We start from the raw sequence: 119,437 nt of genomic DNA on the forward strand, positions 1-119,437 counted from the left end.
CTTGGAGGCAGTATTTCTGGATAAAGCTTGGTATGACAATGCATAACATATGCTATGCACAGGTTTAATCTTGATTTGTTTATGTGTGGGTGTTTCTTCCTGCACTCCATAAATCTCAAGCGTCACCCCTTTTCTATTCTAGAAAAAGGTTATTTGGAATGTGAACAATGTTGGGTTGATCTGTGAAAATTTGCAGATTAAATGGGTTTAGTACGTGGCTTTATGGATTAGTTCATTCACCCATATAAAAAATAAATTAAAAGTTTTAAAAAGAGAAAAAAAATTCCAGATTAGGTTGGCCCGTGGACCATTTGGGCCTATCCACAAATTAAGAATGAAGGTAAAAAATAAAGTGGAATAAACTGATAGCATTTCATTATTAAGGTAGTATTTGGTTATGAAGAAAGAAAGAGAGAGAATGGAAGAAAATTGATGAGAAAAGAAAAGAAGAGACATAAGTAAGAAGTAGAGTAAAAATGAATGTGATTTGGTTGAAGAGAAATATTTAAATTAAAATTGTTAATTATGGATAAAATTGCCTATTTGTATTTCACAAGGGAGAAAAGAAAAGGACAAGTAGTGTTGAATGCACTTTTCCTAAGGGCAAGATGGTCATGCATGTGAACAGGGAAAAATTCTGCTTGTTTTTGCTCAATTTTGAGAGGACTTTTGTACTCTTGGGTCCCACCTTTTTTTTCTTCAAAAAATTCATCACTGATCAGCTCAACCAAATCGTTGTACCAACCTTTCTTCCCTCCTCTTCTCTCCTCCCCCCTCATATTTGCCCTCAACCAAACTGACCTAAGAGTGAAAGCAACACAACTTGGGATGTAGACTTCCATGCAACTAGCTGGGGTATGTGTATTCGTGACCAATATGGTCATTTCATGTTGGCCAAATCAGATTGGATGAGTCCTTGTGTATTTGTGGTGGAGGGAGAGGCTTTGGGGCTACTTCATTAGCAATATCTAATATTTTTTACCCGTGAGAATAAAAAACAATAAAAGAGAGTTTATAATAATTTATGTATATACAATGAACTGATTGACTAGTGATATCTATACAACACATGTAAAAAAAATGAGTAATTTTTAGTTTTTTTCCCTTCTTTTTACTCAAAGTAAGTTAAGAGGATTCATCAAAATAATTTTCCATGCAAATCTTTGCAATTGTAATTTTTGAATCACAATACATAAATAGACAATTATGGATGACAAAGTTTATATGGATCTTATGAGCATCCGCTAAAACATCCATAAGCAGGAAGGGTATTTACCGCATATTAGGTCAAGTATAGAGCAGGTATTTACATGCAAACTTATGCGAGTATGAGAACGAATACAAATAGTATAGTACCTATCTCATCACATTCTACGCATATCACCGATATATAGATATATATATATATATATATATATATATATATATATATATAATTATAATATGTTACTTACACTATATAATATAATTTTTTATTTAAAAAATATATACATTTTTTAATTTTATTACTGATAAAAAGTATCAAAATCCTAAATCTAAATATCTAATGATTAAGTTCTCCACCTCCACGTTCACGCAGACATGCATTGTGCCTCTTATTAATATCTAATGGTTGTGCCTTTTAATTTTTTGTTCCTGAATGTACCTTACTTAATTTGATTGTTTTCGGCACTTCTTGTGTCAAACTCAATCTCTATTAATATAGTCGAAAAAGAGACACTTCATATCTCTATCTTTATTTTTTTAAAAAAGAAAAAAAAGTAATTATAAAAAGTAGTAATAACAATTTTTTTGAAAAAGTGACAGAAATTACATCTTAAAGGTTCATGAAGAAAATAAAAATAGTTATATATATTAAAGAATAATTTAAGAATGCAAAAAATTAAAATTGTGCCTCTTCTCAAATCTCAACGCCAAACTGTGCACCAAGTTCAAGTTCGAGATTTCTAGTGTCGTCAAGTTGTGCGTCATGTTCACGTTGACTCTCGCTGCACCGGGTTTGTTTTTTCCCTTTCATGCTAGATTGTACTGAAATCAGAAAATTTTCTTAATAATATTCATTTACTTTTGAATTGAAAATTGCTAAATTATTAGGACTATGAACTGAAAATTATTTCCTAATTTCATCATGTTGAAATGAGAAACGAGAAGTTTATGTATTTTAGTTGTGAACCAATATTTTGTTTGCTAAACATTTTGTTTGGTGTCTCGTGAACTGAAAATTAATTATAATATTCTATTTGGTGTTTCAATTGTGAACAATATTCTGATTTCTAAATTCATGGATTTTAATGCCACGGTGCATGCTGTTACAATATTTTGTTTGCTATAACATTTCATCAAAGTGTAGATCTATACTATTTGTTACAATTTAATGCTCTAAATTTGTATTATTTATGGATCAGTACAAAATGTAATTTTTTATTGATTACTTTTTCAAATAATGTTAATGTTAATTATAAATGGAAAGTCAACATTATGTGTCTCCTTCAAAGGAATCTATAAGTAGTAATCATGTGAATAGTTCTAGTGTTAAAGATCAATCTGAATCTGAAACCCTTCCTCCTATTAATGTAGATGAAAGTAATGATTTTGAAGTAACCTAGGATGAAAAAAAGGAAGATATCTATTGTTTGGAACCATTTCAAGAGAAGAGAGATCAATGGTGAAGAGAAGGCAGTGTGCAATTATTGCAACAAGCATTTGATGGCCAAGAGATCTCATGGAAAAAATCATTTGCATAAACACTAGGCAACTTGTAAAAGGAAACCATATAGGAATATCAAACAATCACTTTTGTTGAAAGAACAAAAGAAGGCAAATGAGTCAAGTACTTTTATAAGTAACTATACTTTTGATCCAGAGCAATCAAGAAAAAACCTTGCTAACATGATTATAGTTCATGAGTATCCACTTTCAATGGTGAAACATTTGGAGTTCAAAATATATTCTTCAGGTCTTCAACCTTTCTTTAAGATTTCAAGTCGAAACACAATAAATAATGATATTATGAAGATATATGAATATGAAAAGGCGAACATCATGGGATATTTAGGAAGGATTGGAAGTAGAATTGTTTTAACTACATTCTTGATTGTAAAACTAGATGAAATCCACTCATGACATGTTTGTTGTTGGATTGCAAAACTAGATGAACATTTATATACATGTTTGCCTACATCAGATGAGTGGAAAATTGCAAGAAAGATTTGTAGTAGGTTGAAAGTTTTTAACCATGTTACTGAAATGCTTTTTGGGGACACTATATCCAACAACCAATTCATTCTTCCCTTTGATGTGTGAAATAAAGCTCTTTTTGCAACAATGGCAAATTTGTTCAATTGTATCTATTAAAAATATGGCTTCAAAAATGGTTGCCAAAATTGCAAAATATTGGTATTTTGTTCATGGAATTATGGGGATTGCTATTATTTTAGAACAAAGATACAAATTTAAGTTGCTGGAGTACAGATACGTAAAATATATATACTCACTAAGGGCAAATGTATCCTACACAGTAATAACAATGGACTCGAAAAGTCTGGATGTTATATCCTTGAGACTAGTTGTGTTCCTAAATAATCTAAATCACATAATCTAAATAATTTTGGGTTTTTATCTTGAGTTAGAGATTGTTTGTGCTTGCGTTCAGAAAATAAAACTAAAGATAGATAACAATTTCAAAGAAGAGATATGTATGAATAAAAGCGACTTAGATTACAATTTCATATGTACTGATTTTCCCATAATTCTTATTTTAATTAAAAACTTTAAGTTACCAATTAATTGCCTAATACCTTTTTTTTAACTATCAGCCTATGATGGTCAAGGTCTAAGAACACTCTTCCCCCTAAATCAATCATGCATTGTCATTTGAGATTTAATTTAGAGTTAAGGATAAATAACATAGAAGTTTGTAAAAAGGGAATTCATGCTGCCAATTTGGTCGTGCAAACTTTATGAACCTATCATTCTATAGGTCAGTTAATTACGAGAATATGGTCACAAACACGTAATTAACTAATAATCAGAGCGATCGATTCCAATATAAAAGTGAAAGCGATAGAAGGACACAATTAAATGAATAACATTGAAGAAATTTATTAAAAAGAGTTATTAGAGTACATGGGTACAACTACATCATAATCTAAATTCTAAGGGGTTTAGTTAACTATGACCATAGAATAACTAAATAACATACAATATTGAATTAGATATAAAAGAGATCAAAAACCCTTACAGATTTGGATCCCAATTGTTTTCGGTGGAGTTCTCTTCTCAAAAGCTCTCGTTATTCGTAAAATGTGTAATGAATCTTGAATCCCTAAAGTACAAATCCAGCTTATCATTTATAGACTCCTAAATATAATTACTATAATTAGGCACACTATAGATAAATATTCCAATATGATATTTAAAGATAATTTCCCGTAACTAAGCTCACTATGATCTTCGTGATATCCACCACGACCATTATCGGAATCCTGGCACTGAAGCTTAAGATGTTGTGAAATGATGAGGGCTTTCATGATTGACAATGACCTTCCTGGTTGACCACAACTATGATCAATGTACCATGACCGTTACCAAGTGAAAATAACATCAGATCTTCATGAAATTGTGCATTTTCCAACTCTATTACTTGATTGAGCAATTGTACTTCTACAAGGTAAAAACTAATGTCCAAATGCGAGTTCTGGCAAGAAAATACATGAAATAGCCCGAAAACTCACATAAAATATCACTTAAATTATTATTTATTAACTACTTATTTCCTAAGCTTTATGAAAGTTCATCTTTAATTGAAATTAACAAAATCAGGAAGTTATGCTATTCATTGTTTGAAGAGTATCAAGTTAAGGCTAAGGGAATGGTGGAAAATGCAATTTCACATGAAAATGATGTTGAGTCAAACTTGGATAATCTGAATGTTAGCAATTTCCTTAGTGACTATGACTCATTTGTGAATGAAACAATTGAGATATAAACAAAGTCTGAACTAGATCTCTACTTGGATGAGAAAGTTTTGCCTAGGAGTGCTAATTTGACATTGTTGGATGGTGGAAAACAAATGGGATCAAGTATCCAATTATTCAGAAAACTGCTAAGGATGTTTTGACAATCTCAATTTCAACTATTGCTTCACAATCTGCTTTTAACACATGAGGTAGGCTATTGAATCCTCATCATTCTAGGCTTCATGAGTTTACTTTGGAGGCACTTATGTGTGCACAAAGCTGGTTGAAACATAAGCAACAAAGTAATGAAAATAATATTATTATATTTATTCAATTAGGGTTGTTCTATCCTCTATTGGTAGTTTTAATAATTATTTTTTATAGTCTAAAGAATTTTCCTTCTTGTCATGTTCTAGTTTTCATTGGTATTAGTGGACAAAAGTAATATATAGACTTTGGAGATAAACGCTTGTAGCAGTATGAAGAAGTTGATTCTAATTATGAGGTCAAATATCTTATCTATTTTTTTTATAATATATAATTATAAGTTAATTAGTTTTATTATATTTTTTATGCGTCTTAGAGAGTACTGTCACAACATAATATTAAGTTTAATTAGTATTTTTGTTAATAAGTAAAACATTAACTTTAAGAATCTTTATGTTGAATGATTATTTTTGTAATGTTATTTATTTATGACTTTGTTTGGACAAGTCACTATTATGTTTATTTGTTTTTAATATTATGTGTGAATGTTTTTAATATTATATTTTCTAAATTTAAGAATGTATTTTAAATTTTTAATAATCTTTTTTATTGTTTCTTTATTGATTTATTAACTTTATACACAAGTGTGAGTTATGAATATAAATATGAGTACATAAGTATCTAATCGATATAAAAATGATGATTAAAATTATTATCCACGGAAATATAAAATCAGTTACAAATGTTTTTTTTTTTAGAGATTGAGTATAAAGACAGTACTATAGTACCCTATCGATGGTCATCGGTAAGACAGCTTGAATTCTCAAATTGGTAGTCCCAATTTTATTTTAAATAATTCAGAGTTTCAATTTTAGATTTTTTTTCTTAACCAACCGTTAAGTGCTATGCTAGAGAAAACTGTCATAAACCCTTTTCACCTCTAAACCCTGCACTTGTGTATCCCACTGCGTGTTGTTCTTGTTCAATGGCACGCCTATTTCGTTCCCTCAGAAAAACCCTAACCCTAACCCTAACACACCAATTTCAGCATCAACCATGCATTTCTCGAAGAAGTTACATATCCGACATGCGCAAATCAGCTTTCGAGGGAAACATCTTGAGACTCCTCCGCAACGAGATTCAATACGAGCTTCAGTCCTCTCCTCCCAACAACGTACGTTTTCTTCTCTCATTTCCCTCTAAATTCTGCCTATGATGAAGGCTTCTAAGCTTCAAAATGCTTAGACAAACCACCTGTTACTATTTCTTCAACACATCCTCTGTACTATCTTGTTAAGAATATGAAAAGTGGGGTCACAATTTCTGTGATTTTTGACAAATTTCAGCTTTTGATATTAGTGTATGTTAAAGAGAGTGTATTAAAGTGTGTGTTGCTAGTATTTTCTTTGTATGAATTGGCCTGCTATGAATTTTTTCTCCTCTTTGTAATCAGCATCATTTGGGGAAGATTTCCAACTTCCTTGGGGACATAAATACTTAGGGGGCTGTTTTTTGTTTTGCAGCCTGTTACCAAGTTTAATTCCTTTATTGTGGATGGTCGAGCTGGGGAGCGATGGATTACGTTGAAAAGACAATACGCTGATGAAGACATTAAACTTGAAGTCACCATGTTTGATGGAGCTGTTCCTGCTCCAACTCCAACTCCAAATGGTGGTGTAGTTAATTCTGATGAAATGCAGATGCACATTACTGTAATTGTCAACATCTCCAAGGGAGAAGGTCGTGTGTTGGAAATCATGTGCTCTGCCTGGCCTGACAGTATAGAGATAAAAAGGCTGTTCATACGTGCAAATGAGAAGATAATAGCTGAGCCCTATGCTGGTCCTGAATTCACGTAGGTTTACCGATTCATTTCCACTCCTAGTTGTTTGCTTAAATTTTTGGGTGAGGCTAGATTTGGAATTTTGTTAACAACACTTTTTACTGTTGGTTGACAGGGAATTGGATGATGAGTTGCAAGACAAACTTTATGATTTCTTGGAAGTAAGGGGTATAAATGATGAACTCGCTGGTTTCTTGCATCAGTACATGAAAAACAAGGATAAAGTGGAGCTCATAGGATGGATGGAAAGGGTTAAATCTTTTATTGAAAGGAAATAAAGGCATTTAAATTTCGTTGTTCTGGATTAGATAAGCCATTAAATCCCTCGTATTTTTTTTGTCACTGAAGTGTGAATCTAAGCAGGTACACATCTTTGTATTTGTGGTTTTTGCTCTGGATTCCCTCTTTCTGAGAAAAAAGAGAGCAAATATATGATAGTGAATTGCAGCATTGTTATTGGAAGGTTTTTCTCTCTTCTGTATATTCTGCTTGTTTATTCACTTTTATGATTTGGATTTCAGCCTTACAATTTATGAACAGTGATTAATAATGTTTGATTACTAGTAGCCAACACCTGAATAGATGCAATTATTTTGAGCTTGTTTCAAAATAATGGCTTAGCAGATATTACTTATAATTGGGGGAGCTTTATCCATACCATTTTTGAATTGTCATTTTCCCTCATGTGCTGCCCCAATCAATCTCATCTATAGCCAAATATTTATTGTCATAGTATATCTCCTGCAATAGTTAAAGTTGGTAATTTAACATGTTCATCACTAGTTGTGCTCAGACTCAGATTCTGAAAAGGTTGGAACATGCGGGCTTTAGTTTTGGAAGTTGCTAACTTGCCATGCTCTAATAATATTGTATTAACAAAGTATTGATTATTTAGTTGAAAATGAAGGACCTGATGGACTTCAGTACCACAGATTTCTTTCAGGCCGAGTAACCTCTGGGACAGTTATGTATTCATGTTGAAATACGCAGGCTGTCTGTTTGTCCATTGGTATAATCTTTTAGTCTATTCCCAGCTGAGTGAAGTTTATGCTAACTTGGTGATTCAAATCCAACCACACAGAACAGAATATAGAAATCCATAGTTGTTAGAACAAGTTTGAGAGCGAGTTTGTTGGATGGCAGAGGCACTATTATAACCGAATTTATCCCAGTCACTGTGTTTGAATTTGTCAAACCCTTAAACCGGATTGGTCAGCTGGCCGAAACACAGGTTTTCTGATCTGACTAGCTAGGATAGTAGTGAGATTCCGGTAAGTTATTAGGATTTGGGATTACTCTTATACACACTCTCTGTCTCTCTTCAATAATACCAATGCTTAGGGTTAGTTATTTTATTGCTTGATGATATTAGTGGTTTATGATAAAATTGGCATCCAACAAAATTTGACAACTCTCTGGTTTGGGTACCAAGGTAAAAGCATTATTTCCGTACTCACTTCGTGTTATAACTTCACACAACTCTATGCTTGTAATGCTAGTAGCTATGCCCATCAAAATTCAGAACTGTGCCCCAGTGCCCGTAAATTCAAAGCATGATTATAACCGAAAGGCAAGTATTTGTAGATTGTTAATTTGGTTGTCTAAGTTACTGAATGCAGAAAGTTTGTTTTGCAAAGGTGTGTTTGGGAGTTGAGTTTTGGAGAAGAAAGGAAGAGAGAACAATTTTTTTATTTCTAATAAATATTGTTTTATTGTGTAATATTTTAAATAAAATTATATTAAGGGATTAGAATTAATTTTACATTTAATATTTTTGTTCATGTTATAAACATCACATAAATCTCTTCATATTTTATCCGTTCTGTTTTTCATTTTTTGAGGTTTTTATTAATTTATAAAATCTCTCTAATAAAATGATTTTTAATCATTTTAATGAAATAAGTGATGGTTTTTTTATCTCTAAAAAACTAAAACATTTCATGTTCAAGTTACTACAACTAAACTATGTTAGGATAAATGACAAGAAAACTTGAATGAAAACTTGAATCGTGGGTGTTTTTAATGAATGGGAGAGGTATGTACATGATTTTTTTTAATAGGCTACAAGAAATGTTAAGTCGATAAATATACTTCAAGATATAGGTCATTCTTATCAATAAATGTTCAATGAACGAATAATTATAATTTAATTGAAAAACATTGTCAGTGTGCATTCGATCATGAATTGGCACATGATTAAAAATTGAGTTTTTGTAAAAATTATTTTAAGAATTATATATAAATTGGTTTTTAATTGGTTGATAGTACAAACTAAACAAAGAGAGTCCAACTCAATTCAACATGTGAATATTATAAATTTTTTTATTTAGTATTTAATTTCTACGGAAAAAGAAAACAGTATAAACTGAACTGAATAATTATATGGTAAAACAATCTATAAAAAAGATCATTTTAAGATTAATCTTAGCCAGGTAAGAAAAAACAAGAAGTCAAAATACAACTATTACTCTTTAATTTTGTTAAAGGAAGTTGAAATTAAAGATACAGACCTTATCATAGATGTAATTTGCCTTATATAATTAACGTGGCGTGTTTCTTTACAGATGAAGAAATGACTATGATCTAACTTTTGTAGGTGAAAGGGAAATAAACTAATAACAATTGCTGATATCTAATGTTTGATATGCTACTAATTTGATATAGGGCATACATACAAACAGTGATACCAAAGTAAAAGTAGAATAATAAGATGAGAATAGAAATAACAAACAAGTTTCACTAGCCTAGATGAGATGTTGACGTTAATACAACTTTCATATCCCATCTTTTTTTTATTGAAGAAGAGGACAGGCAATCTTAAATTTGATTATCACATAAGATCTTGATGAACAAGAAGCTAATTTTAGGTTCAAAATTTCAGCTCCACGTGTTCCGTTGGATTTGTTCATTTGTGTTTTCTTTCTTGGTTGGGAGGCAAAACTAAAGTTTCCTAATATTTAATTGGATGAATGGTACTGAAGACTGAGGTATGCCACCACAAGTTAAATAGACAGCCCAACCGAAGTGCTACATATGATATAGGAAGAAGAAAGCCCAAACTCAGAATCCATGTTTTGGAATGGAACATCTTTGTTGGCGTGAGATTACTATGATTATTTATTGTCATAATGACTAGACTTTCAGTTGCTTTTGCTCCTTAATTTCATCATACTAGTACTTATGTTTCATGATTAAAACGAGATTAGTGTAAACATCAGGCTGATATGTTATGGGCCTACAAATATGTTTGCCCCTTGGGATATCTTTAGGTAAGAAATCAAGAGCATCAAGATTCAAGATTTTAATCAATAACATAACATTTTCCTTTTTAAAAAAATGATGTGATAGCAGAGCTGAGTGTCATTTTGGCTTACTTTCACATGGTTTGCCTCACCTACTTCTCTTGATCCCAATAGAGATGGTCGATTTCTCCAACTACAGGTGGGTCAAAGTAGGAGTCAGTGAGACAATCACAGCCATTGAAACTGTGCATTTTGGTGGACCAATCTTCCCATAGGAATTGAAAAAAACGACACTCACTACCATCCAAATTTCTACATTGTGTGGACCTTTGTCACCCAATATGTGAGACATATATGCCCTGATCCAAACAGTCCCAGGTTGACATTTACTGCATTGTCAAATAATAACAACAACATGGTACTAGTCTATGCTGTGATTGAGTTAGAAAATCTTTATATTGCGGAAAAATGTGGCTAATGCGGGCCGTAATTACGGTTGCGGTGAAACAAAATACCTTGACATTGCAGTTGCAATTGCGGAAAGCTATTTAAAACCATGGTACTAGACTAGAGTTCTTAATTCTGAGAGTAGAGATACTCAGTATCTAGTGGGATAGGAAATAACTACTAAGTAGAAGATTGACCAAAATATAGTTAAAAAAAATATCAGTAGTCCAGTGAAATAAGCTCTACCTGCTTTTATAGAACTGACTTGAGTTTTTGGACGAATCAAACACATGCAGATCCATCAACTTTTACAATTTTCAAATCAATTATTGAACAGCTCAAAGAAGTGAAGGACCTAACTTCCCTAGCTCTTTAAGAATTGGCGAAAAAAATAGAGTTTGATGTACTCAATGCTATTACAAAGCAATTTAAAGCTTGATGGAAGTTTTTAACTTGGGAATAAATCCATCCATGTAGAACCATTATTCATGACAAAAATAAAGCAAAACAACATTAAAAGCAAAACACAAGCTTCTGGTAAGTAGCCAAAATGCATTTAGACTTTGCTGGAGCAAGAGATACACGAAGACAAAAGAAGTGGAAAAAAAAAAAGGAAAGAGGTGTCAAGCTCTTGGCCAATGAGAAAAGACACAAATAAACTGGGGTATGGCATGTTGGATATAGTAACTACTTAGAGCTTAAGGGACAAGTCAAGCTTCTGCAACTCCTCTTGTTGTTTAGACTTCAAATGAGTAGTAATGCTACCAAAGCAGTAACCTCCAAACCCTTCTGCCACCAACCTTGTGGAAAACTTGCCTAACTTTGGAACACTATCAGCCAAGGATGATGACTCAGTTTCTGCCCCCACACGAAAGTTCCCAATTGCTGGTTGTGAATCCAAAGGTTGCCTCTGCCACCCATTATTGGAACGGCACAACCCGAAAAAGGGTGTTTGATAAGAAGGTTTGTTGATCATAGAATGAACCTGAATTCCAAGTGCTTTGTTGTATAAGCCATGTGAAGGCAGAAAATGCATGTTGGAGTATGTGTGTCCAAAATCGGCAGCACCAGCTTTGTATCCTCTTCTTGCCAAAGTTCTCTCACGTTTGTGCGCATTCTGGTGTCCACCTAGTGCCTGGGAACTATAAAACTTTCTTTGGCAGTAGTTGCATGAGAAAACACGAGGATCCAGTTCATTTCCCTGACTAGATTCTGATGAGTTTTCAGAGAAATTTGTATGGAAACAATTGAGGAGGTTGAGTTCTGGCTTAAGCTTTGAGTTATCATCACCTGAATCCTTGTTGGAGGAGAGACTTAGATCTAGTAAAACACGAGGAACGGAATCATGCTGGTGTTTTTGATCTTCCATTTGTGTCTGATTCGTCTTTGTTTGAGTGTTGATGGAAGGATTTTGGCATGGTACGGTATCTGAAAATGTGATGATGTTCAAATTTTCAGAAGGGCATGGCTCTTGCCTTTGAAGATCCATGTGGCAAGAAATTAGCAACAATTAATAGCAAGAAAGATGGAAGTTTGTGAATGATGTAACAACAATAAATGGTGGTGTGCTATGTATAGAAGTAGATAGCACTATTTTACAGTTACAAGGTCTTAATATAGCAAGACCTAAAAATTAAGACATGCCTTTGTCTGTGTGTGTGTTTGCTTGATTGGAACACATGTAGAACACCCACGTACAACATGCTAGTGCATATCCCATTGAACGTTTCTTTTTATATACTATATATTTTTTGTAATTTTTATTTGTCTTCTCACTTGTCACTTTACATTTCTGGTCTCTGTATCTGCCTTTTATCGGTATATTCATGTTATAGGTTATGACGGGCTAAAAAATCCAAGATAAGATCCATAACCTACTTTTGAATTTCAGAATAATGTGGTATTGTAGAATGGACTTGTCTTATAAAAGGTGTGGTATTCTGAATTTCTTAACTCTGTTGGTGGATTTGCAGTATCTTCACTGAAACTCTTCTGTCCTTGTCCTGCATTTTTAGCAGGACAAAATAGACTCGTCCACACTTTCAATTTTTAGCAGGAGGATATTTGCACGTTACTTTTTTTTTAAAGTGTTCAACTTATATCACTTTAATCCTTGGACAGTAGTTGATTCGGTTTAGAAGACCAACTACATATATAAATCCTGGTTAGCAACTGATTATTTAAACTAGCGGCCAAGAAAAAATGTAACACAAAGTCTTTAGCCTCTATTTCCATGTATTACATATGAGTGATTATTATTCAAGGAAAATACAAGTCAACAACATATCATATGACAGTTAGCTATTGGGTTAAGTTTATGTCTTTTGTGTATTTTTCATTGTCATGAATCAATTATTCCAAAAATTTAAGTTGTTCCAAGGATTAAAGTCCCAACCACTAAATTATGAAAGCTCCATAACTAATTATTCCCAAAACTTAAACCAAATAAATAAAAAGAAAAACCTTTCTAATAAATCAATACAATTGAGGAAAACTTAATGAAAAAAGCATTAATTCAAAGTATGGGTTTACAAATTGAGAGAGATTAAGAATTCTCACTATTTTTTTAAATCCATGAACCAAATTCAATATCACAAAATCTTTCATTCATATTTTTTTTCATTAATAGAATTCTATGAAACTCTTGGTCTCCCTAATTTGAAGTATCTTACTTTCACAACTGTAACAGAATTAACTACTTCACGATTATGGATGCTATACTCTCTTAGTAATGATCCCTATATCTCTATATTAACCATGCAAAGATAGTTAAGAGAAAAAATCTATAAAAGATGCATGAATGATTTTATATCTCCATATATCATGCATAAATATCTTCAATCAATGAGCTGTCTTACTTTTCTAAACGTTATTACAAGAATACGAGGCATTATTTCATTTCATTGACGCTCTTGTGGCTGATTTCAAGATGTAATAATCTTCCTAGGCCCTCTGTTTCTGTATTTGTTCACCACTTTTTCAGATGAACCCTCTACACATACAAACAAGCAACCAAAGATTTGAATTGCCTTAAAGGCATGCATGAGGAATATGCTGCCCTCATTGCTAATTACACCTGGACATTGTTGTCACCACTTTCCAATGTCGATGTAGTAGGCCCTACATTGATGTTTCTAACTAAGGATGTGAATGGCGTGCAGTTCATGATTCAGACTCAATTTACTCATTTGCAATTTTAAAAATAAAATATAATTATACAAGAAAAAGTTCTCAAGGGTCAGAATGTGATGATGTACTTTCAAAAATAATTGCAGATGATCCCAATTTTGGAAACGATGCTTTTAAATTGTAGTTTGCAATTTTTTAAGTATCCACAATGACATGTGTATTTTCTCATAATTTCTTGTAATAATTTCAACAATTGCAAACTACTTCAAGTAAATACAACCTCAATCTAAAACCATGCTTTGAACTAATCATAAAGCAGAAACATGTGGAAATGCTTAAAGCTAGTTTGATTGCTTATGAATTTTGATAAAAATATGGTTTATTTACACCAAACTTTCTAAACTGTCGTTCAACCAACTACTATCCAAATTGTGCACTACCCTTCTTTGCAGCTTAGTTATTGCTAAGAATTGACAAATAAGACAACTAGATTTCACTAGCTAGTGTTTTAATTATAAGAGATCGTCATAATGCAACAGCCAGAGATTCATAATAAAGCTAACATAGCAGTAATGGCAGCTACATATACTTGATCCATTAAACTTAAACATGGCTGCTTAAGTAAATATTCACCAGAAGATTATCAATTAAAAAACTCAGGACAAGGAGAAATAAGAATTTAGCTAATTCCTTTTAGAAATAAATGAATAAATAATTTTACAGTGTCTATCATGTAGTACCCAGACAAAGCTCTTTGGTGCCAAACTTTCTCTTAGGCTGCTGCATTGTGATATCTTTGTCAGCGTTGTAAGTTATGTCTTTTTGTGCAAGGTTTTTTCCCGCAATGTTTATACTTATGATCTTTTTTAAGGTTCTACTTTATGGAGCGTATTAATGAGTATTATTAAACTGCATCATAACAATAAACTTTCAATATTGAATATTAATAATAAATAATAGAAACAAGAGATGTAAAGGTGGTAAGCAAAAACTAATATACCTATAGTTCAGCAAAAAAAAAAAAACAAAAAAACAAATATGCGTATACCATTTATATTCTTTCAACGTCACTACCTACCATTAAGATCCTTAATATCGTTTGTTTTTTCTTATCAGAATGAATATGCAAGTTAAGATTTACAGACTCACACTTAATCATGGTACATGTTCCTATTGGGATTTGGATTGAGAAACTGCATTTACATATAAATTTTGTATAAAAAATCATACAACAAAAGAAAAGATAGCATGTGGGATAAAATAATTTATCAGATACATCGACAAAGAGAAAAAATAATGTTATGTAAATTTATTATACGAAAAATATAACTCTTGTTTCTAATGTACTTTTGGGGTTTCAACAGTCCAATATCGCCAAGCTTTTACTTACAGATCTCATAGTTGATATGTAGCAAGCTTTTACTTACATAGATCATATAGTTGATACGACATCATAAACTAAGGTCACTAGTAATTTATCTCTTAGAAATTTCCTTTTCATAGTTGGTTATGGGTCCTTTCTTATGCTTTCTCGTTTGTGTTTTAGACATAGTTAAGAAGACAATGCTTTGTTTTAACACTTAATTAATAATTGGAGCCTATTCTGGGAATTTCAGATGGCAGTTTCCTTTCTTCTTCGACTAGTAAAAAGCGTGACACGAACAATTGCCGTATCGGGGTAACCAATCCAAGTCTCTCCTATTGTGGCTGCTTCCACCATTTATGCTCTTTATCATATACCATTTTGCTTCTTCTTTCCCACACAAACCGTGACACGATTCCACACAACACCTACAATTTCCAAACCTCCCTCACAGTTAGATTCCATCTCTTTTCTCTTTGTGAAACAAATTAACTGTTATAAGAGTATATATACTATTAAAATCATGATATCTAATTTATCAATTTCTTGGGGTTTTTGTATCTATACCGTTTTGATCATTGACTAATTTTTATCTAGAACTTGAAACCTCGTAAACCGCTATTATTTTCTTGAAAATAAGGAGAACCACTAGTATTTTTTTTAATTAATCACATTTTTTCCACGTAATACTTAAAATTGAGACATTGTTTAAGTTTAACCAATCCAAACTCATCATATATACTTTTAGGATGTTATTTTGTTTCTCATATCATGTTTTTAAAGATCAAAAGAAGAAGAAAGTTTCAGAATCAAGAGCACGTACTAACCATATAAAAATAAACGCGTTGTAAGAAAAAATTAGTGTTTGCTTATTTCATGTTGGATTCTCTAGAATTATGTTGAAAGACTAATTAAGGTGATTTTAAATATTTTTTCACATATTAATTCTACATTAAAGAATTGATTGATTTAAGATTCAGAAATGATTTTAGGTAACTTTAAATAGTTTTTAAGTCACATTAAAAAAATATGCTACTAAATTTAAATTTAATTAGTAAACAAAATCGATTTGTTGAACACTCATCTATCTACATACACACTGCTTACTCCTCTCTCATGAGGTAACTTAATTGCCTCGATCTCTTTCAAGTGGAACTGCTATTTGTTCACCAGTGCATTATTAAGTAGCTGACTTTCTAGGTTTAGGTGACAGTAGTTGAATTTGACATGGCAAATAATGTTAGGTAAGTTCCTATGATGATAAAACTAGACTATTATACATTCTATCTTGTACCACATCTTGATATGAAGCCTTGGCATAAATAAGGGAATGATTAATTTCTAATCTTCTTTTAAGTACCAAGGAAAATTGATATATAATGATCTAATTATCTTGCAATGCCATGAGAAATGTGAGGTCCCCTCAGTCCCCCTTAAACTATTATAATCTTTCTCTTTCGTGAGGGTTGGAGACTTTTTGCTTGCAACCTCATTTTATTGTTGATTGTGACAACAACCAACACAACACAAAGTGTTGTACACAAGCAACAACTGAGGCTGCACGGTTGACTTGCATTGCAGAAACACATGCTCTGATACCTAGCAATAAGAATTGGCCTTGACATTTGATAGATAAGTAATAACTTTTGAGAGTGTTTAACTCTTTTGTTTGTGCTCACGTTGACTTGGATAGAGAAGGGTTAAAGATAATGAACCATCATCAAGTGAATGAAAAAGGACAAAAATTAATTATTATAGATATCTTATTTTTTATAACTACTGTTCTAACTAAAATCAACAAATAATTTGCAAGATGAAATGTTAATTTCAATTGTAGAACAACTACCTATAATATTTCTCCGCTTTACACTGTTTTTTTAATCTTGTAGATGAAATGTTAAATTAATTGCATGTACTTGTGTGTTTGAGTAGAATATTGTTGACAGAGGCTCTTAATTAGTTGGTTCTTTTGAACGATAAGTCTGATTGGAAGGGTTTGGCTTCCCTATTTTGTCGTGTTGTACTTTGTTTTGTTTTTTGGTCAACTATCGTGTAGCACATAGCCGTGGAGGATGTGACATGTGACCTATATCTAGATGTTAATCTCAGTGTAAGGAGAAGGATTTAAGATTCATCTAACACATTCGAATATCATAATCATGTATTCAATTAATATCCATTCTTTTCCTTTTTTTTTATTATATTTTATCACATACACTATTCATGTACTTTTTTTCTCTTACGCTGTATTTGATAGAAAATAAACAAATAGGTAAAAAAAAAAGTGGACAAAAACAGAGAAGAAAGAAATAGAATGAAAATAAATGTGTTTAGTTTAAGAAAAATACAAAAAGAAAAAATAAAAATGATTTATTCAATTAAAACAATTGATTTTCATAATGTAAAAATCAATTATCAAAATGGAACAATCAAATATTCACAAAGAAAAAAAGAAACTTGATAATCAATTGTAGGACATGAAAATCAATTTTCAAATTGTCAAAATCGATTTGCATTTGGCTATTGGACATTAATAATTGATTATTAGCTTTGAAAATCAATTATTGATATATATACTTGTGATAATTGATTATAGATAAAAATAGTCGATTATTTTCTTTGATAAACACATGGTGCCATTTATTTTTACACTCTTTTGGGGAGAAAAGGTGTGAGTCTTGCATTTTAATGTCTCTAAGCACACATGATTTTCTAATTCTCACGTATTTGTTCTCTATGCACCTTATTTTTCACTATTTCTATGTCACTAAACAAAGAGTAAGTGTCAATTAGCATCTAGGCGTTTATAAAATATTTTAATCTAATTGTAAAAAAATTATATATATATATATATATATATATATGTTTGCGTGAGAATTTTGTTTATAAAGTTTTTATGTATATTCAATACAATTGGCTAGAGAAAATAACTAAAATGTATTACAAATCACAAGGAGTTACTAGTGGAGGATTCAAATAATCAGTAAAACAAAATATATATATATATATATATATATATATATATATATATATATATATACACTTAAACTTATTTATCATAATAATAATTGTTTTGCTGAATTTATTTATCATAATAATAATATTAATATAACGTGTTCCATTGTGATCAAAGACTGATTTCTCGAAAAGAATATTTACCTCATGGATCCTCTAGGTGAAATTCATTGTTGTTCATCGAAGTCAAGGAAACATCAAAAATATGAATTGATATGGTTGGAGATAAAAGTGTAATGGGATAAGTATTCAGTTTCTCTTAAAGTTCTACTATTGCTTTTGCTAGACCTAATTTGACTCAAAATCCCTTTACAAGATCTTCTTGCTTATTTATTCAGTATGAATCAATGTTGTAATAAAAGTAATAAGGACTCAAGAATTTGTCCATTACCAACTCATCATATATATTAACATGAGAACATCTAATGATAATTCAAACATCACAACTTATTTTCACTACCAGACAAATCACATCACCATGTGTTTCAAGGAAGTGTTAATGTGAATATGACAGAAGATATATACGTAAATACGTGTCTATGACTCATTTGTAGTCATATTGCTACATACTAATACTATAGCATGTCTAAGATTTAATGTGTACCGGAGAAAATTAGGCCAAAAGTAGAGAGGCAAAATAGCTTCAATAGTATTTCAAATGAGTCAAGGGAAGCTTTTGGACAAGTAATAGCATACATATTTGATTTGAATTATTCCCTTTTGATTTGAATTATTCCCAATTCTAAGGTGACAACTGTGGTTGGGATCTGTGTTGAATTTATTCATGATCATAGGATACAAATAAACAACAATAAGTTATATGCAACAATTTCTCATTTAGATTTGTTAACGATTTCCAATCAAACTAATATGTAAAGGCTACCACTCCAAAAGCATTAAAAAACTATAAAGTTCTCTATGTTGCATCCCTTTTCTAAAAACAAATTGTCAGCTTTTTTTTTTTCAGTTAGCAGAGTTATTTACTTTTATTAATAAATGAATAAGAGATTCATACCTCTTTAACTTGGTCCAGCTACCACCCTTGATGAATCTAGGCAAATTCTGACTAAATTCTATTAGAGTGCGTTTGGATAGAAAATTTTAACCGAGAAAAGTAATTTATCAAAGAATTTGAATTTTTGTAATCTAGAATTCATTGTTTAGATGTTTTTTTGTGAAGAATTTAAAATTTTGGAATTTTAAAACAGAATTTTAAACAATTAAAAATCTAGAATTTCAATTTTCTTCTAAAATGTGAGAAATTGAAATTTTCTTCTTACAGTCTTCTTCAAGAAACACCGTATGAGCTCGTGGAACATCAATCAGGTGTGAGCGTAGAAGAATACTTATAACTAGAACACCAATCATATCTTCTCTTTTTTTCATTCTTTTTTTTTTCACCCTCATAATTTTAGTTGTTTTTATCCAAACACAAAATTTTAAAAATAAAAGAATTTCAATCGAAGTATTTAAAATTCTTAGAATTTAAAATTTCTCCCTCGTCCAAACACTCTTAAATCTTTTTAGCTGTGTATGAAGTATGTTGTGTGTTAATGTCGAGGACGTATATTTCTTTTCCACACCCGAAATTCCACCCTTCAAGAATACAAGATAGGATTCTCATGCATTGCCATTGTAGATCATCTAATGGTGTTTTAGGCCCATGTAACAGATGGTGTTTGTTTGAGGGTGTTTCTCTCTACACTTCCCATGTTACTTCCAAAATCATCATTCCGAAAGAAAAAACAATATGTAGATCTCGAGTTACTCTAGTTGTTCCTTGCTAGCTAGGTTATATCACATGCATCTAGAACAAGAGAAATGCTATAACATTTTTTATAGCACATTCTTTCTAACTCTCCTTGTATGTTGTAATACATTCCTTATTACTAACTGAAACGTGTGGGAAATTATATATGTGAATCTTATTTCTTTTTAATAAATCTTAATTCATAATTTTTATTTTTTTAATAATTTTAACTAATAAAAAATTACATTAAAAAGTGTTGTTAGCACTACTCTAATAGAAGAGACCAAGTTACTCTAGTTGTTACTTGCTAGCTAGGTAGGTTATATTACATCACATTTAGAAGTGAAATTTTAGCAAAGATAAAATGTTGACACACTATTATTACCTAAAATTCGTTGAAAATTATAAAATTAAGCAAATTTTACGTTTTATTTAATGAATCTTGTTCATGATTTTTAAGTTTTTAATAAATTTGAACAAATAAAAAATATTTGTGCTTGTGAAGAGACCGAATTAAGAAGAGGGTAGTTCTACCCATATTTGTGAAATCCGATTTAGACTAATCCAATCAGGACTCAGTGGTATAACCAGGACGATTCCACTATTAGATAGGTCACACAATTGATCCGATCAAATCCGACCGGTTAGATCATTAAATCTCAGTTGAATCGATTTGACCCAATTGATTTAAAAAAAAAATTAATTACATCTACGACACCATTTTAATGTCTCATTATTATTTTAAATTTTGAAATATAAATAAATTTTTATTATTCCAATTGGAGTACTAACCCATTACCTCGATCGAATCAATGACAGGACTGAATTCTACAACTATGGTTCTGCCAGGACAATATTGACAAGGCTTTTTCTTTTTATTCCATACCACTAAGATTAATTCAGGATAAATAATCGTGTTCCATTTTCATTTTTCAAAAACTACTTCAACAAACTGATATAAAAATAATTCTTCAAAATAAATTGAGTCAAACACACCGTAAAAAATATATATATTCTTTTCACTCACTACAAGTTATGATATATGAAACCGGAACCAAGAAATGGAACTACGTAATTTCTGATCTTTACTCGGTATTGCTTTCTGTTACATGGATAAACAATGGATTAAAAAACAGACTACTTGCAAAATGTGTTTCGGCACGGCACGAGCTACTAAGCTCAATAGACAACATACAAAAGTTGGAGCACCCAACAAAAACAACAGCTTCTTCACTTGGATAGCCAGTAGATGAAAATGAGAAATGTGCATACGGCTGCAACAAGGGAAAGTATGATGGTATCCATTGACTTTTTTCTCTTTATTGCTGAAAGTATGCTATTTACCTGCAACATTATTAAAAAAAATGGTACATTAAACACCGGAATTTCAAGTAACATCCATGATTAATAAACATAAACTTCAGAACCAAAAGGTGGTTTCAACATTCTCATAAAATATGAAATCCATCATCATATATTCATATTTTATGTATAAATTAACATCCTTATTCTATGCCCATTTTTTAGCACTCCTTGTTCAATCTAACAAGACATGGGACGATGTAGATGGCCAACAGGAAATGATTAAAACACCAAAATCCATGAAGAGAATCATACCGTTGGGAGGCGACTGCTCACATTGCCGAGCTTTGAATTGATACCGCCAAATGTCGAACGTTGGAAGACAAGTGCTCCTAGTGTTGCTTGTGCTTGTGAAATTACATTGTCCATCTGCAGCACAACAATAGGCAGAAAAACTCAAAATAAGACTCGCCCAATTGAACATTAGATACAATTTTGAAAAATCAAAGACTTCTCAAAAAGCAGTTTTTTGCAGTAAGTTAAAAAGCCCCTAACCCAGAGAAAAATTAGGCAATATACAAATCAGATGCATTGTAATAGTGTAATATTCCATTGGGAATATCTGGAATCTCTGGATTAAAAAGAAAGAAAACAGCACTTTATATCAGAAAAGCAAAATAAACTATTGTATCACTGACATGTCCTGTATTTCGGCTGATAGATGTGCGTTCTTTTAGGAGTGCATGCTGTTCAGAGTCTACTTGTTCCAAATCTAATCTTGTTCGATCAAATTCTTTAAAATCTTCTAGCAGTGAAGCATGTTCTTGCTTAGCTTTAAGACTTGAGCGAAGACGATAAAACTCCTGCAGTTTAATTACATTCAAGCTTAGTGCAAAAAGTTTAAACATTTGAAGAAATAAAGTAATTAATAAAAAAAACAAATAAAACATTATTACAAAGTAAAGACAAAGGTAAACTTTATGTCAAATATCTAATGAGAACAAATTATGGAAATAATATATAATAAGACTTTGAAAATCAGTATCAAGTATCACCTAGCTTAAAATATCTTAAACACTTGGAAAAAGAAATTGAGATACAAAATAGGGAGGGAGATCATAGCATTGAATACTAGTTGATAAAGTAAAGATTCAATAATGTATATAATTCAATCACAATTCACAAGTTTATGGAACTAGCAAGATATATTGCTGATGACAGTTACCAGCAGTTTGTCAAATCTCCTGGCAGTGAAAGGATTCTTTCTATACAAAACCTTATAAATTAAATTGGGAAAGTTCCTACAATATTTACTTGCCATTAATGGAAGTGAAGAAGTTGAAAATATTTGTTTTAAAATCCTTAGTTGTCAGAAATCAGAATAAACCATTGGTCTCAGGGTACATGAAATGTATATCCCCATTTGCATGCAGAAAGCAATTCAAAATAATAAAACAGCCATATAATGCATAGGCTCACACAAAATGATATAGGCTAACTCAAGCCCAGACTGTAGAATACCTGGGTGAGATCTTGAAGAATTTCTTGGTGTCTAGTCAAAGTATGAGAAACCATTTCTGAACCACCAGATGATACCCAAGCTTGCATCTGTGTGTTTACTTGTTGGAGTTGTTTTAGTAAACGCTCAATCCAAGACTCTAGATCACTCTCTGCAGCGTCAGCTTTTGTAGAAACATTATTAGAAACCAATTTACGATAAGAATTCATCTGCTCATCCAACTGAGCTTCAAGTTTTCTTGCCTGCAAAAATATGTATAAACTAGGTAACCACAAAGCAAGACAAAAACAAAAGTATAAAATTCCACATTTTTTTCATTATGATTAAGAGAAACCAAGTTATAAACAGATTAAACAACACTTAATCAGCAATTAAAATAGTTTAATGTATTACCCACACATCCAAGATGAGGGAATTTAATGTCCCAAAAGATTTATATATATATAATATTTAAAATATACATGAATTGCAAGCTTGAAAATGTAAACGACTAACACAACTAAAATTCCCTAATACTATGCAGTTATATCATTCATATAACACTATTTTTCTCTGTTCTCTCAAAACAGCGACCATCTTATCTCACAGACTCACACTCTTCTTTCTTCTCTTCCCATCTCTCACTTTGTTGTACACAAAATTGTACAAATACAAATACAATTTCTCTATTGCATAAGCTTTCCGTCAGGACTCCAGCAAATACTCACACCACCAAAAACATGAAAGGTTTTGCATCTGTGTTGCAACTTGTAAGTTCCGAGAAAATTAACATTCTAACCCATACTGTGTCAGTGTAGATAGAGAAAAGGCAAATATTGAGAAGCATATCTAAAAATATACTGATTTTAACTAACAGTACATATAAACAAAAGATTTGAGTTGTTAACAGCTTGCAACTTAACTATTTAGCATAGTTATTAAAATCTTACGATTCATGATTTGAATCATATGATTTGATGCGATTCGGCTAGCTATCAATTCATATCATTAGATCAATTTCAAGTGTCTTTGAATCTTACAATATATGAATGAATTGATGCAATTTCATATAATCAATGTGAATCACATGATTCAAGGATTCGTTATTTTTTCTTTTTTACTTTTCCTTCCCCGATTCTCATAAAAAAAATTGAAAAGTCATGTAAACTTAAATTGATAAATGAAAAAGAATTGAAGAATCATTTTTGAACTTATCCTATTTGATTATTCCTGCTACTTCATTTTTTTATCAGCAAAATAAGAATATATTTTATAGTAGTAAAATCAGTACAAGTGGTACTGTTGTATTTACATCCTTGATTGACTGCAGAGCTATGGTGTCCTAATACAAGCTGTAGTGCAAGAATTAGGCAGCCATAGATCTGAATGTAACTAGATTATTCCCGCTACTTTATTTGTCACTCATTCAATGCATGGACTCTAATTGGTTGTTACATTTCTTCATTTCCATTCTTCCAAAATAGAGGATTCACAAACTAAGATATAACTAACAATTTTGTTTTACAAGGCATTTTATCTATTTTTAAATATTACACTGAACACTATGCATCATTTATATGATATATTTAAAATTATATTTCATTGTCTTAGAATGTTACGATTCGATACAAATTATGACTAAAATTAGCTTAACAATTCATGTTTCACGATATGAACCTGAATTTTAATCCCTATTTGGTTTAGCATTGGAGTAAAGACAAGATAGAATTGATTTTGAAAAGGCTGAAAGAGGAATTGCAATGAAAAATGAGGAAAGTGGGAAAAATGATTTTATAATGCTAAAAAAAATAGGGCATTAATAACTCAAAATCACTTTATATTTTCGAAAGAGTTTACATCATTGGGCTCCAGTATTGTAAAAGCACAAAACAATATCTCTGCACCATCTATGATCACCTGGTTATCGGAGAACATTTTATTACTAGTTAAAACAACCCTGATTAGGTGGTAGCTTCACACAATATTCGTCTACCTCAAACTCATTCTCTGTGGATGTAGATCACAATGCAAAAACCTTGATTCCTAAACAAATCGGGTGCATTCCTAGCCTGCCAATCCTATGAACCTAAATCTAGGAACAAAATTATCATCTAAAGCATTGCAAAAATTCATAATTCAACACATTAACAATTCAAAAACCAAACTAAAGCCTCTTCACAGGGGGAAAAAGATTCCACCACTGAAAACCTGCAACTCAACAAATCAAACCATGTTCAAAGCACAGATAGCAAAAGGGTAGTAGAATCCCATCCCTGATCCCATGAATTCCCCATCACCGACAAAAACAAGGAAACCCTAGGAGAAGAAAGAAAACCAAATTTTGGCAATTGGGCACTCGAATTGTGCATGCCCAGATCAATTGAATCATTTACAACATAAGCAGAAGCAGAATCTGGAAAATTAAAGCATGATAAGGAGGAGAATAATTGAAACCTGTTTGCGAAGGGCATCCCAGGAACTCGGCACCTCCATGATGGATCAGAAGCAAAACAAAGATAAAAAAATCGAACCTTATTTTCTTACTTAATGATGGATGGATTAATAGTGAACGTTGATGAATGTTTTTGAGGTTGTTTGGCGATGAAGACAGGTCGTCTGCTCCCGCGGGACAGAACAGACGACTTGCGATTGCTTCGTTCCTCTTCCTTTTTTCGTTTAATGATTTTTCTCTCTTTCTTTTTATTGTGTTTTTCTACCAATAGGGCTAAAAAAGAAAAATAAATGAGTTTGCTTTTTTTCTAATCCAGAAATTTAGATGGATCTGAGTCTTTCCTTTCTTAGATAATACGTATCTAGCAACGGTTATGGGCAAAAATAAAATTAAAGAATCATTAAAAGTTCAATTGATTAATATTTTCTATTGTAAAAAATTGAGTAATATTTACTTAAAATTTATTATTGAATTAAAAATTTCTTTTACATAAATTACATATAAAAAATTTATATTAAATCAAAATTATTTATTATCTTATTTATATAAATTAAAATTATTGTAATATATTTTTTTAAAATATACTAATAAATGGATAATCTAATTATATTTTTATTATTATTTAATTTTAATAAAAAATGACATAAATAATATTTATAATATATTGATATAATTGAACGGTTAGATAAATAGAAATTACATTTTATATCAAGTTATTGAATAATATATTAATAGTTATTTAAGTTGTATTGATATAATTTAATATATTTTTATTTATATATATATATATATAATGTTGGTAAAGAATTTTTAACCTAAAACCTCATAAACTATCCAATTTTTTTGTTGCTACTTGCTGGAATGATTCTATTGATTTAATCTTTTATAATATATTATTTTAGCAAAAGGAGTAAGATTTAATAAAAAGATTCATCTCTCATAATATGGTAAAAATAACATTTGAATTATTGTTAAAAAATGTGTCCATAGTCAAAGTTGGTTTCTCTGATCAAGTTAGAATAATTTTGTATTAGTTAACTCATGTGTTCCATGGTAGAAATTAATCAATTTTAATGATTAATGGGTTTTGAGTTTGAATATTAAAAATGTATTTTTTTTAAAAGTATTTGGATTTTTTTTACCTTCTTGATAGTTTTATTTAATATGAACAGATTTTTCACCAAACAAAAGTAGAAATATGGGTCTAATGTCATATTAAATTTTATAGTGCAACAATTTAAGAACCAATTTATAAGAAGGTGGTCTATCCAGCTATATAAGCAGTTATCATGTCTATGAATTACTGTTCTGTGGCATTATCTCATTTGCAAGAGGTGTATAGCATGAACTAGTAAACTAAGTGATATTTGTTGAACCACTAATTTTAGCTTTTAGATTAATCTGAAGGTGAAGTCCATATTACTATGATACACCTTCAGTAATATATTCCTTCTCCGTCGTTGCCAAAGCTTCTTCCTCTGCATTTGACCTCCGTCATTTTCCTCCTGTAATCACCCATCACTGCCACAAAACACTGCACTCTTTAGCTACCTCTCCCCTTTTTTCCCCAAATTCCCTCTCTTCAACTAATATGAACATGCAAATCTTATGCTATGGAAATCAAACAAAGAAAAATTCATCAAATTAAAACCAATATTAATATGCAAATGCGGCAACAACCTCGATCTCATGGGAGACACAACCACCATGGCCACACGCTAGCGACATAGGGCACCACAGCCACAGCGGCGTGGGAACTTGGCAACAACCTTGACCTTATTGAAGGGAGAGGAAATAGATCTCGAGCACAGATCTCAAAAGAAGAGGAGATATTATGTTTGCGAATTTGTTGTTTAGATTCTGGGACAACAAAGTGAAACGACGATTTCGATCTTACAATGTGATGAGAGAGATCTATGATGCGAATTTCTTCATGGCAATTTGCGATTTACGATGAAAGGACAATGATGTGGTGGTGAATAAGGATTATCAGTGGCAGTGGAGGTGTTGAGGAGGACGATGAAAGTGTCGGCGGCGATGATAAAACAGAAAAGGGACAGAGACATGATATGGTGGTGAGGGTCTAACGTAATAGTATACACGTGAGATTAATCCAACTGTTGATTAATCCAACTGTTGAAAGATGTGTTTCATGGTGGATTAAAAAAATGCCATCCATTTGCAAATACTCTAATGAATTAAAAATATTACATGTACTCTTAAATAGAATCATTTGCGTACAACTTTATTTTTGAATTATGTTATAAAAATTAAAATTAAGAAAGTATCTACATTTTGATGGGGCTTTTTGGTGCCTTTGCAGGCATTAGTAGGTAGAGAGAAAACACTAGCTTTTCCAGGAAAGTTTTCTGCTATATATCCATTAGTAGGTAGAGAGAAAACACTAGCTTTTACTTACTGTACTCCAAATTGTTCTCTATATCCTTTTTAGAACATTTTTTTATCTTTCGAATTGGTCATTCTTCTAAAAGACAAAAAAAAAAATGGATTCCAGAATATAAAACTACATTCTGGGTTGGCTATTCCAGAAAAAAAAAAAAAAAAAGTGTAGTAAGCAACTTGAAGGTGCAGGCCATTATTGAACTTGGGAGATATTCACTTAGGAAAATGCTGAAAGTTACCAAATAGTTTTCGTGAAAAGCACACGAACACTGTATTGCATCAACTTCCATTTTTCTTTTTCTTTTTTTTAATTTTCCGATAAATGTTTGTCTTTCAAAGAAAATCAGTTGTTCATTGTGTGATTCTTCATGTTATTCGTGAGAAGCTTTTCCACATTTTCTTACTAGATAGCAAGGCCCATTTACTTATGCAGCCTGTGCTTACTTCTCTAGCTTCCTCTTTGTCGTGACCTTTATTTCGTCAAAATTAAGCAGGGTGTCGTGTAACAATATTGTGCATTATACAAATTTCCTTTTAACTTCGATAGTGTTTTGAACTTAATAAATATTAGACCGTGAAATAGTTTTTTGATGCGAGATAGTGAACATATATAGTTCAAGATCGAGGTAGATAGACAACATTCAATGTACTTTTTTAGTTTTTATTTATTTATTGGTGTACTGATATAAGATAACCTGTCTTTATTTATCTCTCTAATCTAGCCTTGATACAGACTAACGTACCTTGATTAAAATACCCTCAATACTCTCTTCTAATAAAAAAATTTGCTTATATAGAAAGAAAATATAACATCTTGTTAAAAATATACATTATTAAATTAAAAAACCTTATCATTAATTAATATTGTTGATTAATTTTGAGTGGAATGAATAGGAAAAGTCCACAATATAAATGACAAGATGGGAGGTAAAGATCCCATGCAGCTCGATTTCTTTCTACTGATATTATATTTATTAATAAAACAACAACGGCTACAGCAGATGCATGCATGGTACGTGCATGTACAAAAATCACTGATCATTTTGTCGTCCTGGGATATTTTACAGTACACATCGATGCATCTGAAGTACACAGATCGATATCTAATATAGCTAGTATACGTACGTGCATGCACCAAACAGTGCTCAATTTTGCTTGCTTCTTCCGGCAATATCTATATCATCATGCATGCACAAATATCTCATATCCCATATGGCTGATTCTGATCGAGGTATGTTTTTCTTAGGTGCATCATGTGATGAAGAATTGCTGGGGATGCATGAAAATGATTAATCATATATATATCATCACCTTCTGAAGCTCCCATTAGGAGCAGAAGAAGGTGTCTTTGTTGCCTCTTCCTCAGGCAGCTTGACCACAGTGTAGGCACCTGCCCCACATAGAGTTCCAAGTATGGGAGCTATGAGATAGACCCATATGCCCTTGTAGTTGTTTGCAGCTATTGCTGGACCCAATGTTCTAACCGGGTTCATTGAACTTCCAGTTGTTGGCCTTTAATTATAAGTACACCATAATAATTACGAATAATAATTAATTAACCAACGTCACACGCTGCAGGGAACAATACTAGCTAGCTAGCTAAATCAACGAATATTTTCAATTGGAGCCATAGCTTGTTTCTTTTTCTCACGCATACTATTCCATTCCTTCTTATCTCTACTTACCTTCGGTAATCCAATTCATAGGGGACCGTTTTTTTAAAAAATAAAATAAAATCATTTAAACACTTGTTTGATTCTCTTCTCATTTTGGTTTTAAAATTTTGTTTAAAAAATAATTTTATATTACTCAACAACCAATTCAAAGAGATGTTTTTTCCATTTTCTTGTTTAAACTCTCATTTATGCCTTATACCCCTACCAACTATGTTTGAGCAACCTCGTTTAATTGTATTTTAAAAATTAAAAATATTTTTTGAAAATAAAAATCAAATATAGTCTTAAAATACCAATTACTCCCTCTCTCCTTTCATGACATTCTAGTCTAACCGAACAGATTCTATTTTGGTACAACTATCTGAAAACTCCCCCCCCCCCCCCCCCCCCCCCCCCACTTGTGCTAATTAACCAATGGAGTTACGAAAATCCACTTTTTCAAAAGATAGGATTATGCCAAGAATAATTCAAATTATCGGAACAACTGCCAAATATTTGCGTAATACTGTATTGTTTAACGAAGTGATTGATGTTCCTAGAGACCCATGTGCTTGTTGTAATATGTTTATATTTTGTTTTATGGTTAACCTCGCCCCTGAGCAATAATGGTTAATACCGTAGGTAGCATATTTGAATAATAAGATGGGACATATATATACCCGGCTATGAGTATGTTGAGCATGACAGTAGCTCCCACCGCGATTCCCGCGAGCTCTCCCACCTGCACCATAATATAACACCCCAAGTTAAATCAATAATAATACGATAAGGTTTTGTCTAATTGACCTAAGTATCTATATATATAATCAATAATCGATCTGTCTATATGTTATACACTGTTAAATATTATTCAATAGCAATGTTGTTTCAAACAAACTATGTTTAATTTTTATCGGGTGCAATTAATTAGCTAGCAAGATTCCAAATCCCTTTTGTTGTTTAGCACGAAGACACAGCGTTATCTCACTGCAAAATGCATGTTCATGTTTTAATGGTCGCAACTCCTCGCAAACGAACAAAAATATGTAAAGATTTATTTTCCATTAATAACCCTAGTTAAATATAATATATGACAATCACAACCTTTTTGGATTTTTTATTCAAGTGTGGTACCGCCCTCCTCTTGTCTGGGTTGACTTTAATTTGCAGCAATGGCAATAGATGAGGACCAATTTCTGGCTCAACTAAGGAAGAGGAAACTTATTTATTTATGGTACAGATGTGAGATGCGTCATGTCGGCAAGAATATATATGAAGTTAAATATTGTCTTTACCCCTTCTCATCCCATGTTCACGAATTACAATAAACACTTTTTTATAAAAAAATATACATACAACTCTAAGAAATTAACTAAAAACTACAAAGAAAAACCTACACAAACATAAATTAACTCGAGATAATTTTATTTAATCAACAATTAAACCTCGTGAGCAGGTGAACTAGAGTTTTTTAAAAAAGTAAATCAACATTTATAATATATATCTATATATATGAAATATTTATAACGCCAAAATTTTGTTTTGAAGAAATGTAAATACATAAAAGAAGTTTTGAATAATCTTTAAAGGTTTTTTCTTCATACCAGTAAACAAAGTGACCAAGATTGAGGGAAAAAATGTGGCCATGCATGTTATATATGCATGCAATATTATTGGGACGAGAATAATACCATTTGTATTTAAATTTTATACCGTGTGAAAGATATATATAGAGAGAGAAAGAAGTGAGAGAAAATGAGTAATATAATGAAAATAAATAAAAAATGTATAAATTATTGTAAAACTTTTGCATATGAAATGATATTACTCTTGTAACAATATCAACCAATGGTACGTTTCTTTATGGTTTATTTTGGTGCATGCACGAATATCATGAGCTTCATGGATCCAGGGGGAGACAACGTGAAATTATTGTTATTTTATATAGTATTTTACTTAATTGAACGAGACTTGCAGGGCACGAGGGCCTCCTGTACTATCATTGACTTGTGTTTTAAAATTGAAAACATGCATTAATAAAATAAAACTTGTCTTCTTATCTGACACAAGCATTTAAAAACCAAGAAATTCTTTAAAGTTTATGACTTATATATCTCCTCTCCCCACGCCCCCCTCCTTCAAAGTACTCCTTAACACTTGTTTCACGTAATTAATTAAGTTTTGTCGATCTCAGAATATCGTTTTCACATACTTATCATCAGAAGAAGAAAGTGGGTTAATAGAATAAGATACTCACAGCTCTTGTGTCGGTGGCCACTGCAGTCACAACGAACATAAGAATAAAGCTGACAATGAACTCTGTGGCGAAAGCTTGCCCATATCCCACTGAAGGGACCGTCACTCCACCGCTCATGAACGGATGAAAAACCACTTTCAGAGCAAATGCAGCACTTACTGATGCCAAAACTTGTGTACCAATATACACAGGCACCTACAATTAATCCATTCAGAAAAATAAAGATCAACCTTTTTAATATATGGTAATCAATGCAAGAAAAAAACTAATACAAAGAAGTTAATTTGCAGGTTAAGAGATCTAAATTTAATTAGTTTAGCAAATTACATGAGTCATCTTAAATCCTTTTCACGTTATCTTTTATTCAAAGACAGAACTAAAATGTATAATTTTTCCAAAAAAATAATAAAGGCTTAATTTCTAATTACATTTTTCCAGGGGAAATGCTTTAATGCAGCAAAGGAAATGGTGACAGCGGGATTAAGATGAGCCCCGGAGATATGGCCCGTAGAGAAAATGATAATCATGACAGCAAGTCCATTGGCTGCAGCACATCCGATCAAAGTTTCTGATCCATGTGTTTTTTGGTTCACAATAGCAGTGCCTATTGCGGCAAACATCAAAATGAACGTCCCAATAAACTCAGCTCCAATCTACAGATTTTGGAATCAACTCAACAACATTAATAACACATCAAGGAAAAATGGGTTCCCATTGTTTACCAATTCCCTCATACTAATTATCTAAAACTGAATTTGGTTCATTTTTTTGCTAGAAAAAGGAACTTAGCTAGCTAGCTTAGTGCAATTTTGATACCTTTTTTGCGAGAGGGATATGAGGGGATGGTAAAGAGCAAGAGACTCTAGGCATGGCCCCGTCTTCTAAAGTCCATTCTGCAACACTGAAACATTTGCAACTTTTGAGGAAGGACGATTTCCTAACAACACTACCATTAGGTTTCTCAAACCTGAGGCCACCAAAGAGAGGAGCACCGGGAGTCCCTGGTGTTGCAGGTGTGGAAGGTAATGATGGGACTTCCTCGTTGTTCATTCCTCTCTATCTGTTTTCTTACCCTGAAATCAAGTATAGGGTAGATGGATAAGACAAAAAAAATAAATCAATTTAAGGTGAATAGGGAAAGAGAAAAAAGAGAAAAAGAGAGAGGGGAAAGGGAGAGAAAGATACCCTCGGAGATTGATGTTAAAATTGTTTAATTTGTCTTTGGTTTGGTTTGTGGTGAGGATGTAAAGAATGAAGAAGTACGTATTATATAGAAGGAGTGTGGTTGACTGAGAATCAAAAGGGAAAAGACATGAGTGGTTGAAACTGATGACAGGTACAAAGGAAAAGACCAGCCGGTAGCTGTTGCTGCTGGTTCTGGAAGTGGACGGTGTGACAAATGCAAGGGATTTGAGAAATAGGCCCTTAACGTCAGACATCAATCATTGGTTTCTATATGTACCATTGAATGTGTCTTCTGTTATTTTTTTATTTCCCTTGGCCGTTTCTTCTAGGCCATCCTTTTTCTCTGTGCATTGCTGCACAGTAAGATGCATTTGTCTCGGCAAGTCATCAGGGATGAATTGAAAGTTGAAACTGAGCAATGCTACTTGTCTGTTATATAGCATATGCAATTAAACACACGACTTTCTGCATGGATGGAAGATACTGTGGATGTTGAGCCTTCAATAGTGGGTCAATATGTTTTCCTCCTCTCTTAATTAAGGGAAAAAGATAACACACTTTTATGAACTTTTACTTTTAGATCTCTATTAAGAGATATCTTACTCTGGGCTCAGATATATATTCCCATATTTGGCTATTGAAAATCTTGGATGGTTGGATATATCAAAATTGCTGTCTAAGATTTTACCTAGGCGTAGATATTTGTTGGAAGGAAATGAAAAGAAGAAAATGGAAGGAATTTTATAAAATTTTGTAATTTGGTTTAGTTTTTAAGGAGAGGAAAAAGAATGGAAGGGAGGGAGTAAAAAAATATTATTATAAATTTTTGTTCTGATATTGGAAAACTTGGAGAGAAGAGAAGAATATTCAAAACATACGAGTAGTCTTAACTAAAAAGGAAAATATATATTTTCACAGCCAAATGTTAGTAAACACATAGTGGGAGAGAAATATAAATATAATAAGTGATATGAAAACATAAAAATAAAAAAAAAAATTGTTAATGAGGTATTTGAAATATTGGAGAGTCAAAATATCATTACTTTCAACAAAAAAATGTTTTACTTATGTTTTAAAATTTAAAATTATAAGAATATAAAAATAAATATTTAAAAAAAAATCTTTCACTTCCTTCTTAACTAAATAAAGTATCTAATTAAAATCTCTTTTCTGTCTTCCATTGAAATCTCTCACCTTCCCTCTCTATCCAAGCATAGTCCATCCCCACAAGCCATTATTTCAGTTTTATTTGTTCTGAATTAATATAGCGTTGTAAAAATTAGTAACCATATGCAAAAAACCTCCATCATAAATTATATTATTCAACGAGAAATTTGTAATATTTGTCTTTCAAGATAATTTTCTCTAGTTCAAACCTGTAAAATAAAAAAAACTCAACACAAGTCTCATCTCAAAATATTTTCCAACCCCGCACCGTGCCAAAATATTCTGGCAGGCAGCGGCTAAGGGCATATTTTGAACAAAAAGTCTATTATATTAGTGTCATATTATCTCAAAAATATAAATATAAGGTTGATTTATTAATTGAAAGAAAAAAACTTACGAGTGAAGGGTGGGGAAGGAGAGACTATAACTTTGAATTTCTCACTAATATTTTTAATAAAAATTAATAAATTAATATTTATCAATAAAAAACAATTAACTACACCTGTTTTTTGCATTCTTTCCTTTTATTTTTTATTTTTTAAATAAGTAATTTTTTTATTTTTTATATATCAATTTAATTAATTTATATTTTTTCTTTCTTTTTTATTTTCGTCTTACTTCCAAAATAATGTTTAAAAAAAGGATTAAAGTGAAAATGAATACAACACGTTAAGGACATATTTTAATAAGCTTCTCTGTAAGTATTTACAGGATAAAAAAATTCATAAATTAAAATTAATTTATATATATATATATATATATAAATTATCTAATATATCATATAAAGTAATAAAGCAAAGCCAATAACAGAGTAAATTACGGGTTATATTAAAATTAGAAGAAGAAGAAATTAATTTATAAAATCTATATATCATACTACATGTCTAGAATTAGTTACTGATCATCTAAAGAAATCCAAAATTTCGGCATAAATTCTAAAATTGTCCACGTACTGGATGAAAAAATAAGAAAGAAAGAAATGTTAATTTGTCTCAACTTTTTCATACCAAAACGAAACTATTAATTTTTAAATTAAAACAAAAAAAAATAAAAGCTTTTTGTTAACTTTTTTTCTTCAACTTATTAGTTTCATTTAAATTAAAAATTGTTTAATAAATATTTTTTTAAAAAAAATAATTTTAAGCACATTAATGATACATGAACGCGCGGACCTACGTTGTGAGAGGTTCATTTTTTAAAATTTATCAAATTTATAAATAAAAATTTTTATTTTTATATTTTATTTCATCTATATTTATATAATTGAATCTATTGATTTTATTTTTTATAATTTATACCCACTAACTTAACATCTTGGATCATTCACAACATGCAATCACAACATGCAATGAGGCGTGTGTCAAAACTCATGGTCTACAGTGTCAAAAACAATTATCTATGCGGTGGGAAAAAATTAAAAGAAACAATATAAAAATGTAAATATCAGGAACCGAAAATTTTACTTTTGCATAATCTAGCGAAAAGGTAAACATAAGCCACGGAATCTGAAGGTGCTTTTCATAAGCTACTTTTTTATATCTTTTCTTCATAATAAAGAAGCCCCATTTTTTAAGAGTTTTAGAAAAATAGTGTTTAGCCTTTCTCCTTGAAAGGAGAAGAAAAAAAAATCCAAAAAAAAAAAAAACTCTTTTATTTGTAATCTCGTTGATAACTAATTATGACTGTTGTTGTTATGTACTCTAAGAACGAGTGTAAAAAAAGATGCGGAGATTATATGAATTGGATATTCTTTCTTGAAATAACTTTTATATTTATAATTTTTTCCTCTTTTTATAAAAGTGGAGATTGTTTCTTTATTTTCTTTAAATTTGATATTTAAATAAGATATTATGTTTGTTTGGAAAAAATCTTTCTTAAACATTCAAAGATTAAATACAAAAGATGACTAATTTCAGAGGAAAAAAAATAAAAAATATTAAAAAGTCTAACTCAATTATTTAAGTTTAACGTGTCAGTTATTATAAATTTTTTCAGTATTTATTTTCAATTCATTAAAAGAAACATGAAAAAAAAATCTGTATTTTAGAGATCTCAAAACAATACAAGTCAAGAAGATGTTTTTTTTCTCAGCACAAGTGAATGATATTACTAAAAAGATATAGTATTAGTATCATGAGATTTTAAGTATTACCGTATAATATATTCCGTATCTAAATTTCATTTAACCTAACCTTCTATAAATCTGAGAAAAATTTAAATTATATTAAACCAGAAATGATACAACGTATATCGTGGGTAGAGAATATCGAAAGCTTCCATAATACAAAAAGATTTATATTAAGATGTTAAAACAAATACAACAGATATAAATCTATCTATATACAAATACAATTTTTCACTTATCAACTCTGGACCATATTCTAACAACACCTAACCTTGGAAATCCACATGTTTTGACTCTTTCAACGCACCTTCTCCATTTGATTCTTCAAATTTATCAAATCGACTCACCTTCCCTCGTCAATCTCATATTCCACCTAATGCAAAATCAACCATAATTTTGTGTCCTCCTTTCATGGAAAATGCCTAGTGTTGAACTGATGATGCACTCAAATACTCGAACTAAATTGACATATTTCCTCTCCACAATTGCCGCATCAATTTGGTTTTCCTCTTCAGTCAACAAATAAAATTCGTTTTCCTCTCCAAAAAAAACTTCAATGTAATTACTAATTAGATTAATTATCTCACCTTAAGGCCGTAACAACAGCTACAACACTTCCATGGTTCCGCCTATTTCTCAAGGTGTGTGGATCCTCTCCTGCCCTCTTTTACTCCTAATAGATATCAAGAATTACGGGGCTTAATCAAATTTGTTTAATTAATAAATAAAAATTAGACACAATAACAACTTTAAATTAATTAAAAACTAACAAATTATAATTACATTAAAATAATAAAATGTATACTACAAATAATAATATATAATTTTGGTGGTAAAATCATGAAAATAATAATTGAGCATTGCAATTTTAATATATAATTATATAAGTATGAGTGACAAATATTTTCACAAATAAAACCATATACGCTATACACATATAAAAATATTTATATGAAAAACCCACGAGATTTATATGTGAGACTCTTAAATTTTTATTTTATTTTTACTTTTTATACTCGTCTAAAATATAAATCTTATTTATTTTTCCAATTTTTTATTTAAATTAACTATACGTGTGTTTCTATTATAATTTTAAGTAAACTACATTTATATGAAAAATCGTGGGATTTATATGAAAGTCTTTACTTGATGTCACAACCAAAATTATGGCTAGATGGGAAATAAAAATTTAAAAAAAAAGTCAAAAAATAAGTTGCTCCCAAAATTTAATCATGAAAAAATTGAAAAAGCAAATAAGAGTTCAAAATAACTGTGCAAATTTAACAAATACGTCTTTTATTTCAAGGGAAAGACATATGTGTTAAAAATATTTTACAGTAAAAAGAAAAATAAATTAAAAAATTTATGCTGACTTGACGCAGTATTATTTATTGTCTAGATAGATGGCATAATATTGATTGTGCTCTTTTGTATTTCTCGAGATAATGCAAAATCTGAAAGGTATATAATTCAATAGAAATGAACTTTTTTTGGCAAAACAAATAAATTCATACGTGTTCATAGCCATAGGTGAATCAAAAAGCAAATAGACAGGTTTAACTCGTCCAGTAGTCCTGATTATGAAATACAGTTAGCAAAATATCTGTATACCAGTTTTGTGTGTTGGCTGCATGCTAAATTCGTCAAGGTTACAAGGTGCTCATTGTGGCGTTACTGTTGAAGAGTCAATCAATCGAGAAATGTAAGATTAATGTTTGAATAATAATACGTGTTCAGTAAACATCAAATCACGTAGAGACAAAAGGAGGAGACCTGAAAGGTAGGTTTAGTTGGAAATTGGATGGAGGACAACTATGAAAATTATGTGCAATATCTTTTTTTAGATACTTTTGATGTTGTTCTTTTCACCTAAAAAAACTTATAACATCTCCGATGATATTATATAAACAATTGATAAATTATCTCAATTAATTTAACTAATTTTTTCTTCAATATTTATTTTCATAACAATTATTTGACTCATATATATTTTATTTTTCTCTTTTACATTTAATACAAAATTAAGTAATTCATAAGTAATAGTTATTTATATAAACAATTCTCTCAAATTTTAAGCATGCATGTGACACCCAAAATAATGTTATTTTGTTAAACAATCCATTGAGTAATTTTTATTATAGACACTCTTAGTCAATAAAGATTAATATTAAATATTATTTTTTATCTAAACCATAACTATCCTCCATTAAAAATAAACCTATTAAAAAATTAGAGACATCTAATTAAATTGGAATAAATTCATGCTAGTTCATCACGTACTTGTTGTTATTAAATATTTATGTTTGACATCAGAAACATCAAAATATTGTATATAAATTTTGTCCAAAACATATTTAGATAAATATTTCATTAATTACTTATAAAAGAAGAAAATAAAATGAAATAAATTCATTTTTTAAGCAAGAATTTATTTCAACAGTTAAAATCAATTTGAATGAAAATTTAATTAAATAAACTTGTAAGAAATAATTTATTTTAATTTTATAGTTTTATATTTTGAATGGGCTTTTGTAGGGCTTATTTGTCATATAAGCCCAAGACAGCCCATTGATATTGGGTGTTGCTAAGTGCACCTAACAAAATATGTGAAGTGAAAAAAATATACTTCACTTAAATTTTAAAAAGCTTTCGTTCACCCTAGTATTTGTATAATTGTGTTGCGCCTCCTTCTTCCTCCTTGGTTTTCTTGTTCCTGCCACGCCGCTGTCGTCGCCTCTGTTTGCGTTCATTGATGTCGTTGAGTCAGTCATCGCCATCGTCGTCGCAATGAGTGCTTCTCCTCGTTGATTTCGTTTTTAATGGGTGTGTGTGAGTTGTTTGGATGTGAAGTCCGTATAAGTCATACGGATTGGGCAATCCATATGACTTATACGAATTTCATAATTTGTGAATATTTTTTTAATTTAAAATTAAAAGAAATAGTTATTGTTTTTTATTTGTTTTTAATTTTAAAAAATATTAATATATTTGTTATAAAAATTAATTTGTAAAAAAAAATTGCAGACATTTTTTTGGTTTTTTTATTTAATTGGTTATATTTGTTTTTTTAAAGTTGATTTTTAATAAAGAAGTTCAGTAATTTGTTTATTTTAGAAACAATGTGTGTGTGTATATATATATATATATTGTGATTTAATATATTTGTAAAAAAAATACAAGTAATTTATTTATATTTGGTATTACAAAATATATTTATAAATTTGTTAGATATGATAAATTCCAAATTTTAATTAGTATATAATTCACAAATTAGTTTAACAAGAAAATGTAAATTTGTAAATTAAATTTTATTTTATTGATATAGTCGTGTATATTGTTACATTAATAGTATTAAATATTTATATAAATAGTGTTTTGAATTGTATGGAAGTATAAAATTTTAATTTTTTTATCAGTTAAAAAATTAAAATTATTGTGATACTAATTTGTTGAACTCTATCTATTTAAAAAAAATTATTTCTATATTCATTTATGAATATATAAAAGTAATAAAAAAATATTTAAAAATAAATAATATTTTATTTGTGAATTATTAAATAGTAATTGATTGAAGTATTTTTTTAATTTTGACATAAATTTTTATGATATTTTAAATGTGCAGATTATGGTTAGAACCATAGGTTTAAGTCAGGCTTTAGACAAGGTTATAGGAAGAGTCCTCGGAGAAAAGAAAATCGTGATTCGAATAAAGTTCCCCAACGGCGAAGGCCCACAGCATTTGCACGTTGGCAACAGGAAGTTGCCCCTATTGCTAAGGATGTTCAGCACGTGGATGACGCAACTGACGAGGTCCACACACAGCCTGAAGAAGTAGTTGTTGATGATGTACTTCATGATATCAAGGGTTTTTCAGGCAGGCCGCACAACATATCAGTTTTGACTGGCTATGTTGATCATATTACAATGATTGTTTGGAATAGAGACGTATTTATATTTTTAAATAAATTATATTTTAATAAGTATTTGTTATTATTGTTAAAATGATTTAAATTTTTATTTTTAGGAACGTTTTGAGTTGAAGTTATCCTCCCATGGAAGAAAGGTTTAGAAATTCGGCAGACCTACTATAGAGATTGAAGGCTTAATTGCTGCCACATGATTAAGTCATCTTATCACATGTTCATTGGGCATTGGTGATCGGAAACTTATATTGGCTTTTGCAGAAAAGTGGCATAAGAAAACTAGTAGTTTCCATCTTCCTATATGAGAGGTGACTATCACCCTCGATGATGTGGCATAGTTGTTTCATTTGCCCATCATAGGCACCTTCCATAGCTTTGAGACTCTTCATATTGACGAAGTAGTGTTATTGTTAGTTGAATTACTTGAGGTGAGTACAGATGAAGCAAGAGATGGGATAGTACAATGTCATGGGGCATATGTTCAGCTATCATGGCTACGAGACATTTATCCTGGCAAATGTGATGTCACACAGTGGAATATAGCAGCTCGAGTTTATCTATTGTATTTGGTAGGTTGCATTCTTTTTGCTAAACAAGAATGCAACACACGTGCATGTGGTATTCTTGAACGCTTTTTGTGACCTCACCCAAAGTGGGAGCTTCCGCCCTAGTCCATTTGTACAACAATTTGAATGATGCGTCTAACAACAGCGTCAGATAACTTGCAGGATATATCACACTTTTATAGGTAATTATAACTTAATTTAATTTTTTTGTTGATCCTTTGATGTTGACTATTGTGATGATTTTATTTTATTTTTGTTTTCAAAATATGTGTAGTGTTGGATTTATGAGCATTTTCCTTTTGTTGTCGGGGCTATTACTGCTGAAGATTATCATGAGAGGAAACCACGTACTTGTCGCTGGAAGTCTGGGAAGGCATTACCAGTGTCGACGTATCAGAAGCGTTTAGATAGATTGACGTCTAATGGTGTTTGTTGGATGCCTTATGGTGACCATCGTGTAATTAGAGACTTCGATCTAATTTCTTTGTTTTCCAGACATATCCGATGGGTTTCGGCTGTTATCGTACACCGACCAAAGAGGATTGTGCGGCAGTTTGGGTATGTTCAAGCCATTCCTCTAGACCCTCCTACGTCAACATTATGCTTAGAAGATATTGATGACACATGGATGCGTTTTTTCTAAGTACCTTGCATCAATGGATCAGATTTGTGTTGTGCTTGGATAGTGTGCAGTAAACTACATCGACGGGCTCTACGTGAGACTGTCACAGCCCGGGGATCCACCTAGGCATCCACCTGTTGTGCACGATGACACATATGTTGAACCAGATATTCCTCAGTACCCAATGGCGATGAGAGCTATAGAGGAAACACCTGCAGATGCGCCTTCTCATGTAGAGCAGCCTCGACATGCAGTGGTAAGATATATATAAAACTTACTCTATTATTCATTTTATTTGAACATGCAATGTGTATAACCCTTTTTCGTTGTTGTCAATGTCATAGGATGTCTGCCAAGTAATAACTTAAAGGTTGACACGGTTGTTGAACCTAAGGATAGTAACAGAAGGTACAAAAGCGTACAATGACATGGAAGACTGCCTAAGGATTACTAGACGTGTGATTGCGGAATGCAATATATATGCGTGGTAGCAATGACGACGACGACGTATGGAAAATGCATGAAGCATTTTGAATGTTTTAGACAATGTTTATCATTTAACTTTATTTGAGAACTTTTTTATTTGACAAATTTTATTTGAGATCTTTTTATATTAGTATCGAAACTCTAAATCATAGGTCGTGAATTAAACCATAAACCCTATATTAGACACGTAACAATAAAACCTAGGTTTTTAGTTAACATTAAACCCTAAGTTGTGACGTAACACTAAACCCTGGGTAGTAAACCCCCCTAAAACCCTCATCATTAATGTACCAGTAAACCCTAAATTGTGACACACCACTCGACCCTAATTAGTTGCATACCACTAAACCCCCAGTATTCAAGTGAGACTAAACTCTAATAGCGCACGTAACACTAAACCCTATGTATTATAGTAACCCTAAACCATTTGAAAGTAAAGTAAAATAGATAATTATACGAATGTCCGATGAAACAGTTGTATATTATTGTAGTACATGTCAATTACATAAGTAACTAATGTTCACACTTCACTTAAATCAACATGGTCTATTTTCAACATCAATAAATTTTTGTACTGCATCATTCTGCTAATATATGATGTTGCTCACAATTTTGTCTGAGGATGACAATGTCCAGACCATAACAAAGCTAGAGGCGATAAAAGACAACAGTCTCTTAGAAATACTTGTTACATATTCACATACACTTTCAAATGATTATAACACAATTTATTTCATAAATTAAAAAAACAAGATTATGATGTATTTACTTGAACAAAATTATTGTCATACACATGATCGATATATATTACGCAATGCATAGAATAATCTATTGGTAGTTGACTTCTAAGAGGAAAAAACGTCAAGCTTTGTTGGAGAGACAGAGAAACAAGGATGACATTATACCTTGGTGCAATCACATATCTCGTGTTGATTATATTCATCCATTTATCCATGGTAACCTGCATGTTACAATTATGATTACATTTATTTAAACCAAATTTTAACTAATAAAAAAATAACAAAAACTATATACCATGGATAATCCATCAACAAGTAGGAACTGTTTTAATTTCTCAAATCTGTCTATGCCGCTAAGCAGGTTGATATACTCATCAGACCATTTGGCAAGTTCTTTAGGCAAATGGTTGTGCACCAAAGATCATGAATCTTCACCCACACCTAATAAGGCCACAATTGCACAATATCCACAGTTATTGTCAGCTTTTACATCAACAATGTTTTCAATGGAATCATGGATGCATGGATAAAATTGATCCAACATCGGCATAGTTCTTCTTCGAACTGATTGGTCAGATGATGATGCACTATGTTTGACTGAAGAATTACTATTTTTCACATAATGTATTGCATCAACATACTCCCAGTAAAACGAATCACGCTTTGTTGATCTTTGATGTTTGGTCATCAATTTCTTCTGAGCACCTTTTGTTTTGACCTTTCCTGTAGGAGGACACATAGAGTAATCAGGGTAGACAATTTTCCAAACCACAAACATCAAGTTCTTGAAACCGCTTGGATATGGTTTCCATATCTTCTGTTATGCTAATTTTAGGCTCAGATAATCCTAGGTTTGAAAAATTTAGTCTCCGCCAAAACATATGGACTACACCTAAAGGTATGTTACCGACAACATATCTAGCTAGCTTGCATGCACAAGAAAGATCATGAGTAGTTCTCATTACACAACCACAACGAGAACTGTCAATACCAACATAACTCACATGCTTATACTCAAGCATCCTACAGACAGTATCTCTTCTTACCAAATCTTTCTTTCTGGCCCTATATTGACCACTCTTTTCACAACCAATTAAGATAAATGACATCCTTCTTCTCATACCAATGTTTGTGTCTGCCCTCATAATGATTGCCACAAAACCAATTTCATAAGCAACAGCTCAAGCCCAAATCAAAACATCATCAGGGGTAGCAAAAACCTACAATGCAATCCAGACATCATTACTCTTCAACAAACATTCAATAACTTACTTTAACAACAAAAAATCATATTAATACCTCAAAAGTATTGAAGACATCAAAACAATCAACATGTTCCAATTTCACACCAACTTCGTCTTCATTTTGTTCATTCATATCAAATTCTTTAGATATTATACTGTCATGCATCCACTGATATTTGTCCATCTTAACAACACATTCAAAAATTTCAATCACAACCAAACAACCCCTAACCACACCATACATATACTATCACACAAATTTCTTATTTTTTTACAGCACTTAATAATATAAAACATTAAAAATGATAACCATATATATTAAAAACCAATCATATCAACTTTTTCTACTTAAAACTCATAACCACATAATACATAAAAAATTATAACCTAAACATATATACTAAAATAAATTATATTATTGAACTTAATTCTAATTCATCGAACTATAGGCACAAAAAATAATCAATTTTAAACCACAATGACTCAAACTCAAATAAATTATAAGTCTAAATTATTTTACAATCAATATCATTTCCAAAATATAAAAATAAATAATTACAAATTAATTATAAAACTACACTTATCTTAAAATATTTAAAATAATAATACTAATTACATTTCAAATAAACAATAAAAATAATTTTTACAAAATAATTTTTATAACAAATATATTAATATATTTATAATTAAAAACAATAACTATTTCTTTTAATTTTAAATTATAATTTTTTTACCGATTGTCAAATCCGTATAATGCATCCATATGAGTTATACAAATTGATTAATCTGCATAACTGATATGAATTACCCAATCTATATGCGTTATACGGATTGATTAATCCTTATAACACATACAGATTGATAATTCATAAGTTTTATGGATTATCAATCTATAAATTTTATATAACTTACGGATTCTGAATCTGTAAGTGTTATATGCAAAAAACAAACAAAAACAAAACACAACTTACTTCCACCGTATACAACCACACCAACCATCACCATAATCACTACTTGTCGATGTACCTCCGTAACACTTTCACCTTAACTAAAGCAGTCACAATGCACCTCTCCTATCACGAAAATGAAAAAATGAGACGAAACCAAGAGAATAAATGAATGAATGAGTTAATGAAGTTAAAGAAAAAGCTAAAAGGAAGAAAACACATAGGGGTATTTTCGGAATGCCCAATTATTGCTGGGTGCACAAGCAATATGGTTGGTGCACAAAGCAACAACCATTGATATTTGATCGAACGCAAATGCTCGTGATCAAAGTCACGAAGCGTGATACTCCAGTTTTTGTGGGGCTTTTTCTTTACCCAAAAGGGGTATTTTTTTCGTTTTTTTCTAAATGGGACTTGTTTTTAAATTATTTACCTAAAGGAGGGTAAGTCGTAACAAGTGTTAAAGATTTTTGAGTTATAAGTCATAACACCTGTTACGACTTTATTATTATTATTTTTAACTGAAGTCATAAAATTATTTACAATTTCAGTGTAATTTTTTTTTATTTTATAACTTTGAAGTCGTAATATTTAAAAAAAAAATTAAAGTCATAAAATTATTTACGACTTTAGTATAGTTTTTTTTTATTTTACGAAAGGTTTATTTTTATATTAGGACTTCAAAGTCATAATATTTACTTTTTAATTTGGAAGTCCATGGAGGTGAAGTCGTTAGCTTGGCTATGACTTTACTGTGCTTTTTTTTTTTTTTACTTTATGATATTATATATTATTTTATAATATTAAGAATTTTTTAGATATTTTTTTATTTTATTTTGTTTTCAATTTTTTTAAAATTGCTAACAAAATTTATTTATTTAATTATTAAATAAATAATTTTAATATTACTTATTATTAATTTTATTTAATATGTTGTATATTTTTATTTAATATGTTATATATTTTTACAAAACAGTTCACACCTTGTTGAACTGAACTGTTTTCTCTATAGTTCGATTTATAGAACTGAACTTACCAAACAATTTAGTTTGGGTTAATTATATTTAAGTTCAGTTTTATATAATTCAGTTTCATTTTAATTCTAATTTAGTTTAGTTCATATTAGTTATTTGAATACCCTGTTTATATATACATGGTATGTATGAGACTGCTATATGACAATCACATGTTTACTAACAATGGCTATATAGGCGGATAGCATGTCACTTAAATATAACATTAATTTTAATAAAAGTCTTTTATTAGTATGACTTAAATGACAGAGAAATTACATTTTAACAATGAAGTAGCCAATCTCACCACTTCCAAATTAAAAAATAAGTATTAGGATTTTAAAGTGTAATACTAAAATAAAACTTTCCTAAAATAAAAAAAATTATATTAAAATTGTAAATAATTTTATGAGTTCAGTTAAAAAAACAAAAAGAAAATGAAAATCGAAAAGAATGTCTTGACTTATATCTAAGCGTTACGAGTTACCCTTTTTATATAAATAATTAAAAAACAATTCCATTTAAAAAATACCCCTTAATAAAAAAGCCGTTTTTGTTGAGTGTTGGAGCATTCCGAAAGACTGACATAGTGATATTCTGATAGCAACAAGGGCGTTAGGAATCAGAATCACACACTGCGGCGTACACAATTCACTCACCATCAAAGCTATCATTGGGAATCAACCAATAGCAAATGAAGGCTTTCCGTGCAGCGTCGACACAGCTGATCATTTCTGGCACCGCACTCACCCAAATCAAGTACTTCTTCAACTGACTAGGGCTTCCCTTTCTCATCTCTCACTTTCACCGCGCCGATCGTTTCACTCTCCCAAGTGTAAGTTCAACTTCTCACTCTCTCATCGAATGTCGTGTTTGTTTTCGTTTTTCCCATTTGTTGCATGTGTTTAGAGATACACTGTTCGAGGGTTTATCTCTTTGCAAGCCAATTGTGATCCTTCTTGTGTCCGATTTAGGGGTTTGGTGACTATTTTTTGTGATATTGCCAGAAATTTTCTTAATGGTTCAGTGAATCAAAACTCTGAAGCTGTTGATGCTAACTTGCATTGATGCTTTCCGAAATTCCCCCCCCCCCCCCCCCCCTGGAATTGTATTCTTCCTGGACTGATTTTTTTGGTATGCAGAACTTCAATGGACTACAGCTCCGAAGAAGATTCTGATATCAGTGAATCTGAGATTGAAGAGTACGCAGAGAAACCATATGAACAGTTAAGGGCTGGGAAATACAAGGTTAAAAATTTGAATGGAACTCTTAGGTGTCCTTACTGTGCTGGGAAGAAAAAACAAGAATTCAAATATAAGGATTTATTGCAACATGCATCAGGAGTTGGTAAGGGTTCTGCTAACAGAAGTGCACAACAAAAGGCAAACCACCTTGCTCTAGCAAAGTATTTGGAGACTGACCTAGCTAGTGAAGCAGAGTCAATCCAGCGCCCAGCTCCACCCCAAGCTGTCAATCAACCTTTGCTGCAAGAAGATCTTTATGTTTGGCCTTGGACAGGTATAATTGTTAACATAAAGGGGAAATCAATTGATTCTGGATATTGGTTGAAGGAATTTGCTAAATTCAGACCAATAGATTTCCGTATATTCTTAAAAGATGATGACCTGATTGCTGAGGCTGTGGTAGACTTCAATAACGACTGGAATGGTTTCATGAATGCAAGTGAGTTTGAGAAGTCATTTGAAGCTGCACGCCACGGTAAGAAGGATTGGAATTCAAGGAAGTTAGAAGCTGGCTCAAACATTTATGGATGGGTTGCCCGGGAAGATGATTATAATTGTGGAGGGCCAATCGGGGAATACCTCCGCAACAAAGGAAGGTTGAGGACAGTTTCAGATATTGTTCAAGAGGCATCTGTAAGCAGGAATAATATTGTGACAAACTTGACTAATGAAATTGAGATAACAAACGAAAACCTTGACAAAATGCAATATAAGTTTAATGAAAAGACTATGTCCTTGAGTAGGATGCTTGAGGAGAAAGATAAGCTTCACAATGCCTTTGAAGAAGGTTTGTGTACTTTCAATTTGTAGCTTCTGATTTTGCCTTTCATGTATAAATCCATGTTTTTCAAATGTGGCTATATATGTTCTACTATTATGAGATGTGCAAACTTTGTAGTTGATAATACTACATAATTGTTTCTTTTCTTTGTCAGAATCAAGGAATATGCAGCGTAGAGCTCGTAACGAGGTACGAAGGATCTTGGATGAACAAGAAAAGCTGAGTAGTGAATTGGAGGAAAAAAAGCGGAAACTTGATTCCTGGAGTAGAGATCTAAACAAACGTGAGGCCCTAACTGATCAAGAGAAGAAGAAACTAGATGAGGACAAGAAGAAGGTAATGCATATTATATTTTTTGGCCTGTAAATATGTACTCATTTAAATATAATTTTTATACCTTGGTTCTTTTTGGCATATCAGTAACTGTCATTTCAAAACTTTTTGGCATGTTTTTGTCTTTGGTCTGTTACTAAAATTATTTTATTGGTTGCCACTGATTTGAGCCAAGTAATTTATTCTGATCCTATTCACTCCCTTTAGATTGGACCCTTAAGTCAATATTGGCAAATTTATGGCTTCCATGCATTGTGAGGAAATTTCAATTCATAAAAATGGTTTCAGTTTTTATTATGTCATCTATGACAATAATTATTAAAAACCATTTGTAAAGAGCCAATGTTATTTTTTTGAGGAAAAAAAAAGCAGCATATTTTTCATTTCATAACAGCCCTTGAAAACATTTATAGCTTCTACATTGCCTTGCTTAAGGTGCTTATAGACTTTGAAATAATTAGCATTTATGATGTGGTTTTATAGGATTCTTACATAACCTCTTTGTCTTTCTAGAAAGATTTGAGGAATGAATCACTCCAATTGGCTTCAAAGGAACAAAAGATAGCTGATGAGAATGTCTTGAGGCTTGTTGAAGAGCAAAAGGTTTGCCTCTTATTTACTATTTAGTGTCTTGGTTATGAAAAGTTTGTTATTTATCACTTAATTCTTATACATTGTGAATGCCTACTATTAATGTGAATTTCAAAATTTCCAGCGAGAGAAAGAGGAGGCCTATAACAAGATACTTCAGTTGGAAAAACAGTTAGATGCCAAACAAAAGTTGGAAATGGAAATTGAAGAGTTAAAAGGGAAATTGCAAGTTATGAAGCATCTTGGAGATGAAGATGATGCAGCTGTTCAGAATAAAATAAAGGAGATGAATGATGAATTGCAAGAAAAAGTAGACAATTTGGAAAATATGGAGGCCATGAATCAAACCCTCATCGTGAAGGAGCGCCAAAGTAATGATGAACTGCAGGAAGCTCGTAAAGAATTAATAAACGTATGACCTCGTTTACTTTCTCCCTAATAAAAGTATCCCCCCGGTCCCCTCTTCTCTATCTATTTATAGAGATTTGCTAATTTACCCCGACCTTTTTTAGGAGTATTTTAATTTAGCAAACTATACTTTGGACTTGGGTGCATTTAAGAAAATCCTAGTTATATCTTTCACGTAGATTCCATGCTTTAACCTTTCTCTTCATTGATTCTTGAAGTTAACCACTCTAAAAAGCAACTGCTTCTCTTCCTGTGTCTAGTTATTCTAAGCTGTGAATATGCTTGCAAGAAGATTCTCTTCACCTTTCTGTTGGAAATAATAATTTTGAAATTCTATTATTGTATCATGAGTAGATTGTGGAGACTAATCTTTTTTCTTTCTGCTGCCAATGTCTTAGGGGTTAGACGATATGCTGAATGGTCCTAGAACTAATATTGGGCTCAAGAGAATGGGAGAGCTTGATCAGAAGATTTTTGTGAATAACTGCAAGAAAAGATTTCCTCTTGAAGAAGCTGGGACCAAAGGTGTCGAGCTTTGCTCTTTGTGGCAGGAGAACGTGAAGAATTCAGCTTGGCATCCATTTAAAGTGGTCACAGTTGATGATAAACCAGAGGTATGTACAACCTTGACATGCTTTGTGTTCATAAGGGAGTTTCTGCCTCAATTGGTTGGTTGACGCGGTTACTTGTAGTTTTCTGTTCACACATTGGAGAAGTTTGCTTTATATGCTTTCTTGTCCCGAGAAAATGGTTTTAATTGTTAGTAATTAATTAATTATATAATTTGTTGAGTTAAGGACTTGGCTTGGCATACGTAAAAGGTCCTGTGTTATACTCTTTAGCTATTGATGTGGCTTTGTATCATTAATACTTGTAAAGCAGAGAAGTATAATACTGAACCCATATAATGATGTTGCATTTATACAGAATATTATAAATGAGGAAGATGAGAAGTTAAGAAGCCTCAAGCAGGAATGGGGGGATGAGATATATTCAGCTGTTGTTACAGCCCTAAAAGAAATAAATGAATACAATGCAAGTGGTGGGTATACTGTTAAAGAGCTATGGAACTTCAAGGAAAAAAGAAAGGCTACATTGAAAGAAGTTATCAATTATATTATGGATCATATCAAGCCACTTAAGCGCAAGAGAGCTTAGGCAAAAGGTTAGTGTTTCTGACTTCCAGTTGAGTTTTGGTGAGAATTGTTTTGTGTGGCTGATTAATGTGCTCAGATTGATATTCCTGTGATGGCCACACTGAATAAAAATAGAATTTTGAAAGAAAGAAAGAATAAAAAAACTTGGTTGCATCCCTGCATGTGACAACTTTAGGCTCGTATTGGGTGCAGTAATAAATAATTTGTGTGTAAACTATGAAGTGAGCCATTTAGGATTAAGTAATCTATTGGTAGTATGTTGCTGACAATCCTTATTTTCTAAGTTTTGCATCACCATCTGTTGCTTTCTGATTTATTCAAATCACTGCATCAATAAGTTTTTGCTTTACTAGAAGTTGCTTAGTTTTACTATGTTTATTATGAATAATTTTAGAGGCAGAAGTTGAAAATGAAATGGTGATGACTGATAGAATAAAATATACCAGTTTTATATATTTGTTTTCAGAAAGACAAGAAATTCCTATATGTACATATTTCAGCTTAGTTAACATATCTCTTAATATTTGAACGAATGTTCCATCCAAGTCTTTGCAGGGGATAAATGCCTGATAGCTCAACCGGTAGATGGAAGTATCACCGTTTCTTGGGCTTATACGAGCCATTTGAAACAAGCTACTGAAGATAAGCGTAGAATGTGATAACATTTCATCAATAATGGATTTGAACATCTGTAATCTGGCAAATATCCCTAAATACTAACAACGAATCAATTTTCTGAGGTTGTGTCCGCGGATTTTATGCCAATGGTTGCCCATCTCTATATATATAATTTTAGCCATGGAGCTTATATTTGTGTGGCTGATTAATGAGCATATAGCCAATAGTTAGGGATTTTTGCCAATGATCTACTGACCAATGTGGCTGATTAAAGGGGGGAAAATGTGTTTTTAGTCCTTATATTATTTTTATGAATCGTGGTCAAGGTCTCTACTTTTAGCCAATGTAGTGATTTGTGGATTGCATTAACCAATAGATAAGCCATGGTTTTTTTAAAATATATACCTTTATTTGCTATTATTTCCATATTTTTATATTATAGAATAGATACTTGAACTGAAATTGGTCGGGTTTCAATAATTTGGTTTAGTGTTTTGAATTCATAAGATTAATCCAAACTAATGGACACTCCTAGTTTTTAAATGTTTTTTTTTATTTTTTATTATTTGAAGTAAATACAGTTTAAAAAGTTTTGAGTAAGTTCTTACTATGATTATCTTTATACTCTACCGATAAATGTTTACAATGATTTGAGAGTTACTGTTTGTTGTTACTATTGGTTTTAATAACTTAATTTATGTTTTTTTTAATAATCCTTAGGGATTTAAAAATATAGTTAAAATTACAAGGAATTTTTAAAATCTTTAATAACTAAAATATATTAAGATCCTGTTAAAAAATAAATGGATAGACCTGTTTGAAATTTTAATGAAAAATGTAGGGATTTACCTTTCAATCTTTCCTTTGTTTGATGTGGAAAAAAATGATATGAAAAGGAGTGAGAGAAAAGATAAAATAAATGCAAAGTTAATAAAATTGAAATTGTTGAAATTTAAAGTAAAGAGGATAAATAGAAAAAAAAGAAAAATTTATTTTCCTTTCCACGTAATTGATTGAATAGAAAAATGAGAAAAAAAATCTTAAATTACATTCGAGTCCTTAAAATGTAACAAACTATAAAAAGTATTAAAAAATTGTGAAGTTGCTCGTTTTCTCTACCATTTCCTCCCGAATGCAAACGTGAAAACTTTTATTGCCATTCTCACATTTTATATTGTCTTTCCTTCTGTTTTCAATTCATTTGCCATCGAAAAGTTTTCGGAAGATGTTCATTCTGTTTTTGTGATTTTCTCTCCACTTTTTCTTATCAAAACCAAACATAATGCTCTAAGTTATCTAAATGGGCCAACAACTAACTTTAATAAACTCATTTTCTTTCAGTTAAAAAAAACTCATTTTCAAGATGGAAATGTATGCTAAAATAAAATGACTTTCTTACTATCAGTTTTTTAAATTTATTTTAAACAATTAAAGATGAAAAAGGTTCTATTAAGAAATAACATTTATTATATTTTTCATATTTCTAATGTAATAACTGTTTCGTTTTCTTCAATGGCCTTAACAGTTAACAAACAAAAAATCGCAAATCAATCACATTCCATATGACATAACTTTTATAAGAATCATAAAAGCAGGCTTTCAAGCTAGCATGATGCAAGGCCCCTGGCCATTTTGAGTTGATTGAACTTGACAAGTTTAACTTATAAAAATAAAATAAAAAAAGCTAGCGTACCCAGATTTTATGCAGTCAGGATTTGGTGCAGTTAGCAAAATTGAAACCGTTGTCTAAAAATTAGACTATTCACATTTCAAGTTCATGTTTCAAATCTTATTTGCTATGATCAAAATAGGAGTCATGCAATCGTTCACAATTCATGTTTGAAATTTATAGCCTTTTGTTGACGCCAACATCCTACAGACAAAGCAGATTAATATACAAGCAGAAAACATTGAGATGCCCCTTCTTGACAATACTTAAAATCAACCAAACACACAATGGCAAATGCTGTCTCTTACTGACAGAGAAAAGGCAACCACAAGAACAACTGGTCAATTTTTTCCACTTCCTTCCTATCCAAGCTCATTTCTTAGAAGAACAAGTTTCACATGTTTTCTGCAAAGTCGAGTACGGAGTAGTCCTTCATAGTACACTAAAAACACCGGCAGAACTTATGGCCACCTTTTTTCCTTACAAGGATTTTCTCCCAATGCTCTAGCAATTGTATAAACATGAATGTCCAAATAAAAAAAAATAAAAATTAACAGCTTGTTTGTTTTGCTGTCGAATTGTCACAAAAGTTAAGTAAAACAAGGCCTAGGTGAAACAACCACCAAAGAATGAAATGCTTCCTTCCACCTTATCAAACAGCATTTTTACAAGAAACAAATTCTGATGATCATAATGCTTAGAATGACCTAAGAATCACTGTATCATTTTACAAAGTCCAGTCATGCCATAGTGACACCGAATTCATTGACTAGAAGATGAAGTGTGTGTTTTGATTGGCATCCAGGATGCATGTTAGCCTGCAAATTCATGTAAAAAACAAGCAAATAACACAGAAACAAGCCTGACTTGCTTCAAGTTAGCCTACAAATTCACATCAAAAGCAAGCAAACAAACACAGAAACAAGCCTAAATTGCTTTAGGTTGATGCACATTCATGGTCCAAGTATTATATTCAAGCAAAAGGATAATTCAAAACCAGAGTTAGGCACACACAGGATAAGTAGCAACAAAGAGAGAGTATTAATAAAGACACTTAATGCCAAAGGTTTACATTAATAGAAATTGGTATTTCAACAGATATACAGAAGCAGCTCAAACAAAGAGAGATCTAACAAGTTTTATCATTTTTTTTTTCCTCAATGAGAACCTTGTCCATTCTCAACACCTAACCCATACAAGACACCTGCATACTTCTCCAAGGAGCCACTAAAGAAATTATCCTTCAATTTCCTGAATGTACAGGAAGTGAGCAAGCTATCGGAGCCGGCCTGATGGCTAATCCCAACCCTCTCGACCTCCAACAACTCAGCGAGCTTGTTCAAGCCTCCATGGAGGCTGTTGCAGAACTTCATGAGGTGCTTTATGTCATACACAGTGGGGAAATACATGTTTATCAAATTAAAGAACCCAACTTGCGTATCGGGCAAATCCTGACACGTCAAAAGCTTCAACAAGTACCCGAAATCGTAACCACTGTGGAAAGTAACCCAATGAATGTTGTCGTTTAAGACGATCCCGGAGGACATGAGAAGCTCCCCAAAACGGTGGGCGTCGATGCCGTTTTCGTTGTTCCTCTTGAAATCGATGCCGCTTTGGCGCAAGAGCTCGATGGAGTCGTTGGCAAAGACGTCCTCGTTGACGTTGAATTCGCGGAAGTTGAATTGCCAGATGCAGCAGCACGTGTCGGATTCTTCGTCGTCGCCGCCGCACATGGGAAGGTTGCCGTGCTCGTCGGAGAAGGTGAGGCCCAATTGGATGAGTTTGAGCATGTCGACGTTGTCCTTTAGGGTTTGGTAATGGTAATCGTAGCTGTTTTTGAAATTCCCCACTGGTCGGAGAACGATCCCCGGAAACTCCGTGTCCATGGCGATGTAAGGGTAGTTGTCCACAATTTCGCGAATCAACGCGAACTCCTCTTCCAGGTTATCGTTCCACACCTCGCGAATCTGGATCGAATCGCTTTTCGCTAATATCAGCGGCATTCCTTGCAGCTGCAGCAGCAGCAACCACGACAACAATTTCAATTTCAATTCAATTCACCAGATCTGTTCAAATTTCAATTCCAAATTGCACAATTGAAAGAATTTGTAATAAGAAATTGAAAACAAAAACAATTAATTAGAAAGGAATTATTGTTATTATTATATGAATGATGAATGATGATTCTGACCTCGGGTTAGGAAAGTTGGGAACTTTGGAAATGAGGAGAGAGAAGGAAGAGATTTGATGGGGAATGAAATCTCTTCCGTTCTAGGGTTTTCTTTTTCGTTTTGATATCAAAAAAAGGGGAAAAGAAGAAGGGGTGAAAGAGGAGGAGCAAATTAAATTAGTGGTCATGGAAATGGTTTTTATTGCTTCTTTTCTTTGGTTGCTCAACTTGTTTTCTTTTGCTTTTATTATTATTATTATTATGGAAGAATCATCTTTTTGTTTGTGTCGTGGAAACCAAATCTTTCTCTAAGAATTTTTTGTAAGAGAGTATGGGTGTCCTCTGACAATATTAGTCTGGTTGGTAACAGTATATAATTGTTGTTATTCGTCTAAGAGAATTTTTGTATATAATAAAAATTAAATATGAATTTTTTTATTAAATAAATCATTTTTAAGAGAATTTTTGTATATAATGAAAATTAAATATGAATTTTTTTATTAAATAAATCATTTTTACATGTAAGAATGCAAGAGGATTTTATATCACTGCATCCACTGTTTATAATTTTTCTCTCAAATTGTATAGAAAAAAAAATAACCATTGAAAAAAGATCTAAGTATATTAAACCTGTTTGTTTAAATTTATTTATTCAAATAAGTAGATCTTTAATAAAATAAATATTTTTTTTTATTTTTTAATATGTTTGTCTAGTATGCTCCTACTTAAAAAATATTTATATTATTTTAAAAATCAAATTCTATTAATTTTTAAAAAAAATACTTGTATAAAAATATTTATTTTAAAGTTACTTTTTTAAGTTTAAAGTCACTCATTATAAAATTGCTATTTGTTTTGCAATTTGTGGGATAAGATATTCTTTAGAATGAAGCAAAACATTTTAATGGTAAAAAATGCGTACACGAACACGATGTCTTCATCAAAAGAAAATTGTGCACAGTTTCTTTATTCAGAAATTAAAAAAAAAAAGAAAAAGTGTGCACATCATCTTAATCTTGGCTGCAAAGTTTTCAATGATTCATTCTCGCCTTCGAACCAGGCTTCCAAGTTAAACGTGTTGTTTTTTTTATCATTTTCTTCACACTGTAAATTAAAATCCCCGACCGCCCCCAAAAAAATGTTAGAAAATAGTAAAAAAGAGAAAACAGAACAAAAAAAAATGATAGACAGATGGCAACTAATGACACCCTACCAAATTTTACACCGTTTTAGCCTGTTTATCATATAATAATGACACGATGTGGTTATGTTATTTAATAATTTTATTAAAAATATTAAAGTAATTAATTTAATTGTCCAAAAGATTAAGTTCGTATTTTTTTATAAATAAAAAATAATAATACATATTTCATCATATTATTTTATTTTGATAGATAATATGTTATTTAAAATGGAAGTAAATTTATTGCTAGATAACATATCAATAAATGTCCAATCATGTCAAATTTAGTAAGTATGAGTAGAAGGATAATATAAATCTTTGAATGTTTGGGTGTATAATAAAGAGATTAGATTATAATAGTGTTTAGTGTGACTTAAAAGTGATAGATTTAATATTATTTATTGATTTTGTTATTATGTAAGGATTTTAATAAATTTTATTGTCATTGCTATCATCATTATTATTACTGTAAGTATTATTTTAGTAGTAATGACAATCACAATAATGATAGTAGTGAATTAAATTAAATATAGGATTAGAATTAATATTAACCTTTAGATTAAATAGATAGGATTTTGTTGTCCATCTCCACAAACAGAATCATATTTTTGTTGTATAACATATTGTTTCATTAAAATATTTTTGATGGAGTTCATTAATTTAATATATTTTAAAAATATTAAAAACAAAATTAAGCAAATGAATGAAATTATATAAACTTGAATTGTTTATTATAAAATTGAATTGGAGATTATACACGAGGGAAAAAAAAAGTATGAAACAATTTACTTGTATATTGTTAAGTAAACAGATTTTTATGTCTTAAGACTCCTAATTATTTTGATTAGATACAAATAAACACAAATGATAAAAGTTGTGTCTAATGTGTTATCAAATAAATATAATATTTAAGACTTCCATTTAATAATCTACGTCTGATATCCATTTTGCATAAGTATTCTTCCATGATCTATCAAAATCCTATGAAGAATAAATAAAATTTAATATCTGAAAATGTTGAATACCATCAAAAGACATGCCCTACTATGTAGACTTGTTATGACTTATAAGAAAGCATTTTTCTACTAAAGTACTCAACATAAAAGTCGACTAGATTTGACACTCTACATGAAGAAAAAACATTTATTTACTCAATGGTCATTATCATCAGATGAAAATCAAGTGAAGAAATCAACTCGTTGTAAGATAACTGATACTTAAAAATGAAAGTTATAAATACCACAAGCTTTGAAAAAGAATACGCGAACCTTATGTGAAAACATTCTTTATTCTTTCAGTAGAATTTTTTTTTGTATATTCTTGTAAAGTTTAAAAGCTCTCAAAACACCTTGATCATATTAAAAGAAAAGACTAAGTATTGATTGTATATTTGTTTGCGAGACAATCACTATATTAGTTAGTGTGCAAATTTAACAACAAATCTTTTTATGATTTATTTAAAGTCACTAGTGACTTGATAGAACAAATAATATTGGGTGTTCGTTAAGCTTGGGGGTAGAGCTTGGTTTGTAGAACCAGAAGTTGTTATGACATAAGTAACTTGTGGGCAGTCACTAAAACTTAGTGGTTTATCAAGAACTAAATGTAGTCTTAGTGGTAAAGACAAACTAGTATAACCTCCTATGTATTATATTTACTTGCTTTCTTTTCTCTTTAAATTGCTCGAGGGATTGAATTTGCTTTTAGGCGATTAAAGATTTTATTTCACTTGTGAAAATGTTTTCATCATATGTAAACACTTTGAAAATTTGTTATCTATTTTCACAAATCTTCTCTTTCAAACAAAGACTTTGTTTGTTTACGAAAAGAATTATTTTTTTTAAATCACAATTCAATCTCTCTTGTTGTGATATTTCTCCTTATAAATATTATTATTACTCTACTATTACTACAAATAAGTTGATTTGTTAAAATAATTTTTTCATACAATTTTTTTATACAATCATGGGAAAATATATCCATTTTTATCGTATTGTTTTTTTAACAAAAAAATGAGGCCTTCTTTTACTATAGCATAATATGTGTGCTGATAGTCTCACTCGGCAATTATGACTATGTTCAACAAGTCATTTCAATTAACTTCTCACTTTTTTTACTTGTTGAAAAACTTATTTAATTGTTCGGTAAACAAGTTTTTTTTTAATAGATTGTATTATTTTTTGAAATGCTACTTCAAGTGGCATTTTATAAAACACTATCTTCTAGTTTTTTTTTTATATATTTTATTCTCATTTCATCCTTACAATAGATTTTCATTTATATTATTTTACATTTTCCAACCACTTCAACAGTGAGTTTTATCGAATTTATGATTTATTAAGTTAATTTAAAAGCTTTTTCAGCTTTTAGCTATTAGTTAATTTTTCAGCTTTCAACTAGTTTTTCAGTTAATTTTAGTAAACATAACCTATATAATATATAATATGATTAATATAACCTATATAATATATAATATGATTAATATTGATTGATGTGATAATTGTGATTAGAAGCATAATATGAAATCATTAAATGGTTGTGTCTATATTAGAGGGGTCAAATTATATTAGTATGTTATTAGGTGTATGACTTCACAATATACAACAAAACACGGGCATCTTGTTAAGATACATGATAAAAAACATATTTTTGTCAAGGATATTTTTGTTGTTTTTGTTTTTGAAAAGATTAAGAGTGAACTTAGTAAGCATGAGAGTGAGAATAAAACCCTTATGAAGGTCATCTTTGAGTCCAACTGTGCACAAGTGACCCAATCAAGCAAATTAAGAAAGTTGCTATATCCACTTACCCTATCTGCTAATACACTCCCTCTTGTCAATTTTCCCCCAAACTACCCTTAATTTATCTTTTCCATTAAAACAAACAAAATAAAATCCAATCAAAAAATGAAAAAGGAAATAATTAATTTATTTGGAATGCGTGTTTCAAGGTATCATGTGAATCACATTCTGAGGAATATTGTGACTAACCCGTAATATATCTTTTCATTTAATATTTTTTTAAAAAATTAGTATTAAGGGCAAACTCATGTACTTTTTAAAAAAAGTTGGTATGATTTATTTGTTTAAACCTAAGATTCAACTGTTTCTTTTTTAAAATGTTGAATATACATTATAAATAATTTAAAAGTAAAATAAATAATTTTTTATTCTACTTGCTTTTAATAGGACATAGATAGGTAATAATCTTAACTTATGGTACTTGTAATTTAAAATTACTTAAATAATTTTAATTATATATAAGTTAAGTTTCTCTAATATAATTTTAGTATAAATATAAAAATTTAAAATTATTTATTTTTCATATAATATATGTTTTAAAAGTATTTGTTTTATTATAACTATATTTTAAGTTTGTTTGTTTATAATTTATTTTTTATTTTAATTTTTTAACAAATATCTATAAATATACTTACAAGCACATACACACATACAGATATAAAGACACACACATATATATATATAAAATAAAAAATATTACACATATATTAAAAATTATAATTATAATAATAATATAAGAATTTATAAATTGTAAACTTAAGATCAGTGTAGGACACATATTATTACACTAAAAATTAATTAAATTGGAGGAGAATTAGTTTTATGAAAGGGAGAGGGATGTACATTTTATAAGGTGGAATGTGTCTTATAGGGTAGTTGGGGAAAAAATTGAGAAAGGAGAGTGTATTAGAATATAGGTGAAGTGAGTATAGCAATTGCTCAGATTAAATATACGGTCGGACGTAGGCCCAATAGAACCCAATTCAGAGGTAAAGGAGCATTTTAGTAAATAAATAGTGAGGTTGTAGCTAGGGTTTTTTCTCATATAAGATCGATTATACTCACAAGTTTTGTTCTTTCCTAGCAATTCGGCGCAATCGTCTTCTGCTTCAAGGTTCTTTTCTCCCTCCCTCTCTCTCTATGATTGTGCTTTTAAGCATTACCAAATACTGACTAAACTTCTAATAATTTGTCTCTACTCTTGATCGTGGTAAATCTTTTATTTTTATTTTTTATTTTTGAGGTTTACGGTGAAAGATTTTAGGGTTTTTATTTGGAAGGCATTGGTTGTTGCAGCTTGCTACTGTTGGAGATTTGGTGATTTCCCAATTTAATTTTAGTATATGTCAATGCTGCAGTCGCAAAGTTGCAACTTTCGTCGTATCTTTTAAAAAAAATGAAGCCTTTGCATGAATGTCTGAATGCTGATTCATAGCACAAGATCTGATTCCCTGTGTTATTTTGTTTGTGCAGGAAGGAGAGCTTGTTATTCTCTATCAACAAGGAAAATGTCAGGGTATGATTGTTTTTCTCTCGTGAGTGATTGTATAGTATAATGATAATGATTAGTTATGCTATCTGAACTTCATGGATGGAAAATTTTGTTAGAGAGGATATTTGTCCAAGTTACAAATTACAATTTTAATTAGAGCCTCTGGTTTTAGTTATAAGTTGTTCTCTTATATTATGGAAATGGTAGGTTCTGAATTCGCTTCTATTTATCCCGACTGGTTAGGGAATTGGATTTGAAAACCTTATTTAAGAATGAATGAAAAATGATTCTTTTGTGGGCCATTAGTAAAAGTTGTTCTCGTTTCTGATAGTGTGTCCTAGTCATTGAGTTTCTCTTGAGAATAGCTTATCATTATCCAGTATCAATTCATATAGGGTTGCTCTGTTCATGATATTGTTATGCATTGTTGCATATTTAGGAACAAATGAAAAAATAATACTTTTGTGGCTATTAGTAAAAGTTGTCCATCTTGTTCTGATAGTGTGTCCTAGTCTTTGTGTTTCTCTTGAGAATAACTAATCAAGTATCCATTCTTATATGGGTTGCTCTTTTCATGATATTTCCCCTGCAGTGAAGAGGTTGTTGTTGCAGCTGAGCCAGCTGCTGCCATCCCAGGCGAGCCTATGGATATCATGACTGCCTTGCAACTTGTGCTCAGAAAATCTCTGGCTTATGGTGGTCTTGCACGAGGCCTTCACGAAGGGGCAAAAGTGATTGAGAAGCATGCTGCACAACTCTGTGTTCTAGCAGAAGACTGTGACCAGCCTGACTATGTTAAACTGGTTAAGGCCCTTTGTGCAGAGCACAATGTTAGCCTGCTGACAGTTCCGAGTGCAAAGACCCTTGGAGAATGGGCTGGTGTAAGTGTCATTGACAGTAAACTTTCTTGTTGATTTCATTCCTTTGGGGAATTTCATTTGATTTTTGTTGGTCAAATATCATTATTCTTTATTTATATGCCTTCAAACGGATTAATTTTATGTCATTGTTTTTGTGTTTTAATTCTGGTGGACCTTCTCCCTGCAGTTGTGCAAGATTGATTCCGAAGGAAAAGCTAGGAAGGTTACTGGTTGCTCCTGTGTGGTTGTGAAGGTATGAAATGTGTAGAAATGAAAATGTTTGTTGATAGTGTTTTACAACGCATTATCATTATTTAACTTTTGGCTGCTTGCAGGATTTTGGTGAGGAGCATGAAGCCTATAACGTCGTTCTGCAGCATGTGAAATCTCAATGAGTTGCAAGATTCATAGATTTTATGCATTTCATTTTGGGTTATTCCATGAGAATGAATTTTGCCTTGTAGCTGGATTATATCTACCTTGGGTTTTGATTGTTTAATATGACTGCCACATTCTAAATGTTGTTCCTTTTTTCTTTCTTTCTTTGATGCATTGCTGTTACTCTAATTAGGAACTCTTGTTTCACATTTAATCATTAAAGAAGGGAAAGTTACATGATAACAATCTGACTCTTTATTCGGCATTAATGCTAATTCTTGCGTTGCCCGTGAAAAATTTGGTCTGACTACAGAAATGTCAAGTTATAAAGTGATTTTGTTGTTTGTATTTGATAAATATGGACGGCGGATAATTAAGTTTAGGGCGTTAATTTAACTGCTACATACCTCGTGTAGGGTGTGATATGTTAAACAGTTCTATAATTCAAGATGTGGGGCGTAAGCGTTGTGGCACATTTAAAATTTTATAAATCGGAAGTAGGATGGATTCAGAGTGTCTGGTGGGTGTGGCGGATTTTTGTACTTTATGGAGTTAGGCAAAATTATAAATTTGATTCTCTTATTTGTCTCTAATTTTAAATTTGATTTTTCTTTAAAATTATTTATGTATTTAGTTTTTTTATATTCTTCAGTCTAGATTTAGATGTTTAGATGTTGACCGTGAGAAAACTTACGTTCTGATATGTGTCAATTGCTGTGGAGTCTGTTATTGCAAAAATGTTCCGCATCAAGCATACCTAGACACACCCAATTGAGCACAAGCGGAAAAGAGAGGGGAGAAGGTAAACAAGTCTATGTAGATTTGTTGCATCTCTAGGATTCTCGCCACTTCTCAGTTCCTCCAAAACCCTTGGCAATAAAAAAAAAAATTAAATGTTTTATGCCAAAGTGAGAGACTAAAATAATTATAATTATCAAAGTTAGATTTTAAATTAATTTAAAACCTAATTAGAACACCTTATTCACATAAACACCATCATCAACAATCAACAGCTTGGGATTTTCAGAGAGAATATATAGATGAAGTGTTTTCAATATTACCATTGAAGGATTGTGGTAAGAATATTACTGGATTAAAAATTATACACCCTTTGATGAACTCCTCAACAGTTGACACGTGTGAATCAATTTAAATTGTTAATGATCAACGTCAAAATCTAAATTAGAAGATCAAAATTGCGTGATTGAATATAAAATGAGAATTAAATATGTGAATAATTTTAAAGGGAGATCAAATTCTTGGAGATAATTAGGGGGACTAAATTTACAATTTTGCTTTAAAGTTATTTTTGTTTTAGATTTTTACTGAAAATCATAATGAGAATTAATTTAATATTAGGGGGCCAGTCATGAATTTAATATTATTAGATTGTACATTTCTTTTTCGAGAATTAGTGCACAAAGCTACATGGCTGATTTCAATTTCATTTTTCTTACTTTCTTTTATATTTTTTAAATTTATTAATTAACCAATAGAATCATTTTTTTGAATTCCCAAAAATTCAATATTCAATATCAACTGCCAATCAAAAGGGCAAATTCCTTTAAGACCTAAAATATGTGATTACTCTTTTGTGACCAACAAAAATAAATTAATATTTTTTCATAAAAAAATAATTTTTGTTAGAGCAACGTATTTCTTGAATGACTTGATAAAAAATTTTACTACAAAAAAGTCATAATAAGAAGTGCTTAAGCTTCTATGCTCTTATTATGATAAGTAATATTTTTTAAATTAAGTAGTGATTTGCGTGTTTCGCATGTTATGAGCAACCACAATAGAAAGAGTAATAAAAAAAGAAGAAATCAACATCAAATTGTAGTTTGACACCTGACAGGCTAGACATGTTTTATATAATTATTGATAATTCATCTAATCAATACTTATTCTAGAATATTCTGCGTCCCAAAAGGGCTTAGTAGTTTATCATCATTGGTGAAAGTCGTGCGCCGTAAAAAGAACCCTAAGTTTCGCTTTTGCGAGGTACACATTACTTCATCTCTAATCTCCCGACTTTGACCTATACTGATTTGAACCTTAAAGTCTTTACATGTATACCTCTTTTGTATGAAGCAAGGAAAATCGTATCCTCATTGAGTTTGTGCCTAATAATACTCTTTTTATTATTATTGTTAAATTCTCTTTCTCAAAAAGTTTCCATCCTTTTGTTATGGTATTGAAATGCCTAGTTTGAAAACATGTTTGTCTATCATTTTTGTTTTAAAATCTGATCAAAATCCTTTTTTTGTTTAAATACAAATTGTAGTTGTAAATGACCAAAATATAAGAAACGAGGAAGGGATATAATGGTAATTGCAGTACTGAAAGTAAAAAATAAATAGGCTTAAAGCGCCAACGAATTGATTTCTTATTGCGGGTTTCAGTCAAAATGATGAATGCGAGTGAGAGGAATGCAACAAGGAAGCTTAGACGTGTGGGGAAGAAGCTCCTCAAGAAATCTTCTGTTCATAAACTTCTGCCACTGCTTCAAGTAATGTCTCTTATGAATTTTGGAACAAAGTTTAACAACATTGTTACAACAGGCCTTTCAAGCTTATGGTGTTTTTTGGTTTTCTAACTTCTAGAAATTGGAGTCGCTACTATCAAGCCTGGAACAAGAACCAACCGAGCCAATTCAAGAATCACTTGTACCTTCAAAGAAGGCTCTGATCTCCGACAAACTTTTGAGGCACACAGATGAGGATGTTAAGCTTTCAGTTTTATCTTGCATCACTGAGATTACAAGAATCACAGCACCAGATGCCCCTTATGATGATGAACAAATGAAGGTACGGTACTATTTTTACTTTAATGTATTTGTATTTTTTTTAATCAAATCATTGAAGTATACTATATAGTGTATACTAAAAATGATAAATGATGTTAATGCTTTTCTGTATCCATTATTTTTCTTGTTCAAATTACAATAATATAGCATTTCATTTCATGGTTAACAGGAAATCTTCAAGCTTATAGCGGCATCTTTCGAGAAATTGTCTCACATATCTGGTCATGAAAAAGCACTTGACATACTTGATAATGTCGATAAGGTCAAATTATGCATGGTCATGCTGGACCTTGAGTGTAATGACCTGGCTATTGAAATGTTTAAGCATTTTCTGAGGTTTATAAGGTTAGAGCCTTGACAATATGTCTTTAATCTGTTTCTTCCTGTTCCAAACTTTTATATGTTTCTTTTATTCCAATTACTTTTTTAACAAATGAACATAATCTCTATAAAATTCATGTACCCAACTTTTAAGTTTATTTTCTTCTTAGTGGATGGAGATCTGATGAAATAGTTGACATTTAAACAATTCTGCAATTTTGGTGAAGTGTGTTGAAGCTGATCACATAACAAGAGGATCATATTTAGATTTTAATCATGTCTCAGTTTATTAGCTTCCACCTAACAGGTTAAGCTGCTGTAGAATGAAGGCTCGCAAATGATTTTATATCTAACAGTCTCTATTATCTTTCTTGTTTAGATGAGTGTTTTGCATCAGTTCTTGTAACAGTCTCCCTTTGATACTAATATCACCTTAGTATCTGTAGAAAGAGAAGAAATTTGAGTGAATGCTTTCACTTAAAACAGGGCTGTATTTTGCAGTTTCCTATCAATTTACTTGAGATTTTCTTGTTAATTATTTTATGTTATACGTATTCAAGAATGAAGTGGTGTAGCCAAGAAAATTAGGGGTTTCTTTGCATTTTCCTTTTGCAAATGACGATGTTTTACATTAATAAATGCCGATGAAAATGCATATTGCTTGTTACAAAAACAAAAGTTGACTCCCTTTTCTTTTCTTTCTTTTTTTTTCTTTTCCCACTTTTAAGGTTTCATTCACTTCTAGAATTATTAATTACTTAAAGTATTTGCTCAATTTATAGGTCAAACCATCCCCGTAACGCAATTCATTCAATGGAATCAATAATGACCCTGATTTTGCAAGAAAGTGATGACATTTCCCCGGATCTTCTTAGACCTCTGTTGGATAGTGTATGGAATGAAAATAAGGTAATATGGTTTGCATCATATCAAATTCTTCTCGTATTCTTTTCTTTATGTTTCTTTTATTTATTTGGTTATTTACCATTTGATGTCGTTTTATTTAACATAGTCAATCTGGTTTAATTTATTTTTTGCAGGCTCTTTCACCTATGTCTTGGATATTGGGGGAGAAAGTAATTCGCAACTGTGCTGTTAAGCTCAAGCCCTATCTCATGAAGGCTGTGGAGTCCTCAGGCAGAGCTCTGAATGAGTATGCAGACATAGTAACTGATATTTGCCAGAACAAATCTGAATCTGTCAATGTGATTTTTCAAATGGTTCTGAACTTCTGATTAGACAGTGGTGAGTTTTACTTGTAACACTATCAGATTAACTGTTATAGCTAATATGTGATATTCTTGCTTATTATTAACTTTGCTGAATATTGGAAACCATGGAATAACACTGATTCCTATCCACACATAAAAAAAAAAACACTTAAAGTTCTGTTATTGGGGCGATATGGATAGTGCCTAATGTCTATCTCTATTACGTCGATATTAAAAGTGTTGTTACATTAAGTTTGTTTTAAAAATATCAGAAATGAAAGATAGATGAAAAACAGTTTTAGGATTCATTCATCAAAGTATTACAAAGTTGGTTTATTTATACAAAAATAGAAAATAACTAACTTAAGTAACCAACTAACTTACTCAAATAACTTCTAGTAACTAACTAACTGTCATAACCAACTAACTACTCAAATAACTTCTAGTAACCAACTAGCTGTCATAATCAACTAACTACTTAAATAACTTCTTGTAACTAATTGCAACTGCTTAATCGTGATACCCCTCAACTTGGCGAATAGATGTTAATCATTCCCAACTTGGTAATGAATTTACCAAAAATCGGGCCTGGAAGTGCTTTTGTAAAAACATCTACAACTTGGTGTTGGCTCTTGACATGGACAAGCTTGACTACTTTGGATTGAATATATTCTCGGATGAAATGATGATCAATGTCAATGTGCTTGGATTGTTCATGATGAGCAGGGTTTGAAGCAAGATTTATAGTAGATTTATTATCACAAAATAGCATCACAGAGGACACATCAACTTCAAAGTAAAGAAGTAACTTGCTTAACCAAACAATTTCACTAGTAACAGAAGACAAGACACGATATTCAGCTTCAGTGGATGATTTTGAAACAGTGGATTGTTTCTTAGAACGCTAAGAAAGAAAGTTGTTTTCCAGAAAGACACAAAAGTCAGAAGTGGATCTTCTGGTATCAACACAGCTGGCCCAATCAACATCAGCAAAGGCAATGAGGTTGAGAGAGTTCTGAACAGGGAAAAATAAACCTTGTCCAGGAGCAGATTTGATATACTGCAAAAGATGATGAACAACATGTAAGTGAGGAACTCTAGGTGCTTTCATATACTGACTTAATCGATTCACAACAAAGGTGATATCAGGTCGTGAGATGGTCAAATAAAACAATCTACCAATTAATCTTTTGTACACTGATGGATCAAGGAGTAAGTCTCCATCATGAAGATTGAGTTTTAGATTGGGATCCATTGGTATATTGGAAGGTTTGAAGGCCAAGAAACCTGTATCTTCCAAAAGAGATAGAGCATACTTTCACTGGGATAGTGAGATACCTCTGTTGGATTTGGCTATTTCCAAGCCAAGAAAATATTTCAAAGGGCCAAGGATCTTCAATTGAAACAAAGACTGCAATTTGGTCTAAACAGCTTGTACAGAGGCAAGATTGGGTCATGACAGGATGATGTTATCTACATATACTAGTAAAATGACTAAGAAATTTCCTGAGCCAATGGTGAAAAGGGAGTAATCATGCTTGGATTGATGGAATCCATGACTAAAAAGAGTAGTGGAGAACTTATAGAACCATTGTCTAGAGGCTTGTTTTAGGCCATATAATGATTTATTTAATTTGCATACCAATGAAGGATTGGCTAACTTGTATCCCTTGGGAAGTTCCATATAAACTTCTTCAAACAAATCTCCATTCAAAAAAGCATTGTTAACATCTAATTGGAGGAGGCACCAGTTTCTAGCAGCAGCAACACAGAGCAGAACTCTCACAGTGGTAAGTTTGGCTTCTGGAAAGAATGTATCAGAGAAATCGATCCCAGCTTGTTGAGTATAACCTTTGGCAACCAATCGAGCTTTGTATCTATCTACAGAGTCATCCATTTTGTATTTAACTTTATACACCCATCGACATCCTATACAGTGCTTATCAGGTGGTAATGGAACAAGTGTCCAAGTGGAATTTGCTTCAAGAGCTTGAATTTCCTCATGCATTGCTCGACGCCATTCAAGATAAGGAACAACTTGATGATAGAACTGAGGTTCATAGACAGTTGAGATGTGATTAATGAAAGCTCTGTAAGGGGGGCTAAGAGGCAATAGGGAACAATAATGCTGGATGAGATATGCAGCCTGAGATTGTGATATTACATAATCAGACAAGTATAAGGGATGCTTAGAGTGACGTGTACTCCTTCTTAAGGTGATAGAGGGCAAAGTGTGAGGATGATCTGAGCTAGGGATTGAGGGTGAATCAGTTGGATCATGGTTAAAGCTATTAGGTGGCTGTGGTGATTGGCTATGAGTTTGGTCAGGGTTAGGTAAGGTATTAGCGATGGGAATGGGGATAACCAACTCAAGTAAAGGATCAAGAATGACTTGAGGCTGTGAAATGATTTGAAAAGGAAAAATGGATTCATGAAAGACAACATCTTCGGACACAAAAAATTTCTTAGTGTCTAGGCTATACAATTTGTATCCTTTATAACCTTGGGGATAACCAACAAAAATTGTAGGCACTGCTCGAGGAGAAAACTTGTTCCTTGATGATGGAAGAGTGGAAGCAAATGCTAAACAACCAAAATTTCTTAAGGCATGATAGTCAGGTTCCTTTTTGAACAGAATATTGTAGGTTGAGCACTCTGATACCATATCAGAAATGAAAGATAGATGAAAAATAGTTGTAAGATCCATCCATCAAAGTATTACAAAGTTGATTTATTTATACAAAGACAGAAAATAACTAACTTGAGTAACCAATGAATTTACTCAAATAACTTGTAGTAACTGACTACCTGCTGTAACCAACTAACTACTCAAATAACTTTTTATAACAAACTGTAATTGCTTAATCGTGATAAAAAATAAAAAGAAACTAAAGGGGAGTCAGGAGAGAGTTACTAAATTGATTCCCCACGGCACAAAAAACAAAAGTCGATACTTTATAAAATCCCAAAATTATTATACTGCCTGTGAAATTGATTTTCCGTGGTTCTTAATTATTTTGATAATATATTTTAAATGGGGATTTTGACTCTTCATCTTGGGTTCTATGATATGATTATCTTTTGCAGTAACGAAGAAAGAACGCAGTTTATCGGTTGAGTACCAATAATTTCTATAATCACTTTTTGCTGCAACGAATAGAAAATTGTTATTCTTGATTATGATTTTAATTATATATCTAATGAGTTCACAAGAAAGTAAATATCAGTTTTATAAAGTGGATTGTGTTGTATTTAATTTGTTAATTGTCATCTTAAGTTCTTTTTTTAAATGTAAAAATGTTATGTCTGTTTCTCTTTTCTATCCATTCTGTTGATTATGCTATGATTGCTATCATTGAATACCTATGACTTATCTTATTCTTTTCCTTTTTTTCCCCCTCAGATTTACAAGTGGCAGAGTAACTAGTTATTGGGTTGTGCAGATGTTCCCCAGAGTTTTCACCTTTTGGTAGCCCCCTCCATTTCAGGTGGTGGCTTCAGCATAATGGACTGCTATAGGGATAGGAGTGTTTTTATTTTATTACATACAATTTGATAGGATTCATACATTACAATTGGATATCTTTATTTTGATAACTCATCACAATTCAGTCATTTTATTTGAATGACGAGACTTTGCTTGATGAAACTTGTTTACTTTTATTAAGTATTGATAGGTGGGTGTTATCTTGAGATGTTGAGGATACAAACGAAACTCTTGTCAATTTTTTTTTTTTTAAAACTTTTGGCTTGTCAGGCTAAAGGTTGTTTAAGCTATTGTTAGCCCGCATTACCATCCCTAGTCATGATCGTAGAGTGGCTCGGTGACAGATATCTTCATATCTTTTATTTTTATTTGCAACAAAATTTTACTTGATTTTAGGGGTTGAGCTAGATTGAAGTTAGTTTTGGTTGTGTTGCAATGCTTCGGGTTTAGGAAGTTGAGAACAAGTTTGATTGATGTTCCTAAAGATGCAGAGGAACAACTCTGTGACGTAAATTATCTTTAGAAATGGAAATAGATTGAAAATCAAAATTAATAACAACATTGTCTGCTTGGATGTCTATTCCCCTAGTGGAAACATCTGTGAATGTTTCAGTAAAAGGGAAACAAATGAGAAGTTATAATTATAATTATTATTGTTGTTATTAATGGAACGACATATTAAAAAAAGCTAGCATGTTTATCATGCAGATATATTTAAAGGATATATGGCATGCATTATCACAATAGTAACCACCACCACCAGTCCATCAATAAATTACACTAACCAAATATACATTATGCTATTATTCACTATCAATTCAAAGCTGATTTCTAAAACAATATAATGAAAATAATATCAGAAAAAAAATATGAAAATGGAAAGCATATACAGTTGCATATTGAAAAAGGTCAAATCTAGCTTGATAGACATTCCTCGACAATCAACAGAAAAAGAAAAAAAAAAAACTCTTTTTACTCATTTATTTATCGGAGGATGCTAAAGTGCATGCAACATATATACCTTTTGATTCCCTCCTATATAAACAGAAAATTAATTAACGATACCTCTCGCTAGTGTGTTTTCACAAATATTTTGGAAATCTTCGAGTGTCTCTCTTGTTGCAAATTGTAATATCTCCCATTTTAATCATATATTCAATGTTAAAATTGGGGAATGAGATTAATTATGACAACTCATTTTGCATCTTCAAGTATAATAAGATGAGAGTTATAAGAATAATTTAGTGGTTAAAATGAAAGTAAAAAGGAGATGGTGAGTTCAAATTTCTTTCTCTAATAAAAAATAATAATTAATATGTATTGATAAAAAAAAGCGTAATAAGACAATCTTTGGAAAGCATTTATCCGCATTATTTTAAAAAAGTTTTTTTAAATACTAATCTGGTAAAAAGAGCCATGGGCTTTAGCCCATTTTAATAGATTTAGGTGGTGGGGATAGTATATAAGTTATTTATTTAGATATAATGAAAACTAAAATAGTGTGCCTGTGCAAAGTTACACGGTCCGGAAAAGCAAAACAACAATTGTCTTTTAAAACGAAAAAAAAAAATGAAAAGTGGGAGTGCTGCTACTAACATGTGAAACTTATATGGTGGTAGTTGGATAAATTTATAAATACTATTATTAATGACAAGAAAGAGAAAATTATAAATAATTTTTTTCTTCTATGTGGGGGTGGCGTTGGGATTAGAAGGGTATTCTTTTTAATTTTTTTAATGACAATTTTTAATATTTAATAATATTTTATACAACCTAAAAATATAAAAAATGAAATATTTTTTTACAAGAAAAATATTATCGTAACTGATTAGATGGTTTTTTTTAATAAATTGAATTTATTAGATTTAAATATAAGTAGGGATGATAAAGTATACTCAAATCTTATGTATATCTGCAAATGGGTAGGATAAATATTTGATTACTAGGAATGAGTTCAAAGCTGATATTTACCTTAAAAAATTTAATAGGGATGGTGCGGATAAAGGTAGAATAATATCCACCTGATTTTTCCCTACATCATTATATATATATATATATATATATATATATATATATATATATATATATATATATATATATATATTACTAGTTATCAATTTAATGGTAATTGGGAGAAATCTAAACTTTTCTTAATGCATATATAAATTTGTCATGTCTTTATGTGAATTATGGATCAATATATTTGAAAAGCATTCTAGATTGGGTGAGATTTAATTTTGGAACTTTATGTTTTTATCATAATACACGATAAATGTACTCATAATATATCTTTTTATTACTTCAAATTTAGAAACAAGTTAAATAATTTTTCATTTGATGATTTTTTTCTTTATTTTATTATTAGTGAGTGAATACATACTTGAAAATTAATCTTAATCAATTAGTCATCATAATTTTTTATTTTTTAATAACTAGATAAACTATGTATATAAAATTTAGTATACAAAACACAACTCTTTATTAAAAAATTAATATATTAAATTTAAACACATTTATGTACATAAAATTTAGTATAAGCCGTATCAAAGCATAAATGAACCCAAACATATATGTTTTTTACCCCACACATCCAAGTCTCATTAAACAAGTTCCTCATTCTAATATACTTGTCTTTTTTATGAATTATGTTCGAATGACTTTAAGCTATATTTGAATGCTTTGAATTTTATGTTTAGATGATTTAAGAGTGAATTTTCAACTTAGTTGTAATTTTTTTTAATCAATATTTTTTTATTGATTTGTTGACTTTATGTATAAGTAAAGTGTAAGTACGGGATAAGGATTAAAGTTACTATTTGCATGGATATGAGACTAGATACAAGAATCTTTTCAAATGCATATATGAGGATGAGTATTATAATTACAATCCGCATTCAAATATAGCTTAAAGTTATTACTCGCATGAGGATGGGGTTGGATATGAGTATCTTTTCAAATGCAGGCATGAGGATGAACATTATAGTATGTACAGACTCTATGCATTGTCATCACTAAATATAACTTTGGTATTCATATTTTGTTAAATCCATAATTTTGATCATTTTATTTTAAAATAAAAATATATGATTTCCTATTTTAGAAAAATTTATTTTTGTCCCAATACATAATTTTGCTTACATTTTTTTATTTCTTACATTTTAATTAATTAAATCAACTCTTGATGACAGTTTAAATGAATATGTTAGATCGTTTGTGGTTAAATTGAACAAAAAAAAATGCAGGTAAAATTGAGGATTAGATCAAAATTACAATATTTTTTTTTAAATGGACGGATCAAAATTACAAAAGATTAAATAAAAAAGATGACCAAAATTATATTTAAGCAAAATTATTATTATTATTATTATAAAAACATTATAAAATTTGTTTATTTTTTATGTTTCACTTATGTAAAAAAGTAAAAAAAAAAAACTCTCTACTTCATATTTTATTTTTTACCAATTTAAACAAGACATTTTTCTACCATATTTTTTACCCTCTTATTTGTTTATTTTTTTATTACATTTTTCATAAAAATTTCACAAGTTCTCTCCTTTCTTTTATTTTTAGGTCATTATTAGACTAATCATATATAACCACATACCAATTTTAATATAACAATAATAATTCTATATTATTTTTTACTTTAATCATTTCATACATTTTTCTTTTCTATTCTATTATGGAGTTATGCTTTAATTATAGTATGATTTTTTTCCCATGAATTCAAAACGATGATTTTCTTTGTAAGTATTCTTTAAGCTCATATGCTTAATGTACCATAAAAAAGAATAATTTTCTATTTAATAATTACTAATTTAAATAATTTAAAAAGGTTAAAAAATGAAACAAAATTCATCATTAATTCAATATTATTGGATTGTACATTTTTTTATGAAAATTCACGCAGGGAGTAATATGGATGATTTTCATTTTAATCTTTAACTTTTTTTTATATTATTTTATCTATTAATCAACAAATAGAAAATCATTCATTTGAATTCAAAGAAATTCAAGATTTTCATTAAGCTTCCTTATCAAATAATAGGTTTGAGAGTTATAAGGTTCATTTTGTGGTAAAATGATTTGATAAGATAGGAAGAGAAAGGTTGTGGGATTCACTTCCCTACTAATAAAAAACTAATAATTAACATATGTCAATAAAAATAAATAAATAAACAAAAGGTTTGTCTAGGATGGCCATCTTGATAAGGGATATTTTAATGCTTTAATTGTTTTTGCTACACCAATATATTCCTTGAGGAACCGCGAAGTGGTAGAACTTACTATGGAAAAAAGCCCTAAAGTTTTTGTGTTGTCTAATCAATATGTGTTTTAGAATATTCTAAAAGGCCCAATAAGAGTCCAATAATTTATCCTTATATGTGAAAGTTGTAGGGTATTAAAATCCCTAGGTTTAGCCTCTTAGAAGTATGCACCACTTCATCTCTAACTTCTAGACTTTGACTTGTATTGACTTCAACATTTTCGGCGGAAAACTTATAGATACACCTTATTTGGTGCGGAGCAAAGAAACAACTATTGAAGGTCAAGATCAATCCCTCGAAATCCTTCATTGAAGGGTTATCGAATTCCTCTAAGATTGTGAGATATGTGATTATCCTCCTTGAACTTGTGCTGAACAATATACTTTTCTATTATTGTTGTAAAATTTTGATTATCTAATGTTTTTCTCTTTTTGTTATAGTTTTGAAATCTCTAGTTTCAAAACATTTCTTTTATATCTTTGGCTTTCATTTTGGTTTTGAGATCTTCAAACATCAAAATCACTTTGTTCTTGGTCTTAAAAATTGAGATCCATGTATTAGTATGAAAGCTCTAATCTCAAAATTAAATTCATCTATATATCATTTGATTATTGTTGAATGTGAAATCCCCAAGCGTTGTCAACTCTCCTAAATTAAAAATATATATTAATTAATAAGCCGATATGAGATAATTATCTTTCTTTGCAAATTCAATGATGGAGTGGTCGGCTTACATTATTTGCTAATTACTTTTCACCTTATAACATTTGCATAGATCCACATAAAGATATAAAAATCATAAAAATGCAAGATGAGAGATTACATCAAGAAGTTGCACAAGTTTGTGAACCGAAGAGCACTCGAGGAACTTTCATCCCACACATCTAAGTTGTTTTGTTGTAAGTCTCTTTGTCAAATCTAAAGGCTCATTAGAAGATACTATTTTCTGCCTCAAGATTTGCACATTCGCACTCTAAAAAACTTCTTATAGTCTTAAAACCTAATGTAGTCCTTGTAAACAACTATTATATCTTGTTGCTTATTTATTTATTTATAATTGAACACTTATATTGCATGACTCTTATGTGCTACTTACACATGCTAACAAACCTTGTTTAGCCATTAGTGTCTATTAGTCCATTTTGTTGATAGCTACAATTTCCATTGAGGTGTGTAATAGAAATTTGTCTTAAATTAAGTTTTCCAAATCTTGGCTATAAAAAATATTAAGTGTAATTTTCATGTATTATTGTTATAAAATTTTTAACATTATTAATCAATTAAAAATTACTTGTTATTATGATTTAATGAAAGTGATTGAATTTTAACTTATAGTATTTTTTATAGTCAAAAAGTATGAAAATTTTTAATTTTGAGTGAAGGATACAGATACACAAGGCAAAATTGTTTGCACACCTCAATAATAATTTAAATTACTGTATAATGTGTTTGGATTAGATTTATAATGAGAAAAAATCAATTATTTTTAAGGTAAAACAATAAATAATTGTTTCTATTTTTTTTAATGATACCACCGTTATTTTGAGAAATATAATGAATGCTTAGGTGTTGTCCAAAGTCCAAACACATCAGTAGTCTACTCTGCAGAGTAGAGTGACAGACAAGTGTCAATGACCAAAACCAGGTCAGGTATGCTGTATGCGAGTGTGTGTCAGTGACACATAAGCTCTGGAGTTGAATACTTTAATTCAAAAAAAGATTAATGAGCAAGTGGTATAATGGTAATTGCAGCAAGAATATTACCGAAACTCAGTTCATCAGCACTGTCCTCAACGCTCAAAAACAGGCATTAAAGCGCCAATGAGGAAGAAAAAAAATGACCCTTTTAAAGCTCTTTTTTTTTTTATATATTCTTTTTAAGGTAATCAAAATCAAATAAAAGGAAAAAAACAAAAAGTAATCCTAGTACAGTGTTGATTTCCAACCCAGAAACAAACTGAATGATGTATGGAATTAATAAATCATTGACGGTTTCTGAAAGTGGTGATTTTTGTGTGTGTTTGCTTGCATGCGCATCACTTGGCCTTAAGCCCTTGAATTTGGGTCCGCTGAGTTGTTTGCAGCGAGAGTGAGTGTTAGAGTTAGGGCTATAAAACACGGTTTTTTTTAGAGTGCGAATGTGCAGAGCTTGAGGTACAGAAATGGCTTCTGCCAGTGATTTGACAGAGACAGAGAGGAGCACAGCAAAGAGGCTTAGACATGTGGGGAGGAAGCTCCTCAAGTGCTCTTCGGTTCACAAGCTTCTTCAACTCCTTGATGTAATCTCTCATCTTGTGTTTCCTCTGTTTTTCATATGCATGTGTATCTCTCTGCTGGATTTTTGTGTCATGAATTCTGCTGTGTCTTCTGAATTTGATCATGAATTTCTATCAGTTGGATGATTATTTGTTTAACAGATTTGTTGCTGTCTGTAATTTCTTATGTTTGGTGTAGAATTGTAGATATATGTTTTCTTCACAACCATTCTTTCATACAGTTGTTTATCTTTATGTTTGGTATTTCTGACCTCAAATGGATTGGGACGCCCAAATTTTTTATTTTTACCATAGAGAATGTTTAAACAATTGTTACTTTGATCATTCTCACGGTCTAACATGCCTTCCATTTTTTCTGTAGCCTTCAAGTTTTGATTTTTCCTGAATTTTCTGAGTTTGAGTCTCTTTGGGTCCCTGTGGCTCTATCGACTTGTCTAATGGGGTGTGTGCCTGAAAATCCCTTTTCCAACTTCTGAATCATTGGTTGAATAGAGTGACTGTCAGGTCCATCTTTATAAGCCCCTTTGGAAGTCCAAAGCCTCCTTGAAGATCGAGTTTTTTATTTGGACTGTGGTGCTTGATAGAATTAATAGTTAATACTAACGACATTTTGCCCAGATTCCCTCTGAATGCTTTGAACAAATTGCACACTAAAATATGGATATTTAGAAAGGGTTTTGTTTATTCCATCACTTGAGTTGAAAAGATAAAGTGGAATATCAGGTTTAACTCTTGTAACAACATAAATTGGGAGTTTTCCCCATGTATTTAAGTGCTGCTTATGAATTTTGGAACAGAGTTTAACAACATTGTTACAAGTTACAACAGGCCTTCCAAGCTTGATTGAACTCTTGACTTTTTATTTTTGGTTTTCTAACTTTTAGAAATTGGAGCTGCTATTGTCAACCCTGGAGCAAGAACCAACTAAGCCCATTCAAGAATCACTTGTACCTTCAATGAAGGCATTGATTTCTGACGAACTTTTGAGGCACACAGATGAGGATGTTAAGATTTCAGTTACATCTTGCATCAATGAGATTACAAGAATCACTGCACCAGATGTCCCTTATGATGACGAACAAATGAAGGTACAAATTTTAGTTTGATGTATTGTATTTTTTTTATTAAATTATCCAAGTATACTGTAAAGTGTATACTATAAATAATGTTAATGCTTTTTTGTTACCATAAGTTTTCTTGTTCAAATTTTAATATAGCATTTCATTTCATGGTGAACAGGAAATCTTCAAGCTCACAGTGGCATCTTTTGAGAAATTGTCTCACATATCTGGCCGTGGCTATGAAAAAGCACTTACCATACTCAATAATGTCAATAAAGTCCGATTATGCTTGGTCATGCTGGACCTTGAGTGTAATGACCTGGTTATTGAAATGTTTCAGCATTTCTTGAGATTTATAAGGTTAGAGCCTTAACAATGTCTCTCTTATCTGTTTCTTCCTGTTCCAAACTTTTATATGTTTCTTTATTTTCAATTACTGATTTAACAAAGGAATATAAACTCTATTTCTTCCTGCACCCATCTTATAAGTTTCTTCTCTATTTCTTCTAAGTGGATATTTGAGGTCTGTTGAAATTGTTGACATTTAAACAGTTCTGCATTTTTGGTGAAGCATGTTGTAGTTGATCACATGACTAGAGGATCATATTTAAATTTTAATCATGTGTCAGTTTTTCTGCGTGCTGTCCTGATTGAAATTCTTGAAAATATATGTTAGATACCCTCCCATTGCTAGGATGTATGTTAGGAAGCAGGGCATTGGGTTTCACATGGGCAATGAGGAAAATAGTAGAGATAACCATCAGCATATTTAAAATGCAATGAATAGAATCACTTGCAATGAAAGCAATAAGAGGAAGGGGTGAGCAAGTTACGAGTGTGAGGAGCAAGGGGAGGAAGCAGACCCAAGCAATAAGAGGAATATTGTTTGGGTGAGCGTTTGCATCAGTTCTTGTACCAGTCTCCCTCTGATACTAATATCACCTTAGTATCAGTAGAAAGACAAGAAATTTGAGTGAATACTTTCAGTAAAACATGGCTCTGTTTTTCAGTTCTCTTATCAATTTACTTGAGGTGCTTCTGAAGATGAAGCAATTTTCTTGTGAATTCTTTTTTGTTGTACGTATTCAAGAATGAAGTAGTGTAGCGTAGGAAATCAGGGTTTCATTTGCATTTTCCTTTTGCAAATGACTAGTAGATCATAGATGAAACATTGGGTAGTTGTTTTACATTAATAAATGCTGATGAAAATGCAGATTGCTTGCTACAAAAACAAAAGTTGATTGCCTTTTCCTTTTTTTCTTTTCCCACCTTTAAGTTTTCATTCACTTCTAGAATTATTAATTACTTAAAGTATTTGCTTAATTTAAAGGTCAGACCATCCCCACAATGCAATTCATTCGGTGGAATCAATAATGACCCTGATTTTGCAAGAAATTGAACAAATTTCCCCAGCTCTTCTTAGACCTCTGTTGGATAGTGTAGGGATTGAAAATCAGGTAACATGCTTTGCATTATGTCGATATCTTATCTTTTTGTTTCTTTTATTTATTTGCTTATTTGTTATTTCATGTCCTTTTATGTAACTTACAATCTAGTTTGATTTATTTTCCCAGACCATTTCACCTATGTCTTGGTCATTGGGGCAGAAAGTAATTAGCAACTGTGCTGTTAATCTCAAGCCTTATCTCATGAAGGCAGTGGAGTCCTCAGGCAGAGCGCTAAATGAGTATGCACAAATACTAACTGATATTTGCCAGAACCAATCTGAATCCCCTCAATGTGATGATTCAAATGGTGCTAAGAAGACAGTGGTACGTTTTACTTGCAGCACTCTATCAGATAAACTGTTATAGCTAGCCTAATATGTGATATTCTTGCTTAGTATTAATTTTGCTGCATATTGGAAACCATTGAACAATTTAGCTGACTTCTGCAAGTTCTCTAGAACCTTGATTGTTGCTGTTGTTTGTATGTTAGATGTTTCTAAAAATGTTTCAAATCATAAGCAGACTGGTTCTCGATCTTAAAGCATGCCCAAAAAGCATAGGCATACTAAAAACTCGAGTAGGAAATGAACAGCTGTCAACCATGTCACCTGTGTTCCATTCAAGGAGGAAGCTCTGATCAAATTCCAGCAGAGAAAAATAACCACTCTTGCTGATTGCTAATAAACCAGTAATTTACCATCAAAATGTTCTTGTTCACTCGAGCTGTTTCTGTGTGTAATAACACTCTAGTTCTGCTATAAGGGGTTGGGGGATATGGATGGTGCCTATCACTATTACATTGACATCTTCATATTTTTTATTGTTATTTGCAACACGTTGTCACTTGATTTTAGTCTTTGAGCTAGATTGAAGTTAAGATTGGTTGTGTTGCAATGCTTCAGGTTCAGGAAGCTGAGAACAAACTTGATGTTCCTAAAGATGCAGAGGAACAAGTGTGTGATGTAAATTATCTTTTTCCCTTCTCAATGAGTTATTTGATTATAGATGGTTCCTTTCACTATTACATTGATATCTTCATATTTTTTGTTGTTATTTGCTACAAGTTGCTACTTGATTTTTGTCTTTGAACTACATTGAAGTTAGGATTTGTTGTGTTGCAATGCTTCAGGTTCAGGAAGCTCAGAACAAGTTTGATGTTTCTAAAGAGGCAGAGGAACAACCATGTGATGTAAATTATCTTCTGCCCTTCCCAATGAGTTATTTGATTATGGATGGTGTCTTTCACTATTACATTGATATCTTCATATCTTTTGTTTGTTATTATTTGCAACAAGTTTTTACTTGATTTTAGTATTTGAGCTAGATTGAAGTTAGGATTGGTTGTGTTGTGATGCTTCAGGTTCAGGAAGCTCAGAACAAGCTTGATGCTCCTAAAGATGCAGAGGAACAACCAAGTGATGTAAATTATCTTTTGCCCTTCTCAGTTGTCAATGAGTTATTTGATTATGGATGGTGCCTTTGACTATTACATTGTTATCTTCATTTTTTTATCGTTATTTGCTACAAGTTGTTACATGATTGTAGTCTTTGAGCTAGATTGAAGTTAGGATTGGTTGTGTTGCAATGCTTCAGGTTCAGGAAGCTGAGAACAAACTTGATGCTCCTAAAGATGCAGAGGAACAACCATGTGACGTAAACTATCTTCTGCCCTTCTCAATGAGTTATTTGATTATGGATGGTGCCTTTCACTATTACATTGATATCTTCATATTTTTTGTTGTTATTTGCAACAAGTTGTTACATGATTTTAGTCTTTGAGCTAGATTAAGTTAGGATTGGTTGTGTTGCAATGCTTCAGGTTCAGGAAGCTGAGAACAAACTTAATGTTCCTAAAGATGCAGAGGAACAACTGTGTGATGTAAATTATCTTCTTCCCTTCTCAACGAGTTATTTGATTATTAAATTTTCCTTTAAATACAATTAAACGCTTGCTTAGTTAAAAGCAACTTTCAATATGAATGCAGTATTAAACTTTTAACTTAATTCTTAATCAGGAAACCAAGGGGCATGAACTGGATATTACTGGTGACAGAGATGTCAAAATTTTGGATGATACAAAGTCAAACAGAAGAAGTGGTACTTCTACTATGGATGGTGAAGCAATAAAAATATCTGGTTCAAATAGGAGACCACATTCTGAAATAACTAAGAACTCCAAAAGAGGAAATGCGAAAGCCAATTTGGAAACTGACAATTTAGAGTCTGTTCAGGAACCAAAATCAGAAACGCAGTTGAATACTGTGCCAAGGAAGAGGGGCCGTAAGCCTAATTCTTTAATGAATGCTGAGGAAGGCTATGATCACTCATGGATTTCTCGGGAAACAAAACCTGGGAAATCAGCTCAATCCAGAAAGGCTCGCAATTGCAGCTCTCCTTATCCATCTTCTGAAAAACCTACTTCCAGAAAGGATAAGTTGCATAGAATGCCTAAAACTGTAAGTGAAACTCCAGTTTCCATGCAGAAAAGTGAGAACATAGCAGAAGCTGTCCAATCCAGAAGGACTCAAAATATTGGCACTGATTTTCCAGCTAATGATACAAGCGAAGGTCATGAAGCTTTAGCTTCTAAACCTAAAGCTGATGAGAATATGGATGCTGCTTCTGTAAATAATAACATTCTTGATGGACGTCATGTCAAACGTGGCCAGCCAAGGAAAATAAATAACACTGGGAATCAAGATGTTCATTCCAATTCTGTGTCAATGTTAAAGGAAGACAACTTGAATTCTCTTCTTGAGAATACTTCTTTGGATTCCCCAACAGTTAGGTTGGAAAAGGAATCTGAAGTAAAAACCATTAGGAAAATCAAATTTTCTGTAAGGGTTGATGGGAAACTTGTGGCTCCAGAATCAGTTGCTAAGAGGGAACCTAGCGCTTCTTGTGGAGATGAGGGAAAACACAAGTCATCTGTGAATGTTGAGCTAGAAAATATAGAAGAGAGCAGATCCTCAGTTCAAACAGATGTTAGGAAAAGGAGGAGGCTTAATGCTACTCCTAATAAGGGTCTCAACAAATCATCAGCTGTGAAGGTATAGCAAGTAACTTTTAACAATTCTCCAGAACATCACGTTATATTAGTAAAACCTCACATATTTTGTCTTTTGCGGTTGATGTCTCCACCTTTTAGGAACTGATTGTAGAATCTGCAAGTAAAATGTTAGGTGGTGTCAAGGAAACCCCACAAGCAAGGTTGAGGAGAAGACACATTACTGCGAATGTAGAGGTATGCATTTTAAATCATTGGAGTTATTGAAATTTCAGTTTTTTCCAATAAAACCCCATTAAATTTCATTGGTTTATGCTGGAAGGTCCTTAATGTGTGATACTCTCTAAGACTATGTACTAATTATGCAAACAAGATGATATGCCTTGGAAAGTCTAATGGCAGTATATTGTGTTCCTATTGCTGCTTTTGATTTCTTAATTAAAAATTTATATCTGATCATGTCTCATTAACTGATGGCTATTGTAAAATTGTACTCTACTCTCCTCACTACTACATAGCAATAGTGATCTATGTTAGAGTTTTGTGGTCTTAGTCCCATATCGCTTGGTTTGTAAAAACTTGTGTCTCATTAGTGCTATATATAGAAACACCTTGTAAGTGTGCAAAAGTGTGCAAGTAATAAAAAGTTCTCCTAGTATAGCTATGGACGTAGGTACATACATTGTGTGCTGAACCACGTTAAACTTTGTGTTTTCTCTCTTCTCCTTATTCCTTTCTCTTCTTATTGCTCTATACCTAACAACTGGTATCAGAGTTTGGTTACTCCACGGGATTTCCTTAGTTTAGAGGAATTAGTGGGAGTCTTCTCAGTTTAGAGGAGGCAGTGGGAGCAATCGCATTAGAAGAGGGGAGGTGAAGATCAAGAAGTTCGATGACAGAGATTTCAGCTTTTGGAAGATGCAGATAAAGGATTATCTATATCAGAAGAAGCTATTATCTATATCAGAAGAAGCTGTATCAACCTTTATCAGGGGTTAAGACAGACGACATGAAGCAAGAAGAATGGAACTTGCTAGATCGACAGGCTCTTGACATGATCAGATTGACATTAGCCAAGAACATCACGTTTAACATCGTAAACGAGAAAACTACTGCAGGCTTAATGAAGGCGTTATCAGATATGTATGAGAAGCCGTCGGTAGCCAACAAAGTATATTTGATGCGTCGGTTGTTCAACCTCAAGATGGGAGAAGGTATCTCTGTAACTGATCATATTAATGAATTTAATACTATTCTTGCCCAGTTGGAGTTAGTGCAGATTAAATTTGAGGATGAGGTGAAGGCATTGATTCTATTGTCATCACTACCGGATAGTTGGGCTGCAATTGTTACTGCAGTCAGTAGTTTTACAAGGGAGAACACATTAAAGCTTACTGACATCTGTGACTTGATCTTAAGCGAAGATGTTCGCAAGAGAGAAGATCTTCTAGTCATGTTTCCAATTCAGCATTGAATACTAAAGGCAGAGGAAAGACTACCTAGAAGGGTCAGAATGGTCGAGGCAGATCAAAGTCAAGAGGGAAAGGTCAGACAAAATTTCGAAGTGACAGTTGAAATTGTGACAAGAGAGGTCACTTTACCAATCAATGCAAGGAACCAAAGAAGAACAAGGCTCACAAAAACAAGAAGCGCGATATGATGAATCTGCAAATGCAACAACTGATGAATTTGATGATGCATTAATTTGCAGCTTGGATAGTCCTGGTGATTCATGGATTATGGACTCAGGTGTGTCGTTCCACACTACTCCCTCTAAAGATTTATTGTCTAACTATATTTTTGGAAGATTTGGGGAAGTTTACCTTGCAGATGGAAAATCTCTTGACATTGTCGGAAGAGGTGATATCAACATCAAGACCTCCAGTGGATCCCTATGGACATTGCACAATGTCAGACATATTCCTGCCTTAAAGAGAAATTTAATATCTATAGGGTAGTTGGATGATGAGGGGCATCACCCCACTTTTGGAGATGGAGCTTGGAAGGTCACAAAAGACAATCTCGTTGTGGCTCATGGAAAGAAGTGAGGATCTCTTTACATGATTGCAGATGAGGATATGGTAGCAGTTACTGAGGCTGTCAATAATTCAACCATGTGGCATCAAAGACTTGGACACATTAGTGAAAAAGGAATGAAGCTTATGGCGGCAAAGGGTAAGCTATCAAGCCTGAAGCATGTTGATGTTGGTGTTTGTGAACACTGTATCTTTGGAAAGCAGAAAAAAGTTAGCTTCTCAAAGGCAAAGAAGACTCCTAAAGTTGAAAAGCTAGAATTGGTGCACACAGATGTTTGGGGGCCAGCCCAAGTGAAATCTGTTGGAAACTCACGCTTTTATGTCACCTTTATCGACGGCTCTACCAGAAAGATATGGGTTTATTTTCTTAAAAATAAATCTGATGTGTTTTTTGTGTTTAAAAGGTGGAAAACAGAAGTTAAAAATCAGATAGGTCTAAAGGTTAAAAGTTTGAAATCTGACAATGGCAGAGAGTATGATAGTCAGGAGTTTCAAGACTTTTGTTCAGAACATGAGATCAGAATGATCAAGACAATACTAGGAACACTTGAGCAAAACGTTGTTGCAGAAAGGATGAATAGAACCTTGAACGAGAGAGCGAGGTGTATGCGGATCCAATCTGGCTTGCCTAAGGCATTCTGGGTAGAAGCAATAAACACAGCAGCATATCTCATCAATAGAGGACCATCAGTTCCTTTGAATTATCAGCTGCCCGAAGAAGTATGGTCTGGAAAGAAAGTAAAACTTTCACATTTGAGAATTTTTGGTTGTGTTTCATATGTACTGACAGACTCTAATAGTAGAGATAAATTGGACCCGAAGGCGAGGAAGTGTTATTTTATTAGTTATGGATCTGACATGTATGGCTACAGGTTTTGGGATGACCAAAACAAGAAAGTTATCAGAAGCAGGAATGTCACTTTTAATGAGAACTTATTTTATAAGGACAAACTCCGCAGAATCTACATGTGCAGGTAAATTGTAAGAAATTTCTGAGAAAACAACACTTGAAGAAATTTCAGAAAGTGATGTAGCCAATAGAAACCAGAGTACAGGCGTAGAGGTTGAGTCAGAACCAAAACCATCAACTCCTCCAAGAAAATCTAGTAGAATTTTAGGACCACTAGATAGGTATTCCCCTTCATTGCATTATTTGTTGTTAACTGATGTTGGTGAGCCAAAATGTTTCAGTGAGGCTACGCAGGGAAATGACTCTATTGAGTGGGAGCTAGCAATGAAAGATGAGATGACATCTCTTCAGAAGAATAAAACGTGATCTTTAACTAAATTGTCAGAAGGAAAGAAAGCGCTACAAAATAAGTGGGTCTATAGGCTAAAGGAAGAATCTGACGGTAGAAGAAGATACAAGGCGAGACTTGTGGTGAAAGGGTTTCAACAGAAACAAGGAATTGATTTCACAGAGATCTTCTCTCCAGTTGTTAAGATGACTATCATCAGAGTTATTCTGAGTATTGTAGCTGCAGAGAATCTTCACTTGGAGCAGTTAGATGTTAAAATTGCATTCTTGCATGGGGATTTAGAGGAAGACATCTATATGACCCAACCAGAAGGTTTTGAAGTGCCAGGCAAGGAGAATCTTGTGTGCAAGCTTCATAAAAGTTTATATGGCTTGAAACAAACACCGAGGCAGTGGTACAAGAAGTTTAATGAGTTTATGAGCAACTCAGGATTCAACAGATGTGACATAGACCATTGTTGCTACGTTAAGAAATATACTAATAGCTATGTTATTCTTGTCGTGTATGTTGATGACATGTTGATTGCAGGATCCAGTATGGCAGAAATTAACAGGTTGAAGCAGCAGTTGGCAGAAAACTTTGAAATGAAGGATCTTGGTCTAGCTAAACAAATCCTTGGTATGAGAATTCTTAGAAACAAATCAGAAGGAATTTTGAAGCTGTCTCAAGAGAAATATATACACAAGTTGCTTGACAGGTTTTACCTTAAAGATTCTAAGACCAGGAATACCCCTTTGGGATCTCATTTGAAGTTTTCAAAGAAGCAATCTTTGCAGACAGATGAAGAAAAATGTTACATGTCAAGAGTATCATATGCATCAGCAGTCGGGAGTTTGATGTATGCAATGGTGTGTACTAGACCTGACATATCACATGCAGTGAGAGTTGTCAGTAGGTTCCTATCAAATCCAGCAAAGGAGCATTGGGAAGGCGTAAAGTGGATACTCAGATATCTGAAGGGTATTTCAGGGATGTGTTTGTGCTTCAGAAAAAGCAATCTCACTTTACAGGGATTCTTAGATGTAGACTTGGGAGGAGATTTTGATACCAAGAAAAGCACCACAGGCTACATTTTTACTTTGGGAGGTACTACTGTGAGTTGGAAGTCTAAACTTCAACATAGAGTTGCTCTCTCAACCACGGAAGCCGAGTACATAGCTATCTCAGAGGCAACTAAGGAGATGATTTGGTTAAAGAATTTTCTCAATGAATTAGGGAAAGAACAAGATAATGCTTCATTGTTCAGTGACAGTCAGAGTGCTATAAGTCTTGCTAAGAATCCAATCTTCCATTCTAGATGCAAGCATATTCAATTAAGATACCATTTTATCAGGGAGTTGATAAATGATGGAGACTTTTCTTTGCTGAAGATCTTAGGATCAGAGAATCCAGCAGAATGTTGACTAAAACTGTTACAACTGACAAGCTGAGGCTTTGCATTGCCTCAATTGGCCTTCAAGGATAATTGAAGATGAAAGCGCTACACTAGGTAAAGAGTCAATGAATTCATTGCTTACAAGGAGCTGCTAGAGTTTGGAACTTAGACCCCAAGTAGGAGAATTGTTAGAGTTTTGTGGTCTTAGTCCCATATCGCTTGGTTTGTAAAAACCTGTGTCTCATTAGTGCTATATATAGGGACACCTTGTAAGCGTGCAAAAATGTGCAAGTAATAAAAAGTTCTCCTAGTGTAGCCGTGGACGTAGACACATATATTTTGTGTTGAACCACGTTAAACTTTGTGTTTTCTCCTTCTCCTTATTCCTTTCTCTCTATACCTAACAGTCTAAACTCTAAATTAGTAATATTTGACATAACATTTAAAGCTTTTGACAACAGTTTGAATTAGATTCTTGTTCTCAATGTTGTTTGTTTGCTGAAAATTTCCTCTTCTATTAATTTTTCCTCCTAATTTATACCCTATTAAATTTTTTTCTCTCAATAAATTCCTGTTTTCTGTACTTTTTTTCTTCAGGCGTCTGATGATGGTAACTCATTGGTTGGTAGAAGGATCAAGGTCTGGTGGCCGAAGGATAAGATGTAAGTATCTCAGTATCATATTTTGTAACCTATTTCTATCTCTGCATTCCTCTATTTCCAATTTCTAAGCAAGTATACTAAAGCCTTATCTACATTAGACCCTATCATGTGGCAAGGAAAATGGAGGGGAAAAAAAAAGAAAAGTGGGTTTTTCTTCCTCTTGAAAGCTTTTGTGAAATATTTTTGCTAAACCATCTTGGCTCTAACATTTTGGTTCATGCTTATGAACTATGGGTTTAGGACAATACTTATATTTAGAGGAAGTTTTATTATAAGTCATAGTTGGGTTAAGAATCAGACACATAAAAATGGAGGATGAAGGTTTACCATGAGCCATCTTTTTATGATGTGGGTCGTTTAAACAAAATTAATTGTAAAGGATTCTTTTTGAATTTTTAGATTTCGAAACAACCTTCCATGTCTTGCAAACTCATTCGGTGGGTTTGTAAGATAATTGCATGTGCTTTTGAAAATAGAGTGGAGATTATGGTCATCTACCATCTCTTTTCTCTAGGTTGGCCTATTGGATTGTGTTAGAACATTTGAATTAAGAAACATGCTATGTGATTTAAATAAAGAATTCAAAGCAGGTTGTTTTTTAACTTTAGCTTTAGAGCTAAATGCTATGTTGTGGAAGTTTTTTTCTTTTAAAGATATCAGTAGGTTGTTATTTAGCATCTTCCCTAAACCTACTAAATGTTTATCATGTTTCATAATTTTAGTTTCAGTGTGTGTGTGCTGTTGTTGCTTGCTTTATTTTATCCAGTAATTCTTTACTTCAGGTTTTATGAAGGTGTTATTGATTCTTATGATCCTATCAAAGGAAAGCACAAGGTGAGATGGCTGTCACTGATCTTGTTTTTAAATTTTTTTTATGCGGCTTTTTAGCTCTAGTATTCGTTCTTGCATCTTTTCATATGTAGGCTTTATGTGTTGCTACCTACTTATTTGGAATGCATTATGTATGCTATTCTTTAAATCAAAACCATGTAACATGCTGACTGAAGATATTCTAGTCCTTGTGTAGCAAACAGTAGCATTAACTCTGATAATATTTTGGTGGCATATGACCTTTTAAAACATTCTTATTTTCAATCTTACTAATCCTGTAGTAAGCTTTATCTTTCTTAAATTACAACTTAGTTTAAGGCTTCAACTATTGAAAAGCATGGATTTTTATTTATTAAAGTGCCTGGGTTTTAAAACAATATTTTCTGTTCTCATTACTTGTTTTTACTATTAATTACAAAATGTTACTTTGTTTTCACTTTATTTTCTGTTTTCAAAGATTTGTATAGGAAATAAAAATCATAAACATTTTGTCAAACCAAATAGGTCCTAATATTTCCTTTTGATAGTTTCCCAACTTTAGCACTCATTTTCTAAGGTAGATGAAAACAGAAGAGCTTGAATTTAAAACTTCTGACTACTGAACTGTAATACCTACTGCCTTACCAGAGAGTTGAAAGGAAAATGTTATTACTCTTATATTCTCATTTTTTCACTCTTGTGCACAATTATTTAAAATAAAATTATCCATGTGTTAGACTTATTTAAAACCATTGAATAAGTTTGATAATTATATTTGTTAATATTTTGAATTGCTTTTCAATAGATTTTGTATGCCGATGGTGATGTTGAAGTGTTGAACCTCAAAAGACAGCGTTGGGAACCAGTTACTGTTGATGTTGTGTTAGATGAGGTGAGCATAAAGCTTTGATGCTTATTTAATTACCGTGTGTTTGTGTGTTGCTGATGATGTTTCATAGATGAGGTAAGTATCATGTTTTGATGCTTATTTAATGATTGTATGTACATGTGTCACATGTATGTGCTGCTGTTGCTGTTTCATTAGATGAGGTGAATATAAAGCTTAAATGCTTATTTAATTATTGTATGTACTTGAGTGTGTGCATGTGCGTGTAGTATGATATTGTATGATAAATTTAATTCATGCATGCTGATATTCTGCTATCAGGAAGGACTTGCACATCAGAGGCTTGCACAAGCATCAGACATGTAAGTATAATCTGGTCTTGCAGGACATAAATGCTTAATATTTTCTAATTTGATAATTTTTTAAAATTGAATAAATAATATAATAGATTAGCATAGCAGTCTTTTGTTTATTGTTTATAAACATTGCATAACTCTCTTAATTTAAAATTAAAAAATTTGCGTTCCTTTCCCTTTCCCTCCAAAATCTCACATCCAAACACACCGAAAGAGATCTCATAAGAGTAAAGGATCTCTCTTGTTTTGTCTAAATATTTATACCTTCATTAAACAATAATACTTCTAAAGATGCCATTACTCCTACATGATTATAAGTTTACTGTTGTGCTTTTTATCGGCCCAAATAACTGGTCATTAGTTTTAGTGTAATCTTAACCTGTGGGTCTACTCAGTATGACTCTTTTATGCAAGTACCTCTATTATATATTTTAGATGCTTTGAAATTTTGTTATTAATAAAGCACTGTTTTCATTACTTGTTATGCTTTAACTTAATATTCTGGTGGTATCTATTTCCCCCCAACTTTTAGCTTATTAAATCAAAGTGCAGTTTATATAATTTTTTCTTTTCCGAATCCAGTTTCAGTTGAAAGGACCTCAAACTAGAATGGTTTTTTCTCTTAATGTTATTTTAAATCCCTTGAACTATATCGTATCTATAGCATAGCAGACATAATTGTCTTTGATTTCATACCAATAACAGGCCTTTTATCTTATATGATTGTTAAGTAGGTGTCCTCAACTAAGTTCTATACAGTTTTTTTACTATTAATCCTTATCTGATATATTAAGCTTATACTGTCAAGTTATTCATAATGTACAGAGCAGAAAAGGGCAAGGAAAAATCCACGTTGGAGTCTGCCAAGGGTGCAAACATCAATTCTCAGTCCAGGTTAGTCTGCATGCTAGGCAAAATATTTAGGTATAGCAGGTGCTTTATTTGAATCCTTATTGGAATTTTTTAATGGATCAGTAAGAGAAGAAGAGCTTCAGCTTCTGCCGGCATCTCCAAATCTGTGAAATCTGCGGATACTTCTGCTGTTGATTTAGCTGATGATTCACCTATAATTTTTAGCAGAAAAGACTCTAGGACGCCTAAAACCAAAAGAAGGGTGTAAATGAAGAAGGGCATGTAAAAAGGTTACCAGCTACGAGGCTCAATGCAGTGAAGCTGTGCTGTTTTTACTAGTTGGCTCTAAAGCTTTGTAACTTTGTCTTACCATAGGGATTATCAGTTTAGTCTTTTTTGTTTCATATTTAGTTTCAAGAACCCTGCAAACTGGTTAGCCTTTAGCTTGGTTTTGATATATTATGGTGTCTAAGACTATTTTCTTCAGAAGGGTTTTTTCACACCCTTTTCAAAACTCGGTTTCATATTGGTAAAATTATGTCATCTATTTGTGTTAGAATAGAAAGGTTTGTTTCATCCGTGTTGATTGGCAAGGCTGGTATTCTTGAATAGCAGAGGAAATGATTTGTCACCTTTGATCTATGAAGCACCGACACCAATACGGACACCGGACACATGGACACCTGTAATGTCCAAAATGTAGGACACGGACACGGCTATATATATATATATATATAAAATTAAATATGAGTGATATGCATAAAAGATCTAAATTAAAAATCAAGATTTATATATTCATCATCATCATCTAAAAAGAACTTTTCCTACGATAATGAGTTACAAAAAAATACTAAGAGACCTCATTATACAATTTGTACGCTTTGTTTCTTTACAAAAAAAAAAAATTATAAAGCAAGATGATGAATTAACAACTTCAAGTCTTCAAGAATTTCACAAACTAGCAATCATCATTGAAAAAGACACTTTCTAACTCTGGTTCATCTAAAGACAAACTAGCAATTTTAAGAATACCACAATCATCAAGTAATCCAAAATCATCTCCGGCTATATCCCACATTTTAGTTTCCTCTTGATGATATTGTGGAGTATTCCTTGAGAGAAGTGGTAGGTTGCTATGAACAAATATTAAATCTTCAGTTCTATGTGGTGCCATCTTGTTTCTCTTTAAAGAATGGATGAATGAATATGTACTTCAATTCCTTTCACAACATGAAGATGAACAAGGTTGCGCAAGTAGCTTAAGGGTAACCTTTTGAAGTATTGGAGCATTAACGCCATGAACTAGCCACCAAGCTTTTGGATCCATTTGACCTCTATCATTTAAAGAATCAAGATCATCAAAACCTTCTCTTCCATCCGAGAAGTTGGCAAACTCAATATTCACTTTCCTCCTTACATCCACATCAAGAAAGAACCTCTTGAAGCATTTTAATCTTTCACGAGTGAGTTCCAAGTCTTGATGTGGAGGAACTCGATTAGAATCTTCACTTAGCCATTTATGACTATAATATCTATAATTAAAAATAAATATATACATGATTAAAATTTATGTAATTCTAAAAAAAAAGGTAAGTAAAAAAGTATAGAGTTAATTACCTTGGATTTAAGGAATGAGCTAAACAATGGAGATGAGTGTTACTCTTAGTCCAACGGTCAATTAATATGGAGTGCACTACCTTATAAAAGGTTGATTCTTCACTCTCCTCCTTTCTCTCATATTGATATATGGCATTCTTCACCTTTTCAATCATTGAATCCCACATTTCATATACTAGATGGAGAGATGAAGCTTCTGGACCAGTTCTTCTAAGAACATCATAGATAGGGCTAGTGAAAGAAAGAATATAATCAACCTTATCCCACCATTTATCATTCAACAAAGTATCTTTCACAAATTTAGCCTTTGCAACATCATCTTCCTTATAAGAAGACCATTGGTCACTAATGATCATCTCTTGGAGTCCTTTCTTCAATTGCTTGAATCTCTGGAGCATTACAATGATCCGTAGATTACCAATCCCGTTTGAATATAGGTTCGTGGGATGGAGACAGGTTACTTCCTTCTGGCCCGGAAGAAGAGTCCGTATCACTATCATGGTTTTTGAGCCAACAAGTCTCGTATTCACCTAAGTCCTCAAGATTAGAGGTTGAGCCATGTTGGCTGCCTGGTGGGTCATTATTGTGACAGATTATGGCAAATAACTCCACAAATGGTAGTGATGGATTGTTGTAAAAAATGTTGAACATTTGTCGAACATCAGCATCATCTCGCAGAATAAAAGATGTGTACATATAACGTTGTCCTGACTCAAATATAGGGCACCGAAAATGGAGATGTTGGATATGTTGTTCTGGGTCAATGTTTAGTTTTTGGTAAACAAGTTCAAGCAATTGTGTAAAGGTTATGACCTTGTCGACCATGAAAGTTTTTGTGTTGTTACTAACGAAGGTGGTGCCCTCATTAGTATTGCAAATTTGGCCGTCGTCGTAAACACAAACATATGCAGTTAGGTGACACATTGTGGTAGGGATTGAGATGAAAATTTGAAATTGTTACGAATGTCTTTAGCTGTAGTGGTATTTATAGAATTTGGTTATAATTGAGTGAGTCACTAGTTAACTGTGCATTTAGATGAACGGGTAAATGAACACTTAAGCATATTTACAAGGGTCCATAATGTGCAAATTGGTGAGTGAAAACAACAACTAAGTGAAAAAAAACTCAATTGTCCACGTCATGTCAGTTTTACTGGTGCGACATTAATTTTTTTAGAGATGTGTGAAAATTGCCGAGTGTTGTCAATTTCAACTGTGATTTATCCCTAGTAATTGATGGAGCAGAAGTCCATTATAATTATCAGAGTGAAAAAAATTGAGTTGTCCATGTCATGTCTGTTTTACTAGTGCGACATTTATTTTTTTAGAGACGTGTGTAAATTGCTGAGTGTTGTCAATTTTAACTGTGATTTATCTCTGGTAATTGATGGAGTATAAGTCCATTATAATTAGCAGAGTGAAAAAAAATTGAGTAGTGCATGTCATGTCAGTTTTACTGGTGAGATATTTATTTTTTTAGAGACCTATAGAAATTGCCGAGTGTTGTCAATTTCGACTGTGATTTATCCCTGATAATTGATGCAACAGAAGTCCATTATAATTTCAGAGTAAAAAAAAATTGATTTGTGAAAATTGCAGTGTGTCACGAATATTTTTTTTTGAAGTTTTTGACGTTATTACCATGGAAAAAGTGTTCAAATCATAGTTTTTTTTATTTTGTACTTGTATTTTGAGGTGTTAGTCGATGGAACTGGTGCACGAAATAATTTTTTTTGGATTCTCTGACGTTCAAACTATAGAAAAAATGAGGCACACACATCATTAATGTGTTGGACATAATTTTAAAGAAATGCAGAACATGGGCTCTTAAGCATAGTTGCAAGGGTCCAAATCATAGTTTTTTTGATTTTGTACTTGTATTTTGAGGTGTTAGTCGATGGAACTGGTGCACAAAATAATTTTTTTTGGATTCTTTGACGTTCAAACTATAGAAAAAATGAGTCACAAACATCATTAATGTGTTGTACATAATTTAAAAAAAAATGCAGAACATGGGCTCTTAAGCATAGTTGCAAGGGTCCAAATCATAGTTTTTTTGATTTTGTACTTGTATTTTGAGGTGTTAGTCGATGGAATTGGTGCACGAAATAATTTTTTTTGGATTCTTTGACGTTCAAACTATAGAAAAAATGAGTCACAAATATCATTAATGTGTTGGACATAATTTTAAAAAAATGCAGAACATGGGCTCTTAAGCATAGTTGCAAGGGTCCAAATCATAGTTTTTTTGATTTTGTACTTGTATTTTGAGGTGTTAGTCGATGGAACTGGTGCACTAAATAATTTTTTTTGGATTCTCTGACGTTCAAACTATAGAAAAAATGAGTCACAAACATCATTAATGTGTTGGACATAATTTTAAAAAAATGCAGAATATGGGCTCTTAAGCATAGTTGCAAGGGTCCAAATCATATTTGATGATGCCGTTACAGGGGTACTTACACATATTTGATCCCATTATCACAACATTTTATACTTCAATGACCAAGACGATGACCAGTCCCACAAGGTGGTGGACGCTGATTACGTTGAGGATTTCTTCTTTCCAGTATGACTGGTTCTTCCACGTCATGATCATGTTGTTGTTCTATGTTAGTATTTTCAATGTTGGTTGTTGCAGCTGAAGAACTTTGACCTTGTTCTCCAAACGAATGCGGTGCATCGAACTGTTGTAAAGTAGCTAAATATGATGCCGCTAAATTTGGTGTATTGAAATCGACGCCAAATAAATCGGTCATCCATTCATGGGTGGTTGCGGTGACTGACTCGCCAGTGTGGCCAAAAGTTTGATGAACTGGTGAAGGAGTAGAATACATTGACTGAGGATGTGGAATTTCAAAATGTGTTTGTTCAACACCTGACCTTGCAACATTTTGTGTAATTGTTGTGCGTGGATCATGTAGTTGTTGTTCAACAGACAAGAACAAAGTAGTATTTTTTCTATACCATTCCATGTATGCTGGTGTATGTGTCACTATTCCTTCAACCCATTGCCCAGCTAAAATATCGTTGTGTTTGTTTTTCCAGATATTAATCCACTCTGCATGATATTCCATCCAATCAGTGTAATGATTGCCTCGCATGTCAATTTGGTGAAGTAAATCAAGATTCATGGGATCAACATGGATATCTTGTTGTAGTCCAAACTGTAGCTTCACTCGATTTGTTTGATGCCATTCGACAATCGAGAAACAAATAATTGCAGTACATGCAGACCAAATCTCCATGTCTCTATATGCACGTCTGGGTAGGTGTTCTTCAAATCCTCTATATGGGATCCAAGAAAACTGAAATATATGCCAACAAGGCAACATGTTAGTATGTATGTTTATATTTAAGGTGCAGATCATGATAGTATCATACCTCATGGATCTCCATATGATCTATACGAGACCTATATCCGACTAAGTGACCATGCGGTGTGGCCCTATATTCTAATCTACCACCACTCCATCTAAAATGTAAAACATACATAATCAGTATTCATTGTAATGTTATAATACACGTCATTGAAATAAAAAAATTTACATTTCGCTATATGTAAATAACCTTTTAGCCAGTGGAAAAGTTGTTTCCGGTCGTGGGACTCTTGGTGCAATAAAAGGCATGTGGTACCAAGCCCATGACTGCAATAGTATGACACAACCACCCATAGATTTACCAACCTCCGATGATGCTCGACATAGTTCTCTATACAGGTTTGCTAAGCAAGCCGAACCCCAACTATATTTTTTTGTGTTGTTCAAATCACGTAATAGGTTCAAATACATTAAATGAACTCTATTTCCAGATTTATCAGGAATTAAAGCACCGCCAATCATGTACATTATGTAAGCTCTACACCTGCATTGTAGTTGGTGCGTTGTTGGTTCTTCAGGCAATGGTGCGCGCAACATGTTTAGCAACCATGTTAGCTTCAGTGCGGCTCCTTTACGTGCATTTTCGGGAGGGACTTCCTCTAGTAACTCGTGGCATAACTCATCCCAATGTAAGAAGCTAGGTCCAGCCACAACACGACTATCGACTCTAATGCCTAGATGAAGTGCAACATCTTCGAGTGTGATGGTGCACTCTCCCCATGGCAGGTGAAAGGTATGTGTTTCAGGCCTCCATCGTTCAACCAATGCAGTGATCAATGCAGGATCAATTTTACACTGTTTGATTAAGGCAATATGTTGGAACTTGGTAGACGATAATAATGGTATAATTTGTGGTTCTGGTTTAGGTATTGTATGGTAATAGGAAGTGATTAACTCATTAATCGTAATACGTGAACGATGAACATGTTGATGACGCAATAGAGGTTTATCATCCATAAGAATGATGTCAAATGGTAAACCGAATACAAATGATATAAAATTTGAAGTTGGGTGATGCACATGTGGTATTGACATGCACCTCTCATCTATTTATTATTTACACTATGTTCGGTTTTGCAAGCACAAATACACTTAAGATAACTGTAATGCCTCGAGATTCCAAAGCACATTTATAATTTGTCTCGTTGCAAGGCCTCGAGATTCCAAAGCACGTTAACATGACTATGGTACTGTGGTGCATCGAGATTCTAATTCACGTGAATCACTAAAATTTCGTGCACATTGTTCACCCGCATGCGTACGTTAAGGTAATTGTAAATGTCTCGAGAATCCAAAGCACATTTATAAATTGTCTCGTTGCAAGGCCTCGAGATTCCAAAGCACATTAACATCAACTGTGGTACTGTCACGCATCGAGATTCTAATGCACGTGAACCAATGACATTTTCGTGCACACTATTCACCCACATGCTTACGATAAGGTAATTGTAAATGTCTCGAGAATCCAAAGCACATTTATAAATTGTCTCGTTGCAAGGCCTCGAGATTCCAAAGCACATTAACATCAACTGTGGTATTGTCACGCATCGAGATTCTAATGCACGTGAACCAATGACATTTTCGTGCACACTATTCACCCACATGCGTACGATAGCCGCATTAGCTTTGTTCTCAACATTTCGCATGGCCTCAACATTACACTTAATGTAATTGTAATGCCTCGAGATTCCAAACCACATTTATATTTTGTCTCGTTGTAAGGTCTCGAGATTCCAAAGCACATTAACACGACTGTGGTACTGTGATGCATCGAGATTCTAATTCACGTGAACCATGGACCCGTGATAGATTGCATATATAAACCTACCATGTCACCTAATACTTTGCACTGTTGTGTCTAATCAAATTGTGAGAGAAAACAAAGAGGGCTAGCAATGAGGTCAGAGCCTATTTGTGTGTACGTTTATATCAATGGTGAAATCATTCAAAGTTCAAGTGCAAATGCAATTTTCAGAGGTGACAACACAAAGTCGTTACTCTTGAATCCAACAATGACGCTGCCAAATATAATCACTGCAATACAGTCATCAATTACAGATAATGGTGTTACGCCTATAATTAATACCCTTTGGTATCGTTGTCCTGTATATCAATTAAATGGTGAAGTTCAATATAGGGCAATTCAAATTATTGACGAAGAAGGTGTCTCATGCATGTTTCATACATTTCTCAATATGAGAAGTGTAATATGTATGGAACTTAAAGTTGATGTTCATAATTCATTATCACCTACTCAAGTTAATGACCTAAGTTGGGCCGACATGGAGCAGAAGCTAGAGAATACCATGAAATTAGAATGAATAATTTAACATATTTTGTTGTTGTATTGCATTGAAGTTTTTCTCCGTCTTTATTATCTAGTTGTAGTTGTTGCATGCTTTGAAGTTGTTATTTTTAATTTACTTCAGTAATAATAGTCTACATATGCATCATTTCAGAGATGCTTTGAAGTTTGGTGTTGCACACTGTTCACTCACATGCGTATGTTTATCCCATTAACATGTTTCTGAACAATCCATGTGACCTTGGCATGTGATACAGAACACTGCGGTCAACAATCATGATTAAACGAACAGTCTGTCATGTATATTAATGTGTGAGGTTGCATACTGTTCACTCACATGTGTACACTAAATTACTCACATGCACTTAATGTCCTACCTAACTCTCCTACCTAACCGTCGTAACTAACTTTGCTGCCTAACCCTCCCATCTAACCTTCCGATCTAACTATCTTACCTAACCTTCCAATCTAACACTCTCACCTAACCCTCCCATCTAACCTTCCAATCTAACTCTCCCATCTAACCTTCCAATCTAACACTCCCACCTAACCCTCCCATCTAACCCTCGTAACTAACTCTCCCAACCTAACCTTCCAATCTAACTCTCCCACCTAACATTACAATCTAACTCTAGTACTAAACTTTCTCAGCCTATATATAATATCACCATTTGACAACAACATATCACACACAACAATTTTCTCACAAAACAAAACTCGATTTGTAACTCTCACACCATTTCCACTCATATCCCATAAGCACCACCATGGCTCCACCTAAAGAAATTCCGACCCTCATTTACCACAGTGGTCACATTGTAGACGATCCAGTTCAAGGATCGACGTACCAATGTACGACCCCAATATTTTTTTACGCTAGTCGTTCTATTACGTTTACACAATTCATTCGAAAAATTAACAATCGTCTTCCTACTCGAGCAACTGAACAAGTTGCTCAATTGTTATTTCGTGTCCCTATTTCAATTCATCTCGGTCAGACACGTTTTATTTCGGCTCAACTATTCGACAATGATGATCTTAGAGGCGCGATGGAAACAATTATCCAGAATCCACAATTGAATTCTGCCGAATTCTATGTTGTTACTGAACTTATTTCTCAACCACAACCATCGTCTCCACAACCCTCATGTCCACAACTACAACTACCGCCTCCACAACAGTTACCGTACAACAACATAGATCTCAATAATCCAGTATCTTTATACAACAACCTTGAATCACAAGACCCCTTTGACATTTATACTTCATACACACAAATATTATCCGAGAATGATTCTTTTTTTCATGGTCAACAAACCTCCTTTGACCAACAAAACCATCCTTCATCCCCCTTTACGCCACCTTCACAACTACCACAAACGTAAACATCAAACCGAGATGAACATCCCATTGCTAACGAAGATCCCATTATACGATTTCATCATGAAAACATGGATGATTTTACTGAGGATGAGGATCAACAGTTCTTTGATCACATCAATCAGCAAAGCGATGACCAAAGTGATGACCAAACCGATGACGAGGGTGTTGGCAGACCAACGACACCTCTGTCACCTCCGTTGCAATATCAGCAACCTAGGTGTCCAGTAGACTTGAACTTTGACCACCTACCACACTATATTGATCGACCCCATTTTGTTCATCAGCAACACAATGTACAACCACCATTCGGTGTACTCAAGGTTGGCATGACCTTCGATGACAAATCACAATGTATTCGAGCAATCAAAGAATACAACATCAGAAATCATTTTGATTGCAGAACAATTTACTTTGACCAAAGAAGGCTACACTTCGTCTGCAAGTTACATGAAAATGGTTGTACATGGAGCTTGGGCGCATGCAATTCAAAGAGGCATAACAAATGGATTATCAAGAGTATCAGAGGTTATCACACTTGTCTCGTGCCGATGCTTAGACAAGATCATCGCCAACTCGACAAACACGTCATAGCACAGATCATCCAACCAATTGTCAAAACAAACCCAACTGTCTCCATCAAGACATTGATTGCAGAGATCAAAATGTTCATGAATTATACCCCATCCTATAAGAAGACATGGTTAGCAAAGCAAAAAGCATTGGAGATGATTCATGGAAACTGGGAAGAATCATATGCCAAACTGCCAAAACTTTTCGGAGCTTTGCAATCTTGTGTTCCCGGGACTGTGGTCGCTGCTCAAACAGAATCCTTGTATGAGGGGGGAGAAATAGTATCGAGCAAAAGATTGTTTAAACGTGTCTTTTGGTCATTTGGTCCATGCATTAATGGTTTTGCATATTGCAAACCCATTGTACAAGTAGATGGTACATGGCTTTACGGAAAATATACTGGCACACTGTTGATAGCTACCGCACAAGATGGAGCTAACCATATCTTCCCGATTGCCTATGCCATTGTAGAAGGGGAGACAACTTCAGCTTGGGGGTTTTTTCTAAAGAATTTGAGAAGACATGTTACTCCGCAAATTAACATTTCTCTTATTTCAGACCGACACCCCTCAATTATAAGTGCCTACAACAACCCAAGTAACTTATGGGTCCAGAACACATCCCATTTCTTTTGCCTGCGCCACATTGCACAAAACTTTCTTCGTGGTAACTCAAACTGCAAACATTTAAAGAAACCATTTATGTTGGCTAGTGAGAATCTATTTTATTTATTCGTTATAATTTTCTTTCAATCAAATTTTATAACATAATACATTGATTAAATATTTACAGGGTACGCATACACGGAGAAGATGCACTGGCGACGTCTTGGGGATATTCGTGCGAATAAGCCAAGTGCAGCTGAATGGCTTGATCAATTACCCAAACAAAAATGGGTACAATGCTTTGATGAGGGGAAACGTTGGGGACATATGACTACCAATTTGTCGGAGTCTGTTAATTCCATGTTCAAAAACATAAGACATTTGCCGGTGTCATCATTGGTTGAGGAGACCTATTTCAAGACCGCACAACTCTTTGCTAATAGAGGTCGACAAACTCAGGCAATGATCAACTCCGGCTCACAGTATTCTGAAGTCGTCTTCGATGCAATCAATAGTGATCAACAAGAATCTAATACACACATTGTAAATGAATTCGACAGACACAATCACACTTTTATTATAACCGAGACTCAATCCCCACTTGAAACACCCAGACCACCTGGAAGGTTTAGAGTAATGTTACAATCCCAAAAGTGTGATTGTGGTGAATTTCAGGCTAAACATTTACTGTGTTCTCACGTCATGGCTGCCTGTAAATTTGTCAATGTTGATCCCGTGACCTATGTGCCGATGATATTCACTTTACAACACATTTTGCACATCTACGACAACTCCTTTGGTTTATTGCCACACGAATCAATGTGGCAAGAATATGAAGGAGATCAGTGGGGTCCTGATCCAAGGAGAAAGAGGACTGCAAAGGGTTGTCCAGTTTCAACTCGCATTCCTACTGAGATGGACGAAGACGAAAATGAACGAGCAAGTAGAAAAAAATGTGGACTTTGCCGGCAACATGGTCATAGCAGAAATAATTGTCCTAATGTATCCTCATCTTAGTTTTTCCTTAGACAAATGTCATTGTTTAAATATTTTATTGATGACGTAGTATAATGTTCTTATATAAATAAATTGTTAAAAGCTTTAGTTTTATCATTTTTAATTAAATCTAAAAACATAAACAAACTAATTATATTTAGTAAAATAGTTAAATTAAAAAATTTAAAATTCAGATTATTATACAAAATAAATATTTACTAAAATAAATATATTATTATACAAAATTCAGATTTTAAAATATATATTCACCAAAAAATATCTTAAATAATTTAAATAATATAACAAAAATATTTAAATTTAATAATATCATTTTCTTAATAACAAAATTAAATTATAAAATAATATTACATAAATTAATTTAATAAATAATTAATTTTCAAATTATTTAAAAATAATTTTATATAATATAATATTTAATTTTAATAATATAAAAACTTTTTTATAAAAAAAAAAGGAAGAACGGAAGTTGGGGTGTGAGAACCCGACTTCCGTGAATGAGGCAAAACAAGTGTAGTTTGGGAATATTTTTCCAAACTAGTGTACATTGAGCATTTACTGGAGAGAGGATTATATAATTTTTTGTATTATTATGTTTAATATTTTTGCATATCAAACATCATTACAGAGATACAAAACTAAAAAGTTGTGATGTGATTTAATTAGTATTATTTTATTGTATTTGAACTGTCCTTCGGTATGCTCCAAACACCTTTTAACATTTAACTGATAGCAAGTTTTTGTCAAAAATGTGTTTTTCCAAAGAGGAGGTGTTTAAACCATAATAATTTTATAATAAGAAATTTATTTATAACTAGTCTTCAAATTCAAAGTGAAATCTATTTTATTTTAAGTTATGTTTTTTTTTTAATATCATTGCTATACTTTACTATTATGTTCTAATTTAAATTAAAACTAAATAATATTTTTGTATTAATTTGATTAATTGAAATAATATAATAAAATAATTTTAATTTCTATAATAAAACAGTAATATTTTATATTAACTCAGAAATATTTATGCCTATACATTTGGAAGGATTAACATGCTAGTTTGTGACAAGTCTCAGTGAATTTGTGACCCTTTTTTCATCATATTAGTAGCATTTTCAAAATATGTCATTCACGCTACCGTCTGAAGTTATGCTAAATAAATAAATTAAAAACTTACAGCACCATCATATATGTTAAGCTTCAGTTTGCTAAATTAAAAACATTGGGATTGCAGCATCATACAGCAGAGCTTCTGCTGTAGTTTAATGTTGTTGACGTAGTTTGAAGTCAAAAGGCAGAAAAATACCACTCAGCAAACCTTTTGAAAACAAATGCTAGTTTCCAATTGGACGGAAATAATTCCTTTCATTGGGTTGGGGTTGTTGTGGCTGTTGATTTTGGGCCATATTTACTCTTAGACTTCGAATTTCGTTCATACACCAACCCATGAAGCATATTTCGTCTTTCCCACTTAACTACAAATTAAGAGTCAATAGATTATGATTCCGTTCCCACCACCTCCCTTTAATTCCTCTTAGCTTGTAAACAAACAATGACAAATATCACTGATCCATGGTGATGGACTGATGGTAGATCCAAGCCCTACATTACATGACATTATAGGCAGATTTCGCTTGACCAGTGTGTCTACAAAAAATGGTTGCACATTACATCACTTCTACATTATTATTACTTTGCTAAAAAGTCTTCTATCAGAAAAAATATATGAGTAAACTAACATTCTAAAAGTTAGGATCCTCTCCAACAAGTTCTCTCTCCATTCTTTAACAGTCTAATTCGGACTCTTAATTGCATGATCTCAATCCCATAATAAATTTTAAATATTCGGTTAAAAATAATAATAGTAATTTGAGATTTTTAAAAAAAAATAATGGAAACTAGTTTTGCTTGATTTTAAAAATTGAAGGACTTAATTTAATTAGTCTGAAAAACTTGAATGACTACATTCTTTAACCGTCTAAATCAGAAGGACTAAAAGTATAATTACGAGTTTTAGATCCCAACATTCTGCATATTTTGAAGAGACTAGAGCGAATTGATTGACGCGTGTAAAAATAAAAATCACATAAATGAAGAGAAGGTGCAACGTCTCCAATCATTTAAGTTTTATACCACTAACAAACAATACATCAACAAACAAACACATATATAGTTTCTAAATTACCAACACACATTTTAATATCTGTTATCTCAAATAAGATCATGCTTGTTAAGTTTTACACTCCACAAAGAAAAATCCGTCATTAGATAAAAGTATACTTGGTTTCTAAATAATTTACACACATTCTAATATCATGTATTTCGAATAAGATATCGTCACACTATATAAACTTTACTCTCCCTCAACAGTCCACATATCAACGAACAAATCGTAGTGTTGAAAATTAAGTGAATTATTATTTACATGCAAAGAAAACTTGTCAAACATTATTATGATTGTACGTATGTATGTGACTTCCTTATAATTATATTATTAAATTTAATTACTGACGGATACTTTTATGTTGGGTTAATTAAATAAGTTTTTTTATATTAAATTATAAATTTTTGGCTTTAGTTTCTATAAAATTTTTATTTATTTTTAGTTCCTCATTTTCCCCATCAATATTGGTCTTTGAAAAGGATAACCATAAAAGGGAAAACAATTAAGCTCATATAGGGACTTATATTGATGAATTAAAAACGATAAACTAAAAATCGACAATTTTTAATAAGAACTAAAATTAATAAAATAAAAAATGATGAATCAAAAAATTATTTAATATTTAGCCCTTTAATAATTTATTTTATAGCTTTAGTATGAAGTGTTTTTGCACAAAAAAGTACAAACTGTTTTACTGAATGATATTAAATTAAAATTTGAAAAACAAATTCTATATTCACCCAGTGCATTGCTGGTGCTGATATAACTATTCGTCCAATTTCGTTTTGTATTAAAAAAATTCTCTTTATTTTATTAAAGATAAAAAATGCTTAAAGAGAAAAATAGTTGAAAAAAATATGAATACTCTGAAACTGTGGAACTGATATAATGTTAATTTGAGAAAAGGAGAACATGACAAAGGTGTTCGGAATGCCATAATTACAAAATCAAGGACAAAAAGGTTTCAAAAAATGGAATTGCCAGCCATGGTAATATAGACATGCAGGGTCCACGCTGCCATTTTCCATGTTTCTTCTTTTAGGAGAAATAGAAAGAGAAACAAATGGTGGTGGTGATAACATCCGAATGAATGGACACAAAAGTATAACTATGTCACGACACAAGAAACATGGAAATGAATTGAACTAATTAAATATGGTAAGACCTGACTAAGTATATATGCTAATGGCTTGGTAGCAACTCCAAAGATATATCAACAAGCCAGTCCATATATATATATATATGCCTAAACCTCTCCTGTTAATTGACAACTATAATTAATCAACCATATTAGCTTCACCAATAATTTGCCAACCTACACCAATAATTTTTGCATATCAAAACTTTGGTATTCATTACATGAATATATATTTCACGTATTATTAGCTATCTATTCAACTAGAAGACTCCGACCATACTGTAAAAAAAAAAAAAAAGAAGATGACTCTGACCATCATTACACTTTATTGAATGGGCTGGCAAATTGGCAATCAATTTAATGGAACAAAACGTAAATAATTTTACATCCATAAAAAATTTAATCGAGAAGGTTAACGAAACACGTTGTGGAAAACAAAATCAAAAGCAAATTCTTTATTTTATTTGTGTATCTATAATATTACAAAGAATAACTAAATCTTGGATACAAGGGATTAATGTAACGAAGTTGTTAAATAGTTAGGAGATTATCGTTTTTTGGTGAACACAATTATCTCTGGACCTAACTCTGGATTAGTTAAAGCTTATTTTTCCTCGTGAACCAGATAGGTAAGATAAAAAAAATATTACAAGGAATTTTGTTGGTGGAATTCGCAATTCGCAGACAAAATTTATTTAACTCACGAATTGTGTATGTTGCGAAATTTTAAAATATATGATTCATTTAAATTAAATATAGCTTTTTAAACGTGGCTTGTTTTACTTTTTATAATGATCATAGGTATTTTTTTATACAGGAAACAATCATAATCATGTTCAAACACTCAGCTTGTTCGTCTAACCTGCATGGTTAGTAAGTTAATTGGTTTATGAATTAACGGAGACGCCTATGGTCTATAAACAATTTTTAATTAATTATGTTTTTATTATATTTTGTTAGTATATTTTCTCAAGAGAAATTTTCTTTGGTATGAATGACCAGAGGAAAAAGATATATTCCATATTAAGCATGCTTATACAAACATTTATACGGGCAAGCTATTTTTTAATTTTAGTTAATTTTTGGATGATAAAATATTAGAAACATTAGTTTCACAAAAAAAAAAAAAAACACATACAGAACTGGCCAGTAATTAAAAATTGATTACGAGGTAAATAAGTTGTTGCACAATAAAGTGAAATGAGACGAGTTTGACTTGAAACCGCATTTACAATTTTAAGCTCTCACGTCTACACTGTTATATATAAACAATTATATTAAATAATTTTAAAGAACAAATTACAAAATTTCCTTGTTTCTTTTTATAAAACTTCTATATAAATATAGCACTCCCTCCTTTCTTAATTATAAGATTATTTTTTTAAAAAAATTCTTATTTTTTCTAGATGTGACTACTATAATAATAGCATTTTACGACATCAAATTAAAGTCAATTTTTAAATATCATCTTAAAATAATTATTTTTTTTTTCTATATATTATTCTCTCTTCAAAGAAATAAATAAGTAAATGGATAAAAAAAATAGAAATATAATTTTAGAATGATAATATAAATAATTGATAAATTTAATGTGATAAATATTTCTTAAAAAAACATAAATTAATGAAAGAATCTTATAAATAGAAAATGGGGAAGACATTAACTATCTACAAATTTAAGAGAGAGAGAGATTGATTTTCTTCCTGTAATATTTTGTTTAATATTATAATCACGTGATTCTATAAATGATGAAATCGTAGTCTTTAAATCTAAGTGGAATGAGTATAAGATTTGGTATAAATATAAAATTCGACTATTTGAAGGGAATTATGAAAAGAGGGTCAACGACTATTCGAATTTATAAATGGTTGTTTGGTATAAATTTAGTTTTGAGTTTTAAAAGAAAGTGTAAAAGTCGTAATCTTGAAATATACGTACAAGTTAATATTAGTAATAAAATTATAGTACCAACTTTGATAAATTTAAAAGTAAATAATGTGATGATATTGTAAAAAAGCCGCGTGATGTAGCTTTATAAAAGGCATCCTTTGGCCATGTTGCTTTGTGCCACTCACCATATTCCATAAGCAGCTAGCTACTAGCATCTTCTTCCATCACCACATTCATCTTAATTAATATTCTCTAGTGGTGCTTCCCAATCAATATCCTTTAATTTTGTCTCAATTCCTTTCTTTCTCATTCACCAATCCATACTTCATTTTGTTAATTTCTTAATCCAACACCACCAAGATGCCAACTGACACATCATCAGTTTCCGGCGGCGAAATCGTGTGTGTGACCGGTGCCGGCGGTTTCATAGCCTCTTGGCTTGTCAAACATCTCTTAGAGAAAGGCTACACTGTGAGAGGAACCGTGAGAAACCCAGGCACGCACGCACTATATTGCATGCTAAATATTTAATAAATTAATTAATTTGCAGTATTTATTTGTTTTTGTTTAACGTTGTTGGTTTGGTTAGCAGAGATTTATGTTATGCATGGTTGTTTTCAGATGATCCGAAGAATGGTCATTTGAAAGAGTTGGAAGGAGGCAAGGAGAGGCTAACTCTGCATAAAGTTGATCTCTTCGATATTGACTCCATTAAAGAAGCTCTTAACGGTTGCCACGGTGTCTTCCACACCGCTTCTCCAGTCACCGACAACCCTGTCAGTTTCAATTCTCGATCGTTAATTTCCTTCTATCATTATGATTTTTCTGAGCCGGTGCAAGTTAATAAGCTACTACACATTAATTGTTATTTTTATTTAATTTACAAAAACATTTGTTCAAGTTTGTTTATTTTATTAAATATGTTAATTGTTCAATATTAAATTAATAAATCTTTACAGTTTTGAGTTTGATTATAACAAAATATATCTTTAGAAAATAACTAAAAATTTAAGTATGATATTAGACTGCTTATTAGTCTATCAAAGGAGGAGTCTTAGTACGTGTGAAAATTGTAAATCTTTCATACTGAATTTATTTCTTATCAATAAATAAAGACTGATTATTAGTTTTATAATCAACTCAAAATAAAAATTTATAAAAATATTTAAGATTCCACTAAAGATCCAATATTACCGTGGTTACAATAACTTAGTAAATTTAAGAAATATTTTAAAATATAATTAAATTATAAATTATTTGACTAAGTGTTTACGCCTTTTGTATAAAACCTATAGTTAATATATATTTTTTTAAATATATTTTACTTGACTAGGAGTATTTTCCAACCACCAACATTTTTTTTATTTCCTTAAAAAGTGGACACCATCACACGCTACATATTTCTCATTGTGACACATTTTCGTACTAATCATTTCACCAAGAAAAAAAAATACAATTGATTTTGCACTAAATTGGTGACATGAAGAGCAACAATTAATCCTTTGTGGTACTCAGGAAGAGATGGTAGAGCCAGCAGTGAATGGAACGAAGAATGTGATCACAGCAGCAGCAGAAGCAAAAGTGCGACGGGTGGTGTTCACTTCGTCAATTGGCACAGTCTACATGGACCCCAATACGAGTAGGGATGCGTTGGTCGATGAATCATTCTGGAGTGATTTGGAGTACTGCAAGAACACCAAGGTTAACAAATTGCTAATTCCTCCTTTGCTGCCTACCAATTCATTGACTTAAATACTAGGCTATTAATAATTTGTGCATCACGTGAGCTTTTAGGTAGAACTAAGGCTTTAATTTAATTAAAAAAGTATATATAAACATTACTTGTTAAGAAGTTTAGCTCAGTACATCCTTTAATATTGCCTTTGATTTTCATGGATTAAAAATATCAAGCTGTAAGTAATGCTTGAAATGGGAATTTTAATAATTAACCAAATGAGAATACTAATATTTGAGTAATAAATTAATTGTTAATTATTAACTGATGAAGGTGTTAATTTGCAGAATTGGTATTGCTATGGAAAGACGGTGGCAGAACAAACAGCATGGGATGTAGCAAAAGAGAGAGGGGTGGACTTGGTTGTGGTGAACCCAGTTTTGGTTATTGGACCGTTGTTGCAACCAACCATTAATGCTAGTACAATTCACATCCTAAAGTACCTTACTGGCTCTGCCAAGACTTATGTAAATGCAACTCAGGCTTACATACATGTGAGGGATGTGGCATTAGCCCACATTCTTGTTTATGAGACACCTTCAGCTTCTGGTCGATACATATGTGCTGAAAGTTCGCTGCATCGTGGTGAGCTTGTTGAAATTTTGGCCAAGTTTTTTCCCGAGTACCCAATTCCTACCAAGTAAGCTGTGTTTTTTGTCTTTTCTATTCTATATTTTATTTTATTTGTGGACAGAATCCAAAGAATTAAATGCTCCACACAAATGGGTTGAAAAGTTTTGGGGTCAGACATGGGCATATGAGAACCTTCCGAGGTTCATTATTCATTCAAAAAAGGGAGAAAAAAGAAAAAAGAAAAAAGAAAAATGAATGAGTCATCATCACTCATCACTTTGCTAATTTGGTTTCTAACAGGTGTCTGCAATATAAGAAGAACCTAAGTTTAAATAGGGACAAAGGAAAAAAATATAAATGTAAAACATTGTGGAGACAAATTCAGAAAGGTATTGTAGGTATACCAACTTTGACTTGCTTATGTGTATACTAACCTCCACGTCTAGGAGAGTTGAGTCAAATTGAAAAAACAAGTACACAGTGGACCTCACCATTCTAACCACCAAAGACTCTGCATGGCTGCTTTCACATTTTACCTACAAGAACATGTCATATTGTTGAAATTGGGAAACCTACAACAAACCAAGATCAACATAAACAATATTTGTATTTGTATTTATTACATTTTAGAATATTATGGAACTAACATGAATTTTGACTTGTGTAGATGTTCAGATGAAAAGAATCCGAGAGTAAAACCCTACATATTTTCAAATCAAAAGCTGAAAGATTTGGGATTGGAATTCACCCCTGTGAAGCAGTGTCTATATGACACCGTTAAAAATCTTCAAGAGAACGGCCACCTTCCTGTCCCCCCAAAGCAAGAAGACTCCTATTGAAGTTAGATCCTACCTAGCTAGGTTGCTATAAATTAACAAGTTTAATTCTGCTACAAACAAGTAGTTATTAAATCAATTTATACTTAATCCCTACAAGTACGTATTTTGAGTTTGTAAGAACTCACCTCGCAAATTGTTGCTTTGTGTAAAAGTATAACTGATAATATTAATGGATTATATTTTGCCACCACCTTTTCTTTTTCTTAATTTACATCAAGTTGTTTACTTCTTTTTCTTTTTCTGTCTAATTAAACCTTACTTGCTCCCTTCTGAAGTCCAAGCAACTTTCGGTACAATTTGATATTTGTCGGCACTGGCATTGACATTCATCGGGTTTATGTACGCTGAGATTTTGTATTTGATTTGTAGTACTGAAAATGAAAGAAATGAGAAGAAAAAGAAAATCATTTAGGGACACGTTTGCCTTTATGAATGATCAGTTTTTCGTCTTTTGGTAAGAGGCCATATGAATCATGAGCCTCATAATTTTTTTCCTCCAAAAAAATGTTTAAATAAATATACTAACTTCGTTACTCAAAGTCCATAGTCTCCACAAGTTTCTCCTTTTTCACATTTCTTTACTTATAAAACTCAAACTTTTGATTATATTATTGGCTATGGCTTATACGCGTATATATATGTGGTAAAAGGGTTGTTGGTGGAAGGATCTTTTTAATGGTAGGGAAAGAGGAAATGTTCAATAATGAAACCTGAAGAGGTGGTTGATTGTTCTACATGTATGAGTGCCATCAACCTTGTTGATTAAAAAATGTTTGATTGACTAATGTAGAAGACAATAGAAAAGCTTGTATTCGACATATGGGTTTATTTTGTTCTTGGTCCAGTTGACTAATGATGTATCTTTAGATGACTTCTGAAGTGAAGTTAGATCCACTCTATTCCAATTATAAATGGGTGTATTTAAATAAATAATTTAATTAAGCGTTTATTAAGATTTTACAATATGATTTCTGTAAAAAAAAAAAAGATTTTACAATATGATAACATGTTCAAATTTTGACCATGAAATTTTTTGAAATAAGCTAAAAACTTATTTTTAATAAGTATACCCAGAAATTTAATAAAATAAGAACCATAGATTATTTTCACAAACTCTATAAATTCTCCCAAACACTCACTTAATAATTTATAAACGAAGCACTACAAACTACAAAGCTCTTGTTTGATACGAAATAGGATGCTCCGGAAAGAAAATTACAAGGATAATAGTACTTTTCTATTGATTGTGAGCAATGTGGTATAACAAGTGACAATAGGAAGGGTGGAGAGGATAACACAGTCCTTCCACACACTATTTAAAAATAAAAACAGTCCTTCACACATATTTCAAGAAAAAGGCTGTTTTTTTTTTTTGGAAGAGAAAAAAGGCTGTTAAGATAAGCATTAAATGAATAATTAAAAAGCCTTAGCAATTCAAGCCAAGTGATACCAGAAGCCCTGCTCATCAATATTCCAAAGAGATCCTTGTGATCTTATATAAAATTGTTACCCACACAAAGATACACACAACTTTATAGTTGCATAGTTTTTACCATATGATTACAATTGATCCCACCCATTTTCTACATTCGCACTGATTGTAACTTTATACATATATGTGAGGTGATGTGCTTGGTACTAATTAATTTGCCCCGAGCAATGTTCCCTTTTGCATATGTTCAATTTCTAGAAATTAACATAAAATGGGATCTTATTATATATCCCTGATAAAAGCTTTGCTAGGACTGTATCTAGTTAATCTACCTCACTAAGATATTTCTCTATCAATATCTGTGGGACTCCTACTATTTTGAGGCAATTGCATGCTTACTATGTCTTCTCTTGGCAGATTATACATTGATATATCACCTTGTTCATTTGCCACTTGCTGTTCTTCCGATGTTCTAAATGCCAGAAAGTGTGTAGTTTTTTTATTTTTGCGAAACACTAGATATGCAATGCCTCCCATATATAATGTCACACCCGAAAATCCCAATATTCCAAGAAACACCTTAGTAACAATTTTTAAGTGGACGTGCAGAAGCAATTTGACAAAGCTAGTCAATAAATAGTATATATTTATGCCCATGATGAGGGAACCAATGATCCAAGTAATAGCCGAGATCTGCAATTAAATTATATATAGAAAATCATATATCAGACAAAATGCATAAGACACATAACTTTGTAGCATGAAGCAATAGCACCCGTTTCCATCATTAACTCCAAGAATTATGGCTAATTGAAGTGCAGGAGAAACTGCATGTCACAGTCAAATTAAGTGAATAGTACATGTGTCTTTCTTGCTTTCAAATAGCATATGTCAGACCATGATTCTAAATATTTGCAACGTTTCAATTTTCATGTCACAAAAAAAATTACCGTGATTGAGTTGACATGTTCTCCCATCTTGATTTTACTGCTAGTGAACTTGAGGAGTGGAATCAAAGCAAAAGGAAGCTCAAATGATAGGATCATCTGATCAGCAGATACAGAAGGACTTCAGCAATAACCCAAATGATAATCTCACAAGATCAATTGTATCATACACAAGATTTATCAATACACAGTCTAACAGAAATTACAGAATGATGTCATGTATACAAAATTGATCACAACAGCACAAGTGGTGCATAACTGCATATGATGCACAAGATGTACCAATACACAAACCGACAGGAATTATAAATTGATGCCATGTATGCAAAATTGTTTTCAACAACAAAAATGGTGCATATCAACTCAAGTAACTGTATGCAACTGCATGAGTGGTCCTACAATCCTACCTATACCCACCAGTGCAGTTATGGTTAGTTGTGACTATCAGAATTGTTGCATCTCTTAAATTTCAGGCTTGTCCCAATAAATTGTTGCCTTTTGTCTATGACTTGGTCCATCTTGTGTTCAATAGAATTGGCCAACATTAAACCCTCAAGGTCAAAGGGTTATCAATAATGATATCATTATGTCTACAGTGCATAGGAGGCCATGTATGTATTCAAATTACATGAGTACAGGAAACTTCCATGAACTTATGACAATTTGAACAACTTTTTGGACTTTATTCCCAACAAATTTTCATATGAAATGCAGAAGATAATATGATATGGTTAAAAAAAAATAGAGAGAAACTAATGGCAAGGTATTCTTACCGATGCAATTATGATGAGCTCCCCAGCTCCAGCAGAGCCACCAATGAGTGCAACAATCAAACTAGGAACAATGGCTAAGCAACGAGTTAGCAGATTCCGAATCCATGACTTTAGTCGCAAATCAAGAAATCCCTGAAATAAGATGGAAATTATGGGGAAATGAAAAGTAGAAATGGCCTAAGATGAACAATACTAAGAGTGGTCATTATTAGGGATATCCATCACCACCATTCAAAGCTCTTTATACAATAATACGGGTTCATAATTAAATATGGAAGTACAAAAATGGACAACTTCTTACTTTGCCTTCATAATTTTTTTTAATGGAAAACTCGAATCACAAAATGCCATGCAAGGAGTTATTGTGGGCTATCATATGATAAGATACATCATATAAACTAATCTATGGATTCATTATAATGAACATGACCCAAAGTACTCTTTTATGCAAACAAATAAATAAATAAGCATTAATTTGAGGAGGGAAGCGGTATACCTGCATGACATATTGCCCTGCATATGTTCCTGTTATAGTAGAACTTTGACCTGAGGCAAGTAAAGCAATTGCAAATAGTTTTGAACTCCATTTGCCCAAGACATTCTGTGTGTGGTCCATATAAGAAATTATCATCAATGGTTTAATGAAGACACTTTCCAGCAAAAAGGATAAGTGAAGAACTAGGTACATATGGTGTTTGTCACATTAGAACACATATGGTAGAGTCACATACTCTTAATAAAAAGGAGGCCTTGTTCAAATCCAAATCCTGACAGCTATTCTGATCTCCAGCACTTAAATTTGAAGAATTGCAAACTGCACCACTTACAGAAATAACGGAAATATTTATGAGAAAGGCCACCGTAAGAGCAAAGGCACTTTCTATCATATAAAATCTGCAAGCCTCCTGTAAAAAAAATGAATTAAGAGTCAATGACATCAGTTATGTTGGCACAAGAGATTGACAAAAAAACAGAAAATCTTAGAATGCTCTCAAAAGAGATTGTCCAGCACTCACAAAGTTCAAGTTAAGTCTACCAATCGCTCATCTATCCATCATAAATACAAAGTCTAATACTTTTACTTTTGTCTTAAAGACTTCACTATTGCAGTAAGCATAAAATAAATACACAATCAGAATATAGCATAGGACTTCAGAAAATTTCAATAGTATTAACAAGTTACAGCTTTACCATTGTTTGTGCTGTCTCCTACAAGTTTATTCTTTCACAATACTCTCTGACCTAACAATGAAAAAGATAAAAATCATGGATTTTTACAAATTGAACAATATTTTCTCTTTTAAAAGCATGTGACATTATATGTTGAAACATTAGAGTTTATCTTTCTCTTATATTTATGTGCATATGTGTGCATGTGCAGGGAAGGATCCAGGAAATGACCCAAGGGAGGACTGATTTTTATTTTTTTTTATGGTGAATTTGGTTTGAAGGAATGAAAGAGGTGAAATATTTAAATTAAAATAGAGTTTAGAAGCGTGTGACCCACATCAATTTTTGAAATTTTCATCTCAAATATAATTAAGTATAAATCAATCAAACACTACCTTAATTAATTACTTAAATATTTAACTTCTAACTAATAAATATTTAATAAATAATGGATTTTATAAACTTATTTATTAGTTTTACACATAAAACTAAAATTGATTTTTTATAAGAAGGAAACACATGTACGTATAATTCATATATTTTTTTTATTTCAAGTTTTGAAAGACTTTTTGGTCACACAATTACAATATCAATTAAATAGATAATAATTTCAGTCTCAATAAAAAAGAATAACAAATTCATTAAATATAATAATAAATAAAGTCATCAAATTTTATAACAAGTATATATAATATAATCTTAATAATAATTAATTTTAATAATTAGATATATAGATACATAAATAAGACTTATAATAATAAACAAAATGTAATTAGCTAAGATAATAACAATTGATAAAAAAAAGTCATAAAAATGTCATTATTATTATTATATCTATTTATTAATATACATATCTCTTTAGATTAGATTATAGTTAGGAGTAACAAATATTATTAAAAAGATACTATTAAAAAATTTAGTATAAAATCAATACTAACACATATTATTAGATTTATTAATTAGTATTTTTATTAATATTATAAGTAGTTTATATATTATTATTATTATTATTAAAGCTTTTGGGGAGGGGCTGAAGCTCCTGCTAGCCCCCTAAAACCCATCATTGTGCATGTGTTGTTCATTTTATTTTATTTTACATTTTTAAAGAAAAGTTAGTTGTGTCTGAATGTCATCTTTATAAAAACTAAAAACTAGTTGTGTGTAAGTGTGTATTATTCTTTTTTTTAGTGTATATGTTAGGAGTTTCACATTAACAACAATAAATTACTTAAGAGTGCGTTTGGATAGAGAATTTTAATTTAAGAAGGTAATTTATCAGAGAATTTGAATTTCTGTAATTTAGAATTCATTATTTGGATGCTTTTTATGAAGAATTTAAAATTTTGAAATTTTAAACCAGAATTTTAAGCAATTAAAAATCTGGAATTTCAATTTCCTTCTAAAATGTGAGAAATTGAAATTATTCTCTTTTTACCATCTTCTTCAAGAAACACGTATAACTAACACACCAATCATATCTTCTCTTTTTTTTCATCCTCATAATTTTAATTTTCTTTTATCCAAATACAAAATTTTAAAAATAAAAGAATTTCAATTGAAGTATTTAAAATTCTTAGAATTTAAAATTTCTCAAAATTTTAAATTTCTCCATCCAAACATACTCTAAGTGATATTTAAACCTTGAGGTTTCCACCTAAATCACGCCGTCCAAGGAATTAATAAAGTAAAAGATGTCGGTTCTTAAAAGATAATAATCTTTGGACTTTTTTCTTGTGCTTTAATGTGTTATTATTTTTTAATCCTTAGATAAGGACATCTTAAATTGTTAGGGAAAAAGTAAGGTGGACCCTACCTAGCAGGGACAATAAGATATGAAAGTAAATGGGTCAGATAAGGACATTAAAACCAGCAACAACAAGCATATATGATATATGAAAGTCAACTGGTCAGATAAGGACATTAATATTAGACAAAGACAATTAAAATTGTAGTGCAGAACATTGTGAACGAAGTAGCCATACTATTGAATCACCTATTGTAATCTGGAAGGCCTCACGTATCCATTGATTTTATTATATCAATATCCTAAGTAGGCCAACATCACATCACTTAAATTAAATTATAACTAGAAATGTATTTTAATGCATGCACACAATAGATTAAGTGTTTACTTTGATTCCACGAACTGATCGCGGTATTTTCCTGGAAAGCACCAGCGCTGAGTGGAGGAAGAGATTGTGGCTGAAGCAAATGCATAAAGAAACATAGCATTAGATCACATTACATATTAAGGGACAGAAAAAGAAATGGCTGCAAAAGACATGAGGCACCCACGGCATAACCATTGCCCCAAGGAGTGAAATTGCAAGACCAGTGGCACCATGCCCCTGAAGTTTTGGAACAAAAAGACCCGTCACAACTTCTTTGGCCACCGGCTTTGCATATCCAAGCTCAGCCATAAAGCAACCAGCAATTGTGAATACTAGAAATGCAATGAAGAATTCAAGTTTCCTAATCTGTTTAACAACAAAGAAAATGTAATGCCAACCATTGATTTGTTCAGGTTCAAATCATAGAAAGATGTCAGGTAACCATGAGGAAGAGGACTGTAGAGAATATAGAAAACTACCCCATATTGCTGTAATGCTAAGAGGATCAATGTACTGGATCCTGTCAGAAGAACACCAATCCAAACTGGTATGTTGAAGAGCATGTTCAATGCAAAGGCTGTCCCAATTACTGCACATGCAGGCCAGAAAGTCAAGATAAAATAAATAAAAGTTAAAGAAAACCCAAAAAAGTAACTAACGGTTTGTGTTTTAGAACTTGATAGTTTGCCCATTTTGTGATGACTTTCATAATTGTCATCCAGTAGTGCACTAATAACTCAGATCAAAATTTTCTATTAGGTGTACTAAATGCATCTCATATTGTGGTAGGGAGTGAGGGAGAATTCCATGAATTTATTCAATATCATGATTATTGTACATGTTTTCATTTGTCATGTTTGTTGTATAATTCAAAAGCATTTTTAGCAGCCAACTAAGATCAGCATTAGAAAGAAAAAAAAAACAATGCATGATATGTACCATTTACAAATAAGTAGCAACAGTTCAAAAATGCTAAATTAGCCTTTATACTATACCTTCAGGAATGTCACAGGCCACTACGGCAATTTCAGCAATCACCCAAAGGATAAAGTTAGGCACCCGAGAATATTCAGCTCTACAATGCTCTGCTAGGTGCATTCCTGCAAGCAGAAAATAGAATTTAGAATAATTGATAACAAAGAAAGAAAGTTAGCATTCATTCGTATATACTGATCAAATTTATCCAGTAAAAAACAAGAGATTATTGAATCAAGTACCAGTGACAACCCCAAGATTAGCTGCCATTGTTTGAATTAGAAGTGCAGCACATGACGCCACCAATATGATCCAAAGTAACTGAAAGTATAAATGTGACAAAACAAAAATGGGAAGACTAGAGCATAGGTGTATAATAACCTATTTGTCAATAGAAAATGGATTAATTGCATTCAAGGACTAAATTTAAATGTGCAAAGCAATCATCGATAAGAAACAACTGAAGTACACAACCACCACCCCCAGCTCAAAATATGGACCTATTTCTTAAGAACACAAATATAACAAATAATTGCTTGTGGCTTTTAAAAATGCCATGTGAATCTGGTAAAGTGATCCAACGCATACATACTTTAATTTCATAAACCAGTTCAAGACACCTCTTGTCTAAATTAGAAACAAAATGATAAATCCAAGTTGAAGCAACTACATGAAAATATATATACCATACATACCTCATATTTATATTGTGCCCCTGATTGAAGATCTGTCTCAACTGCAAGTCATTGTGAAAAATACGATAAGCATATCTATGTCAGGAATATATTTCCTTTTATTTCAGAATAAAGTGATGAATAAATGATCTTACAGTTTCCTGGGTCGATATATGCAATGGAAACAAGAAATCCAGGCCCAATGTATGCAAATAAGTTTTTCCAGCTTGTTCTCTGCAAAATACAAACATACATATATGATGGATATTGGTTAACTTCAGTCTATGGCAATGAATGTGAGTTACGGAAGTATACTTTGCAATCAAATCACTAACTTAGGTCGTGCCAAATAAATCTTGATATTCTTTTCACTTAATAAAGTGCCAAATGAAAAATTATTTTCTTTTCGACATGTCACGAGTCAAATAATTACTTGAAAGTTTACTAGCAGTGTGTTTGGAAACAGGTTCCTGAAGCAGATTATGACATTAGGAGGACAAAAGCCGTAGTAGTTACAATTGATATCTTCTATATATTGAAATGTGGAAAATCACATCAATTGTCTGTCTGGATCAGTAATCAAACACGTCCTAAGCTATTGGCATACAAATTGGAGAAATTATTATATTGTTACTATATATCTATAGTTTCGATCAATTTCATATGACACCGTCAACTTTTATTAGTGTCATAAAAATTAAAATTGACTAGAACTATAAACACGTAGTCCTCTTAGATTATACGATAATTTATCTACAAATTTACTATAAAACATACTCCTGTCTATTGTCTTTTGTGATCCTAGAGAAACAAAAACGACGTTAGTTTTTGGTAACTACAACACCCAGACCAGACAAAAAGAAAAGTTTAAAACACATTTTATGTCATATTTTTTATACAGTTTTTATAATTTTCTGATAAAATTGAGAAAAAAATATAATCAATCCGATAGAGAATTGCTTTTATATAATTTTCTGAGAAAAGTAAGAGAAAAAAATAATAAATTCTACAAATTGAATCTCAATAAACAAGGATTCCTCTTAAAATTAATTTGTCCAAGTCAAAACAAATGCTTACTTTGTGCCCCTTTTATGTGTTATTCTCTCTTTCCACTTTTCATATGTCATATTCCCAGCAACTTATGAGTATATGCAAATCAATCAAACTAAAAAATTAAGATTTACTTTAGCATTAGCATATAAACTGAGAATAAAGCATCCCACTCTGAAATTGTAAACCTTAATCTCAAACATAAAGCAATTTTCGTCTAAGTCCCACACAATAATTTCTCAAATCCATAAAGCAAACAAGAACATTATGCAAAGTTAACCAGTAACATTAGATGAACAATTATATTAAATGGCAAAACAAACCCACATCAGGCACAACAATTTGATCAGTATCTGAGTTTTCAATCAAGGGCGCATTTGAGAAGCTCCGGCTACCACCGGTGCTGGCAATGAATTGAGGCTGCCCAGAAGATGAACCTGTCACAGTCATATTCTCTAGTCTACTCCTTAATTTCTGCACCCAAAACTCAGAAGAAGAAAAAAGTCAAGTCTTCAACATATTAAGGTGCTATGTAATATAAATAAATAAAACTTGGTGAAGAACAAGACGTGGAAATTAATGAAGAGGGGGAAGAATGGAAGAGTCCGAGTCACATGCGATCGAACTGAAACTGCAAGTATTATGTAATATGTATGCATAAAGGGAAAAAAATGATGGCAGAAAACTGAGAAAAGAGATTGTAGTTGTTGTTAGTAGTTACAATGAGAAAATCATTGCAATACAAAACTCTTTCTGACTTCTGAACTTAGCAAACTGCTCAGGAATGAATGTACCAAAAACTAATTGTCCTTATATCATGAATGGTTAAAATGGAATAACCAATCAATACATTTGCAAGATAATTAAAAACATATGGAATAAGTCAATAAGTATTTTGCACGTTCTGATCGTTCTTGTGGAAAATGAAAAAAACTTTATGAAAGGGAATAAGGTGTTTATTTTTGTTGTAATTTTTATGTCCGATGAAAAAAAAAATTATTGAATTTTGTATATACATCGTCATTATAATTATAAGGCTGTTTTACATCCTTGATCATTAAAAATTCACTAAAAAAACTTTTTTTTCTCTTAACCTTTTGTTTATAATGAAAAAAGAAATCATGACTAATTTAGAAATGAATCAAAAGATTAATAAAATTTCATTAATAATGATTTCATCTAAAAATCAAACTTAAAATTTGAGTGAATTAAATAATTTATATCATACTAGTGGTGGCCCTTTAAGTGTGAGGAATATTAATTGTTTATATAATTAAAGTAACAGTACCTAATAATATCTTATATATTTACGTGTTGCTATTCTTTTTGGCTGTTGCCATCTCCTCTTTCTATTTTATTTCTTAATCTCGGCCAGCTTGTTTTCTTCTTTCTATTTGTTTTAGAAGTCAAATATCGGACTGAGACATGATTCTCTTTTGAAGCGTTATGCTTGGCTTCTAACATTAAATATTGTAAATTAGGAAGTTATTTAGTATAGGATTAGATTAATCTATATAATTGTTATATATAGGACTATATTAAATATTGGGAAGTTGCTCTTGGTTAATTATACTTTTCATATATTTTTTATAAACACTAATTTATCAATTTAAACTGATCGATAAGTTATAGAATATTATCGTAGTGATAATATATACTATTAAATAACTTAAACATTCATAAACATGTAATTTGTTAGTAAAAAAATGCATGTACTTTAAAATAATGTTACAAATTAAAAAAAAAATATTATCATAAAGTATTGATTAAATTTTAAATTATATAAAA

The 119,437-nt window shown here is 31.9% G+C and overlaps 12 protein-coding genes across 17 annotated transcripts; 6 read left to right on the forward strand and 6 right to left on the reverse strand.

Annotated features, from left to right (window-relative positions):
• Window positions 1–5,966: 5,966 nt before the first annotated feature.
• LOC114423149 (uncharacterized protein At2g39795, mitochondrial-like) lies at window positions 5,967–7,568 on the forward strand. The gene is made up of 3 exons (XM_028389777.1): window positions 5,967–6,339; window positions 6,689–7,020; window positions 7,124–7,568. Exons 1-3 carry the CDS (start codon window positions 6,151–6,153, stop codon window positions 7,284–7,286), a joined length of 684 nt encoding a protein of 227 aa, XP_028245578.1. The 5' UTR covers window positions 5,967–6,150; the 3' UTR covers window positions 7,287–7,568.
• Window positions 7,569–11,138: 3,570 nt separating this feature from the next.
• On the reverse strand, window positions 11,139–12,377 carry LOC114422482 (zinc finger protein 1-like). Its single transcript, XM_028388862.1, has one exon. It carries the CDS (start codon window positions 12,184–12,186, stop codon window positions 11,389–11,391), a length of 798 nt encoding a protein of 265 aa, XP_028244663.1. The 5' UTR covers window positions 12,187–12,377; the 3' UTR covers window positions 11,139–11,388.
• Window positions 12,378–20,935: 8,558 nt separating this feature from the next.
• On the reverse strand, window positions 20,936–25,447 carry LOC114422483 (Golgi SNAP receptor complex member 1-1). The gene is made up of 5 exons (XM_028388863.1): window positions 25,209–25,447; window positions 22,778–23,017; window positions 21,955–22,119; window positions 21,572–21,685; window positions 20,936–21,298 (listed from the first exon to the last, which is right to left on the reverse strand). Exons 1-5 carry the CDS (start codon window positions 25,245–25,247, stop codon window positions 21,185–21,187), a joined length of 672 nt encoding a protein of 223 aa, XP_028244664.1. The 5' UTR covers window positions 25,248–25,447; the 3' UTR covers window positions 20,936–21,184.
• Window positions 25,448–28,518: 3,071 nt separating this feature from the next.
• Window positions 28,519–33,166, reverse strand: LOC114422965 (aquaporin NIP6-1-like). The gene is made up of 6 exons (XM_028389540.1): window positions 32,707–33,166; window positions 32,338–32,594; window positions 31,950–32,174; window positions 31,522–31,716; window positions 29,945–30,006; window positions 28,519–29,121 (listed from the first exon to the last, which is right to left on the reverse strand). The coding sequence occupies exons 2-6, from the start codon at window positions 32,569–32,571 to the stop codon at window positions 28,917–28,919; spliced, it is 921 nt and encodes a 306-aa protein (XP_028245341.1). The 5' UTR covers window positions 32,572–32,594; window positions 32,707–33,166; the 3' UTR covers window positions 28,519–28,916.
• Window positions 33,167–46,102: 12,936 nt separating this feature from the next.
• LOC114422485 (factor of DNA methylation 1-like) lies at window positions 46,103–51,052 on the forward strand. Of its 2 annotated transcripts, none has more exons than XM_028388865.1 (8): window positions 46,103–46,374; window positions 46,682–47,571; window positions 47,720–47,901; window positions 48,412–48,501; window positions 48,614–48,901; window positions 49,296–49,511; window positions 49,825–50,062; window positions 50,601–51,052. In XM_028388865.1, exons 2-7 carry the CDS (start codon window positions 46,689–46,691, stop codon window positions 50,053–50,055), a joined length of 1,890 nt encoding a protein of 629 aa, XP_028244666.1. In that variant the 5' UTR covers window positions 46,103–46,374; window positions 46,682–46,688; the 3' UTR covers window positions 50,056–50,062; window positions 50,601–51,052. The 2 variants fall into 2 exon arrangements, with proteins under 2 accessions (XP_028244666.1, XP_028244665.1); XM_028388864.1 differs by having other exon boundaries at window positions 46,104–46,374; window positions 50,610–51,052.
• A 2,307-nt stretch (window positions 51,053–53,359) lies between these two features.
• LOC114422486 (probable CCR4-associated factor 1 homolog 7) lies at window positions 53,360–54,731 on the reverse strand. 2 transcript variants are annotated; one of them, XM_028388868.1, is made up of 2 exons: window positions 54,533–54,731; window positions 53,360–54,353 (listed from the first exon to the last, which is right to left on the reverse strand). In XM_028388868.1, exon 2 carries the CDS (start codon window positions 54,342–54,344, stop codon window positions 53,499–53,501), a length of 846 nt encoding a protein of 281 aa, XP_028244669.1. In that variant the 5' UTR covers window positions 54,345–54,353; window positions 54,533–54,731; the 3' UTR covers window positions 53,360–53,498. The 2 variants fall into 2 exon arrangements, with proteins under 2 accessions (XP_028244669.1, XP_028244667.1); XM_028388866.1 differs by having other exon boundaries at window positions 53,360–54,407; window positions 54,533–54,708.
• Window positions 54,732–59,470: 4,739 nt separating this feature from the next.
• LOC114422487 (40S ribosomal protein S12-like) lies at window positions 59,471–61,468 on the forward strand. Of its 2 annotated transcripts, XM_028388870.1 has the most exons (6): window positions 59,544–59,609; window positions 59,792–59,812; window positions 59,969–60,011; window positions 60,580–60,868; window positions 61,035–61,100; window positions 61,183–61,468. In XM_028388870.1, exons 3-6 carry the CDS (start codon window positions 60,004–60,006, stop codon window positions 61,240–61,242), a joined length of 423 nt encoding a protein of 140 aa, XP_028244671.1. In that variant the 5' UTR covers window positions 59,544–59,609; window positions 59,792–59,812; window positions 59,969–60,003; the 3' UTR covers window positions 61,243–61,468. The 2 variants fall into 2 exon arrangements, with proteins under 2 accessions (XP_028244670.1, XP_028244671.1); XM_028388869.1 differs by lacking the exon at window positions 59,792–59,812 and having other exon boundaries at window positions 59,471–59,609.
• A 1,682-nt stretch (window positions 61,469–63,150) lies between these two features.
• Window positions 63,151–69,257, forward strand: LOC114421321 (sister chromatid cohesion protein PDS5 homolog B-B-like). Its single transcript, XM_028387192.1, has 7 exons — window positions 63,151–63,229; window positions 63,631–63,737; window positions 63,832–64,035; window positions 64,204–64,379; window positions 65,138–65,264; window positions 65,396–65,600; window positions 68,970–69,257. Exons 2-6 carry the CDS (start codon window positions 63,636–63,638, stop codon window positions 65,588–65,590), a joined length of 804 nt encoding a protein of 267 aa, XP_028242993.1. The 5' UTR covers window positions 63,151–63,229; window positions 63,631–63,635; the 3' UTR covers window positions 65,591–65,600; window positions 68,970–69,257.
• Window positions 69,258–75,198: 5,941 nt separating this feature from the next.
• On the forward strand, window positions 75,199–89,923 carry LOC114422488. 2 transcript variants are annotated; one of them, XM_028388872.1, is made up of 18 exons: window positions 75,199–75,600; window positions 76,482–76,685; window positions 76,837–77,018; window positions 77,989–78,115; window positions 78,314–78,430; window positions 79,009–79,068; window positions 79,236–79,295; window positions 79,467–79,526; window positions 79,700–79,759; window positions 79,926–79,985; window positions 80,122–81,156; window positions 81,255–81,350; window positions 86,381–86,445; window positions 87,228–87,279; window positions 88,061–88,147; window positions 88,424–88,464; window positions 89,284–89,352; window positions 89,434–89,923. In XM_028388872.1, the coding sequence occupies exons 1-18, from the start codon at window positions 75,484–75,486 to the stop codon at window positions 89,576–89,578; spliced, it is 2,637 nt and encodes an 878-aa protein (XP_028244673.1). In that variant the 5' UTR covers window positions 75,199–75,483; the 3' UTR covers window positions 89,579–89,923. The 2 variants fall into 2 exon arrangements, with proteins under 2 accessions (XP_028244673.1, XP_028244672.1); XM_028388871.1 differs by having other exon boundaries at window positions 75,200–75,600; window positions 78,233–78,430.
• A 600-nt stretch (window positions 89,924–90,523) lies between these two features.
• Window positions 90,524–91,325, reverse strand: LOC114423970. Its single transcript, XM_028390864.1, has 2 exons — window positions 90,928–91,325; window positions 90,524–90,842 (listed from the first exon to the last, which is right to left on the reverse strand). Exons 1-2 carry the CDS (start codon window positions 91,323–91,325, stop codon window positions 90,524–90,526), a joined length of 717 nt encoding a protein of 238 aa, XP_028246665.1.
• Window positions 91,326–105,503: 14,178 nt separating this feature from the next.
• Window positions 105,504–108,707, forward strand: LOC114422490 (cinnamoyl-CoA reductase 1-like). The gene is made up of 5 exons (XM_028388874.1): window positions 105,504–105,866; window positions 105,992–106,146; window positions 106,886–107,071; window positions 107,393–107,745; window positions 108,346–108,707. Exons 1-5 carry the CDS (start codon window positions 105,731–105,733, stop codon window positions 108,515–108,517), a joined length of 1,002 nt encoding a protein of 333 aa, XP_028244675.1. The 5' UTR covers window positions 105,504–105,730; the 3' UTR covers window positions 108,518–108,707.
• A 1,254-nt stretch (window positions 108,708–109,961) lies between these two features.
• Window positions 109,962–118,507, reverse strand: LOC114422491 (metal transporter Nramp6-like). 2 transcript variants are annotated; one of them, XM_028388876.1, is made up of 14 exons: window positions 118,371–118,507; window positions 117,977–118,123; window positions 116,755–116,833; window positions 116,621–116,661; window positions 116,168–116,246; window positions 115,946–116,050; window positions 115,430–115,539; window positions 115,135–115,316; window positions 114,972–115,041; window positions 112,401–112,574; window positions 112,166–112,270; window positions 111,670–111,801; window positions 110,900–110,995; window positions 109,962–110,642 (listed from the first exon to the last, which is right to left on the reverse strand). In XM_028388876.1, exons 2-14 carry the CDS (start codon window positions 118,097–118,099, stop codon window positions 110,286–110,288), a joined length of 1,653 nt encoding a protein of 550 aa, XP_028244677.1. In that variant the 5' UTR covers window positions 118,100–118,123; window positions 118,371–118,507; the 3' UTR covers window positions 109,962–110,285. The 2 variants fall into 2 exon arrangements, with proteins under 2 accessions (XP_028244677.1, XP_028244676.1); XM_028388875.1 differs by having other exon boundaries at window positions 118,219–118,497.
• Between the last annotated feature and the right edge of the window lie 930 nt (window positions 118,508–119,437).

This window comes from Glycine soja, chromosome 8, assembly GCF_004193775.1.
Source record: "Glycine soja cultivar W05 chromosome 8, ASM419377v2, whole genome shotgun sequence".
Lineage (NCBI taxonomy): Eukaryota > Viridiplantae > Streptophyta > Magnoliopsida > Fabales > Fabaceae > Glycine > Glycine soja.

Excerpts from the sequence above, each read along its gene's own strand:
- LOC114422488 (XM_028388871.1), top strand. The coding sequence starts at position 75,484 with ATGGCTTCTGCCAGTGATTTGACAGAGACAGAGAGGAGCACAGCAAAG. Across the intron at positions 77,019-77,988 it reads CATTTCTTGAGATTTATAAG|GTCAGACCATCCCCACAATG; the intron begins GTTAGAGCCTTA and ends CTTAATTTAAAG. Across the intron at positions 87,280-88,060 it reads CTATCAAAGGAAAGCACAAG|ATTTTGTATGCCGATGGTGA; the intron begins GTGAGATGGCTG and ends GCTTTTCAATAG.
- LOC114422485 (XM_028388865.1), top strand. The coding sequence starts at position 46,689 with ATGGACTACAGCTCCGAAGAAGATTCTGATATCAGTGAATCTGAGATT. Across the intron at positions 47,902-48,411 it reads TAGATGAGGACAAGAAGAAG|AAAGATTTGAGGAATGAATC; the intron begins GTAATGCATATT and ends TTGTCTTTCTAG. Across the intron at positions 48,902-49,295 it reads CTCGTAAAGAATTAATAAAC|GGGTTAGACGATATGCTGAA; the intron begins GTATGACCTCGT and ends CCAATGTCTTAG.
- LOC114422487 (XM_028388869.1), top strand. Across the intron at positions 60,869-61,034 it reads CCCTTGGAGAATGGGCTGGT|TTGTGCAAGATTGATTCCGA; the intron begins GTAAGTGTCATT and ends TTCTCCCTGCAG. Across the intron at positions 61,101-61,182 it reads GCTCCTGTGTGGTTGTGAAG|GATTTTGGTGAGGAGCATGA; the intron begins GTATGAAATGTG and ends GGCTGCTTGCAG.
- LOC114422491 (XM_028388875.1), bottom strand. The coding sequence starts at position 118,308 with ATGCATACATATTACATAATACTTGCAGTTTCAGTTCGATCGCATGTG. Across the intron at positions 116,834-117,976 it reads ATCAAATTGTTGTGCCTGAT|AGAACAAGCTGGAAAAACTT; the intron begins GTGGGTTTGTTT and ends TGTATTTTGCAG. Across the intron at positions 116,662-116,754 it reads ATATATCGACCCAGGAAACT|TTGAGACAGATCTTCAATCA; the intron begins GTAAGATCATTT and ends AATGACTTGCAG.
- LOC114422965 (XM_028389540.1), bottom strand. The coding sequence starts at position 32,571 with ATGAACAACGAGGAAGTCCCATCATTACCTTCCACACCTGCAACACCA. Across the intron at positions 31,717-31,949 it reads AGCATTTCCCCTGGAAAAAT|GTGCCTGTGTATATTGGTAC; the intron begins GTAATTAGAAAT and ends GATTAATTGTAG. Across the intron at positions 29,122-29,944 it reads CTCAACATACTCATAGCCGG|GCCAACAACTGGAAGTTCAA; the intron begins GTATATATATGT and ends TTATAATTAAAG.
- LOC114422486 (XM_028388868.1), bottom strand. The coding sequence starts at position 54,344 with ATGCCGCTGATATTAGCGAAAAGCGATTCGATCCAGATTCGCGAGGTG.
- LOC114423149 (XM_028389777.1), top strand. The coding sequence starts at position 6,151 with ATGGCACGCCTATTTCGTTCCCTCAGAAAAACCCTAACCCTAACCCTA. Across the intron at positions 6,340-6,688 it reads AGTCCTCTCCTCCCAACAAC|CCTGTTACCAAGTTTAATTC; the intron begins GTACGTTTTCTT and ends TTTGTTTTGCAG. Across the intron at positions 7,021-7,123 it reads TATGCTGGTCCTGAATTCAC|GGAATTGGATGATGAGTTGC; the intron begins GTAGGTTTACCG and ends GTTGGTTGACAG.
- LOC114421321 (XM_028387192.1), top strand. The coding sequence starts at position 63,636 with ATGATGAATGCGAGTGAGAGGAATGCAACAAGGAAGCTTAGACGTGTG. Across the intron at positions 64,036-64,203 it reads ATGATGATGAACAAATGAAG|GAAATCTTCAAGCTTATAGC; the intron begins GTACGGTACTAT and ends CATGGTTAACAG. Across the intron at positions 65,265-65,395 it reads GTGTATGGAATGAAAATAAG|GCTCTTTCACCTATGTCTTG; the intron begins GTAATATGGTTT and ends TATTTTTTGCAG.
- LOC114422483 (XM_028388863.1), bottom strand. The coding sequence starts at position 25,247 with ATGGAGGTGCCGAGTTCCTGGGATGCCCTTCGCAAACAG. Across the intron at positions 23,018-25,208 it reads GGGATGCCCTTCGCAAACAG|GCAAGAAAACTTGAAGCTCA; the intron begins GTTTCAATTATT and ends ATATTTTTGCAG. Across the intron at positions 22,120-22,777 it reads TTCTTCAAGATCTCACCCAG|GAGTTTTATCGTCTTCGCTC; the intron begins GTATTCTACAGT and ends ATTAAACTGCAG.
- LOC114422482 (XM_028388862.1), bottom strand. The coding sequence starts at position 12,186 with ATGGATCTTCAAAGGCAAGAGCCATGCCCTTCTGAAAATTTGAACATC.
- LOC114422490 (XM_028388874.1), top strand. The coding sequence starts at position 105,731 with ATGCCAACTGACACATCATCAGTTTCCGGCGGCGAAATCGTGTGTGTG. Across the intron at positions 106,147-106,885 it reads CTCCAGTCACCGACAACCCT|GAAGAGATGGTAGAGCCAGC; the intron begins GTCAGTTTCAAT and ends TGTGGTACTCAG. Across the intron at positions 107,746-108,345 it reads GAGTACCCAATTCCTACCAA|ATGTTCAGATGAAAAGAATC; the intron begins GTAAGCTGTGTT and ends TGACTTGTGTAG.
- LOC114423970 (XM_028390864.1), bottom strand. The coding sequence starts at position 91,325 with ATGCTCCAGAGATTCAAGCAATTGAAGAAAGGACTCCAAGAGATGATC. Across the intron at positions 90,843-90,927 it reads GCTCATTCCTTAAATCCAAG|ATATTATAGTCATAAATGGC; the intron begins GTAATTAACTCT and ends TTTTAATTATAG.